General features: G+C 48.1%; 5 protein-coding genes across 7 annotated transcripts in view; 2 read left to right on the top strand and 3 right to left on the bottom strand.

Annotated features, from left to right (window-relative positions):
- Positions 1 to 20,018: 20,018 nt before the first annotated feature.
- PDIA4 (protein disulfide isomerase family A member 4) lies at positions 20,019 to 37,953 on the bottom strand. Its single transcript, XM_040260305.1, has 10 exons — positions 37,628 to 37,953; positions 32,190 to 32,364; positions 30,781 to 30,986; positions 28,645 to 28,783; positions 28,006 to 28,211; positions 27,740 to 27,898; positions 24,940 to 25,091; positions 22,474 to 22,627; positions 22,055 to 22,288; positions 20,019 to 21,268 (listed from the first exon to the last, which is right to left on the bottom strand). Exons 1-10 carry the CDS (start codon positions 37,713 to 37,715, stop codon positions 20,853 to 20,855), a joined length of 1,929 nt encoding a protein of 642 aa, XP_040116239.1. The 5' UTR covers positions 37,716 to 37,953; the 3' UTR covers positions 20,019 to 20,852.
- Positions 37,954 to 57,339: 19,386 nt separating this feature from the next.
- ZNF786 (zinc finger protein 786) lies at positions 57,340 to 70,548 on the bottom strand. Its single transcript, XM_040260325.1, has 4 exons — positions 70,434 to 70,548; positions 65,748 to 65,874; positions 61,628 to 61,780; positions 57,340 to 59,619 (listed from the first exon to the last, which is right to left on the bottom strand). The coding sequence occupies exons 1-4, from the start codon at positions 70,449 to 70,451 to the stop codon at positions 57,785 to 57,787; spliced, it is 2,133 nt and encodes a 710-aa protein (XP_040116259.1). The 5' UTR covers positions 70,452 to 70,548; the 3' UTR covers positions 57,340 to 57,784.
- Positions 70,549 to 84,175: 13,627 nt separating this feature from the next.
- ZNF398 (zinc finger protein 398) lies at positions 84,176 to 110,089 on the top strand. Its single transcript, XM_040260330.1, has 6 exons — positions 84,176 to 84,258; positions 87,419 to 87,814; positions 94,308 to 94,434; positions 95,311 to 95,424; positions 104,242 to 104,355; positions 105,589 to 110,089. The coding sequence occupies exons 1-6, from the start codon at positions 84,235 to 84,237 to the stop codon at positions 106,734 to 106,736; spliced, it is 1,923 nt and encodes a 640-aa protein (XP_040116264.1). The 5' UTR covers positions 84,176 to 84,234; the 3' UTR covers positions 106,737 to 110,089.
- Positions 97,069 to 100,254, bottom strand: LOC120877927 (glycine cleavage system H protein, mitochondrial-like). Its single transcript, XM_040260417.1, has one exon. It carries the CDS (start codon positions 98,185 to 98,187, stop codon positions 97,600 to 97,602), a length of 588 nt encoding a protein of 195 aa, XP_040116351.1. The 5' UTR covers positions 98,188 to 100,254; the 3' UTR covers positions 97,069 to 97,599.
- An 8,478-nt stretch (positions 110,090 to 118,567) lies between the features above and the next one.
- The window catches only part of LOC120877895 (zinc finger protein 212-like), a 53,083-nt gene continuing 29,737 nt past the window's right edge, over positions 118,568 to 141,913 (top strand). For all 3 annotated transcript variants that reach the window (XM_040260359.1, XM_040260360.1, XM_040260362.1), the window contains exons 1-2: positions 118,568 to 118,828; positions 121,640 to 122,059. In XM_040260359.1, coding sequence (XP_040116293.1) covers positions 118,664 to 118,828; positions 121,640 to 122,059 — 585 coding nt within the window. In that variant the 5' untranslated portion in view covers positions 118,568 to 118,663. The remainder of the gene's footprint in view (positions 118,829 to 121,639; positions 122,060 to 141,913) is intronic.

Genomic DNA, 141,913 nt, shown 5'->3' on the forward strand with positions numbered 1-141,913 from the left:
AGTATATTCAAAAGCAGAGACATTTCTTTGCCGACTAAGGTCCGTCTAGTCAAGGCTATGGTTTTTCCAGTGGTCATGTATGGATGTGAGAGTTGGACTGTGAAGAAGGCAGAGCGCTGAAGAATTGATGCTTTTGAAGTGTGGTGTTGGAGAAGACTCTTGAGAGTGCCTTGGACTGCAAGGAGATCCAACCAGTCCATTCTGAAGGAGATCAGCCCTGGGTGTTCTTTGGAAGGAATGATGCTGAAGCTGAAACTCCAGTACTTTGGCCACCTCATGTGAAGAGTTGACTCATTGGAAAAGCCTCTGATGCTGGGAGGGATTGGGGGCAGGAGGAGAAGGGGACGACAGGATGAGATGGCTGGATGGCATCACTGACTCGATGGACGTGAGTCTGAGTGAACTCCGGGAGTTGGTGACAGACAGGGAGGCCTGGCGTGCTGCAATTCATGGGGTCGCTAAGAGTCGGTCACGACTGAGTGACTGAACTGAACTGGGCTAAAGAAGAAAAGTCACATGATCATATCAATAAATGCAGAAAAAGCATTTACAAGAATGCTTTGCAGAAGACATTTTTCTGACAAAGGACTGCTATTCAGAGTTTACAAAGAATTCTTAAAGTCCAACAATAAGAAAGAAAAAAATTCCATTTTTAAATGGGCAAAAGACTTGAATATATACCTCACCAAAGGAGATATCCACATGGCAAATAAGCATATGAAAAGATATTCAACATCATACATCATTAAAGAATTCACATTAAACAATAAGACACTAATGCACACCTCTGAGACTGGTCCAAAGCTAAAACACTGACAACATCAAATGTTGGTAAGGACATGAGCAACGGGAATTCTCCTTTGCTGCTGGTGGGAAGGCAAAATGGTACATCAACTTTGGAAGAGTTTGGCAACTTCTTACAAAAACAAACATACTCTAGCTATATGATCCAACATCATGTTCCTTGGTATTTACCCAAAAGAGCCGAAAACATGTACACACCGAAACGTTCATACAGATGTTTATAGCAGCTTTATTTACAACGGCCAAAACTTGGGAAATGCTCTTCTATAGATAAATGGGATAAATAAGCTGTGGCATATTCAAACAACGAAATATTAGTCAGCACTAAAAGAAGAGCCAATCCACTGGGAAAGACCCTGATGCTGGGGAAGATTGAAGGCAGGAGGAGAAGGGGACGACAGAGGATGAGATGGTTGGATGGCATCACCGACTCGATGGACATGAGTCTGAGCAAACTGCAGGAGCTGGTGATGGACAGGGAAGCCTGGCATGCTGCAGTCCATGGGGTCGCAAAGAGTCAGACACAACTGAGCAACTGAACAACAACAAAAAGAAATGAGCTATCAAGCCATCAAAAGCCATGGAAGAAATTTAAAGGTATATTACTAGGTGGAAAAAGCCAATGCAAAAGGCTATATGCTGTGTAATTCCAACTATATGTCATTCTGGAGAGGCAAAATGATAGAGACAGCAAAAGGATCACTGGTTGCCAGGAATTAGGTCGGAGAGAGAGATGAATACTGGAGCAGAGAGGATTTTTAGGGCAGTGAAACTACTCTGGATGATATTATAATGATTGATACATATCATTAAATATTTACCCCAACTCATAAAATACACGACACCCTAATACAAATTATGGACTTTGGGTGATAAAGTGTGAATTTGTTGTTGTTCAGTTGCTCAGTCCTGTCCGACTCTTTGTGACCCCAAGGACTGCGGCACAGCAGGCTTCCCTGTCCTTCACCATCTCCCAGAGTTTCCTCAAACTCATGTCCATTGAGTCAGTGATGCCATCCAACCCCCTCATCCTCTGTTGTGCCCTTCTCCTCCTGCCTTCAGTTTTTCCCAGCATCAGGGTCTTTTGCACTGAGTCAGCTCTTTGAATCAGGTGGCCAAAGTACTGGAGTGTCAGCTTCAGCATCAGTCCTTCCAATGAATATTCAGGGTTGATTTCCTTTAGGATGGACTGGTTTGATCTCCTTGCAGTCCTCCGCACGGAACCTGAAAGCGACCTGTCCCAAAGCCGCGCTTCCCGCCCAGCTCTCACTGTTTGCTTCTGGCCGTGGGGACCCCGGGCCACACAAAGCCACCGGGAAATGGCCTTGCACTTGGAGAAGACCGCGCAGCAGGCGGTGCACGGCTGGAGGTCCGCGACCCCGGGACCCCCTCTGCCAGAGAAAAGCCAGGCGACTTCCCAGCTCCGGTTATCACCCACCTCATTTCTTCCAGGCGTCATTTTTTAAAACCTCACTGCTAATCATACAGATTAATCATACATTACTTTGCCAACAAAGGTCCGTCTAGTCAAGGCTATGGTTTTTCCAGTAGTTATATATGGATGTGAGAGTTGGACTATAAAGAAAGCTGAGCGGATTCTTTTGAACTGTGGTGTTGGAGAAGACTCTTGAGAGTCCCTTGGGCTGCAAGGAGATCCAACCAGCCCATCCTAAAGGAGATCAGTCCTGGGTGTTCATTAGAAAGACTGATGTTGAAGCTGAAGCTCCAATAATTTGGCCATCTGACGCGAAGAACTGACTCATTTGAAAAGACCCTGATGCTGGGAGGGATTGGGGGCAGGAGGAGAAGGGGACGACAGAGGATGAGATGGTTGGATGGCATCACCGACTCAATGGACATGAGTTCGGGTAAACTCCGGGAGTTGGTGATGGACAGGGAGGCCTAGCGTGCTGCAGTCCATGGAGTCGCAAAGAGTCTGACACGACTGAGCGACTGAACTGAACTGAGTCATACAGATTTTTAATTTTAGCCTTTAGGGACCAAAGTCACTGTTTCCCTTTCTGCGTAAACAAGGGGGCGGGGATCCCCCTCCAGGAGAGCTGACCGTCCTGGGTTCTCCCAAAACCAAAAGCGCTCGCGGAGAACAGGAGGGGGCGGCCGCGGAGACGGCGGGGCCGCAGTTCGCGAGGAGCTCCCCGCCACATGCAGGCGCTCGGGCGCCCCGGGCGGCTGGGCTCCGCGTCCCAGGACGCCGGGTTCCGGACGGGGACGCCCCCGCGCGACCCGGGCGAGCTCCCCGCGTCCCAGCCCGACATGCGGGGCGTGGGGCCCCGGGAAGCCGAACCCGCCGGCGCGCGGCCGCCCCCACGCACACGCCGCGGCCCTCGGAGACTTCAGACAAACCCCGGGGGCTCCGCACACTTCACAGACCCTCCGGGACCCACCTGCGGGGATTCCGGGAGCCCCGGGCCCGCGCCTCATTTTGCATGCAGATCACCCACAATGCTCTAGCAGGGCCGCCCGCAGCGCCTGCAATTCCACCGAAAAGGAAAAGGCTCTTTTCTTGACAAAGTTCATCTGCTTAATGGTTTTCTTTTCTAAAAGTCAGGGTCGATGAACGAGGCAGACGTTACACGGGGTCAAAAGCGACCTCTCCCTCTGTAGATAATCACCGTAACTCAAGAGGAGATGGAGCGCTGGAAGCTTATATAAGTAGCCGTGTGCACTACTTTCTCGGCTGGTCCGAGTGCAGTGGTGTTTACAATTAATTGATCACAGCCAGTTACAGATTTCTTTGTTCCTTCTCCACTCCCACTGCTTCACTTGACTAGCCTTTTACTGCATGTGGGAAAAGGGAAATTCGTGTTTAAAAAATTTTTTTTCTTTGTTGTCTTTTTTTCTCCCCTCCCTACCCGCCCCCCCCACAGGACAGCCCGGGCCCCACACCTGCCTGACTTTTTTTTTTTTTTTCTGCCTGACTTTTTTTAAACACAGAGGAAAATGCACAGGCATGACTGCCTGCCAGGATGACCAGTGGACCGCAGCAGGTGCAGCCTTCAGGAGCCTGCAGCACATGAGGCTTCCCTTCTTCACCAACTCCCGGAGCTTGCTCAAACTCATGTCCACTGAGTCGGTGATGCCATCCAATGATCTCATCCTCTGTCGTCCCCTGCTTCTCCTGAAGATTCCTAACCAGGTGATAAGAACTTCAAACCAATAGCGAATGGCCAACTAAACAATGAGGCCAGCCTACAGTCAGGTAATAAGTCCAGAAAGAAAAGGGTTTGAGGTTAGTTCTTTTGTAAGACTTGTGTGAGGAAGTCAGGGTTGCCAGGTACATACAAGCTGCCTCTCAAGTTTGAATCTCAGATTACAAGTCTTAGTAAAAATGTATCCCCAATCCTGCTATCATTGCAGACACCACGGTTGAAGCCAAAATATTCTTAATTTGCAGAAGCTTGTATTTGAGAAGAGAAGGGTTGTGGGGTTTTTTCATTTTGCTCCCCAGCCCCATACTCAAACCTTTACCTTTAGTTGGAAAAGCAAAACTTAATGGACCCTGGGTTTGAGCCAATACAATAAACCTCCTGTTCTCCTCCTTCACGCCTGGGACACCCAAACCTTTTTCTCAGTGAGCAGTCCAGAGACCAGGGGACCTTCCTTTTCAGCATCCTCCGTTGCAGGTCTTTGCTAATAAGTCAGTTCTTAGCATCAGGTGACCGAAGTATTGGAGTTTCAGCTTTGGCATCAGTCCTTCCAGTGAATATTCAGGACTGATCTCCTTTAGGATGGACTGGTTGGATGTTGCAGTCCAAGGGACTCTCAAGAGTCTTCTCCAACACCATAGTTGAAAAGCATTAGTGCTTTGGCGCTCAGCTTTCTTTATAGTCCAACTCTCATGACGGTACATGACTACTGGAAAAACCATTGCTTTGACTATATGGACCTTTGGAGGCAAAGTGATGTCTCTGCTTTTTAACATGCTGCCTAGGTTCACTGTAATTAAGGTGGTTCATTCCTAAGTATATGTCCCTTTCAAGGAAGCAGTCAGGTGCACAAGAAAGGGCACGGGACCTAGAACACCCACAGGCTTCCTGAGGGTGGTACTCCTAACACTGCCTTACCTCTGCCAGGTCGACTAAACAAGATGGTATTTGTGGAAGCACAGAGGAAATCCTCAGGGTACCTTGGATTGCTTGCACTTGTAAGGACAAACCAAACAGTTTCCTTTATTATATACCCATTTGTGACAGCTACGCAGTACTATGTCTCACTTCTGATGCTGTTAGGAATTTACATTTCCATCTAGCTAAGAGGTAGGAAGATACTGTTTTGCACGCCCCACCCCCCACCCCACGTCAGATGGAAGAGGCTGCTTAATGATTTTCTTAAGGTTATGCAAGAAAGTAAGCACAGACCAGGATGAGAAAGTGGCTCCAAGGTCCCACCCGGGAGTCCTGCAATGCACTCTGCCCTTCTTTCACTTTCTTCTCTATTTTCAGACTCTTGGACTTGGGTTTTCTTTCTCCAAAACACTTTCTTTCTGGGAACGTTCACATCTCTATCTTCAAAACTTAACAGGATTGTCAACTTTGAAATGTCTCCTAATTTTGTCAATTAAGTATTGTATTATCAAATATTAATCATTCATCCTATTGATATTCAAAGTATTTTAAAATCCTTACATATCTTTAAAGATTTCCCCCCTTTTTTTGGCAAATGATTTAAAGAATGCAGAAATTAAATTAAAAAACCCACACCATGAAAAAGTGGGAAAAATAAAATCCTCATTCACCCTCACCCATTGTCCGATTTTCTTTCCTTGACCTCTTAGAATATATACTATCTTTCCCAAATCTATTTGAGTGGGGGTAGGGGGGCTTCCCTGAGGGGTGGGGGAGCTTCTGTGATGACTTTCCTCAATTTCATTGTTGGCTTCTGGAGGGAAAGAACTATTCTTTTTAAAATTGCATTACCAGTTCTGTCTCAATGATAAGACTGTGTTGACTTCCAAATTTTTTAAATTAAAATCAAGACAAGAACAATGTATTTAATAATTAGAAAGGGCGGCAGGTCTGCAAAAGACTAGTCAAGTGCAGTAGTGAGAAGGGGGGAAGAGTAGAACGAGGAGTTCGATCTGTAACTGACTGTGAACAATCAATTGAGATAACTCACTACCTTCGGACCAGCCGGTGTGTACTTAGCCGCCTGAAGTACTTAAAGCTCAAATGTTCGTTCATTTTTACCTTACAGTGATATTTCATTTGGCGTCTATAAAGTAAAACACTTGCAATATGAATAATATGCATCCCTTAACACACACACCCCCGCCCGCGAGTGCCTATTTATCAAGAAATAACAGAAAAGTGTTTAATGACAAGAATCAGAAGCACTGCTGAGCATCCTGGGAAGGAGACATGCAAAATTAGCATCTCGTCACTAGGGCGTGTCTCAGTCCCGTTGGTCGGAGGGAGGCTCAGCTGTCCAATCAGCGCTGAACTCCTTTGTCTGTTTACCACACGTGACCCTCGAGACGGCTCAGCGAGGTCTGCTGAAAGCTGTGAGCTGGAGCAGATAAAGTCTTGTGCCTCCCCACGTCTGTAAATCCAGGCGGAGCCCCCACACCCTGGAAGCAGCGCTCTCGCATCTTGGAGTCGGCTCCCTCCAGAAGGGCAGAGCTGTCTCCGGATGACTCAAGATCTGCTCCGAGATCCCGAGTGATTAAAAAAAACAAACAAACTAGAGACCACCGCAGGGACGGGAAGACAAGCGTCTGAAACACCCAAACATATTGGGTGCTTCTGAGGATTTCAGAATTTGAAAAGGTCAAAAGACAGAAGCCAAAGGTCAGAAGTGAAGATGACGAAGTGAAGGCAAGAGGGACAGATTTCTGTAAAAGCCTCAGAGAGGCAAAACTCAGAAGGACCTGAAAGTTCACCCCAGTGCAAAGAATAGCACAAAGACTGCAGAAATGCGTCTGAGACAGCAAGGTCAGGAATATTCCGGAGCCGGAGGAGGAAGGCAGGAGCCGGAGGGCAAGCAGCTGCCCCTTTGGGAGTTCAAAGCTCCAGACCCAGACCAAACACACCCCTTACCCCCTTGTGATATCAGAATTGCTGGCTGCCTGCCTGACTCCCCTTGTTGCCTGGTGTATGGCAAGTGCTCAATAAATGTGGTGAGTGAGGGAGTGAATGAGATTAAGGAGAATGGACGATCCCAGAAAACCAGATGCAGGCAAATGTCCCAATTTTCAAGATGGGAAAAAGAAGAGTAAGACTCATAAATCACAGTCTCTAAATTGATATTGGTCTGGGGCAAAACTCCGGAATGGATTATTTAGGACCTCCTAAATAATTGGGAGCCAATTTGAAAGTAGTAAAAAAAAAAAAAAAGTTAAGCATCAAAATAACTGAATTTCTTTTTGTTTGTAAAGGCACTGCTTGATTTGACTGAATTGTTCCCATCTCTTCTGCTTTTTTGTGGGCTGGAAGTCCATTCAACAGCCAGACTCAGAGGCTGCCGATGGGGACTGAGGCCGTCCTGGGGGTGGGGTAGGTCACTAGTGATGCACCAAGGGGCTGTCCCTTGGCCGGACCTTGTCTAACCTGTTTTTATCATTCACGTGAATGAGACACCTTGTTCAGATTTATTGAGGACACAGTAGGTAAGATGCTGTGAGAATCAGGAAGGCAGGAGAGATTAACAGCAGACTTATTTCACATTATCTGGGCTTGAGTCCTAGTTTTCATCACCTACTCGCTCCGTTTCTTTGGACAAGTTGCTTACCTTGCTAGTGTCTCAGCCTCTCCACCTTTAAAATGAGCATAATCAGAATATCTATCTTGTAGGAGGTGTGGAGAATTGAACGGGAAGCCTTGGAGAGAGTTTACTTTTGCACATAAAAAAGTTTGGTAAGACTGTTAGGTCTCAATGTTCAGAAACATTTCCCCTGGGTGAACAGATACAATCTAATGAGAAACTAAGAGATACAAACTAACAAGATAACAGACACAAATTAAATTTCTCTTTTCAGTTATAAAGGAAAGGAAATCTGAGCAGGTGCCAGATAAGAGAATCTCACAAAAATGCAAAAACAAGTGGAGTTACACAGAGGCTGTTCCCAGGAAGTGTGCTCTGCTCAGGATGAGCCCAGAGCTCTTTTTTTTTAAATTCAATTTTTGTTTTCAAATTGAAGTATATTTGAGGTACAAATGATATTACAGGTTATATTATGCAATACTATATATAATATTATGTTATAGGTTATTATGTTACAGGTGTACAGTATAGTGATGCAGAATTTTTAAAGGCTATACTCTACTGTACAATATATCCTTGTAGCTAATCATTTGTACCTCTTAATCCCAGGGCTCAGTTTTTTAAAAGACACTGGCAAACTGGAGTACCCAGGGGAAAGTGACTGAGGTAGTAGCTTACACTTCCTCACACTTTCTTGTCTTTGCAAACATGCTTTCAACTAAGTATTCCATTAGATTTGGTCCTCGTGACAATCCTGAGAATGGAGTAGGACTGATAATATTTTTGCTAGTTTTATGGCCAAGAAAAATGGGCTGAAAGTGGTTCTGGGGTTTGCCCTGTTAGTAAGCTCAGTGGTGGCAGACAGGTTTTTTGGGGGGAGTACCCAATTCCAGGGACAGCTCAGTTCCCGATGTCCTCCCTTCTTCCCGTCAGCCAAGGGTCAAGGTGAGTCAGGCTTCCCTGGCCCTGCTGGCTCAGAACCCTCCCCCTGGGGCTCAGCCCGCCCTGGTGGACGGCCCTGCAGAAGGCGGAGGGGGCTGTCTGCCAAAGTCTGTGCTCCCTGGACGCTTGGGTTTGTGGGCCTGGTCAGCCCCCCAGGTTGTCCGCCCCCAAGATGGGTGCAGTGCAGCCTGTAGTCCTTTCCTCAGGAGGCCGTGTCCATGGGCTGGACCATGGAGGACCCACTGGCTGGGGCGGGTCTGTGTGGGGGATACGGGGTTATTTTGAATGTTATCTTAAGCAGATAGTGAAAGTACTTCATTGAAAACCTTTTGACTATGTCTGCCTTGAAGTTCTAATCAATTAACTTATGGCAAAGAGAAGAGAGATCGCCCTGATTTTATTAAAGATTCCTCTCCAAATGGTCCCAAAGTGCTGTATGAGGGCAGGATTTTCCCTGTTTCCATCTCTGTGCTCTCCCAGGCCAGGGGAATTCTCTCAACCTTCCCTCCTTCCCTTCATTCAGAATCTATCTGGGAAAGGTCCACTGTGGCCACGTCTCCTCCCCCCGCCTTTCCAAGATGGGGCCCAACGGCCAGCATGATTATTTGTCCCCAAGGTCCAAGAGTCAGGAACCCATGGTTACCACCACATACTTCCCCAGGTTCCTATTTTTTCAAAGCCCCAAATTTAGGCAGCCTGGGGCCAAGCACGTGGGTGAGCAAGGCCCCTTAGGTGCTGAGGTCAGGCAGCCACCCTCAATGGGTCTCAGAATTCGGGGTAGGGGGTGCACACCATCCACCCTCCTGTCTGAGCGTCCTTAGCTCCTCACGTGTTCCAGCCCTGCGTCACAGGGAAACTGACAGGGAACCAGAACAAACAATCAAAACCTGGGGAAATGACACGTAAAACTGTATGAATACCAAAGACTTGGGTGGAGAGAAGTCATGTCTTTTTTCTTATAACTCACCAATACCCACCTGGGGAATTGGTTGAAAATCAAACGTCTGCCTTCTTTAGCCCCTCGTGCCTTTGAATTGTGAAAATAAAGCTAACAATATTTTAAAAATGGAATAGGAATGTTCCTATTCATGGTTAAGAATTATTAAGAAATGCTGTTCCTTAACCACTGGTCCAGTGTTTCAGACTCCACACTTCCACTGCAGGGGACTCAGGTTTGATCCCTGGTTAGGGAGCTAAAATCTTGTATGTAGGGTTCAGAGTACATGGGAGTGGGTCTGACCTTGGCAACCAGCAGATGCGAGCCCTGGGGTCTGAGTGGACCACTGCACGGGAATTGTGCGTGGTCAGACCAATAATACCAGTTGTCATAGTTGACTTGGGAGCTATAATGAAACAAACTGGGCTGGAGGTCCAAGCCCCAGCTGACTTGGATCTTGGTGAGGACCCACTTCCTGGTTTGTAGACAGCCAACTTCTTGCTATGTCCTTACGTGGCCTTTCCTTGTTGAAGTGCCCGTGGAGAAAGAGGTGCTGGTCGTGTTTCTCTTCTTATGAGGACATTAATACCACCATGGAGGCCCCACCCTCAGAACCACACCTAAACCTAATGACCCCCGAAGGCCCCACCAAATGCCACCACATTGGGGGTTAGGGTTCTAACATACAGATGTTGCGGGGTGGGGGGGGACACAAATATTCCATCCATAACACTGGTACCCACTTGAATGCTTTTTCTATCCAGATGGTTGCAGAGCTGGAGTGGTCCCAGGAGTAAAGACAGACCCACTTGGGTGCTCCCTGCTCAGCCCCCTCCCTTCCACCCCCACCCCCGAGATCACAGCTCTCCATCCCTTCAGTTCAGTCGCGTCCAGCTCTTTGCGACCCCATGAATTGCAGCACGCCAGGCCTACCTGTCCGTCACCAACTCCCGGAGTTCACTCAGACTCACCTCCATCGACTCAGTGATGCCATCCAGCCATCTCATCCTCTGTTGTCCCCTTCTCCTCCTGCCCCCAATCCCTCCCAGCATCAGAGTCTTTTCCAGTGAGTCAACTCTTCGCATGAGGTGGCCAAAGTACTGGAGTTTCAGCTTCAGCATCATTCCTTCCAAAGAACACCCAGGGCTGATCTTCAGAATGGACTGGTTGGATCTCCTTGCAGTCCAAGGGACTGTCAAGAGTCTTCTCCAACACCACAGTTCAAAAGCATCAATTCTTTGGCACTCAGCCTTCTTCACAGTCTAACTGTCACATCCATACATGACCACAGGAAAAACCATAGCCTTGACTAGATGGACCTTAGTCGGCAAAGTAATGTCTCTGCTTTTGAATATTCTGTCTAGGTTGGTCATAACTTTTCTTCCAAGGAGTAAGCGTCTTTTAATTTCCTGGCTGCAGTCACCATCAGGTGCATGTAAATCCCAGGCTTGGGCATCTGGAGCACCGGGTCCCAACCAGAGGGCTTCTTCCCCAAGAATCTGTGTCCATGGCTTGACTTGTTCACTCAGTCATGTCTGACTCTTTGGGACCCCATGGATTGCAGCACGCCAGGCTTCCCTGTCCTTCCCCATCCCCCAGAGCTTGCTCAAACTCATGTCCATTGAGTCGGTGATGCCATCCAGTCATCTCATCCTCTGTTATCCCCTTCTTCTCCTGCCTTCAATCTTTCCCAGCATCAGGGTCTTTTCCAATGAGTCAGCTCTTCACATCAGGTGGCCAAATTATTGCAGCTTCAACTTCAGCATCAGTCCTTCCAGTGAACATTCAAGACTGATTCCCTTTAGGATTGCCTGGTTTGATCTCCTTTCTGTCCAAGGGACTCTCGAGAGTCTTCTCCAGCACCACAATTAGAATCAATTCTTCGGCGCTCAGCCTTCTTTATGGTCCAACTCTTACATCTGTAACTTGACTACTGGCTGCTTTCTCATAATCTCTCAAAACACGAAGGGCCTGCCTTTCCCCACAATCCTGTGCCAACCCGGTGACACCGGTGGGTGTGGGGATAGGAGCTGCAGTGACTCCAGGTGACTCCCTGGGGGTCCTGCACCCCCACTCCACCCCAGGCAGCACTTCCACACTCACCCAGGAGGATGAAGACCCCAAGTAGCCCTCCTTAGGCATCTCTGGACTTTGGGTGGACGTGGTCTGGGCTTTTCACGACCTCAGCTGCTCGGTGTTCTCTCCCTCCCAGATTTCATCCTTTCCCCAGGGAGGGCCCGGTCCCCACATCCTTCTTATAAACGGACCTCCTTGGGCCAGAGGGAAGGGCCACGGGTGCCAGCCTGGATGAACGGCAGGCCCTGGAGAGGTCTTGGGAGGACACTACCCTCCTTCCAGCCTGGCCCTGCCTCTGCCACCGTGCCTCCCTCAGGAGAGTTTCCTCAAAGCCCTTCTGAAGAGTCAGGCCCACCTTTCTCTGACCGCCTATGGGAGGAGCGGAATTGTCAAAGCCCCTTTTTGAGAGCAACAGCTCCTTCTCTGTGCCCTTGGTCTCCAGACTCGGAAGAGGGGAACCAGAAGGGAAGGGATGAGAGGGAGACAGAGACCTTTCAGTCTGATCAGACTCTGCAGTTGGGGGGAGAGGGGCATGACGGGGGCGGAGCCTGGACATGAGGGGTGGGGCCTGGGGCATGAGGTGGCAGGGCCTGGCAGCCCCGAGGTCAGAGCACCAGGAACCTGGGCTGGTGGTAGCAGCCTGTCTTCGCCTGTGATAATCCTGCAGTGACAGCCCAAGGCTTTGAAACAGAACCACGGATGGGAGGTCTGAACTCCTCGCAGGTCTGAACAATTGGAAGTGCCCTGGGCCAGGTCCGCCTCATCTCTGGGCCTCAGTTTCCTAAAAATGCAAAAAAGTTAGAAGTGCTAAAGCTCTGGCAGGAGCAGCAGATGTTGATGGGGGTGGGGGGTTGCCTTCAGCTAGGCCCACCCCCAGGGACTTTCCCTGACCCGTTAGCCTCGGGGTGACCAAAAGGCAAAGCGGTGTGCTCCCGGGGTGGGGCCATCAGAAATAATAGGAAGGACTCTGACAAGCACAGCCAGCTGCTCCCGGCACCTATCGAAGTGACCCATGAAAGGCAGTGCTTCTGCCCGGCCACGTGGCCATTCTCATGTTCAAATGTGGTCGAAGCACAGACCATGCTGTGCACCCAGCAATCCATCTGAGCAACCCTGAGAACTCAGCCCAGATTCCAGCACCAGACTCAACTCTTCAGCTTTCCTAAAAGAACTCCATTTTTAAGCTTTTGTTACACTCAGGGCATCCTCGGTGCTAGTTTCTTTCTTGTGATTATAAAACAATCAGGAAAAAAAAGAAAGTGTTGGTTGCTCAGTTGTGTCCAGTTCTTTGAGACCCCATGGCCTGTGGCCCACCAGGCTCCTCTGTTCATGGGATTCTCCAGGCAAGAATACTGGAGTGGGTTGCCATTCCCTGCTCCCAACTCAGGGAATCAAACCCTGCTTTCCTTCATTGCAGGCAGATTCTTTACCATCTGAGCCACCAGGGAAGCCCCAAACTCAGGGCCAGTTTCTAACCAAACCCAGCTCTCAGATGCCTTTTTTTTTTTTTTTTTTGGCCTGCACACAGCATGGATACAATAATGTGAATTAGATCCAACACTTAAAAATTAGGGTATTTCCCCTTATATATGGACTCTAAAAAGAAATGATACAAATGAACTTACTGACAAAACAGAAACAGACTCATAGACTTTGAGAAGGGATAGTTAGGGAGTCTGGGATGCACACACTGCTGTATTTAAAATGGATAACCAAGGACCTACTGTACGTACAGCGCCTGGAGCTCTGCTCTGTGTCCTGTGGCAGCCTGGATGGGAGGGGGGTTCGGGGGGAAGGGATACATGTATCTGTATGGCTAAGTCCCTTCACTGTTCACCTGAAACTATCACAACATTGTTAATCGCCTACATCTCAATACCAACTAATACATTTTTTAAAAATTTAGGGGATTTCACATTACAAGGTCGGACTTCTCTGGAAAAATCAGAATAGCAACAGTCGGACCTGAGTCCTACGGGCAGCAAGTGCCCCCTGCAGGTGGGACACAGAATCGCAAGTGTGCCCTGCCACCACCACTCCCTACCACACACCCACCTCCAGCCTGAGGTTCTCTGAATGCTGGAGTTTTCAACCTCTGAACTTGAAGGCCTTTTAAGTCTCCAAAGGCATCAGTTTTCAGTCCAGCCTGAGCTAAGCTCACACTTCTTTATACGAGAAAAGCCAGAAAGAATAGATAAGAGCTCCTTCTCTTGCTAAAAGGCCCCCAATCACAGTCTTTACCAACAAGTGGTCCTTTGTCTTCCTCTCTCTGCCCCAATATCTCTGTAATCTAAGGTGGGAACACCATGAATTAGAGAACTGTGCTCTTTCTGTCCGGTGGGGCTGAGCTGAGTGAAGAGCAAGGAGAGGCAGCAGCTGAGGGGGGACCGTGTTGGATGAGGGGAGGGCAGCCAGGCCCCTTTCTGCCTGACCCTCAGGCCTGTGGACCCAAGGATCTGAGGTTCTCCACCGGTTCATTCAAATGGGATTCTGGTCTGCGCTTGGTCCTGGGGGTCTCCTGGATCTCACTTCAGCTTCCCCGAGTCCTGCGCTTTGTGCAGCTGGCCACGTGCCACGTGGGTAACCGGACAGACACACAGTAGGACAGATGCTTTGCCTTGGGAAAGACACCAGAGAATGTCCTTTCAACATCTCTGATTCATCCTAACAGGAAGCAAGAAAGCACAGTAACACGCCTTCTCGGGTTTCATACCTTTGCTCCATCTGATGGGATCTTGAAAAGATGGGGTAAATACACCTGTGACATTGCTGCGGAAGTGCGCGGAGATGGGCTCAGGGGTCAGGCTTGTCCTCGGGCTCCTGGAGCCCTTCCTGGCCCGCATCCGTGAAGCGGGTGGAGACGGAAGAGAGGGAAGGCACCAGTACTTTCTTGTGGCCTGGGGAAGGAGCCAAGGGCTTGTGTGTTGCCACAAAATGCAACTGTGATCACAAGGCTCAGCACCAGGAGCACGCGTCATTGTGGAGCCCCGAGGATCCGTGCAGGGGACAAGCCAAGGCAAGTCCCACCTGCCCCAGGGACTCCAGCACATGGGTGCCTTCCAGGCTCCGACAGCTTCAGCAAGAACCGCACAGTCCAGTTCAGTCGCTCAGTCATGTCTGACTCTTTGCGACCCCATGGACACTTAGAAGGGGTGTGACTTCTTTAACCAGAACACCTGTTCATCACCACTCCTGGAGTTTACTCAAACTCATGTCCATTGAGTTGGTGATGCCATCCAGCCATCTCATCCTCTGTCATTCCCTTCTCCTCCCACCTTCAATCTTTCCCGGCATTAGGGTCTTTTCAAATGAGTCAGTTCTTCACATCAGGTGGCCAAAGTATTGGAGTTTCAGCTTCAGCATCAGTCCTTCCAATGAATATTCAGGACTGATCTCCTTTAGGATGGACTGGTTGGATCTCCTTGCAGTCCAGGGGACTCTCAAGAGTCTTCTCCAACACCACAGTTCAAAAGCATCAATTCTTCAGCACTCAGCTTTCTTTATGGTCCAACTTTCACATCCATACATGGCCACTGGAAAAATCATAGCCTTGACTAGATGGACCTTTGTTGACAAAGCAGTGTCTCTGCTTTTCAATATGCTGTCTAGGTTGGTCATAACTTTTCTTCCAAGGAGTAAGTGTCTTTTAATTTCATGGCTGCAGTCACCATCTGCAGTGATTTTAGGAGCCCCCAAAATAAAGTCTATCACTGTTTCCACTGTTTCCCCATCTATTTGCTATGAAGGGATGAGACCAGATGCCATGATCTTAGTTTTCTGAGTGTTGAACTTTAACCAACTTTTTCACTCTCCTCTTTTACTTTCATCAAGAGGCTCTTTAGTTCTTCTTTGCTTTCTGCCATAAGAGTGGTGTCATATGCATATCTGAGGTTAAGAACCCCACAGAAGCATTTATTTTCATCCCAGTATTTCCAAAGCCAAATCACCAACAGGATCTAACGTTAACAGAGCCTGTGTCAGTCTCCTTCATGAGCATTCTGCCAACACATCTTGGGAGGAGCTGGTGGAAAGAACACCGGGGCCAAGTTCCTGTTCTGGTTCCTCAGTTCACTGTGTAGCTCTGGGCAAATTATTTAGTCCTCTGATCTCTCTCTACTTCCTTCCTTTCATGACAGAGGTCACAAGACCTGTTCTGCCTACATTTCACATGAAATGTGCATATTTGGAAGCTTCTAAAATCAGATCCAGTAACCCTGCTGATCTGATTCCCCAGGCCAGAATTGGGGTCCAGACATCCGTGTATTGTACAAACACAGGCACACGCCCTCCATCTAGGGTTTATCAGTGTCTGAACAATTGCAGGTCAATGGCTCCATCCTGGCTCATCAGAACAGGTGGGAGACGGACTTCTCTGGCAGTCCAGTGGTTAAGACTCTGCACCTGCAAGGCAGTGGACACGGGTTTGATCCCTGCTCGGGGAACGAAGATCCAGCATGCCATGAAGCATGGCCACACACACACAAAAAGAACAGGCAGGAGAGACAAAAAGATAAGTGGTTCCCAAAATATGGGAGAGCAGAGGCCTTGGATTCAACATTTCAGGGGCTGACGTTCTTTCTGGGTACCAATTTCCTCTTTCCAACCCAGGGAATCACACAGCAGGTCAGATGACAAACACTTTAGAAGGGCTGTGACTTCTCTAAACAGAACACCCACCTTCCCCGGAATTCCCACACTCCAGAAACAAAGCTAAACCCTGGGGAACATGTCATCGCATTGGAACCTCATGCTGCTGCTGCTAAGTCGCTTCAGTCATGTCCGACTCTGTGCGACCCCATAGACGGCAGCCCACCAGGATTACGGCAGCCCAGAATCCTGTCCCTGGGATTCTCCAGGCAAGAACACTGGAGTGGGTTGCCATTTCCTTCTCCAATGCATGAGAGTGAAAAATGAAAGTGAAGTCGCTCAGTCATGTCTGACTCTTTGCGACCCCATGGACTGCAGGCCACCAAGCTCCTCCATCCATGGGATTTTCCAGGTGAGAGTACTGGAGTGGGATGCCATCGCCCTCTAAATACTCTGCAAAGGAGGCTGTGTCTTTACCTTACAGATGGGAAAACAAACTCTGAGAAGAGATAAGTAACTTGCTCTAAATCGCACAGCCCAAGAGCAGAGTTAGCTTGGATTGCTGCTTTAACAACTCGGAATGGAGGTTCGTCCGGGGCACCTGTCATGAGTCTTACACAATCTGGTCCTATTGACTCCCTCTGTCTGGATCTCTTCAGTTTACACATCTCCTAGGTATACCACCGAGACAGTGACCATTGAACGTTCATTCCTCAAAACTCGTGCAAAACACAACTGACCCAAGTCATTGCGCCATTTTCTTCTGAAACTGGAGCAGCTGTGGGGAAAAAGAAGAGCTGACAGAGCTGCTTTAGCTGGGATGTGACGGCTGATGAGCCAAACAGGCTAACCGTGAAAAGGCATCGTTTGAAAGTGGGGAAATCCGGACAGGTACCGGATGAAGTACTGTTTATTTTCGTGACTGTGATAAGGCACTGAGGTTCTGTAGGAAAATGCTTTCTCAAGTGTGTCGGGATGAAATGACATGTCCTGGCTGTGTCATTAAAAGAGGGGATATGAAAATGTAGTCCGTGGAGTTGCAAAGAGTCGGACAGGACTTAGTGACTGAACAATGAAAATGTAGCAAGATTTTCGTAATTGTTTTAGGTGGATGATGAGTAAAGGGCATTGATTATATAATCTTCTCAGGTCCACTCACCCACCCACCCCAGCTCCTGCTGGCCCCCAACTGCTAGAGCCATACGGTCCCAGAGCAGCCTCACTCCTTGCAGCAGCCCTGGCTCCCCGGCTACTGCTGCACTGGCTTTGCTCTAAGGGAGACGCACCACCTGGGTGGGGCACAAACCCCAGGTCTACCTTTGCAGACACGCACCCTCTTCCCTTCTTCAGCTGTAAAGTGAGCACAAGGATGTCTCCCTCATAGATCACTGAAGTGGGATAATCCAGCAAACTGCTAGACACAGGTCCTGGCTTTTGCTAAATGTCCAATAAATATTACCTATTACTCCCGTGATTACCTTGATCCACTTACCTACTTAAAATCATCAGTGCGTGCATGTTCGGTCATGTCCAACTCTTTGGGGCCCCATGGACTGTAGCTCACCAGGCTCCTCTGTCCATGAGATTTCCCAGGCAAGAATACTGGAGTGGGTTGCCATTCCTTTTTCCAGGGGAATCTTCCCGACCCAGGGATGGAACCCGAGTTTCTTCGTCTCCTGCATTGGCAGGCGGATTCTTTACCGAGTCACCTGGAAACCCCCAACTATCAGTTCAGTTCAGTCGCTCAGTTACTCTTTGCGACCCCATGGACTACAATATGCCAGGCCTCCCTATCCATCGCCAACTCCCAAAGTTTACTCAAAGTCATGTGCATTGAGTTGGTGATGCCATCCAGCCATCTCATCCTCTGTCGTCCCCATCTCCTCCTGCCTTCAATCTTTCCCAGCATCAGGATCTTTTCTAATGAGTCACTTCTTCACATGAGGTGGCCAAAGTGTTAGAGTTTCAGCTTCAGCATCCGTCCTTCCAATGAACACCCAGGACTGATCTCCTTTAGGATGGACTGGTTTGACCTCCTTGCAGTCCAAGTGACTCTCAAGACTTCTCCAACACCACAGTTCAAAAGCATCAATTCTTCAGCGCTCAGCTTTCTTTATAGTCCAACCCTCACATCCATACATGACCACTGGAAAAACCATAGCTCTGACTATAGCGACCTTTGGTTCCCTACAAATTCCTGACAAGGTCAGAGCCCTGACTTCCTGCAAGAGGACCCCACCACAGGGCCCCACGTCTTCCAGCCTCAGCTCCTCTCGCATCCCTGCTTCCCTCGTTTGCCATGTGGCTCGGTGCCTCTGAGCCTCTGCACCTACTGTATCAACCTGGAAAGGTCTCACCCTCTCCTGGGCTCTCGAGGCAGCCTCTCTGAAGGGCTGGTGCAGGCTCCCAGCTTGGGCTCCCTGGGCCAGCTTGTCTTCACCCTGGCTCTGATCACACTGGACTGTCATCAATTGCCTTGCCAGTCCCCTTCACCAGCCTATCAGCTCCCTCACCAGCCTGGGGTAAGCTCTCTCCCAGGGGCCTGCTCTCTACAATCAGTACAAGATGACCTCACCCAATCCTTCATCGGGCCACTTGGCTTCCAGACTGAATTTCAGAAGAAGATAGATACTTGACTCCTGCCTCAGGGCCTTTGCATTTATTGTGTAAAAGTTTCCTGCTGCTGCTGCTGCTAAGTTGCTTCAGTCGTGTCCGACTCTGTGCGACCCCATAGACGGCAACCCACCAGGCTCCCCCATCCCTGGGATTCTCCAGGCAAGAACACTGGAGTGAGTTGCCATTTCCAATGCATGAAAGTGAAAAGTGAAAGTGAAGTTGCTCAGTCGTGTCCGACTTAGCGACCCCATGGACTGCAGCCTACCAGGCTCCTCCGTCCGTGGGATTTTCCAGGCAAGAGTGCTGGAGTGGGGTGCCATTGCCTTCTCCGGAAAGTTTCCTGGGCTCCTCTTAAAAGGGCAGATTCCGACTTGGCAGGTCCGGGGCCCAGCCCGAGACCATGTGTTTCTGACATACGTCCAGCAAATGCTTCCAGTCCCAGGACAGGCTGAACCGACTCCCTCCCATCCTCTGCTGGGCTCCAGCCAACACATCCTCGGGTCTCAGCTCAAACTCCACTTTAGAGGCCATCTCGCCCCTCCCAGCGCCCGGGCCTCCTCTGCAGTCCCACGTGCGTTGTGTGAGGTCTCCCCGACCAGCACGGAGGCCTAGGTGAGCTGCATGAGTGCCTCTGGGCTGAAGGACAAGGTTCAAGCCCCATGTCCACACTGCCTCGTGCGAGCTTGTGGCCCAAAGTGGAGGATGGGGTGGGGTGGGGTTGGCAGGAGGAGCCCTACTCATCCACCTGTCACCCTGGGGGACTCACCAGATACCCCCACCCACCCAGTCCCCAGTACACCTTGGCCAGACTCAACGAGCAAGTGGATCATCTGAGAAGGCTCAACGGGGTTGCCCCTTCCCGTGAGGGCTGCCTCCCACCCTGCTGAGCCCAGCTCCTACAGCGAACACACTGGCCTCTGCTCAGAGCAGCCCCCAGCTCACCTGTTCTCCTCTCAGCAAAATTAGAAGCAGGTGAGTGCAGACAGCACACCCGGGGAATGAACTCCCGAGTGAGGCTCTCATCACACAAATCGTGCAGAGCTCTGAGGGCCGGTCCAGCTTCCCATCCTGGCGGGTCCCCTCCGCCCGGCTCCCAGGCACACCCAGAGCCTTGTCCTCCACCACTGCCCAGCCGCACACGGGAGCGGGGCCCACCGATGGCCTCGCCCGGGTCAGGACCCCCACCCCAAGATGTTCACGATTGGAGTGAAGCCACCAGCACGCTGCAGGGTGGGCAGGTGGGCAGCCTCCCCTCCAGGCCCAGACTGGGTTTCTCCGTGTCCACGGAACCGAGACTCTGGAACAAGATCGTGTTCTCTAAGACAGTGACGGAGGCTCATTTTCAATCATTTTTTTATTCCACCATGTCAGCCTACCTACCCTATCCTCCCTGCCATCCCGAAGTCTCCACTTGGGCCCTGGCTCATCTTGCCTCGGGCACGGTGGTTCTGAAGGGGGGGTGCTGCCGGCCTTAGCGGCGCGACCTTTCTGAGGCTGAGCCTTGGAACTTGGCTCCAAGGGCCTGGGGGCACCTGCGACAGGCTCCCGCCCACGGTCCTCGGTCTGGGAGGAGAAGGCACGGAGATGTCCAGGCCTGCAGAGATGCTGCTTCTCCTGGGTCAGGCGGCGGCTCAGAGTTAGGCCGAAATCACATCCTTGGCAGGGCGCCTGTTGACCACTCTCACTTTGTGCGTGCCCCGACGGGAAAAAAACAAAAACAAAAAACAACAGTCCCATCTTCAGCTAACGATTCCTCAGAAGACGATCAAATAAAAGGCAAAAGGCAACACAATTTGGCAAAGGTTTCTTAAATTTTAAATTAAAAAAGGAAAAAAATGCACACAGAAGAGATTCAACTTGCCTGCTTTGAAGAAAGAAGGTGAAAAGTTAAAAAAAAAATCAAACCCCAAATAACAATAAAAATAGATGTCTCCTCTGTAAAATTCTGGACTAATCTACTGAGTCATTCATATCTATTCAGTATTCAGAGCACGAAGGCAAAAGACCAGAATATAAAAAAATTAAAACACAAAACTAACCAACACTTTGAGATACTGCCTGTGAGCAAGCCTGCCAGGCTCGCAGCTGGCGTGGGCCCCGCCAGTGACCGCTGGAAGCTTCGCTGGGTCTGGTCCCTCCCGCGCTCGCCCTCTGCAGACCCCCAGGGCCTTCAAAGCTCTTCCTTGGTTCTGCTCAGTTTTGTGGCATGTTCTTCTATAAACTTGCTCAAATGCTCCAGGTCTCTGTTTCCATCCTCAAATTTAATTGGGTTCTTTTTGTCCCCGCTGGGGGCGAAGTAGATGGTGGGGAAGCCCTCGACTTTGTAGCGGTCGCTGGTGACGTCGTTGGCCGTGGCGTCCATCTTGGCGATGACCAGGTTCTTGTGGCCCTTGTACTTCTTGCCCAGGGAGGTGTACACCGGTTCCAGCTGCTTGCAGTGCCCGCACCAGGGCGCGTAGAACTCGATGAGGACATCCTTCTTAGGGTCCATCACAATGGAGTCAAAGGTCTTCCCCACCACAACCTTGACCGGCCCCTTGTTGTTCTTGGGCACAGGCTGGGACTTGATGACTGGCTTCAGTTTTCCTGCCGGGGAAAGCACGCAAGGGGGGGTGTGAGAGCCGACAGGCCAGCCCCTGGTGGCCGCGACTGGACCAGGCAGGGAGGCTGGCCCGACGTGCAGGAGGCTGGGGCAGACAGACATCGCCACGGCCAGGCTGGGCCCTGTCTCCAGAGCCCAGCCCCTGGGTCCCTGATTCCCCCAAATCCTGTACTTTCCAGTCCCTGCAAAGGCCAGAGGGGGTGCAGATGACCAGTTGCACCAGAGGCCTAGCAGACATGATCCTCTTTCAGAGGGGTGGTCACAAGAGAGGCTGCCAGTACAGAGGGGTCACTAAGAGGACGGTGTGCAGGCTGGACGCCTCCAGGGGTGGGGGGGGAGGGGTGCAATAGACTGAGCAGACAGGATGGGCAGAGAGGTCTGAGCAGACAGGATGGGCAGAGAGGTCTGAGCAGACAGGATGGGCAGAGAGGTCTGCCCACCGAGTGGGGGCAATGGGGACCCTGAGCCATGTGCTCAATCAGATCAGAAAGACGCTGCATTCGAGGCCAAAGCAAGTTTCCCACATACAAGAAACTTACCTGTTGCACTTTAATTTTTAAAATAAGGTTTTTTGAGATTCTAAGACACCTGTTTCTATTACAAAAAGAGAGAGAAAAGGGAGCAAACGAACAGGGATTCTCCCCTTCCCATGCTGCGCACCCTTGGGTCCCCGAGGAAGCACAGGCCCCGGTCCCAAAGGCAAGCTGGCAGGGGCTGCAGAAGCTGAGTGCGGGTGTGGGTGGGTGGGGGGTGGCGGGGTGCAGGCCTACCTTTCTTGAAGGCGGTGACGAAGTCGCGCAGGGCGTCGGCGTCAAAGTCATCAGGCTCCATGGCAAACCTGCGGCCGCCCTCGTCCAGGATGGCCGCATTCACCTCCTCCCCGCTCTCGCTCAGCCCCAGGTCCTTCAGCTCCGTGGCGAAGTCGTCCTCATTGGCCACGGCGAAGGTGTACTCGGGGAAGTCCTTGGCCACCTCCAGGACCTTGTTCCGCCAGAACTGAGTGGCTGAGAGGGGACCGAGGGCTTGGGCTCGGGCATCTGGTCTGGCCCGATCGTCCCCGCGGCTCAAGGAGGGCCGACAGGACTCCTAGCCGCCCCCCTGCTCAAGGGGGAGGGGAGGAGGTGGCGACTCCCCCCGGAGGAGGACCCCCGAGGCCGTCATTACCCGCACCCCCCAGCCCGGGGCTCACCTGCGCGGTAGTCGAAGCTAAAGTCCACGCCGTAGTAGACGACCACCAAGGGGCGCCGCGCATAGCGGGTGGTGTCGGCAGCCTTGCGGTGGCCGACCAGGGGCAGCGTGTGCTTCACCACGTGCTCTGCGATGGCCGCCGCCTCTGTGGAGTCCTGCGAGAGAGGGGCAGGTGAGGCGCAGTTGTCTGCCACCGGCCTGGGGAAAAGTCTGCCCCTAGGGGCTTCCCTGGTGGCTCAGAGGGTACAGCGTCTGCCTGCACCGCTGGAGACCCGAGTTCGATCCCTGGGCCGGGAAGATCCCCTGGAGGAGGGCATGGCAACCCACTCCAGTACTCTCGCCTAGAAAATCTCGTGGACAGAGGAGCCTGGCAGGCTACAGACTATGGGGTCACAAAAGGCAGACATGACTGAGCGACTTCACTAGGGACACCACAGGGGCCCTGCTCCCCCAGTGAACCCCAAGTGAGCCTCTCGGGCAGCCAGGGCGCCCTTCCCTCTGGGTCAGGGCTGGCTGACCAGGTCAGTTGGGATCTGCTGGAGGGAGGCCTGGCTCCCGAATGACAAAGGCGCAAAGGCGAGCTGAACTGGGCACAAGGTCTCACGTTCCTCCACCTGATCCCCACAGTAGCCTGTTGGGGGTCCTACAGGATGAGATGATCAAACTGGCCACTAGGGCTCTGGGCTCTGCCTGCAGAAAGCCCACCCCTGACCACTGGCGACAGAAAGCCCAGGGGGTCTGGGGAAGAGTGTGGGGCCAGACACGTGCACCACAGATGCAGAACCTGAGGCCTAGCAGGGTGAGGCCATCTGCCCGGCAGAAGTGGTGGATGACCACCTCTTTTCCCTAGAGCCTGAGTCCCATCTGGATGGACGGTCAGGGAGGCAGCAAGGATGAGACACAGCGGGCAGCGGGGCCCTCTTTCATCAGGATGGCTCTGGACCGCCTGTTGTGGAGAAGGTGAACTCCGGGGGCACCCAGGATGTATGTGCTACACAGTGGAGCACTCAGCACCCAAGGGCCCAAATGGGAAATCAATGCCTGAGCCCTCCTCACTCACGTCTGCAGCAGACTGTCTCCTCACCTCCAGTTTGTGTGTGCTGACTTTACAACTGGCTTCATCTTATCCATCCTGCCCTTGTCTTCCCTTTGTCCTAAGGCCTAGATCCATTTTTTAAAATTGCATGTTATCTGTTATGTTCATTTTTTACAAAGCAGCCCTTAAATAATTCTGGGGACAAAATTGGTATATAAATGATACCAATCCATTAATAAAAAAATGTTGAATGTAAGATCAGGCAGAAGCAAAAAGAGCAAAGTAGCAGTGATGTGTTTAACAGACTGTGAATCTCAACCTTTCAGGGTCAAGGGCTCCTTCAAGAATCTACTGAAAGTTACAGAGAGACCCCTTCCCTGGAAGCGGGCACACCACACAGAACTGTGTCTGGTTCCCATGGCCCCCAGATCCCAAGTTCATCAGGCTCCTCTGTGGACCCAGAGTCAGTATCTCTGGATAACAGAAAAGAAGCCAGAGGGGCAGGGGGTGATGAGACCACTCCCGTATGTCTTGGTTGGGAACGGAGCACACCTGCCTGTCACCTTAGTCTCCTAACCGGCTGTGGGACTCTCTAGGTGTTAGTTCACTTCTCTGCATCCCAGTCTCTTTCTGTCAAATAAAACATCTGGATTCAAGATGTAAAGTCAAAGTTGCTTGGTCATGTCCTTGCGACCCCATGGACTCTGGGAATTCTCCAGGCCAGAATACTGGAGTGGGTAGCCTTTCCCTTCTCCAGGAGATCTTCCCAACCCAGGGACCGAACCCAGGTCTCCTGCATTGCTGGCAGATTCTTTACCACTGGAGCCACAGGGGAAGCCCAACAATACTGGAGTGAGTAGCCTATCTGGTCTCCAGCGGATCTTCTCGACCCTGGAATCGAACTGCGGTCTCCTGCACTGCAGGCGGACCCTTTACCAACTGAGCTATCAGGGTAAGGTTTCATCCAAATGACAGTATCTGTTCCACGGAGCTCAGGGCCCCTGGGAAGCACTTGGAACATGAAGTGGGACGGAAGCTCATCCACCCTTCTTGAAATGAGTGCGTCACCTCTTTAGGAAGACTGAGAGTGGGGGGCCCCAAGGAGGAAGGAAAGGCCAGGTCCACAGGTCACACCCCACAGCTCCACCCAGTGAACAGAGAGGCATGTCAGTGCTTCGTAGCCCTCAGCACACAAGCCGCCTGCTGGTGAGTGAGGCTTCTCTCTGATGGAGCAGCACAGCCTGGCCAGGAGCTGGCCCATCACGAGGTATGGAGAGGGGGCCACCCTCCTGCAGAAGCAGGTGGAGCTGTGCCAGGGCCTCAGCCCCACGACCCACCCGGCATGTGAGGACCCCGTCCCCCGTGAACCCTGACCTGACCAAGAGAACTTCAGGACAGCCGGACGCCCTGTGGCTGGCACCCCTCACCCACCTTGATGTCCATCACGTGGCTCTTGGGCTCATATTTGGACTGGAATTTCTCAGGCTGCATGACAACCAACTTCCCCAGGGAGACTTTCAAGAATTTTGCTATTTCAGTGCTGAAAGTGTGGTGGAATTTGTAATCCTCTCTCAGGCCGTTAGCTGAGGAATTGACAGAATGATAAATAATACAGTTTATTAAATCGCTTAAATGATTTAGATTCAACTCTACCCACATCACCCAAAGCAAATGCCCAGAAAATGGTGTAATTAACCATGAACGCTGTGTGGATAATATCCAGAGCTTAAGACATTTAAAGGAGTTTGGATTTAAAAACCTGGTATAGATGTAATACCTTAAAAGCTATGCATCTCTGAATTTATTTTTAAAATAAACCTGAAAAAGAAAAAAAAATCTGAAAAAAAGAAGAAAAAAAAATGAATAAAAATAAATGACTGGAACCTTCACACAAAAACTTCATCTCTCGGATTGACTGTGGTCTCCCATGCTGAGAAGCACATTAACCCAGACCGCCAGCCTGACCCTCCTGTGTCCGGCACGAGAACCCTCCGTCTGCTCAGGGGCTCACTTCTGAAGTGGCCTGTTCGAGCTGCAGTTTTTCTGCTCTATGGATATGTTGTGCTGAACTCAGTTGTGGCTGGCTATCTGTGACCCCATGGACTGTAGCCCGTCAGCCTCCTCGGTCCCTGGAACTTTTGCGGCAAGAATACTTTTGCGGCACTTCCTCCTCCAGGAGATCTTCTTGACTCAAGCACTGAACCTGCATCTCTTGAGTCTCCTGTATTGGCAGGCACGTTCTTTACCACTGTGCCACCTGGGAAGCCCTACGTATTTTTATTTACGTCTCGGGAAACTCCCAAATGCAACCCCGTGGAGATACTCTAGAATGGGGGCTGGCAAACTTTCCTAAGGACTGGACAGGAACTGTTTCAGCTTCATGGACCCCACGGTCTTGACAACTCAGCTCTGTGCTGACTAGCGTGCTGTGTCCCCAGGGAACTTACAGAACCACGTGAGGACCAGGTTCGGCCCATGGGCCAGCCTATCAACCCCTGCCCTGGACCCCGCAGGGGCACCACCTCAGGCCCCCTGCTCTGTCCTCACCAAGGCCTCCGGATCCACCGAGCGGAGTCTGCGGTCCCAGGAGGGCAGGCCTGTTACTAGGTTACAGAACAGGCAGCTGAGGGCACGGCACATCTCAGGGGAAGCAGGGAGCAGCCTGGACAAGCTCACAGACAGATTTGGACTCAAATCACAATTTTCGAGCCACTAGCTGTGACTTGAGGCCTGCCAGCTACTCACCACCCTGAGCCCCAGTCCTTTCTGTAGAAACAGGTCAGGGAGCTCTCAGACCACCATTAAGACGAAACAGCTACCCAGAGGAGTCTTGCAGGTCAGTCCCCACCTGTTCTAAGCCGCCAGACACATGGGTATCTGTGATCAAGTGGCCGTGGAGGAGACAGCATCACCTCAAGAGCTTCCTGCCCGGCCCCCTCGCTCACAGACTCCATCCTCCTGCCAGGACCCCCTCTGCTCCTGCCCCATCAGCCCTGCGTCCCTGGGGCTGTCTCTAGTTCCTTCCCCGAAGTCCACGCACCAGGCCCTGTGACTGTCACCCTTGCCTGAGCCTAACCCGCCTGGCCACGAGGGGCCACAGGCGTCAGACTGGACGTGCAGCGGCTGGACAGGCAGCACCGGGGCCCCCCTCAGGCCCCCAGCCCTGAGCACCAGCACCTGGGTTTTGACAAGATCCCTGGGCATCTACAGGCACCCAGATGTGAGGGCTGGGGGCTCCGTGGCTGCCTGTGGCCCTGGGTGGACGAGGAGACCCCCTCTGCGAGTTTTTAGCACAGCTGGATGACACGGTTCCTGAATCAGTGAAGACTGGGGGAGCACGAACGGACTCCAGCGCCACTGTAACTTTTACGTCACTCTGCAACTGCCACATGCGCAGCGAAGACCGTGCGGCACACACACTAACACTGAGTGGCAAGCAGGGCATTTAACAGACCATGATTATGACTTCCAAGTAGAAAACCACGCCGCTGTGGCGTGTATGATGGGGTGAGGGGTCCAGGGGACTCAGGAGCTGCTGGGGAAGACCAGGAGGAGCCTGACTGTCCCCCAGAGGCCGCCTTTGGTCCATCACCCAGGGGCCATCCAGGGCGGCGAGGACCCAGCCCCCATGGGACACTGCTGAGACGTGTTGATGGTTAACTTCGCCTCCCAGACCAGCCTCACTGGGCACTTGGCATCACTGGGCACTTGGCTGAGCACTTCCGCCACTTTATCTCCACTAATGTACCAACCTTCCCAAAAGACAGGACTCCCTGTTGGCTATGAGATCGCCAGGTGGACCGAGTCACTGACTGCCCACTCGGGGCGGTTAACCACCAACAGAACCGGGACTCCAACCCAGGTCTGACGCAGAAACCCTCCCTTTCTGGTCAGGACCCTCCCCCGGCAGCAGGGCTAGCTCTGGGAAGGGGCCCGGGCAGAGGAGGGAGGGAGGTAATCACTTTGGATGAACTTGACTGGGCCCCTGCCCTCCTCTCAGACCCAAGAAGGATAGAGCACAGCCCTCTTGTCTGCTTCCTGAGAGACTGCATCACTCCCGTGCAGTTAAGGCAACGAAGAACCAATCCCCGACCTCAGAGAGGAAAGCCAGTTCCCACACATGCAATCTCGATCCTTCCTCAGGCCTAAATCAACGCCCAGGGGTCTTATACAACAGCAGCGGCCCCAGAAGGCCTGGACGTGGGCGCACTGGCCTGAGACCCCTCCTCACCTGCATCCTGGTACAGCTGGTAGGCAGGGTCACTCTCCGACTTAAAGACCCCGATGATGATGACGTCGTCCCCGTCCTTCAGGAACTCCTGGACCTCCTTGAGGGCCAAGATCGGCTTGGAGGGCGGCCCAGACTGCTCCATCATGTAGTCGACGATCCCTGGAAGCAGAGCACATGCCTGAGCGGGGCTGGGGGCTCGGGGCTCCGGGGCCCCTGAAGGCACTGGGAGCTCCCCCCACCGGGCCCAGAGGCAGTGGTGGCCCTACCATATTTTTCCCGTGGGCCGTTGTAATCGAAAGCCTTCCCCTTGCGGAAGATCTTCAAGGTGGGGTAGCCGGAGACGTTGAACCTCTTGGCAAGGTCTGTCTCCGTTGTGGCGTCAACCTTCGCCAGAGGGATTGGTGGAGAGCTCTTACTCAGCTCCTTGGCGGCCCTTTCGTACTCAGGGGCCAGCTTCTTGCAGTGTCCACACCTGCAAGAGTGAGCAGCTCTGTCAGGAGCCTGTTCCAGAGTGGACGCAGCCTCCTAGCTATGGGATGCGCAGACACCCAGCCTGAGTTCCTGGGTGATTTGAAGAGATCTGCCAAGCCAGAGAAGCCCCCAGGCAGACGGTGTGGAAGCCTGACATGGGCTAAGAGATGGGAGAGGCCACGGTAGTTCTGTTGGTTGGACAGCTGGAGGGGGAAGTTTCAACCTATCCTATCCCCCAGCAAAGACTCTAAAACCACCCCTACCAGCCACGCCCACTTCACCTGGTGCATGGTGGGCACTTGGCACCTGCCAGCTCCTCGGCTGGCTCTGTCTCACATGCAGAGGTCTGTCTCCTGCCACCCCTGCTCCGAGCTGCAGCAGGTACAGGATGGGCCTAACCAGTATCTGGTCACGGGAGACCGACACCATCTTACCAGGGAGCATAAAACTCTACCAGCATGATGTCGGCATCATTCACCACTTCATCGAAGTTGTCCTTGGTCAGCACAAGTGTGACTTCTGGTGGAGGCGTCCAGTTGGGTTGGGAGACCTCTTTGACCTTGGCCACAATTTCTGGAAGAAACCCCACAAGACTGAGCACGTGAAGGCCCCTGGCTCCAGGGGCAGGTGGGGAGGGTGGGGAAGAGAGAACATAGGGCCACAGAACAGGGCACGCTTGATTTCCTGAAACCCAAGCCCATCTCCTGCAAGGAGATCAAACCAGTCAATCCTAAAGGAAATCAACCCTGAAAAGTCACTGGAAGGACTGATACTGAAGCTCCAATACTTTGGCCACCTCATGTGAAGAGTTGACTCATTGGGAAAGACCCTGATGCTTGGAAGGATTGAAGGCAGGAGGAGAAGGGGACAACAGAGGATGAGATGGCTGAATGGCATCACTGACTGAATGGACCTAAGTTTGAGTAAGCTCCAGGAGATGGTGAAGGACAGGGAAGCCTGGCGTGCTACAGTCCATGGGGATGCAAAGAGTCGGACACGACTGAGCTACTGAACAACAAAGCCCACCTACAGCCAGGGCCCCTCTGCAGTTTGGGGGCCACAGTGAAGACCCCGAAGGTCCAAGGTTTCCAACAATCACCCATCACACATCCACACACACTGCTCATGGCAGTCTAGCCCAGCCTGATGAATGAGACTGTTAAGCATACCCCGAGAGGTCACCTCCCAGTGTTCAACAACATATGCCTAGTAATAGTTTTGGGAGCATTCCTCTTAAGGCGTACATCTGTGTTTAGACACGCACACGGAGCACTGGCACGTTACAAAGAGCACAAAATTTAACTGAAGTTGAGAAAAATGGGGGGAGCAGCAGCTCCAACGCTGCCCAGGCTGCACCAGTATCACCTGCAAAGTGGTTGTAAAAAGGCCCACTTGTGGCCTAGGTGCCCAGAGACGCCGGGCAGTGGACACTAAATATATGCTCACCAAGCACTTCCCAAGCGGTTCTCAGGAGCAGCGGCTGCCCACTGTTTCTCTCCTTTTGTGGCCCTAGAATCTGCCAAGGAGCCGGGTCCGAGAAGCACTGCGGCAAAGCACCAGCTTTCAGACTGGAGCGCAAACAGCAGTGCCTCCTGGTGCAGGCAGACCGAGGCCCGGGAGAGGGGGGCCTCAACTCGGGGGAGGCCCCCTTCTGAAGACACAAGGGAGGTCTGACACCCAGAGAGCCCGCTGCGGCAAACATGGCCCTCAAGATGCCAAACTGGGCCACGTTCCTAGCTGTGAGGTGTCGAGGGCAGACCAACCCCCAAACACACACACATGCCTGCACTGGTGAGACTCTTGAAAGCTGGAAGGGAACCTTGAGATCAAGTCCATGTGACTCATGCTTGGATGAGGAGCCCAAGGCCCAGCCAGGGGGGGCCTTGTTGGGGACACAGGGCTGTGCAATGGCAAGAAAGACCCCAAACCTACTTGGTGCAATGCCCACTGTGCCACACTGGGAGTGGAAAATGCAGCAGAAAGCACTCTATTTTTTTAAGCCTTCAAAATGCTGAAGGCTACCACGGTGTTATCTGTCCATTCATTTAATGAAATCAATGTAGTGCCTGATTCGAGCCAGGTAGAGCTTCAACAGGCCTGGTTTTAGAAATGCCACCTGTCTCCACGCACCTGGTTTTACAAACACCAGTGGTTCTGTGAGCTCTGGACCCGTGGGCTTGGCCAGCCCAGGGGCTCACAAGAAACAGAGACTGTTGAGACAGACCTGACGCTCATTGAGTCAGAAGCTCTGGGCGAGGATTGGCAGTCTGTCTCAGCGCGTCCCCCAGCCCACGCCCTGGGTGTCAGCTGGACCCTGGTCCACGACACTAGCGAGACCCATGGCCTTTAACACAGCGGCTCCAGATCTTGAATTTCACAGCTGTGAAGTGTACCCTCTTCTTGTCCCTCTTATTCTGATCAGAGTCACCGCGGACATTCCAGCAGGTATTGCTGCCAATGCACTGGGCTGGACTTCCTCTCTGTTATCCAAGTTGCTCTCCCCTCAGCCTCTCCCTTCCTGGGGAAGGGAGCCGCAGCCCCCACTTCTTCTGGTGGCTCAGGGCCCTCACCTTCCTGGGTCCTGGAGCCCTCGTAGTCAACTGCCTGCCCCTTCTTCAGGATCTTGATGGTGGGGTAGCCACTCACATCAAACCTGCTGGCCAGCGCCGACTCTGAGATCGCATCAATCTTGGCCACAGGGATGGGAGGGTCATTCTCCTTCAAGGTGGTGGCGATTTTTTCATATTCTGGAGCAAACTTTTTGCAGTGCCCGCACCTGAGAATGAGATTTCAGGACGGAGAAGCAGGTTAACTGGAGGCTTAAATCCAGCTGGATGCACAAAAACTGGGCACTGGAACCAGAAATGTTTGTGGTTAGCAAGAAACGCGAAACGGGGGAGGCGGAGATGGCCCGAAGTCAAACAATCCCAGGGTGAATCCCAGCTCCACCGAGGGCAGGTACTTTAAAGAGCTCCACACCCCCATGTGAAGAGAAAACTCTCCCTGAAAAATGCCATCTTTTCCACTCGTCTCAGATGTGGATGGCCGGGTTTTCCAGAGGCTACGGGACCAACAGTGATATCAGCATTCTGATACTGATGATAAAGGTGTTACTGCCATTTAGAAATGAATTTTTTCCATTTTTTGGTTTTAATTTCCAATGTGGTAACTACTGATAAATGTGACCCACATAACAAGCTAGCTGCTACTGCTGCTGCTAAGTCACTTCAGTCATATCCGACTCTGTGTGACCCCACAGACGGCAGCCCACCAGGCTCCCCCGTCCCTGGGATTCTCCAGGCAAGAACACTGGAGTGGGTTGCCATTTCCTTGTCCAGTGCATGAAAGTGAAAGATGAAAGTGAAGTCGCTTACTCGTGTCCGACTCTTAGCAACCCCATGGACTGCAGCCTACCAGGCTCCTCCATCCATAAGATTTTCCAGGCAAGAGTACTAGAGTGGGGTGCCATTGCCTTCTTCGAACAAGCTAGCTGAGGTCCTCAATATTTAAGGGGTTAAGGTGTCCTGAGACCAAAATGCTTGAGAACAGCTGATCTATAAACCAGGAATGATGTAACCTCACAGGTTTGCCGTAAGGACTGCTAGATACTTTATATGAAGCATCTCATACTATGTTGATCAGACAACATTATGTATATCTTGACTCTTTTTTTCTCCCAGATGGACTGAGGAGGGCAGGAGAAAGCGAAGACAGGATTATGAGGTGGAAAAACAGCAGAAGAGAGGTGGGAGAAGGAGCCCACGAGCCACCACGAGCTGCCCCATGAGGGTGGACGACGGGAAAGCGGGGGCTGGTCCGCACAGGGTCCAGTCTGCATGCAGCTGGGGGGGACGCATCTGTCACCCCCGCAGGTCTGTGTCATCACAGCTCGTGAGCCACCCGCAGCTGTAACTAGCAGAGGACGGGTTCTCATTTTTCACCGACTGGACCTGCACCGAGGCGGGGCGCGGGTCCTCACCACGGAGCGTAGAACTCCAGCAACACCGTGTCTTTGTCGGCCACAAAGTTATCAAAGTTCGCATCGTTTAGGATCAAGACGCCGTTTTCCTCCTTAACTTCCAGGTCGTCGTCGTCGTCCTCGTCCTCGTCCTCTTCCTCGTCCTCCTCGACGGCATCCTCTTTGTCAGAAGAATCTGTGCAGAAAACGCCCAGGCAGGTTAGAAAACTGATGACCTTCCTCCTTAAAAGTCTTCCCAGGACCCCACACCCTCCAAATGGTCACGCGTCCTGAGCGGTCCCTGAGGGTCACCACCATGAGGAGAGGCGGTGACCGCGGGCCTCCTGGAGCCCAGACATCCGCATGTGGGGTGGGCACTTCAGATTTCACTTAAACGGAGGTGATGGCTGAAAGATGGTGAAAACTAACTACAGGTCTAGAATTTAGTCTCAACACTGCAGCAGGACTTGGCGGGGGTGGGACCGGCCCCCTCCCAGATGGAGCCCCTCGGCCCAGCACAGGGAACCCTCCTTCCCGGCACACAGGTCTGATCCGCCCTGCAACAAGGCCCCTCGCCCACATCCAAGCTGTGTGTTAGGGCTCCCCTCTTTGTGGGTCCCCCCACGTCCATGCTCAAGGTCCAGGCTAACTTCCGCAGACATGTTCCCCTTCCTCACCCTCTCTGCTTTCCACAGGAAGGAAGGACTTGCCTCCAAGCTCCCATCCTCGCCCCCGCGGATGACTGCCTAGCCCCGCAAATCAGTACAAACAGGAAACAAATCTTGGTTCTCAACTTTTTCCCCCTGGAGGTTACTCGGGCTGACTTTTTAAGTACAACATGATTCCCCAAATCCTTCCTCCACACATCAACCTTCCCCTGAGGTTGACTAGAACACCCATGGGATATTTTTCATGCTATCTCCTAATCCGAGATGGATTAGCAGTCCATCGTTCATAATGAAAAGCTGAAAACCGCACTGTTCTCAGGCTGTTTCCTGTTCATACTTTTGTGGGACGCCTGGAAGCAAAGTTCTCTTTCCCAGAACACAAGAATATAAGCACATCTTATCACCATCAAGGCTCGACTGGATTTGCTGCTGAACTACAGGTACGGAATCCTGAACGGCAGCTCTCGTTACCCAGGTTCCCAGCTGATTCCACGTCAGCAAACAGAAATGCAGGCAGCATGATTTCATCAACTCCAAAGGCAGAACGTTTCAAGGGGCCCATTATTTCTTTTTGGAGATGCTTCCCGGGAGAGAAACCAACACTGACAGCGGGGCTGACATTAGAGCTTGAGAACCCGCCTGGGGACCCGGGAGCCCCCTGGGACTTGCCCTATTTCAGCACCCACCCCACTCCCCCAAACCAGACCCACTGCTGCCTCTGCAGCTGCTCAGACACACCAGGGGCTTCTCTGGGCAGGGTGGCAGCTTTGCTTGTTATCATCAAGGTCTACCGACCTGTACACTTATTACCAAAACAAGCTGAAAACCCACTCCGCCCCCTTGAGCCCCACTTCCCTCCACACTTGTCCCTTCGAACACCCACAGCTTTTTCCTTTCACAAGCCCCTGTCCTCCACTGTGGGGGCTGGAGAAAACAGCTCTAAAATCCAAACAGAAATGCCACCAACTTAAGAAGGCACCTGTGTATCCTGGGCCAGGCTGCTTCCCCAGTTTTCTTCCCACCCTCCCTGAGCCTGTCAGCATGCCCACTTCTCCAGCCACCTCGCCACCTCCCTCCTCCACAGCGGGGGCCCTGCAGGCTGGACAGGCCTACAGAAGCCCCAGACCCCCAGCGCTGTCAGCGGGAGGCTTGGGGAGAGCAATGAGAACCAGGCTCCCTGGATGCGGAAGGGGCAGGACCCAGAGGAAGACGACCGGGCTCAACCCCATCCCCACCTCCCAGGCTGGTGGCCTAAGCTCATTTCTTTCCTTTTTTCCTTTAAATTTATTTACATATATATTTTGGCCACGTGGTGAGCATTTGGGATCTTAGTTCCCCCGCCAGGGATAGAACCTGCAGCCTCTGCATCAGAAGCTCAGAGTCTTAACAACTGGACCTCCAGTGAAGTCTCAGGGAGATCTAAGGACCTGATGCTCTTGAGAACTTTCAGGTTTACACCAGCTGGCCCTGGGCTCCTGGTACTTCTAGGAACACTGCCCACAGCAACTGGGCAGGGCAAGTACCAGCTGACCTCTGTTGGCCTGTGGAATCCTAATAGTGGCTTTCCAAAAGGCTGGGCTGATGGCCCCTCACTTGAAAGTCCCACCTGAAATGACCTGCATGGGGACCGCAAACCCAGGGGCTCAATGCGGGGGTGCTGTGCAAGGTTCTCTGCTCCGGCCAGGGCCCAGGAGGCAATACACACCTTGCCCCAGACCTGGGAGCTGCTGCGGGCAGTGAGGCAGGCCCTAGGGCAGCACAGCTGCCACGGTGCTCAGCTCAGCCTGAGAATCAAGCTTCTTTGCAGGCAGATGGAAAGACTGGAGGAAGGCTGGAAAGAAAGCTCAGAACTTAATCCTCTCTTCAAGTGAGGAAACAGCTTGAGGAGGAAGAGGGACTCAGCTGCCAGTTCAGTGCACAGAGATAAGGCAAATTTTACAAAAAGGAAAAGCAAAGAGGTTTCCGACCCAGCCCCAGCCCGCAGAGGTCTGCAAGCACTACAGCGATGGGGCGCTCACGATTAAATGGGGACCATGAGTTATGCTGTAACAGAGCTCCTAATAGGGAACTCCTTTATCGAAACTTTTTTAAGAATGAATTTTCATTCTGCATTTTTAAGGACAAACAAAATGACAGAATGTTCCCTACGTAATGAAGGATCCTCAAGCACATTAAGGCACGGCCCCCACCTTCCACTGCTCCCCAAATTGCCGAAAACTCCCAGGATTGACTCCTCTGCATCTGGAGAGGTTGCTGGCTCCGTATTTCCCCAGACTAAACCCCCCCACCCCCCCCCTCCTCTCACAAGGAAGAAATCTCACAGTTTAATGGGGAAACCACCTCTTACAGGGCTCCACTTTTAAAGCTGGACACTCTAGGACAGAAGAGGCTGGAAGGGTGCCATCCTCTTCCGAGCGCCCCTCTTCAAAAGGCCTCTGGCATCATTTCTGCATGCTGCTGGGCCCATCCGCCAAGGCCACTCCTGAAATGCGGGCCCCTCCTAACCAGATCGCTGCAACCCCAGTCCACGCCCAGCAGGGCACCTGACAACACCGGATCCCACCCAGCCTGGACACATGCCACTCCTTCCAGCATCTCCTCACCTGCATCCTCAGTCGGCATAACAACAGACTCAGGAATAACATCATCTAACTGATCGTGTTTCATGGGCCACGCACTGTGTTGAGCTCTTACGCAACTCTCTGAGTCCCCCCGGGGAAACATACCACATGCCCTTCACCAACGAAGAAACAGAACTTCAGTCACCTGCCCAGGAGCACAAGGCTACTGAGGGGAGGGTCCTGACCACTCAGCTGCCATGCTTGCTGGCCCATCAGACTTTCTTCCCAGAATGCCCTAATTTTTTTAACCTCCTTTGATAATTACTTCCCAGAAGTGAAAAGTAGGCAACGACCCACATCAAAATATCTCCTTTATATTCTTCTGGTTGGCAAGATGTGAGAACAAGTGAGAGGCCTGACAACCGGAGGCTCACCCATCAGGGCTTAAGTTCTACTTAGTAACCGTTCTTGGGGGCACTGACGGGCCCAGACACCACTGTGCTGTTTGACTCTGACATGCACAAGAGGCGGGGAATTCCCTGGTGGTCCAGTTGGTAGGACTCCAAGCTTCCACTGCAAGGGGCACTGGCTGGATTCCTGGCTGGAGAACTAAGATCCTGCAAAGGGTGCAGTGCAGCAAAAATAAATAAAATGCACAGGAAGCAAAAACAGGGGGAACCCCTCAAGACTGGGACCATCTGGGGTAAAGGGAAGTATGATCCCAAAATAAAATCCAGAAGCTAAATGTGAAGGGCGAGGGATGGGAAAGAGTCAAGGTAACCACTAGAAGCCCCACTCCAACCAACTGACCAAAACGATCCACAGGCTCACCCTAGAGGCAGCTGCCTCCCAGGGTCTCCAGTGCATTAGTGGCCTGTGGCAAATGACTCACTCATCCTAATACCTATGGTGTCCATCCACGTCTGCCACTCTTCCAGGCCCCTTGAAGCTCCCCGCAAGACAGAATCATCTGATCAGAACCAAGACAAGGCTACTCTGCTATGTTCCAAAACTACCATCCACCTCCACTGGTCCTCAAACATTAACGTGCCTCCCCAAAGGTTACTTTGGCCACGAATCAATGAAATGTGTTTAAAATGCTGACCTGAGGGCCGGCCCTTGCGTTCTTCCGGTTGGGTATATTTTGGGACTCCGTATTTAAATAAGCACCGGGCGATTTGGATAAAGGTCCCAAGACACACTTGTAGGTCACACTGCTCTCTGGTTCCTGTGGGCAGGTGTTCTTTTCACCAAGAGTTGGTTTTCAACTTCCTTCTCTATGTGGGTAAAGACTCTTGAATAAAACTTGCCTACAAGTTACTCAATCTGAAAGAGTATAAAGTTCGCACTTCCCTTACACACTATCAGAACAGAGGGGTTATTTATATTGGAACAAACTCAAGAGGAAAAAAACTAGTTATCCAGAGAAAGGCCAGAGGAAGGAGTTAAGGCCAGTAATGTGTAGTCCTGTTCTCTAGCAATATAAGTCTTTTCTTAAGTTTTCTAATTCTCAAAGTGCTCACACACCACTTATTTTTAGCTAGCCGGTTCCAAAGAAAAATGCAGGACCCATGGCTGGTAGTAGCGAATGTTCCTCCCAGAGCCGGCGCTTTATGGGCAGAGGCCACACTGAGCCCTAACTCCCGGACCCGGCGCAGTGACTAGCACATACAGTCGGTGCCGAATACATGCTTGCCGAAGGAACGCTACCTCCGGTTTCCAAAAGACGCAAACCAAGCCATCCCTTTCCCCCTGAAACCAGAACCTTCGAATTACTTCTATCCAAACCTACAGACCACATTTTTCAGGCGTAAAACGCTTGCTGCCCGCGGCTGTCCCCAGGGCTCCCATTCGGGATGTCACACCCTCGCCCTGTTTTGAAACCTGCGGCCTCTCTCCCTTCCCACTCCTTGGGCATGTGAGCTTCAAATGCTTAACCAGTTCCCAAGCTCCCCTTCCCAGGAGTGGGCAGTCAGCCTGGACTCGAGGAAAATCGGAGCAGAATCAGGGCGAAGAAGCCAGTGTGCAAAGAAAGCACTTTACACCCTCTCCGCGTCCAAGCCTCGGTGGCAGCCCCGGTCTCCTCGCCGCCCTCCTCTCCCGGGTCTCCCAAGCGATCCTGTCGCCCCGCTACAACCTTCCAACTCCAGCAAGTCGCTGGTCCGCGCGGCGCCCCCACCCCGGAGCGCGCGGCCCGCAGGCCCGGCCAGACGCCGCCGCCGCCGCTCACCTTCGTCCGGGCCCCCGGCGCTTGCCACGGCCAGCAGCTGCGTCAGGGCCAGGAGCAGGACGAGCATCCAGGCTTTCCGGGGTCTCATCGCGGTGGTGCTGAGCGTGGCCTCCTTGCACCGGCGGCCACTGGTCGCTCCCGAACCTCGGGCTCGGGTCTCGCGGAGCCAAGCGAGAGGGAAAAAACCGCCCCCCGAAGACCTCCCTGGCAATTAACTGGGGGGCGGGGAAAGACGTGGGCCGGCCAATCCCAGCCCGATCTGGGGCGCGGGCCGCGAGCCCCGCGGCACCACCCTCTGCGTGGACCCTCCTCCCCGGCCTCCTCCGCGCACCCAGCGGCTCGCGAGTTTAAAGCTCAGAGCCCTAACGTGAGGTGCCCCCTTCTGATTGGCTGCTCCTCGGCCTCCAATCAGCGGCTGCCACTCGGTTTACCGGGAGCGCACAGGCTGAGAGAGGGAGCTGGGGAGAACAAAGGCGGCGGGCTGGGACCCTAGAGGCGGGGCCTGGCTACGCCTCGGGCAGCGATTGGCTGGCGACGAGGCGGGCGGAGCCTGGGAAGCGCTAGGTGGGCGGGGCTCCAGGCGGCGTAACTGGGCCGGAAGAACACGTGTCCTTAGCGCAGCTAGGGGCAGAGGGGACATCTGAGCTTACCTAGAGGACCCCGCGAGGCTCAAGGGCTAAGCTGAGGAGGGGCCTGAACTAGTCAGCTGGTGGGAGAGAGAACGGGACTCCCCACTCGGCTCCCTGCTCGTGATCTTTTTGATTTCTGCTTGAGCGACTGAGAGTTTGCGTTTCCTTCCTGGATGAAAACACAGATTGGCTTTGAGGACGGAGTAGCTTGCAGTAAAAGTGAATCCAGAACTAGGATTTGGGAGAAGCCTTCTTTCTAGGGTTTTATCTAGGAAAAGGCCATCAGGTGCGTGTCTAAACTTTGTTTCATGTTATCAATTTCTCTCCTGATTTTCTGCAAAAGTGACATATCGGATAGGCAGTATAGCGGTTTATAGAATTCTAACTATAGACTTCAGGTTTTCCCTCCTGACAATTTAAGAGGAAACAAACTAGGTTAAGATAATGACTTTTGTATGTAAGCCGTGATGTGTCTCGGGGTTTGAGGTTTCTTTAACACCTGGAAATTCATATACCTAAAGAGTTACAGAAGACAGGTCAAAAAACAAAACTGGAGAGTCTAGAAGTAATTTTCTGTGTATACAGATTGTCAGGAAGAAAGAAAGCTAACTACTCAACAGACTTTAGCAGTTAGAAAGTTTTATTAAATTTAGTGAATTTCTATCCAACTACTGAATCTGATAGTACCCCTCTCACTTTTTGTAAGGCAGGAAGACATTACTTAATTAATTTCAAGGACAGGGTGAGTATGCACTAAGTGATTTGTCAGAATGCTATGCATGTAGAATGTCAAACAATTCAATATCCTTTTAAGAAACTCTTCAAAAAAGATAGTGTCCCAAGCCAGAATTTTTATCTTTCTTGGTAGTTTCCTCTGAATCCTTATGATTTAGAATCCCATTTGTCCAGACGTGGCACAAATACTACCCATTTCACTAAGACCCTTTGTTGATGCAAGGTATGAGACAAAACCTCTTAATATGCCATATATATATATATATTTATGTATACACACACATACATGGAATCAGTATCATATTACTTGTGAGATTAAAGTAATATTTGCTTTTTAAAAAAACATTTAGTGTATGACAGAAGCTTACTCAACAGCAAAACATTAGTTTATCAAGTTGAAAAGCTCCTTGGTTTTTTCTTTATCCCCAAATGTCATCCAATTTGGTTATGGGAACAAGTAAGCTGGGAGAATCTGTGTTCAGGGAGAGAGATTTTCCTGATTATCTCCAAGATCTTCATAGCTAGTTGTGAATAGAGGAAGGCTTCCACAAAGAGCTGGCTCCTGGCTTGTCCCCAGGGCGGCCATTTAACAGTTAGATTATGCTTACAGCTCAACTTCAACATGTGCTTCAAATGCACGCTCTAGAAGCGGCCTCTCTAGATAGTCTCCAGGTGGATCTGTGACAGTGTCATTACCAAGCTTGGCACTTGTGTCAGTTTTCACAGGTCAAGAACATACAGTCAGAAACCTGTAAACTGAACCCGGGCCGCTGCACATCCGCATGCCCTGGAAGCTCGAGGCCGATGGTCCATCTCTTGGGGACTTAACCCCTGTGGGATGAATCTGTTTCTTCTCTGTGCTGGAGAACTCAGGTATGGTCCTGACTACCCTCCCATGGTTCTGATACAGTTCTCTTTCAGGAGAGGGGAAAAGCTGAAGTTTTCGAAAATAAAGGGATTCATTTTTCAGAAAATTCTGCCTCTTCAGACAAACACCACTGTAGCCAGAGATACAATTAGCATGGACTTTTCTACATTTTTAATTTAATATCACATCATACTCATTTCCCTCTTGTTCTTACTTTTTTTTTTTTTTTTTAAGGAACTGAACTCTTTCTAGAAGGGTCCACTTTGACTCATGAAGATGAGAGACTGAAATAAGGTCATGCCCACACTCAGACCTCCTTTAGCTGCTCAGGCAGTTACCTGAGCATGCTTACCATATTCCTTAACTCCATTCCTTGCATAGCTGAGACCTGGTACCAGACTCTTGTCATTCTCTTTTAGGGTGTAATGTTATTCAGCTGCTGCAACTTTTATTGCATCTTCCAATGATTTGAGTATTTATTGCCCTTGATGTGATTCAAAACAGCAAAATGTTCACACATACAGGTGTGGCCAACCATTGAGAATAAGACTAAGCTGACATTTTTCCAGGAGATTGTGACAAGACATTCTTTCCAAGTTTGCAGATACAGTTAACTTGCACGGCCATTTTTTTTGTTAAGCCAGTAGTCTTGGCCACCATTTCTCATTGCTCTGCACTCTAAGAATTCTTAAGATGATGTTTTAAGACCCAAACTCAGAATAGTTTAAAGATTTTTTTATATGGACCAATTTTAAAGTATTTATTGAATTTGTTACAGTATTGCTTTTGTTTTAATGTTTTGGCTTTTTGGCACCAAGGCATGTGGAATTTTAATTCCCCAATCAGAGTTTGAACACTCACCCCCTGCACTGGAGGGTGAAGTCTTAACCACTGGACCACCAGGGAAGTCCCAAACTGAGATTATTTTAGTATTCGAGTTTTATTGTCACTAAATGTTAGGAAGTTCCAGACATTTGGCAGCTATAACTAAAAAGACCTATGCCCTTGTGGAAATTAAATAGTAAAACTTAAAGACAGAATACTTTGATATTAGAAGCAAAAAATATTCACTGTGTTTGCTGTGAAAGGTTAGGAGTAGAGGTTCTGGGGTCAGACTACATGGTCTTGAGTTTAGACCCTACCAACTTTATTTATTTACTCATTCCATATGTATTGAGTGACAAGTGATTTTCAGTGTGCAGACTTACACATATATTGTCATCAGTTCAGTTCAGTTGCTCAGTCGTGTCCGACTCTTTGCGACCCCACTGACTGCAGCACACCAGGCTTCCCTGTCCATCACCAACTCCCAGAGTCTACTCAAACTCATGTCTATCGCGTTGGTGATACCAGCCAACCATATCATCCTCTGTCATCCCCTTCTCCTCCCACCTTCAATCTTTCCCAGGATCAGGGTCTTTTCCAGTGAGTTGGTTCTTCACATCCAGGTGGCCAAAGTACTGGAGCTTCAGCTTCAGCATCAGTCCTTCCAATAAATATTCAGGACTGACTTCCTTTAGGATTGACTGGTTGGATCTCCTTGCAGTCCAAGGGACTCTCAAGAGTCTTCTCCAACATCACAGTTCAAAAGCATCAGTTCTTTGGTGCTCAGCTTTCTTTATAGTCCAAATCTCACATTCATACATGACTACTGGAAAAAACAAAGCTCTGACTAGACGGACCTTTGTTGGTAAAGTATTGTCTCTGCTTTTTAATATGCTGTCTAGGTTGGCCATAACTTTTCTTCCAAGGAGCAAGCGTCTTTTAATTTCATGGCTGTAGTCACCACTGCAGTGATTTTGGAGCCCCCAAAATAAAGTCTCTTACTGTTTCCATTGTTTCCCCATCTATTTGCCATGAAGTGATGGGACTGAATGCCATGATCTTAGTTTTCTGAATGTTGAGCTTTAAGCCAACTTTTTCACTCTCCTCTTTTACTTTCATCAAGAGGCTCTTTAGTTCTTCACTTTCTGCCATAAGGGTGGTGCCATCTGTGTGTCTGAGGTTATTGATATTTCTCCCGGCAATCTTGATTCCAGCTTGAGTTTCATCCAGCCCTGCATTTTGCATGATGTACTCTGCATAGATGTTAAATAAGCAGGGTGACAATATACAGACTTGACGTACTCCTTTCCCAATTTGGAACCAGTCCGTTGTTCCATGTCCAGTACTGTTACTTCTTAACCTGCATACAGATTTCTTAGGAGACACGTAAAGTGGTCCGGTATTCCCTCTCTTGAAGAATTTTCCACAGTTTGTTGTGATTAACACAGTCAAAGGCTTTGGTGTAGTCCATGAAACAGAAGTAGATGTTTTTCTGGAATTCTCTTGCTTTTTTGATGATCCAACGGATGTTGGCAGTTTAATCTCTTGTTCCTCTGCCTTTTCTAAATCCAGCTTGAACGTCTGGAAGTTCTCAATTCATGTACTGTTGAAGCCTAGCTTGGAGAATTTTGAGCACTGCTTTACTAGCGTGTGAGCCGAGTAAGATTGTGCAGCAGTTTGAACATTCTTTGGCATGCCTTTGAGATCCCACATGCCAGGGAGCAACTAAGCCCATATGCCTACAATTACTAAGCCTGTGGTATAGAGTCCAGTAACTGCAACTACTGAGCCCTCACACCACAACTGCTGAAGCACGTGCACCCTAGAGCCCGTGAAATTACAAAAATAGAAAACGGACAAAAAGAATTCAGTGAAGAATTTGGGACTTTCCTGCTGGTCCAGTGGCCAAGACTCCCCACTCCCAATGCAGGGGGCCCTGGTTTGCCACAACTAAGAGCTGACATGCTGCCACTAAAGATCTCACGGTGCTGCAAGGAAGACCCTGTGCAGCCAAATAAGTCAGTATTTTTAACTTAAAGAAGAATTCAGTGAAGAATTTTAAGAGGGAGAGTGCCATGGAGTTGTTTTCATTTTATAAAGATCACTCTGGTGGGCACATGGCAGTGGAAACTGACTGGAGTCAGGAATGCCAGGTAGGAGACGGTCTCCTGCTAACCCACGTGAGAGATGGTGGTGGTAGCTGGGATGAAAAATAGTAATATTAAAGTGGTAACGAAGCACTGAAATCTGTGTAAAAATTGGTGACTGACCAAGATGTAAAGGGGAGGGAAATGCAGAGACACTAGTGCAGCTGGTGGTACCTTTCAATGAGATGAGCAGACAGGAGGAACGTGTGACTGGCAGGCAGGGTCAAGCGGAAGGGTGAAACCAGCAATGACTTCAGTCTGGGGTGTGTTGAGTTTATGATGCCTGTGAGGCATCCAAGAAGAGATATACAGTGAGTGAGTGTATATGTGGGTTTGGAGCTTAGGAGAAACATGAGTATATGATGGGCAAGTGAAGTGTGAGTAGATGAAATCAGCCATGGAGAGGGTGTTGAGGGAGAAGAAAGTGGAACATGCAAGTTTGGGAAGCAACATTCCAGGGATTGTCCGAGGACACAAGAGAGGTGAGAGTGATCATTTTGCTAGGAAGGAAAAATTTCATGAGAGAACAAAAAGACAAGGAACAACAACAAGGTATATTAGTTTTTCGACAGAGAAACATACCTTTTAAGTACCTCACTTTTCATGAAGTATTTAAAAATAGTAATACATGTTATTTGTGGAATATTTGGAAAGTACAGAAAGGAATAAAGAAATATAAGAAGGAAAAAAATTCTAAAGATTACTTCTGTGAGTTTTGTGGTTTATCACCAATCTTTTTTTCTGTCAGTGTGCACATACAATAAACACACTCACGTTTTCTTTTACAAACTGAGATACTATGAATCCAGTCTTGGATGCTGTTTGTTTTCTTTTTCCATTAACGTTATATTTGAAGCATTTCCCCACTTTCATTGGTACTTTAAATAATTGGATAGAAACAAAAACAGGTATGATTTTCTTTTTTTGAAAAGGAAAATCATTTTAGAGAAAAATAGGAGAAAAAAATCTTCCTCTTAAAGGTAAAGCTTACTCTGACTTAAGGTATACCACCTTGCCCTTGATACTACACTGAATATCCATCTGAGCTAACGTGTCACTGACAGAACAGAAAACCCAGATGAGTAGTTTTTTCTTACTTTTAAAAAAATTTGGCTGCACTGGGTCTCAGTTGCAGCAGGCGGGACTTTCTAGCTGTGGCACTTGGGATCTTCAGCCAAGGCAAGTGAACTTGTTGAGGCATGTGAGATGCAGTTTCCTGACCTGGGCTCCTTGTGTTGGGAGCACAGAGTCTTAGCCACCGGACCACCAGAGAAGTCCCAGAAAACCCAAATGAGATGATCCTTTTTAGCGAGGGGAAGGCTTGGTGGCAAAGCTAGATTTGCACCCTGTAACTGGATGTGTAAGTGTAATACTTACCGGGGACTTTCCAGGTGGCTCTAGTGGTAAAGAACCTGCCCGCCAACACACAAGACATGAGAGTCGCGGGTTCAATCCCTGGGTAGGGAGATCTCCTAGAGAAGGGGATGGCAACCCACTCCAGTATTCTCGCCTGGAGAATCTCATAGACAGAGGAGCCTGGTGGCCTACAGTCCATAGGGTCACAAAGAGTTGGACACGACTGAAACAACTTAGCACGCATGTACAGACGCCACCTGATAAGATGCAATGAGATAAATACAGCATCACATCTTGGCTAACTCTCAGAAGGCAAATAAACTGAACATAATCATAAAGATACATCAGGTACACCCAGATTGAGGGACAGTCTACAAAATAACTACCCTGCTGTGACAGCACACAAGCGCGGGCGAGAGGGGCTACCCCATGTCCAAGGTCAGGGGCAGAAGCCGGGAGGACCCCATGCCCGAGGGGCGGCAGCCAAGAGGAGCTACCCACCCCGCTCCATGAGGCCAGGGGCGGCAGGCGGGAGGAGCTACCCTACGTCCAAGGAGCGGTGGCTGCGCGGGCGCAGGAGACCTAGAGGAGCTACTCCACGTTCAAGGTCAGGAGGGGCAGCAGTAAGGCGATACCTCTCCTCCAAGGTAAGGAGCAGCAGCTATGCTTTGTTGGAGCAGCCATGAAGAGATACCCCACATACAAGGTAAGAGAAACCCAAGTAAGATGGTAAGTGTTGCAAGAGGGCATCAGAGGGCAGACACACTGAAACCATAATAACAGAAAACTAGTCAATCTAATCACACTAGGACCACAGCCTTGTCTAACTCAATGAAACTAAGCCATGCCGTGTGGGGCCACCCAAGACGGGCGGGTCATGGTGGAGACGTCTGATAGAATGTGGTCCACTGGAGAAGAGAATGGCAAACCACTTCAGTATTCTAGCCTTGAGAACCCCATGAACAGTATGAAAAGGCAAAATGATATGATATTGAAAGAGGAACTCCCCAGGTTGGTAGGTGCCCAATATGTTACTGGAGATCAGTGGAGAAATAAGTCAGAAAGAATGAAGGGATGTAGCCAAAGCAAAAACAATACTCAGCTGTGGATGTGACTGGTGATAGAAGCAAGGTCTGATGCTGTAAAGAGCAATATTGCATAAGAACCTGGAATGTCAGGTCCATGAATCAAGGCAAATTGGAACTGGTCAAACAGGAGATGGCAAGAGTGAACGTCGACATTCTAGGAATCAGAGAACTAAAATGGACTGGAATGGGTGAATTTAACTCAGATGACCATTATATCTACTACTGCAGGCAGGAATCCCTCAGAAAAAATGGAGTAGCCATCATGGTCAACAAAAGAGTTTGAAATGCAGTACCTGGATGCAATCTCAAAAATGACAGAATGATCTCTGTTCATTTCCAAGGCAAACCATTCAATATCACAGTAACCCAAGTCTATGCCCCAATCTGTAATGCTGAAGAAGCTGAAGTTGAACGGTTCTATGAAGACCTACAAGACCTTTTAGAACTAACACCCCCAAAAGATGTCTTTTTCATTATAGGGGACTGGAATGCCAAAGTAGGAAGTCAAGAAACACCTGGAGTAACAGGCAAATTGGACGGAGGAGCCTGGTAGGCTGCAGTCCATGGGGTCGCAAAGAGTCAGACATGACTGAGCGACTTCACTTTCACTTTTCCTTTCATGCATTGGAGAACGAAATGGCAACCCACTCCAGTGTTCTTGCCTGGAGAATCCCAGGGATGGGGGAGCCTGGTGGGCTGCCGTCTATGGGGTCACACAGACTCGGACACAACTGAAGTGACTTAGCAGCAGCAGCAGCAGTACCTCTCGTCTTTGCTCTGTGCCTTTGTCTTCCTTTTCCCTTTAGTGGGTGTTGTCATCTATGTGTCATTTTCTGGCCAGTTGTTTCTTCCCTCCCTGGTTGCACCCCCATAATGACTACTGGCTCGTGGCATCATTTTCTGCATTCAGCCTTGCCCTCCAGCTTTACACACCTTTTTCCAAGTGTAGCGTTTCCTCTGTGTCCTTTTTTTCAAGTCTTGCTCTGATTCCTTTTTCCTCTCAACCTTGGAATCAAAATTCAGGCTAGTAAGCTGAGCTATCGCTAATTATACCTTCAGTATTTCAGTCCAGAGAAGACAATGGCACCCCACTCCAGTACTCTTGCTTGGAAAATCCCATGGATGGAGGAGCCTGCTGGGCTGCAGTCCATGGGGTCGCTAAGAGTCGGACACGACTGAGCGACTTCATTTTCACTTTTCACTTTCATGCATTGGAGAAGGAAATGGCAACCCTCTCCAGTATTCTTGCCTGGAGAATCCCAGGGACGAGGGAGCCTGGCAGGCTGCCGTCTATGGGGTCGCACAGAGTCGGACACGACTGAAGTGACTTAGCAGTAGCAGCAGCAACAGGCAAATTTGGCCTTGGAATACGGAATGAAGCAGGGCAAAGACTAATGAAGTTTTGCCAAGAGAACGCACTGGTCATAGCAAACACCCTCTTCCAACAACACAAGAGAAGACTCTACACATGGACATCACCAGATGGTCAACACCGAAATCAGATGGATTATATTCTTTGCAGCCAAAGATGGAGAAGCTCTATACAGTCAACAAAAACATGAATGGGAGCTGACTGTGGCTCAGATCGTGAACTCCTTATTGTCAAATTCAGACTCAAATTGAAGAAAGTAGGGAAAACCACCAGACCATTCAGGTATGACCTAAATCAAATCCCTTATGATTATACAGTGGAAGTGAGAAATAGATTTAAGGGACTAGATCTGATAGATAGAGTGCCTGATGAACTATGGACTGAGGTTTGTAACATTGTACAGGAGACGGATCAAGACCATCCCCTTGGAAAAGAAATGCAAAAAAGCAAAATGGCTGTCTGGGGAGGCCTTACAAATAGCTGTGAAAAGAAGAGAAGCAAAAGGCAAAGGAGAAAACAAAAGATATAAATATTTGAATGCAGAGTTTCAAAGAATAGCAAGAAGAGATAAGAAAGCCTTCCTCAGCAATCAATGCAAAGAAATAGAGGAAAACAACAGAATGGGAAAGACTAGAGATCTCTTCAAGAGAATTAGAGATACCAAGGGAACATTTCATGCAAAGATGGGCTCGATAAAGGACAGAAATGGTATGGACCTAACAGAAGCAGAAGATATTAAGAACAGGTGGCAAGAATACAGAAGAACTGTACAAAAAAGATCTTCATGACCCAGATAATCACGATTGTGTAATCACTCACCTAGAGCCAGACATCCTGAAATGTGAAGTCATGTGGGCCTTAGAAAGCATCACTACGAACAAAGCTAGTGGAGGTGATAGAATTCCAGTTGAGCTATTTCAAATCCTGAAAGATGATGCTGTGAAAGTGCTGCATTCAATATGCCAGCAAATTTGGAAAACTCAGCAGTGGCCACAGGACTGGAAAAGGTCAGTTTTCATTCCAATCCCAAAGAAAGGCAATGCCAAAGAATGCTCAGACTACTGCACAATTGCACTCATCTCACATGCTATAGTAAAGTAATGCTCAAAATTTTCCAAGCTAGGCTTCAGCAATACGTGAACCGTGAACTTCCAGATGTTCAGGCTGGTTTTAGAAAAGGCAGAGGAACCAGAGATCAAATTGCCAACATCCACTGGATCATGGAAAAAGCAAGAGAGTTCCAGAAACACATCTATTTCTGCTTTATTGACTATGCCAAATCCCTTGACTGTGTGGATCACAATCAACTGTGGAAAATTCTGAGAGATGGGAATACCAGACCACCTGACCTTCCTCTTGAGAAACCTATATGCAGGTCAGGAAGCATCAGTTAGAACTGGACATGGAACAACAGACTGGTTCCAAATAGGAAAAGGAGTACGTCAAGGCTATATATTGTCCCCCTGCTTATTTAACTTATATGCAGAGTACATCATGAGAAACGCTGGGCTGGAAGAAGCACAAGCTGGAATCAAGATTGCCGGGAGAAATATCAATAACCTCAGATATGCAGATGACACGACCCTTATGGCAGAAAGTGAAGAGGAACTAAAAAGCCTCTTTTTTTTTTTTTTTAAAGCCTCTTGATGAAAGAGGAGAGTGAAAAAGTTGGCTTAAAGCTCAACATTCACAAAACGAAGATCATGGCATCTGGTCCCATCACTTCATGGGAAATAGATAGGGAAACAGTGTCAGACTTTATTTTGGGGGCTCCAAAATCACTGCAGATGGTGACTGCAGCCATGAAATTAAAAGACGCTTACTCCTTGGAAGAAAAGTTATGACCAACCTAAACAGCATATTGAAAAGCAGAGACATTACTTTGCCAACAAAGGTCCGTCTAGTCAAGGCTATGGTTTTTCCAGTGGTCATGTATGGATGAGAGAGTTGGACTGTAAAGAAAGCTGAGTGCCGAAGAATTGATGCTTTTGAACTGTGGTGTTGGAGAAGACTCTTGCAAGTCCCTTGGACTGCAAGGAGATCCAACCAATCCATTCTAAAGGAGATCAGCCCTGGGATTTCTTTGGAAGGAATGATGCTAAAGCTGAAACTCCAGTACTTTGGCCACCTCATGCGAAGAGTTGACTCATTGGAAAAAGACTCTGATGCTGGGAGGGATTGGGGGCAGGAGGAAGAGGGGACGACAGAGGATGAGATGGCTGGATGGCATCACCGACTCGATGGACGTGAGTTTGAGTGAACTCCGGGAGATGGTGATGGACAGGGAGCCCTGGCGTGTTGCGATTCATGGGGTCACAAAGAGTCAGACATGACTGAGCAACTGAACTTAACTGAACTGAACTGAACCTTGAGAAGTATCAAGGCCTTGACAGCCTAAGGCTGTCTCTTTTTTCTAGAAACTTATTGAGGGCTGAAAACAAGCAAGTTGCAACATCTGAATTTTTTTTCACCCTGACAACTCCCTAATGCTCCACATTAGTATGCACATGGTCTAAGTCCCAAGGCACTAGAGATGACACCTACTACCTAACAAAGACTGTCACCTTCTCAGACCAGGACAGTCATTACTCCTTTTACTGTACTTTTTCTATGCAGCAGAATCCGAATTTTAGGATCAGTTACACCCAAACCCCCATCCTGTTAACAATTTCTGTCTTTTAGGACTCTCCATTTAGTAAGAGAAAATGCAATTCCACGATGTTTTAAACGATAAGGAGATGTTACTGGTTCACACATGTGAAGACTCAGGGACAGAATAAGCTTAGGAACTGCCTAATACAGAGCTCAAACAATGTTACCAGGATGAAGTTTCCTGATCTCTCAGTTCCACTTCCGTTGTGTTGGTTCAGCATTTCTTAGGGCTGCATCCTTCCTCATTCATATCCATCAGGAAGGAGAGTGTTTTTTTCCCCATGTAAATCATTCTCAAAGGATGAGGCAGTTATAACACAATTTTGAAACAGCAAAAGTATGGGTAGTTTTCTCCTCTCAAAGATGACATATTCTACCTTTAACATCAGCACCATCAGCATGAAAACTCTTAAGTGGATGACTTTCAGTCCAGTTACACTCTTTCACCACTATGAGGATGATTCAATCACTGTTGAATCTTCAAATGCAAAAGTGACTTGAATAAAAATATATGTGACTTTTAAAGACACTGGATGGGTAGGTCAAGTTTGTTGTCTTGTTAAAGGCTGACCAAGTGGCAAACAGAAAGTATGGATGACTTGCTGAGACTTGCTTATCCTTTGATTTCATGAATTACTCTCAAATTTTCAACAAAACACCTCATGTCTACAGAGATCAGTCTCCTCCATACCTCTCATCACACAAGTGTAAAATTCATTTTGCTGCTTATCCAGATTCTCCTACTCCTGTGCTCAGAAACAGATTACCATGTCATCAAAGGGCACTGCCACCTGGACACTTAAACACATTTCTTTCTTTCTCAGTAATGTTTAAAAGCCTTCTACCTTTGTTTGTATTATGCAGGAAGTTATGACATAAATCTTGAGAAGCCAGATTTCCAACATGCAAAATGGGCAAGGCTTGCATGACCAGAAAGAGCTTGTGATGGTTTTTCTGGTCGTCTTTCCAAAATTTAATGTTTGTTCCAAACAAAGCAGATTTATACCCTGACAGAGGTGGAACATTCAACATATAGGCCCTTGTTTTACAGGAACAGTTGTGGGGGCAGGGGATTCATAAAGAAGTCAGTCACTGGAACTGCCAGAGACACTCATTTCTAACTGGAGAAACACAACTTGAAACAAAGAGTTTGATTCAATAAAAAGGACATTTGAGTGCATCGCCTAAGACACAATCATGTAAGTACCTATAGTATGGCATAGTTGTGTAAATGTGTTTTAAAAAAAAGTGTGATAAAGGACACATAGAACTGTCTTCAACATTTCCTGTGAGAAATCTGAAACACATTTATGTTTCTAAGAAAGTTACATTTACAGAAACTTCTACAGTTGGTAGTCTGTCTCCACTAAAATGAAATTTAAACTGAAAACTATTTGCCCCGAGAGCATGTTAGGAATGTCAGAAAGAAATGATAAATCATCCACAATCTTTTCAAGACCATTTGCACAATAAAATCAAAACACCACTTTCCCCAGAAGATGACAAAGGGGAATAAGGAAAATGCCCTCTAGCTTCCTGACAACTTAAAATATGTGAAACAGAAGCTTAATTAAGCAGCCCCAGCCCAAGAGAAACAATACTGTCAGTATTAATATTTACTAACGGAAAGAAGTCCCAGTAAATATTAAATATGTATTGAAGAGAAGGGAGGAGAGCACAGAACTGGAACTCAAGAAACAGGCTATATTCTCAATCATGAGCTATGTGACCTGGGGCAAGTTACTTCAACCTCTCTGTAACTCCCTTTACTCATCTCTAAAATGAGGGAGTTGGGTTATGATCTCTAAAGATTCTATTCTAAATATCATTTTTGTGTGTGTTAGTGTGAAAGACAGTAAGAAATTGTCCTGTTCCTTGAGAAATATTAATTTCGATTTAAACTAAGTATCTGGAACCTGAGTTAGTCACCCCTGGGGATCTTCGAAAGATTTGAAACTAAAATAAGAGTTGCAACCATCATTATTGTTTTCTAAAGAACTACACTCCCTATAATTGCAATTTATTAATAGTATTATACTATATGCCCCCTATGGGATCTCTTTCCCTTTCTCAGCCGTAATTCCTTCAGCTCTCTCTCCCACGCTGTGTCTTTACCAACAGTACTCCCAGCACACAAACTGAGCTTCAGAGAAATAGGAACATTCAGAAAGCCCTGGACTGACTGTAAAGTCAGTGGCTATGCATAGGCCTCTTCCATTCATTGATTCAACAAGTATTTCCAACTGGGGTCACACAACACATGGGTAACAAAGTTTGTTGTGTTTTTTTTTTAATCACTTCTCTGCTGCAAGGAACTTAAGCGTACACGGCTGAGAGCATGGATTTCCCTGCACAGCCCCCTGTGGGCAACACACGATAATGGCTAAAGCTGCAGATTTCAGTCAGTTCGAGCATCCAGGACCGCGCCTCCTCCTGGCCGGCTCCCGCCGGAGCAGGCTTTTACTCCTGCGACCGAGTACTGACCCCTCTGCCAGGCCGAGCGGTTACTGCTCCCAACTGATGACACCTGCAGTCTGGGTAGCCCGAGATCCAGAAGGTGGCTGCTGAGCCAACCACTGGCGTGGTGCCGGGCGGTATTCCAGACCTCTGCCGGACGCAAAGTCCCCTTTCCAAAAGCCCCGCCGCTACTTCCGCTGAGAATCAGGCTCTAGCGGCCGTTGGGGGGAGGGGTGGGCGGGGCCTGCGCCCCTCCGCGCCCGTTGCCCTGACGACACGCAGGCCATCCTGGGAACTTCGCCTTTCTGGCCTGGCTTAGGGACTGGGATCCCACAGCGCCGCCTGCAGGCAGGAGGAGCCAAGAATCTCCAGAGGCATCCCGGTAGCGAGGCGCTTTCAGCTAGCTGTTCAGTCGCTAAATGCTAAATTCTCTTTGCGACCCCAGAGACTGCAGCATGCCAAGCTTCCCTGTTCTTCACTATCTTCCAGAGTATGCTCAAATTCATGTCCATTGAGTCGGTGATGCTATCTAACCATCCCATCCTCTGCCGCCCTTTCCCCTTTGGCCTTCAGTCTTTCCCAGTATCTGAGTCTTTTCTATTGAGTGGCTCTTTGAATCAGGTGGCCAAAGTACTGGAGTTTCAGCTTTAGCATCAGTACTTCCAGTGAATATCCAGGGTTGATTTCCTTTAGGATTAACTGGTTTGATCTCCTTGTAGTCCAAGGGACTCTCAAGAGTCTTCTCCAGCACCACGATTCCCAAGCATCAATTCTCTGGCAGGGCTCAGCCTTCTTTATGGTCCAACTCTCACATCTCTACGTGACTGCTGGAAAAACCATAGCTTTGACTATACAGACCTCTGTTGGTCAAGTGATGTCTGCTTTTTAATAACACCATCTAGGTTTGTCATAGTTTTCTAAGGAGCAAGCATCTTCTAATTTCATGGCCTGCAGTCACCACCTGCAGTGATTCTGGAGCCCAAGAAAATAAGATTTATCCCTGCTTCCACTTTTCCCCCTTCTGTTTGCCACAGAGTGATGTGAACAGATGTCATGATCTTAGTTTTTTTAATCCTGATGTTCAACCAGTAGGTGTCCATGACTCCCAGGATGTCTTGACTGGGAGTGCTAAAATTTAAACTCTGGCCTCTGTCTCCTTTGATAATTACACAAGGTTGGACCTAAAATTGATAGGCATATAAATCAGGGAGGTGCATCATGTGTAAGGTTGTCCTTTTTCTGCCTTAATTTTTGGTAGTCTACTCCTTCTTGTCTGTGAAAAAAACTAATCAGTAGTTGACCTCATAGAAGACATAGACATTTTTCTTTGAACCAACCTGAGGATTATCACAATGGAGACAGTCCTTCAGAGAGTTCTGAAGACTGTTTCACCTGTCAGAAGTCAAAACACAGTTATACAGGTTTTTGAGACAAAGGGTTACACATCAAAGTACTAGTTGCCAATACTAGTGGGTTACTGTGACCCCTTAGAGGACAGAGAAAAGAATACTAACTCTTGAGGTGTTACACTGCCGGCGCTAGTAGGAAACTGGCGAGTAGGCACTCCTGTGTCCTCTACGGGGGTCTAGTTTGTGTGTAATGCAGGTGCACAATGCACACTAGAGGGAGGAATGATGGAAGAGGGAGATTTTTCTCTTTTGGCTATGCTGCATGGCATGTGGGACCTTAGTTCCCTGACCAGGTCACCCTGAGCAGTGGAAGCTGAGATCTAACCAATGGATGGCTAGAAGTCCCCAGGGCAGAGAGACAATTTTATGTTTAAAAACTTTCTTGCCCTGTCTTAAAAATAACTATTCACCACCCTCTTCAGGGCTTCCCAGGTGGCTCAGTGATAAAGAGTTTGCCTGTCGATACAGGAGATGCAGGATCAGTCCCCCTGGAGGAGGAAATGGCAACCATCTCCAGTACTCTCGCCTACAAAATTCCATGGACTGAGGAGCCTGGTGGGCTACAGTCCATGGGGTCTTAAAGAGTCAGACACGACTTAGTGACTAACCACCACCACCACCACCAACTTGTTATCTAGCTGATTCTCTCAGATGTTTCAGGTATACAATTATACAATGCATTCCATAATGTTAAGTAACAGCTCAGCAGTGATCTTGATTTTAATGGGAAAAAATGTTTAAACCATTCTGTCACTTTAATACGATCACTGTTGGGCCAGTCCTATTTATTATTCCTTTGAGTGCGGTGTGTGCTTAGTCACTGTCCTGTCTGACTCTTTGGGACCCCATGGGCTGTAGCCCGCCAGGCTCCTCTGTCCATGGGGATTCTCCAGGCAAGAGTACTAGAGTGGGTTGTCATGCCCTCCTCCAGGTGATCTTACCAACCCAGGGATCAAACCCAGGTCACCCACATTGCAGGTGGATTCTTAACTGTCTGAATTACCAGAGAAGCTGAGGAATACTAGAGTGGGCAGCCTATCCCTTCTCCAAGGGAACCTCCCCACCCAGGGATCAAACCAAGGTCTCCTGCATTGCCGGCAGAGTCTTTACCAGCTGAGCTACCCAGGAAGCCCATTCCTTTGTAGAAGACGGAACTTTTCTTTTTTTTGCAAGTCACAGATTCCACCAGATTGTGGTAGCATTGATTTAGAAATTTTGGGTAAGAAAGGAAGAGAAGTTTTAGAAACTTGTGCTTAAAATAATACCTTCGTTCCCAGAAATCCCTCAGTTCTTTAGACACCACTCTGGATCTTTTTCATTTGTAATGTGGGCAACCTGGAGTACTTGGGTTTAGCTGGGTGGTGCCCTTTTTCTCAACTTCCTCCACAACACTTCCAGTTTCTAATAAGATTCACACACTCTGGATCTTTTACTGCCTCTGAGATCCTCCAATGCTGTACATATTTAAGATCTACTTAGTTCTGCCAGGTCTTAGTTGTGACACACAGATCTCTGATCTTTACTGTGGCATGCAGGATCTTTAGCTGTGGCATGCGACCTCTTAGTTGCAGCATGTGGGATCTAGTTCCCTGACCAGGGGTCGAACTGAGGCCCCCTGCATTGCGATTGTGGAGTCTTAGTCACTGGACCACCAGGGAAGTCCCAGGTCAAACCAGTTATAACAGGCAGTATGTGAGAACACCAAACTGGAGGCCCTGGCCTTCAGTCTCCCTCCAAGTCTCTACCTTATCACATCCTCCTCCTTCCCTTTCCCCACAGGGACCCCTCCTCCTCTTCCTCCTGCTCCCTCATCATGGGCCCTCATCTGTATCAGGGCCCCTGACCCTTCTTTCCTCATGCTTGTGAGGCTGGCTGCCCCGTGATCACCACTGACATAACCATGTATCTCTAGTAATTATGTGTGTGCTCAGTCCAGTTCAGTCACTCAGTCATGTCTGACTCTTTGCCACCCCATGAATCGCAGCACGCCAGGCCTCCCTGTCCATTACTAACTCCCGGAGTTCACTCAGACTCACGCCCATCGAGTCAGTGATGCCATCCAGCCATCTCATCCTCTGTCGTCCCCTTCTCCTCCTGCTCCCAATCCCTCCCAGCATCAGAGTCTTTTCCAATGAGTCAACTCTTCGCATGAGGTGTCCAAGTACTGGAGTTTCAGCTTTAGCATCATTCCTTCCAAAGAAATCCCAGGGCTGATCTCCTTCAGAATGGACTGGTTGGATCTCCTTGCAGTCCAAGGGACTCTCAAGAGTCTTCTCCAACACCACAGTTCAAAAGCATCAATTCTTCGGCACTCAGCTTTCTTCACAGTCCAACTCTCACATCCATACATGACTACTGGAAAAACCATAGCCTTGACTAGACGGACCTTAGTTGGCAAAGTAATGTCTCTGCTTTTGAATATTCTGTCTAGGCTGGTCATAACTTTTCTTCCAAGGAGTAAGCATCTTTTAATTTCATGGCTGCAGTCACCATCTGCAGTGATGTGTGTGCTCAGTTGAGACTAAATCCGACTCTTCCAACCCCATGGACTGTAGCCTGCCAGGCTCCTCTGTCCATGGGATTTTCCAGGCAGGAAGACTGGAGTGGGTTGCCATTTACTCCTCCAGGGAATCTTCCTGACCCAGGTATCGAACCAGCGTCTCCTGCATTGGCAGGCAGATTCTTTACCACTGATCCATCTGAGAATCCCATAAACCTGCCTAAATCATATCACTTCTTAATATTATCTAATATTATGATGTAATATCTAACACAAATTTGTTAGTGTCACATAGCAGAGTGTGCTAAAATAAAAGATTCATTCTGACTTGAAGTTCTATTTTGTCACTTAAAACTGAAGGCCTTCATCCTTTGATACTCTCATTATTAACAGACTAAGGGCTACTTGGCTGGAGCCAGGGCTATCCTTCAGTAACGTTTTCCAAAGTTGAGTCCTGCAGAACTCTTATGTCCACAGATCACAGTGTTGGGGTAGGGGGGGAGATGGGGGAGAAAGGAATCCCATGGTCAAACAAATTCACAGTACTATAATACATAATGTCTTCCTCTTGACAGCCATAGATTATGTGTTTGTAGGAGGGAACTGTTTAACTTAAAGTAATCAGCTATGTAATTCTTTTTTCCCAGAATATCTTTGGATGCAGTGTTTCAGAGAAAAAAATAATCTATGAACCATTGCTTTTTTTTCCCCTTCTTTTTCTTGGCAGCGCCTCAAAGCTTGTGGGATTCTAGCTCCCCCACCAGGGATTGATTTGGGGCCATGGCAGCGAGAGCGCATGGAATCCTAACCACTGAACCACCAAGAGATTCCCAACCTCCCAATCATTGCTTTATAGCAATGTCTATTACAGTCTACTGATGTTTCATTTTCTGTCATCCTGCAGAAGTGCAGGTCAGCCGTTCTCTAAGGTGAAACATGAACCCTCTAAAGTCAGGAATTCTTTGGATGGCGTACAACTCTCTCCCTGAGGTATAAACATTCTGCTCTCATGCAACCTGCACCAAATGTGACAAATGGGGTGTTTTCCTGTATTTCTATTTGTATTATGTTACTTTGAATGTTTGTTTGAAAACTCTCTACACAGAACTGTTGTTGCCTGTCATGCTTCCTGCTTAGCTTTATTACTTTGTCTTAACTCAAGACTTTAGTCATCTGCCTAGAAAGTCACTCCTGGAAATCTCGTTCACTCTCAGTTGCAAACAGCATGTGTTCTGGAACTCCCAAACCTACCTCCTGTCTCCATCTCTTATATAAGTTCTAGTCTGGGGGAGGGGGAGGTAAATTAGGAGTTTGAGATTAATATATACAGCAAAAAGAACCTAATGTATAGCACAGGGAACTATACTCAATATTTTGTAGTAACTAATAAGGGAAAAGAATCTCAAAGAAATAGACACACACACATACATATATATATATGTATGTATAACTAAATCACTTTGCTGTACACCTGAAACACATTGTATATCAACTACACTCCAACTGAAAACAAAAAACAAACTCTAGTCCCATATAACTTAGCACCTTCAGTTTTTTCTTCAACCCAGCTTAACCAAAATTTTCTTAAATTATCATCTTTTCCTTAAGGGTAACTATGCATAATCACTGTGGAACCTGCTATGACACTTCAGCATTCACATCGACACACCCCAATTCAGAGAACTCATTTTATTGCTATTAGCTTCAAGTAAATGAATTAAACCAAACCCAGTATCATTTCAGACCTGCAACAAAATTCACTGGATTGAAACCCCTGCTTATGTTCATACTATGAAGAGAAGAGCTGACATTTAACAGTCACCCCATGCTTTGGAGAACAGTACTGGAGGGCTTTCCAGCTGCCTAAATTCACGTTGGGATTTCAGTTAGCTTATTAGCATGTCATGGGAAAATTACCCCATAAGATGGTGGGAAGAAAAAATACCTCTTTTTACCAATGGATAAAAAAATATATTAATAGCTGGTGATGTTTTAAATGAGAGAATCTTCGTGGTTTCTCCTATTCCTAACTTGCATTCCATTCTTGCTCTGTCTTACCAGATGTGGGGTTCGGCTGTGGCTTCCCAGGCACTTCCCGCTTTGGGTGCCCTCCTCAGCCTCAACTCCAGTCGGCCTCGATCATCGCAAACAGCTGGCTGAGCCTTTTCTTAACGTCAGGCTCTCTGCGGACACGGCAGGATTTCGTGTGCACTCGCACGTGTTCGGCCAGTTTCGACTTGTAAATGAAGCCCTTGCCGCAGTCCGCACAGGCAAACGGCCGGTCGGGCCGGTGGATGCGCTGGTGCCGGAGCATGTGGCCCCTTTCCCGGAAGTTTTTGTCGCACTCGGGGCAACGGAAAGGCCTCTCCCCGGTGTGCAGGCCCTGGTGGCTGAGCAGCTGCGCCTTCAAGCGGAAGCGCTTGTCGCACTGTGGACACTGGAAGGGCTTCTCGCCTGTGTGCGTCCGGACGTGCTCCACGAGCTTTGACTGCTTGGCGAAGCCCTTGCCGCATTCACAGGAGAAGGGCATCGGGCCGCCATGTAGCAGCTGGTGCGCCTTCAGGTCGGCCTTTACGCGGTAGCTCTTACCGCAGTCGGGGCATGGGAAGGGCCTCTCGCCGGTGTGCAGGCGCCGGTGGCTCCGCAGCTGCCCCTGGAGGCGGAAGCGGCGGCCGCAGTCCGCACAGCCGAAAGGCCGCTCGCCGCTGTGCACGCGGAAGTGCTCAGCCAGCTTGGACGGCCGCGTGAAGCCCCGGCCGCACTCAGCGCACTGGAAGGGCCGCTCGCGGCTGTGCGTGCGCTCGTGCGCCTTCAGGATGCCCTTGAGGCGGAAGCTCTTGCCGCATTCGGCACAGCCGAAGGGCCGCTCGCCGCTGTGCACCCGCAGGTGCTCACGCAGCTTGCACGGATGGGCGAAGCCGCGGCCGCACTCGCCACACGCCAGCGGCCTCTCACCTCCGTGCCGCAGCCCGTGGGCCCGCAGCGGGCTCCTCAGGCGAAAGCCCAGGCCGCACTCCGGGCCTGCGCAGGGCGGTTCGTGCGAGGGCGGCTGCCGGTGGAGCCGCAGCCGCCCGCATTGGCGGAAGGCCCGACCGCACTCAGCGCACCGGCAGGGCCGCTCCGCGCTGTGCACGTGGGGGTAGTCAGAGCGCCCGCACCGCTGGGAGGGACGCCGGCTGCACGTACCATAGGAGGACGGCCTCTCCCCTCTGGGGCCAGGCTTGAGGGCCTCCGGCCCCCCAGCCCAGCAGCCACACTCCTGACCAGCCAGGTTCGAGCTCGGAGGGAGCTCGGCCCGCTCAGAGGCCGCCCCGGCGCCCTCTCTCGGGGAGACTGGCCTCTCCACGCCCGGGGGGGCCCGGGAGGCACTCTTGATACAACCAGGGTACGGAGGCGGCCTTGGCAGCGTCAGGCGGCGGCCACACGTTTCTCCGCTTTCGAGGCCCAGCAGGTGGCTCTCCTCAGCCCGGACAGCCAGGAGGCTAAGCAAGCTCGGCTTCCGGCGGAAACCCCGCCCACATCCCGGGCAGCGGAAGTAGGTCTGGCTCCGAGACTGCTGTGCCTCGGGTTGTTTGCCGAGTTGCTTCCAGGCCTTCGAGTGGCTCCCCTGGTGCGGCTCTAAGAGGTTCTCATGCCAAAAGCTTTCCCCACAGAAGGCACAAGACTGCTGGAGGCCCTCCTCTGAGGCGGTTTTCTGGAAGCCTGGGAGACCCAGGGCCCTAGGGCTGGCGATTCTCTCTCTTTGGGTGGGTTCCCTGGAGCTGTGGACCGCTGGGAATAGAGCCCAAGTGTTATGTCTCTGTGGGTTCACGAGGGCGACGGCTTGGTCAGGCCTGAAGGAAACATCTTCACTTTTTTCTGATAAGGGTTCACAGGAACGGTGGCTTTGAAGAGGATCCACTTGGAAATAGTAATGAGCTTCTTCTGAACTCACAGCTTGTTGGTTTCCTGAAACTGAAAACAAGATTCAGTCAGTGTCCCAGCCTATGTCATGGCTAAGGCTTTTGTGGCCAGAAGCGGTAATCTGCGGTGGCCCAGGAGCCCAACTTTCACTGAACTAAACCAGCAGCTCCTTTCAGTGGCGGTCAATTTCATGACCAGGAGAATCATGAGCCCTAGTTTAGGACTAAACTGAACAGACCTATCTTAGAATACTATTGAAAAAAGGACACTTAGGTTACAAATGTAGGGCCTAGGCTCCGGCATCAGACTGGGTTCAAATCCAGTCTTTTCACTGTGCTGCCTTTGTCAAGCTAATCTCCCGCTTCAGTTCCTTTTCCTGTTAGAAATGGATACAGCAATACATAACTGTTATGAGGACTGTAAGAATTAATGTGTGTAAAGTGCTTAGTGTGGGTGTGGGATGCTGCAGGTACTCTGTAAATGTTCACCATTATTATGACCTGGGGACCACCAGTCTTGTCCCATTTGGATGTGCAGACATTCTTGATTCAAAAAATAATGACGGTAATGTTCCTCGCAGCATTAAGCCCTGGCTAACACTATGGCTGGGCTTCCCAAGTGGCTCAGTTATAAAGAACCCGCTTACCAACAAAGGAGATGTAGGTTTGATCCCTGGGTAGGGATCTCCTTCCTGGAGAAGGAAATGACAACCCATTCCAGGGTTCTTGCTTGGAAAATCTCATGGACAGAGGAGCCTGGTGCGCTACAGTCCTCAAGGTCACAAAAATGTCAGACACAGCTTAGAGACTAAACACCACCACTCACTCCAGTACTCTTGCCTGGAAAATGTCATGGACAGAGGAACCTTGTAGGCTACAGTCCATGGGGTCGCAAAGAGTTGGACATGACTGAGCGACTTCACTCACTCACTCATGGTTATATGTAATCCATGAGCTGTCCTAAGACCAGCTGTTCCTCCCTCCTCACCTCTATTCCTATCAATCTTGTAAAAAGGTTTCTTAGAGAAGAACTGATAACAGAGGTAAAAAGTGAAATAATTTGTGAGTAAAACTCTTTACTCTCCTGAAACAGGCAGCTAAAAAGTAAACTATTGACAAGATTTCTTGGAATGATGTTCCCATTTGACTTTCTCTTTCCTTACTCTGTTAAAGAATCTGCCTGCAATGCAGAAGACCCCAGTTCAATTCCTTGGTCAGGAAGATCCACTGGCAAAGGGACAAGCTACCCACTCCAGTATTCTTGTGCTTCCCTCATGGCTCAGCTGGTAAAGAATCTGCTTGCAATGCAGGAGACCTGGGTTCAGTCCCTGGGTTGGAAAGATCCCCTGCAGAAGGGAAAGGCTATCCACTCCAGTATTCTGGCCTGGAGAATTCCATGGACTATATAGTCCATGGGGTCACAAAGAGTCAGACACGACTGAGTGACTCACTTTTTCCTTGCTCTACTACTGACTGTTAAGAATCCAAAAATCTTAGACTTTGTTATCATGACAAGAAACAGAGGAGTTGCTGATTCCCCCTTCCTGAAGAATAGCGCGTATTTGCTGAACTCTTACTGTGTTGCCAGGTATCATTTTAACAGTCTACATATATCGACTCATTTAATCATATAATGTAGATACTTAAATCTTTATAGGTCAAGTGAAAGTTGCTGAGTCGTGTCCGACTCTTTGTGACCCCATGGACTATACAGTCCATGGAATTTTCCAGGCCAGAATACTGGAGTGAGTAGCCATTCCCTTCTCCAGGGGATCTTCCCAACCCAGGGATCAAACCCTGGTCTCCCACATTGCAGGTGATTCTTTACCATCTGAGCCACCAGGAGAGGATGAGTAACTTGCCCAGGAAAAGGCAAGACCCAGACTCAGGATCCAGAACCCATAATCCTAGCTACTGTGCTTTACTGCCTTTCTCTGGAATATACCAGATGTTAAGCCTCAGTTGAGTCAAACAGGAAGGCAACGCCAAAGAACTGGAAATACGAAACGTGAATGTAACGTCTTAAGGACAGAACCATAAGAAATCATCTTAAAACTCACCTGAAAATGGCTGTCCTTCAATAACTGGATCAAAATGCAAATCAGCAGTGGAGCAAATTATGTTTCTTGATTCCTGTGATTCTCCCCGTTTCTTAAAGAGCTCTCTCCCCTGCTCAATCCAGGATATTAGTTCTGGTTTGGGAAGTCCATTATCTGTACAGAAAAGTCAGACGGAGTAGTTTGGTTTCCTTGAGCACTGAATTTAGGAGCACAGTAAGTTGTTTTTAAATTTCCTAAATCTACTCCTGGTAAAATATATGAGAAGAGATGTTAGAAAAATAGAGTATAGGTTTACACAAAGAAGCAAAACTGCCCACATTTTGTAACACTGCTTACTAACTGACTGGGACCTTTAGATGAGTTGTATGTTTAATTTTGTTTTGGACCCTGTAGAGCTAGCAATGCTGCATTCTGTCATGGGTTTATTAAAACTCACCAGTAGTGTGCTTTGAGAATGCTGGAACAACACCTGAGACAACTGGCAATATCTTGGGAATACAGGGTATACAAAAATAAGAACAAGAATGACTATTCTAGGAAATTTCAATGTACGTAGCTTCAGCTAAAACATTCTCTGAGGAGTACTTTTGGTAACATTACAATCACAATCTAAAACACAATTGAATTCTGCTAGAATAGAAGGGGTCGCAATGAATGAACAAATGAAAACACTTACACAATTCTCTAATACATGACCCTGGTACCCTAGGAGAAAAGTTCACTCTATTTTCAAGTAAAACTTTCTTTCAATTGTATATATATATATTTAAAAGAAATAAAGTCTGACACTGTTTCTACTTTTTCCCCATCTATTTCCCATGAAGTGATGGGACCAGATGCCATGATCTTCGTTTTGTGAATGTTGAGCTTTAAGCCAACTTTTTCACTCTCCTCTTTCACTTTCATCAAGAGGCTTTTTAGCTCCTCTTCACTTTCTGCCATAAGGGTGGTGTCATCTGCATATCTCAGGTTATTGATATTTCTCCCGGCAATCTTGATTCCAGCTTGTGTTTCTTCCAGTCCAGCATTTCTCATGATGTACTCTGCATAGAAGTTAAATAAGCACGGTGACAATATGCAGCCTTGATATACTCCTTTTCCTATTTGGAACCAGTCTGTTGTTCCATGTCCAGTTCTAACTGTTGCTTCCTGACCTGCATACAGATTTCTCAAGAGGCAGGTCAGGTGGTCCGGTATTCCCATCTCTTTCAGAATTTTCCACAGTTGATTGTGATCCACACAGTCAAAGCCTGTGGCATAGTCAACAAAGCAAAAATCTCCTGCTTTTTTCCATGATCCAGCAGATGTTGGCAATTTGATCTCTGATTCCTCTGCCTTTTCTAAAACCAGCTTGAACATCAGGGAGTTCACGGTTCACATATTGCTGAAGCCTGGCTTGGAGAATTTTGAGCATTACTTTACTAGCATGTGAGATGAGTGCAACTGTGTGGTAGTCTGAGCATTCTTTTGCATTTCCTTTCTTTGGGATTGGAATGAAAACTGACCCTTTCCAGTCCTGTGGCCACTGCTGTGTTTTCCAAATTTGCTGGCATATTGAGTGCAGCACGTTCACAGCATCATCTTTCAGGGTTTGAAACAACTCAACTGGAATTGCATCACCTCCACTAGCTTTGTTCGTAACGATGCTTTCTAAGGTCCACTTGACTTCACATTCCAAGATGTCTGGCTCTAGATTAGTGATCACATCATCATGATTATCTGGGTCGTGAAGATCTTTTTTTGTACAGTTCTTCCATGTATTCTTGCCAACTCTTAATATCTTCTGCTTCTGTTAGGTCCCTACCATTTCTGTCCTTTATCAAGCCCATCTTTGCATGAAATATTCCCTTGGTATCTCTAATTTTCTTGAAGAGATCTCTAGTCTTTCCCATTCTGTTGTTTTCCTCTATTTCTTTGCACTGATTGCTGAGGAAGGCTTTCTTATCTCTTCTTGCTATTCTTTGAAACTCTGCACTCAAATGGGTATCTTTCCTTTTCTCCTTTGCTTTTCGCCTCTCTTCTTTTCACAGCTATTTGTAAGGCCTCCCCAGACAGCCAGTTTGCTTTTTTGCATTTCTTTTCCATGGGGATGGTCTTGATCCGTCTCCTGTACAATGTCACGAACCTCAGTCCGTAGTTCATCAGGCACTTTATCTATCAGATCTAGGCCCTTAAATATATTTCTCACTTCCACTGTATAGTCATAAGGGATTTGATTTAGGTCATATCTGAATGGTCTAGTGGTTTTCCCTACTTTCTTCAATTTAAGTCTGAATTTGGCAATAAGGAGCTCATGATCTGAGCCACAGTCAGCTCCCATTCTTCTTTTGGTTGACTGTATAGAGCTTCTCCATCTTTTGCTGCAGAGAATATAATCAATCTGATTTCGGTGTTGACCATCTGGTGATGTCCATGTGTAGAGTCTTCTCTTGTATTGTTGGAAGAGGGTGTTTACTATGACCAGTGCATTTTCTTGGCAAAACTCTATTAGTCTTTGCCCTGCTTCATTCCACATTCCAAGGCCAAAGTTCCTGTTACTCCAGGTGTTTCTTGACTTCCTACTTTTGCATTCTAGTCCCCTATAATGAAAAGGACATCTTTTTTGGGTGTTAGTTCTAAAAGGTCTTGTAGGTCTTCATAGAACCGTTCAACTTCAGCTTCTTCAGCGTTACTGGTGGGGCATACACTTGGATTACTGTAATACTGAATGATTTGCCTTGGAAATGAACAGAGATCATTCTGTCATTTTTGAGATTGCATCCAAGTACTGCATTTCAGACTCTTTTGTTGACCATGATGGCTACTCCATTAGTATGAGAAATGCTGCAATATGAAAGAAGTGGTCTGGCTGGTAGATGTTAGCAGGAGAAGCAGAGGGAATATAGGAGAACTAATTACCTTATCTTTATAGACTGGAGGGATTAAGAGATACCAAGTTGATGAAACATGATCTAGAAGTTTATCATTTAAATTATAAAGGTAGCAAATAGAGGCACTAAAAAACTATCAAAATTTGAGAAGGAGATAGAAGAAGGATAGTACACAGTAAGGAGTTAACGCTGTCTAAACTAGATAAACAAAGAAACACAGGTATGAGCATGATAGACTAAAGGAAACCAAAGTAAGAACTAATGCAGAAATGGTTAAGTTATTGCCTTTGAGGAATGAACTGAGTGGGGGCAGGGATGGGATGAGAGTGAAACAAGAGACTTATCTTTCATTCTGAAGCTCTTCCAAACAGACTGATTTTTTAAAAAATCATATTTAATAATAAAATTATAAAGACTAAGCAAAAAGACTAAAAGGAACACCATTAGAATAACTACCAGAAACAATTGCAGTTAAACACCTTAGTGTGTATTGCCTTCTGAAATCACATTGCAAAAAAAGATAACATTAGCTTTCCTGAGGCATATGGACACCACTGTAAAAGCTGACAGGTAGGAACATCATCCTGGAGGAGGAACTGGCAACCCACTCCAGTATTCTTTCCTGGAAAATCCCATGAACAGAGGAGTCCAGCTAGTCCATGGGGGTCACAGAGTCGGACACAACTGACCACAGCACACACACACACACAGAGGAACATCATAGGTTAAAGATACACAGGGTTGTTTATGGATATGGGTAAGGCATGTGTCCATGTGGAAAATCATGGCAACCTCTGGGTATACAGTGATTAAAAGTCCTGCCATATATTTAGTCACCTCTGACCATGTTATATTACACAGTCATAAGTATTCTCATGTAGCAACATCTACCCTTGAGTAAGGGTTAGCAATACTTACAGATACTAATGAAAGTCTCTGGGTAAAAATGCCTTTCTGAGTTAATTTCTGAGAAACCTGGCAAACTGAGAAACAGGGGTTATCAAGTGACTGAGACCCCTAACAGGAGCCAGTTCCATGTGTTCAGTTCAGTCACTCAGTCGTGTCCGACTGTTTGCGACTCCATGAATCGCAGCACGCCAGGCCTCCCTGTCCATCACTAACTCCTGGAGTTCACTCAGACTCACGTCCATCGAGTCAGTGATGCCATCCAGCCATCTCATCCTCGGTCGTCCCCTTCTCCTCCTGCCCCCAATCCCTCCATGCGTTAGCCAGAGTTAAAGACTTCTTACCTAGAGAAAGGAGAATCTCATAATTGGCTCTCATTACTTGCTTGTAAAGCTCCTTCTGCCATGCCTCTAGATTCTGCCATTCTTGCTCTGAGAAATAAATGGCCACATCTTCAAAAGTCAGAGGAAACTGAAATTATAGACATAATACATATACTGTCATCAGTTCAGTCACTCGGTCATGTACGACTCCTTTCGACCCCATGGACTGCAGCACAGCATGCTTATACAGTCATTATTGCTTCAAAACTCCACTTCCTTGTCATAAATTTAAGAATTTCACAGTGTAGTGTTTTTATCTGTTAGGCAGCCTCTCCCTTGGGAACAGCTCCTCCCCTACTCCCATCATGTGGTTCTGTTTGGTGACCACAATCACCTCTTCCACTTGTTTCTCTATGCTTCATCCAGCTCCGAATGCATATGTATAGAATGCAATTCCTTCATTTTTCCTTTAAACAAAAGTGGGAACAAATCACTGTGTAACTTCTTTCAATGTCATCTTCCTGAAAAGTGAAGGTGAAGTTGCTCAGTTGTGTCTGACTGTTTGTGACCCCATGGACTGTAGCCTACCAAGCTCCTCTGTCCATGGGATTTTCTAGGCAATAGTACTGGAGTGAATTGCCATTTCCTTCTCCAGGGGATCTTCCTGACCGAGGGATCGAACCCAGTTCTCCCGCCTTGTAGACAGACACTTTACCGTCTGAGCCACCAGGGAGGTCCTAGGTCAATTTATACAGGCAAAATCGGGTTTTTCTAAATTGCATTATTCATGGGTACACATAACCCACTGATGATACATATTTTCCATTTCCTTTATGAATTACCAACAATGCTCTGATATGCTTCTTTATATATGAGTGGTTTTACTTCTGCAGGAAAAGGCTAAAAATGAGAACTACTAAATCAAAGGATAGAAACACCTTCTATTTACTAGATATCACTAGATTGCCTTTCAAAAAGAATCCAGCACTTAAACCTTGCCAATAAAGAGAGACATTTTTTTAAAGAGCTCCTTTAGAATGCCTTGTAGGGCCCACTTTAAAAATAAGATTTAGTTATCTGCTTTTGGCTGTGCTGGGTCTCAGTTGCTGCGTGGGCTTTTTCTCTAGTTGCAGTGAACAGGAGCTATTCTCTAGTTGCGGTGCTAGGACCGCTCATCGTGGTGGCTTCTCTCGTCGTGGCACACAGGCTCTAGGGTGCACAGGCTTCAGTAGCTGTGGTTCCTGAGATCTACAGTGAAGGCTCAATAGTTGTGGTGCACTGGCTTAGTTGCTCCGTGGCATGCAGGCTCTTCCTGGACCAGGGATTGAACCTGTATCTCCTGCATTGGCAGGTGGATTCTCTACCACCGAGCCACCAGGCAAGTCCAAAGGTGTCAAGGTTCTTTACATCTTTACCAGTACAGATGTTCTTAAACTTCGCTTGTTTATTTATTGGCCTATGTGACAGGTAAAAAATTGTATTTCATTGTTTTAATTTGCATTCGTGAGACTCTGCAACCTTATTTTGTATTTCAGCGGGGGGGCGGGGTTCCCCACATCTTTGTGCATGCTTGCTCTCATCCTTGGCTCAGCATTTTAGTGGGTTTTTATCATTTGAATTAACTTTCTTCAGTTCAGTTCAGTTCAGTTGCTCAGTCGTGTCCGACTCTTTGCGACCCCATGAATCGAACTTTCTTACATTAGGGTTAATAGATGACTTAGAAGACTTTCCCTATTCTAAAATTATAAAATATATTCTGAAATCTTTGTAATGTTTTTTATGACTTTATTAGAATGAAATCTTTTTCCATCTGGGACTTATTTTTATATATATATATATAAGAATTCTTTTTCCAAAGAGATATTCAGCTGTCACAAAACATACTGACTAGTCTCTGTTTACCACAGATTTGGGATCATTTTTTCATAAACTAGTTTTCCATTTATACTTGGTTATATTTTTGTTCCACTGGTGATTCTGTGTATTCTTGCTCCAATACTGCACTGTTTAATTCTTACATTTTTATCAAATTATTTGCCATTTAAAGGGATATGGCCATCTACCACCACCTAGATCCTGATCTTTTATTTTTAATTGGAGGATACTTGTTTTACAATGTTAATTCCTGCTGTACAACATTACAAGTCAGTCATTTATATATATGTGTGTGTATGTGTATATATATATATATATATATGTGTGTGTGTGTGTGTGTATGTATGTACACACTCTCATCCCATTGAGCCTCACTCACATCACCCCCCCTTTTTTAAAGGAAATTGTCATGACTTTTCTTGTCTATTTTCTCTTCTAAATAAACAGAGAAATTATTTTGTCAAAGTTATATAAATACTATTGGGATGCTAATGGGAATATACTAAATGTATGAATTTTTATTGAACTGGATCTCTAAATTATGACATCTTCCCATCCAGAAACATCTTTTATTTACCTAGATTTTTTGTAAAATTTAAAATTTAATGTTTTCTTTGTACAAATCTTATATAAGTCTTGACAGATTCATTCCTAGGAATTTGAGAGTTCTGTTTGCTACTATGAGAACTGAACCGAGTAGGAATATACAAAGTGCACACATACATCCCCTTAACACCTTCTAGCTGCCTTAGATTACCCTGCGGTGAGCCCTACCTATTCCCACTTGGTGTGATAAACCTTCCCTCTGAGTTCAGATAATGCTCCTTCACTACTTTACAGTAATTCTAAAGCTCCACCCCTTCTTATATCCACTTTTACAGGCACACTTCAGATCAAGGAGTAATTTCAACCTGCAAGTCTTATTATTTAAGAAATACATTTCATCAGGCTAAAGTACTTCCTCTGATGGGTCTGGGCAAAGTAAATAGAAAATCTAGAAAAAATTTATCCTTCGAGGTGCCATGAAGAACATTCATGATTCATGAAAAGAAGTCAAAATATCGACATTAACAGGAGTTTGGAACAAGTTGATTCCAACCATCATGGATAACTTTGAGGGGTTCGAGATTTCAGCAGAGGCAGTAACTGCAGATATGATGGACACAGCAAGAGAACTAGAATTCAGAGTGGAGGCTGAAGGTGTGACTGAATTGCTGCAAACTCAGGATAAAAGTTTAACAAATTAGGAGAGGCTTCTTATGGATGAGCAAAAACAGTGGTTTCTCCAGATGGAATCTACTCCTGCTGAAGATGCCATTTAGACTGTTAAAATGACAAGAAAGGATTTAGAATATCATAAACTTAGCTGATAAAGCAGTGGCAAGGTTCAAGAGGACTGACTCTAATTTTGAAAGTGCTGCTGCTGCTAAGTCACTTCAGTCGTGTCCGACTCTGTGCTACCCCATAGATGGCAGCCCACCAGGCTCCCCCGTCCCTGGGATTCTCCAGGCAAGAACACTGGAGTGGGTTGCCATTTCCTTCTGGTGAAATGCTATTAAACAGCATTACATGCTACAGAGAACTCATACCTGGAAGGAAGAGTCAATCCATCCCCCAAACTGCACTGCTATCTTATTTTAAGAAACTGCCAGTCATGCCAACCTTCAGTAACTACCACCCTGATCAGTCAGCATCCATCAACGTGGAGTAAGACGCTCCAACAGCAGTAAGATTACAACTTCCTAGAGGCTCAGATGATGGTGAGGACTTTTAGCCATAGAGTATTTTTAATTGAGGGTTGTACATTGCTTTTTAAGACATAATACTGCTGCATACTCAACAGACTATAGTGTAAACGTAATTTTTATACACCATGGGAAACCAAAAAAAGAAAAAGACTTCTTTTATTCTGATAGTTGCTTTATTGCAGTAGTTCTAAAATCAAACCCAAAATATCCCTGAGGTATGCCTGCATCTGTAATTTTCACTATAAATGTGTTACATATCTTTTGCATATTTAGGAATTACAGTTTTTGCTGAGATTATTTATTATATTTTTCGGTCTTTTTTGTTGTTGTTGCTATGTTTTATTTTGCTAAGGTCTTTAACAATACCTTAAAAGTAATGATCTCATGAGTTCATTTAGTAATCAGCTATAGCCTTAGGAAATGTATTTCTTAAGCAGTAAGACTTGAAAGACGAAATTACTCCTCCATCTGAAACTTGCTTGTGGAAGTCGGTGTAAAAACGCTCAATACGTAAACTTATAAAATATGGAAAGACATAAAACCTCAATTTCAACAAAACACTAAGTAAAATAATGTATATCCTACTTAGGTCTTTATATTCGACTTCTGTTCTTTCCAACGTGTCCTCCTTCCTTCTTACACTCAACACACTTCAACACATTAGGGTTTAATTTTGACCCTGCCAGCTATCATTTCAACCATTCAGAATCTAAACTTTAAAAACTATTTATTCGAAATTCGGTAACTATAATGTAAAAACCGACTGAACTTTAACACCCAGCGCTGGCCCCACACGAATTTTGATCCCTTCCGTCGTCTGGCCCCATCACTCACGGGCGCCCACGGCCCAGACTCTGCAGTTTCGCGCTCGGCTTTGTTCAGGGTTTGGCCACGGAGGAGCGGAGGTCCCCGGCTCCGTCCAGGGTCCAGTCCCCACACCATGCGCCTAGCGCGACCCTCATACCCCGCCCACCGGTCCGCGTCCGCCGCGCGAGGACCCCAGGACACTGACCCACCGAGCCGGAACCCGCGGACCCTCCCCGAGCCTGGGTCTGGGCGTCCGCGCTGGGGGAGCCCGTCTTACCGGAGCCGGCTCGGCCATGGGCCCTCGCGGTCCCACCAGGTGCCCGGCCGGGCTACCGCCAAGACAAGCTCCTGGCGGCCCCGCGTCACCTCCCCGGTGGCGGCCTCACGCTCCGCTCCGACCCGCAGGCCCGGCCCGGGCGCGGTGCACGCTGGAACTCACAGGCATCTCCGCCCCACAGCGTCCCCTGCGGCCGGGAGGAGCGGGAGCCGCCCATTCTGACTGCGACCCCATGGACTGCAGCAAGCCAGGCTTCCCTGTCTATCACCAATTCCCAGAGCTTGCTGAAACTCATGTCCATCAAATCAGTGATGCCATCAACCATCTCGTCTTCAATGAGATGAGAATGTCCTTCCCTTCTCCTGCCTTCAATCTTTCCTAGCATCAGGGTCTTTTTTATGTCAGCCCTTCCCATCAGGTGGCCAAAGTATTGGAGCTTCAGCTTCAGCATCAGTCCTTCCAGTGAATATTCAGGATTGATTTCCTTTAGGATTCACTGGTTTGATCTCCTTGCAGCCCAAGGGACTCTCAAGAGTCTTCTCCAAAACCACAGTTCAAAAGCATCAGTTCTTCTTTATGGTCCAACTCTCACCATAAATCAATTATAGTTAATTGAAAAAAAAAAGATTTAAAACTTTTTCCATCGAAAGACATAATAGACAAAACTATGTCACAGATTGAGAAAAAAATATTTGTAACATGGAAAGACATATATAAATAACTGCTAAAAATCATAAACTACCCTAGAGGAAAATGTGCAAAATTCACAGAAAAGAAAAAAAAATGAGTAGGCAATAAATGCACCACAATGTTCCATCTCATCATTAGTCAGGCAAATGCAATATGTTTATGAAGATGTGCGTATCCTGTCATCTGGCAATTCTTATCTCAGGGCTATTTTTGCACATATACACAAGAGCCATATCCTAGGATCTCTAAAGGAGCATTATTTTAAAAGTAAAAACAGGAAAATAATTTAAATGTCCAATCACCCAGAGGATAGCTGTCTTATGGGTTGGTTTTTTTTTTTCCCCTATACTCTGAAAACTAGCAGTAGAAATTAATGAACTATAGCTAAAGGCAGCACAAATGAATAGTATTAACATAATGCTGAGTGAGAAGCATGTTAGGGATTACACACAGTATGGTACCATTTACAAAGACTTTAGGACATATGAAACACTATATATTATTTATCAGTAATATATATATAGGAAAATGATAAAGATCTGTTCAGGAATAAGCACCCAGTTTGGGATAGTGGTGACTGATAGGGACTGGGGCAGATGAGGAGTGGTGAAGAGGCGATGGCAGAAACCAGGGCTGGTCACACAGGTGCTCTGTCACTTTGACTAATGCCTTACACCTTAAGTTGAGCCAAGGGCACAGAGGCAAACATCCTTTACACCCTTTAAATAGCTTGAATGTTTCAAGGTGCATGTACATAAACTGATCAAGTTATTGGGGTTTCCCAGGTGGTGCAGTGGTAAAGAATCCACCTGCTAATGCAGGAGACTCGGGTTCGATTCCTGATTTGGGAAAGGTCTCCTGGAGGAGGAAATGGCAATCCACTCCGGTATTATTGCCTGGGGAATCCCATGGACAGAGGAACCTGGCGGGCTGCAGTCCATGGGGTTGCAGAGTCAGACACGACTGAGCAACTGAGCACAGATCTATCTACATATGGTAATGTCTATGTTTCCATGTTACTTTCTCACTTCATGCCACCCTCTCCTGCCACACGTCTCTATGCCTGCATCACTATTTGCTACCCTGCAAATAGGTTCATCAGTATAATTTTTCTAGATTTCATATATATGTGTTAACACACAATGTTTTCCTATTTCTGGCTTATTTCAGGCTCTGGGTTCATCCACCTCACTAGAAATGAGTCAGATTCATTCCTGTTTATGACCAAGTCATATTCTGTTGTATATATGTATCACAACTTCTTTATCCATAAATTCATCTGTTGATGGACATCTAGGTTGCTTCAGATGTGTTAATTTTTAAGGAAACAGTTTACTTTGAAATGATCAGATTCACAGAAAGTTGCAAGGGTAGTAGAGAAAAGTGCATTATTGTAGTACACTGTCAAAACCATGAAACTGACATTGGCACTGTGTGTAAAGTTCTAGGGGTTTCATCACATGGGCTGGCTCATGTGACCAGCCTGCAAAGGAGGAAAAAAACTATGCCATCACCAGAGGTCTCCTTTGGGCTACTCCTTCATAATCACACTCACCATAACTGTCTATAACTATCTGTAACTTTGCCATTATAAAAAATGAAGTCATAGCACACAATCTTTTGAAATTGACTTTTTTTCAGTCATTATAATGCTCTTGACATCCATCCCAAGTTGTTTTTATTCATTATCAATATTTCATTTCTTTCTATTGCTGAGTAGTATTCAATGGTATGGATGTACCATAGTTTGGTTAACCATTTACCTTTTGAAGGATGATGTAACTGTTTCTAGTTTTTTTACTATTACCCAAAAAGCTGCTATAAACAATCCCATACAAGTTTTTGAGTGGGGGTACATTTTCATTTTTCTGGGACAAATACCCAGGACTATAATTGCTGGGTCATATGGAATGTTATTTGTTTAGGGTTGGGTTTTTTTTTTTTTGTATTGGAATTGTTTAGTTTTTTAAGAAACTATTTTCCAAAGTGGTTGAACCCTTCTACATTCCTACCAGCAACATATGAAAGATCATTTCTCAGCATCCTCACCAGCATTTGATAAGATTACTTATTTTTTATTTTCACTATTCTAATAGTTGTGCAATGATCTCATTGTGGTTTGAATTTGTGCTTCTCTAATGAATAATGATGAGAAACATCTTTTCATGTGCTTATTTCTCATCCACATATTCTCTTTGGTGAACTGTCTCTTTATGTTTTTTACCCATTTTCTAATTTCATTTTTTGTTTGTTTTGTTACTGCTGTGTTTTGAGAGTTTTTTACACATTCTAGATATGAGTCCATACTTGGCAGGTTATACTTAATTGAATGTAGAGTTTCCTGGCTAAGGTTTGGGATATGTCTTTTAAACTCTAAAACCAGTATTAAATTTTTTCATTAAAACACTATTGTATTCATGATAACTCTGAACTAGGAAAACCACTCAAACTGGTAAGTTTTCTATCCTTTCCTAGAGGAAGCTGTCTCCAGTCTTCCTCCTAGCTTTCCCTCATTTACTGATGAAGATGGTCTTCTCCGAGGCTACATTCTTCAGCAGCACTCAGAACTTGAGCCCAAGAGAAATCAGGACATTAGCAGAGCCCCGGCACAGGGCGAGAATAGCGCAGAAGCGGAGCGGACCACGGGCAAGGCCCCAGGTTTCTGCACGAGGCCCCAGCTATCATGTCACCTGTTCCCTGAAGCTCCCAGGACGTGCAAAAAACTCCTGTAATATATGCTATCTACTACAGCTTCTTTCATGTCATGTTTATATCTGTCATGGGCTGAATTACATACCCTCAAAGATATGTTGAAGTCTTAATCCCTGGTATTTGTGAATGTGATTTTATTTGCAAATGGGGGCTTTGCAGATATGACTAAGATGCAAGTTGAGATGAGGTCATGTGGGAGTAGGGTGGGCCCCTGATCCAGTGTGACTGGTGTCCTTTTAAGAGGGGGGAAAAGGGGCTTCCCCGTTGGTCCAGTGGCTAAGACTCCATATTCCCAATACAGGGGCCTGGGTTCGATCCCTGGTGCCACAACTAAAAGACCCAGCATACTGCAACTGAGCCAAATAAATATTAAAAATAAAAGAGAGAGAGAGAGAGAGGAGGAAAAGAGAAGCAGGGACACAGAGACACAGGAAGGGCACTATGGGATGACACTGCCAGAGGCCGCAGGGATGGCGATGTGTCTACAAGTCGAGAAACACCAAGAATTGTCAGCAAACCCCAGAAGCTAGGTAGGAGCAAGGAAGCTCCCTTCCTGGAGTTCAGAGGAAGTATGGCCCCTCGGACACCTTCATTTCAGAATTACAGTCTCCAGAACTGTGAGAAACTAAATTTCTGTTTTTTTAAGCCACCCAGTTGTGGTACTTTGTTGTGGCCACCCTAGGAAATGAATACATCATATAATTACACATTATGCATTGAGTTGAAATCATTTGCTTTTTTGCCACTTCCCACTCCTAAATAAAGCCATGGCCCCCAAGGAGAGAAAGTTTGTCTTACTCTACTCTTTATCCCGTGTAAAATAGCTGGCACTTGGAGGTACTCCTGAGTGATCATAAAACTTAAAAGAAATGTTATGATGTCAATGGTCGTTGCTGACTCTTCCAAAACCCAAAAGTTGTTCGTCTGTTTATGCGTACGTGATCAGTCGCTTCAGTCGTGTCCAACTCTTTGCAACCCCATGGACTGTAGCCCACCAGGCTCCTCTTCCATGGGATTCCTCAGGCAAGAATACTGAAGTGGGTTGCCATGCCCTCCTCCAGAGGATCTTCCTGACCCAAGAATTGAACTCACATCTCCTGTATCACAGGCAGATTCTTTACCCACTGAGCTGCCTGGGAAGCCCTCATCTGTTTATACCTGGTAGCAAAAAGATAATGCTGCATACTACTGAATGTTTTAAATAATAATGTCTTTGCAATGAAAAATCTGTAGCCATCTTCAGCCATCTCTGGTAGGCTCTCTCTTCTGACCTCATTCAGTTAACAATTTCACATTAATGTTGGTTTAAAGGCCATAAAGGAAGAGTGCAGCAATGTGGTCAAGAACTTGGGCTGGGGGGCTGCGCTGGTGGTCCAATATTTAAGATTCCATGCTCTCAATGCAGGGGACCTGGGTTCAGTACCGGGTCAGGGATCTAGATCCCACATACCACAAGTAAAGCTTCCTCATGCCTCTGAAGATTGAAGATGCTGAGTGCTGCAACTAAGACCTGGCACAACCAAGTAAATATTTTTTTTAAAAAGGGCTTGGGCTGTGGATTAAGAACAAGGTCCTACTCTGTAGCACAGGGAACTGAATTCAATATCCTGTGATAAACCATAAGAAAAAAAGAATATGAAAAAGAATACATATATACATGTATAGCTGAGTCACTTCGCGGTACAGCAGAAATTAAACACTACATTGTAAATCAATTCTATTTCAATAAAACTAAAAGAAAAAGAAAAAAATTGGGCTGGGAGGTTAAAGGAATTTGTATTTGAATTCTGACCTGTGCATTTCTTAGTCCTGTGACCTTGGGCGAATTATTTCACAAAGGCATGTTATCTTTATTGTAAACTAATTGAGAAGGCAGGAGGAGAAGGGGACAGAGGATGAGATGGTTGGATGGCATCACTGATTCAATGGACATGAGTTTGAGCAAGCTCCGGGAGTTCGATGGACAGGGAAGCCTGGCGTGCTGCAGTCCATGGGGCTGCAAAGAGTTGGATATGACAGAGTGACTGAACTGAACTGAGAAGATTGGATTATATAACATATTTAAAGAGCAAAGAACGGTCCCTGACATTTGGTACTCAATAAATGTTAGTGGTTATTGCTATAACAAATCATGCAAGAGAAAGACTTGAAGTTTTGTGTTTTCTTTTCCCCCCATAACCAGAAGAAAATTTAAGAATTTTCTTTATACTTTTAGATTAACATGACAAAACACAAATTTAGATGGCATAAAGGGAAACACTGACAGATTTGAGTACATAGAAATAAACTTTGGGGGACTTCCCTTGTGGTCCAGTGGTTAGGACTCCCACTCCCACTGCAAGGGGCAGGAGTTCAATCCCAGGTTGGGGAACTAAGATCCTCCATGCCACATGGTGTGGCCAAAACCCAAACAAAACTTTGGAACATTAAAAGACACAACAATAACAACAAAAATAAAGCAAAAGTGAGATTTATATATTGCTGGTGGGAATGTAAACTGGCCTAACTTCTCTGGATAGAAATCTAGTCATATATCTCAAAAGTCTAAAATAATCATATCTTTGCCCAGTAATCTCTCATCCATGGCAACTGCATCTAAGGAGATGATCAAAAAAGCTTATTAAAATTATGAACTGAGACAGGAGATAGATGGCCACCCTGCACCCCCCAGGATAAGCATTTGGAGTTCATCTCCTGTGGACCAACATCCAAAGTGAAAATAGGAGGGCAGTCGAGACAGCAAGCTGAGCCCTGCCCAGATAAGATAAGAGGCCACATATTTCTTATTCTTGAAGTCATGGAGACCTTCCTGACTAGAAAACTCCTTGGAGGTCAAAAGGGGAGTGATGTCAAGTCTACCCATAGGCCTCTTCGCTGGAATCCATCTTGGTTGAGGGATGCGTGTGCACACATGGGAGGATCCTGAGATAAACCAAATATGGACTCAGAACCAGATAAAGCAAGATGACTGGCCGAAGAAAACCTGGAAGAATGCGCCCTGCAAGTGATTTAAACTACCACTAGGGCGTGGCCATCTATGGGGTCGCACAGAGTCGGACAGACTGAAGCGACTCAGCAGCAGCAGCAGCAGCAGGGCGTGACTCTCTCTCTGAGTCCTCCTATGTGTCTATCCACATGTATTCGACTCTTTTTCCTCCTAATAAACACTTTACTTGTTTTAGTACTTTCCATCTTTGTGGGTATCCTTTTCTGTAAAGCCGAAGGGCCAGGGTCTTGTCACTGACCATTGGCCTAGTGGCTAGGATAGGGTGCTCTCACTGCAGCAACCTGACTTTAATCCCTGGCCAGAACCGAAACCCTGCTTCAAGCTGCTGCAGACCGAGGCCACCCGAGATCAGGAAAAGGAGACTCATCTTAAATGTATGTATTGGTAAAAATTAGAACCTAACTGTATAAATAAACTATTAAAACCTGTACAATGAAATACTGTATAAGCAATTCATTTATATCTTAAAAGAATATTTAATGCTGGGGAAGATATTCAAGTATATTTAGTAACAAAGGCAGCTTGCAAAATAGTACTTATGGTTCCAACTATGTTAAACAAACAGACAAACAAAAATACAGAGGGAAAAAAGAGGCCTGGAAGGATAGACACCAAAAGGCTGAGTATCTCTGAATAAGTGCAGTTATAGGTAGCTTTTGTCTTCTTTATGAAAAAGTGAAAGTGTTGGTCACTCTGTCGTGTCTGACTCTGCAACCCCATGGACGGTAGCCCGCCAGGCTCCTCTGACCATGGGGTTCTCCAGGCAAGAATACTGGAGTGGGTAGCCATTCCCTTCTCCAGGAGATCTTCCTGACCCAGGGATTGAACCTAGGTCTCTGCCACTGGAGGAAGACTCTTTACCATCTGAGCCACCAGCGAAGCCTCTGTCTTCTTTCTGGATCGCTGTATATTTCAAACATTCTGCAAAGCACAAAAAAGTATAATAAATGTTACTAGAGAAAGACAAAAGGCAGAAGTAGGAACTTCCCTGGCAGTCCAGTGGTTAAGACTCCATGTTCCCAATGCAGGAGGTGCACGTTCAATCCCTGATGGGGGAAGTAAGACTCCACATGTGCATGGCACAGCCAATTTTAAAAAAAGAAAATTTAGGTGTCAATTTCAGAATTCTGGTGGTCACTGGTGGCAAAAACAGAAAATGATTTCAACCTATTTACATCATATAAATATAAAATATTTAAATAATTAAAAAATAACACCCATTCTTTCAACCGAGATGAATAATAGCCGCTTGGAGATTTCCATCTACAATCATAATAATTTGATCACTGTACAACTCCCAGGCCTTTTGCATATTCCCAGATGAGAACTACATGCACATGTACTGGGAGGGCCCTATTTTCTCTTTGGCTTCAAGTTCAGTGTTTGGCCAAATTTTGCTGTTTAGCTGTGGCTTCAGCCTTGGCTACTGCGAAGTGGAATAGGTGAATGCTTACACAATACCATTTCTGGCATCCTTAAACCTGTAAATGAGTGAGACTGTACTGTTGGATAGATTTCCATCGCATCCCATCAGTGTACCAACCTTCAGTAACATCAACATGGTATGCCATTCATTGTTAGTATATGAATATCTACTTTCAAACTTAAGTATTCTAAATTCTAGTTTTAACTTGAGGTGGCAACTCTGTTGATCTGCTTTAGATGTTGAAATTCTAATAGTCAGTTGAGGTATACAATGAATGTATGTTTAATATTGCCAAAGTAAAATGCTACAATAATTACTGACAGTTATGATAGGTGTGTGTTGAGTCTATGTAATAAAAACTTTCAAATAAACATATTACCAGTTAATATGAATATTGAAAGAATGTTACCTGGATAACTTATTATATCCTTTATGAGCCTACAGGTGTTCAGAAAAATATAAATATGACCACAGGGCAAAATAATAAAAATTAGATCATATCACAGTTCTAATTACTGTAGAATTATTTGGTGAAATTGCATTCATAACACAAAGTAATCTTTAGAAACTAATGTTTAATTATTTAATTCCATTTAGTCTGTGGCTCTTTAAAAAGAAAAAGCCCTATTTGGTAATTTTTCACACATTAGGAGGGTAAAATTCAATGAAGAATGTGAACATGGCTACATCAAAATTTCACAAGGACAAAAAAGTCATGTACGAGACATGATAAATCATCTTTGATTGAGATGTGATTAAAAATATAGAGACAGCAGGGGGGAAAAGGGGGAGAGTTTAGATAAAATGAGACACCCAGTATACATGCTTCTCTCTAAACAATGGACTTTACAAGAATCCCTTTAATAAGACAGTGGCTCATAACCTGGGATCTGTGAAGGGTAATTTTTTTTAAAGCTTGTAGAGATAATTACTGTAGATTGATAACCAGTTTTAAGCAATTGAAGAGAACGGATTTTTGAGATTGGCCCAAGCTATGAATTCTAAATATTGATTTATCTTAGAAGCATTCCCAAAATCTTTTTCTTGATTTATACTTTGTTGTGCCCAAAAAGGTTATTGAAATTACAAAATATGCTACCACAGTATGTATTTCTGGACATGAAGAATCAACCTTAATTTTTTTTTAAGGTTTGACAACATGGAGGATTAAGGATTTCTTCAACTGTGTTACCTCTTTCCTTATTTGATGAAAGATTCCCAGGTCTCACACACATAGTGAACTGGGCTTTGAGAAATGTTCATGGAATGTAAAACTTGTAAAAAGAAATGCATAAAATTATCGACTAAGGAACAAATACGGTGAAAGCAATGAGAACAAGCGTACTATAATTTGTTTACGCTCTTCAGTTCTATATCCGAAAATGGTTATGCCTTAACAAGATGTAATAGAAAATAACTGGCTTCAGTGATTTTGTAGACATACTGTAGAAAGATCGTAGACCACTTTCACAATTTCCATTCAGCCAATGACGAATGATATGTCACACAACAATTTTTGGAATTATCATGTCCATATGCAAGATATTTAAACAAGATAGAACAACAGCTATTACATCCTTCAGAGGCTCGTGGAATACAGAAGGCCTTAATTTTGTATTTTCCAGAGAACATTACTAATGCAGCAACACTTACTAATAACCAGTGGTAGTTTGCAGGGAAAGCACTTGGTTTGTTGATACTTGCTGAATAAACTTGAGAGTGCAAGTATGCCCTACTCTGCCACTGCTGAAAAAATTTCCCTTTGATTCTCTTCTGGGGAAGATGCTAAAACTGACGTGCATACAAAGAAAGCCAAGATGTGTATGGACACTTCGATTATTTTCTTAACTTGAAAACCAGTTAAATTGGTCCACTGTCCGATTTCTAGAGCCCAGCTTTAAGACCAATTTTTCTCCAGTGATTATGTGTAGCAGCAAGAACAGATAAAAATATTAGTGAAGTAGAAGTCACTCAGTCGTGTCCACCTCGCTGTGAACACATGGACTGTACAGCCCATGGGATTCTCCAGGCCAGAATCCTGGAGTGGGCAGCCTTTCCCTTCTCCAGGGAATCTTCCCAATCCAGGGATCAAACCCAGGTCTCCCACACTGCAGGTGGATTCTTTACCAGCTAAGCCACAAGGGAAGCCCCAAAACATTCAGTTCAGTTCAGTCACTCAGTCTTGTCTGACTCTTTGCGACCCCATGAACTGCAGCACCCCAGGCCTCCCTGTCCATCACCAACTCCCAGAGTCCACCCAAACCCATGTCCATTGAATTGGTGATGCCATCTAACCATCTCATCCTCTGTCATTAGGGTTTAGAAATAAAAAAATATGAGTATGACCATCTTGAATTTGCTTCTGAAAATATGCATTTTCTTGAAACAGTTGGTAAAACCTCAGTCATTAAAATGCTTCAGTAAAGTGTCATCACCATCCCCCCAAATTTTGAAGGCCAAGAATTAAAAAAAAGAAAAGCCTTTACCTTAATAAGCTCTTATTTGTGGTCACTCACCTAGAGCTAGACATCCTGGAGTGTGAAGTCAAGTGGGCCTTAGGAAGCATCACTACAAAGCTAGTGGAAGTGATTAAATTCCAGCTGAACTATTTCAAATCTTAAAAGATGATGCTGTTAAAGTGCTGCACTCGTTATGCCAGCAAATTTGGAAAACTCAGCAGTGGCCATAGGACTGGAAAAGGCCAGTTTACATTCCAATTCCAAAGAAAGGTAATGCCAAAAAGTGTTCAAATTACTGTACAGTTGCACTCATTTCACATGCCAGCAAGATTATGCTCAAAATCCTTCAAGCTAGGCTTCAGCAGTGTGTGAACTGAGAATTTCCAGATGTACAATCTGGATTTAGAAAAGGCAGAGGAACCAGAGGTCAAATTGCCAACATATGCTGGATCATAGAAAAAGCAAAGGAATTCCAAAAAATGTCTATTTCTGCTTCATTGACTATGCTAAAACCTTTAACTGTGTGGATCACAACAAACTGTGGAACATTTTTAATGAGATGGGAATACCAGATCACATTAAATGCTTCCTGAGAAACCTGTATGCAGGTCAGGAAGCAACAGTTAGACCCTTACATGGAACAACAGACTGGTTCCAAATTGGGAAAGGGGTACATTAAGGCTGTATATTGTCACTCTGCTTCTTTAACTTATATGCAGAGTACATCATGAGAAACACTGGGCTGGAAGAAGCACAAGCTGGAATCAAGATTGCCAGGAGAAATATCAATAACCTCAGAAATGCAGATGATAGTACTCTAAGGGCAGAAAGTGAAGAAGAACTAAAGAGCCTCTTGATGAAGGTGAAAGAGGAGAGTGAAAAAGCTGGCTTAAAACTCAACAGTCAAAAAACTAAGAACATGGCATCTGGTCCTATCACTTTATGGCAAATAGATGGGGAAAATGTGGAAACAGTGTTAGATTTCATTTTCTTGGACTCCAAAACCAATGCAGATGGTGACTACAGCCATGAAATTAAAAGACATTTGCTCCTTGGAAAAACAGGTATGACAAACTTAGATAGTCTACTAAAAAGCAGAGATATTACTTTGCAGACAAACATCCATCTAGTCAAAGCTATTGTTTTTCCAGTAGTTATGTATGGATGGCTACATACATAGTTATCCATATGTGAGAGCTGGACCATAAAGAAAAAAAGTTAGACCATAACCTATAAATTAATGCTTTCAAACTGTGGTGCTGGAGAAGACTCTTGAGAGCCCCTTGGACAGCAAGGAGATCAAGCCAGTGAATCCTAAAGGAAGTCAACCCTGAATATTCATTGGAAGGACTGAGGCTGAAGCTGAAGCTCCAATACTTTGGCCACCTGATGAGAAGAGCTGACTCATTGAAAAAGATCCTGATGCTGGGAAAGATTGAGAGCAAGAGGAGGAGGGGGAGACAGAGGATGAAATGGTTAGATGCATCACTGACTCAAAGGACATGAATTAGAGCAAGTAAAGTAAGTAAGTAAAGTCACTCAGTCATGTCCGACTCTTTGCGACCCCATGGGCTCCTCAGGCAAGAGTACTGGAGTGGGTTGCCATTTCCTTCTCCAGGGGATCTTCCCAACCCAGGGATCGAACCTGCGTCTCCCATATTGGAGGCAGACACTTTAACCTCTGAGCCATCAGGAAAGCCCCTGAATTTGAGTAAACTCAGGGCAATAATGAAAGACAAATAAGCCTGGCATGCTGTAGTCCACGGGGTCGCAAAGAGCTGCGACTGAACAACAATAACTCAAGAGGAAAGAACATTTAATGGTAATGCTACCATATTATACTGTCAGAACTAGCCTTCTGCCCAGAGAAGTTCAGTTGAAAATACTGTATTTAGTAATACAATTGTTTCTGTGCCCAGCAGTTGACAGGCTGGTAATTGCCATTCTTGCCTTATAAGTTAAACTTTAAAATTTTAACTTTTCTGTTGTTGTTCAATTATTGAGTCGTGTCCGACTCTTTACAACTCCATGGACTGCAGCAGGCCAGAATCCTCTGTCCTCCACTATCTCCCAGAGTTTGCTCAACTTGATGTCCATCGAGTCAGTGATGCTAATCTAACTATCCCATCCTCTGCTGTCCCTTTCTCCTTTTGCCTTCAATCTTTCCCAGCATCAAAATTTTAAGCACTACATTTTAAATAATAAATGAATTTCCTTATCAAGAAAATTCAGATTTCCCTCCCCCCCCACTTTTTTTTTTTCTCTCTAGAAGTTCATTCTGTCATGGTGATATTCTGATTCAGAGAATAGCAACTTTTAACTGTCATTAGTCATCTGACCAAAATATGTTTTCCTTTGCGGTAGACCTCAAAGGACACACTGCAGGTATAAGCTAGTCTAAAAATAGCTTTGTATGCTCAAGAGTAGGTGCCCCAACAGGACGTTTCTCATACTTTTGTGATTCACATCTACTCTGCCCATTAGGGGCACTGACTTGAATCGTTTACTGAAATACAGATTCAGGAGGACTCCAGTCGGGTTCAGCCTGTCTGAAAGAAGGGCTGGGCTGGAAACAGAGTTATGTGTTTTATGGTGTTTTGTTGTTTTTTTTTTTTTAACTGTAACAAACGCTCTGTCAGCCTGAAATCCACAACCTTCGTAGATAACACTTAGTTCTTCGCTGTCGGTTAGCACAGACCCAGCAAACCACAACTTCCATCATCCGAGATGTAAAGACCACCGCCGAGTAACTTTTGGTCTTGACACCGTCCACGTGGGATGGGAACCGCTTCCCCTTGGGAGCCACATCTGCAGTTTCTGCCAGTGATGAACGTGGTTTTCATCACAGATCTTTGTGTCTTGTCCCTCATTCTAACCCACTGGCTCCGGTCGCCCCGGTCCAGCACCTAGCCCTGGCACTCCGCCCATTTCCACCTTCCTGCAACCGGCGGCCCTCCCCCTGGCGCCTCCCCTCAGGCGGCTCCCGCTGATTGGGGTTTAGGAAGAAAAACTCTTCCCAGAACGAGCCCCGGTTTGTGGCTGGGCCCCGAGTACCCATCTGTGGAGCACTCCCGGAGGCTCGTGAGAAAACGGGAGCCCCTGGGTTCCGTAGCGGAGCCGAGCGACGCCGAGCAGAAGCCCGGTGGGGCACAAGTGGCCGCCGGGGCCGGCAGGGGGCGCGCTGCCGCGGCTGGCGGGCGGCGCGTCTAGGCCCGAGCGGTCCCCGGGGTGCGCTCGGTGCCCACAAAGCGCCAGCTGAGGGGTCGCCGCGGGCCGAGCGAGTGGGGCCGAACCCGCCCGCCACCCGAGCTCCGCCACACGGCCGCCCGCGTCTCCACCGCGTCCCCGCGTCCCGAGCAGGCCGGGCCCGACGGGCTAGCGAGAGCTCGGGTTGGGGAAGGCAGGGCCGGGCGCGCGCCGCCTGCGGAGAGGCCGGGGGGCCGGCCTGCGTGGGGCGGCGGCGGCGGCAGCGGCGACTCCGGCTCCGGGCCGGACAGCGCAGGGGCCATGGCCGAGGCGGCCCCGGCTCCGGTAAGGGCGGCCCGCGCCGCGCTGAGCGCAGCGACCCCGGGAGGGTCGGGGCGCCTCGGGCTCTGAGACCCGGACCCGAGGGGAGGCGGGGGAGGGCGGGGAGCCGGCCTCCTGTCAGGCGCGGGGCCCCGGAGTTGGGCGCAGCCCCGACGACTGAGCAGAAGACACCTCGCTCGGGGTCCCGCCGGCGGGGGAGGGCCCGGGAGCTGGGGGAGGGGGGACCCCGACGCCGAGCGCGGGTCTGGGATTGCTCGCTCTCCGCTTCGTGCGGTCTCCGCACCTCCGTGCGAGTCCCCGGCTTCCCATCCCGCTTGGAGGTTTGCAGCAGAGACAGCCTCTTACCCCAATGGGAGGGATGAGTTCAGAAACAATCCCCCCGCCTGGTGCCAGCCCCGCTCGCAGCCCCGCTGCAGGACGCGGAGGCAGGGGAGGGTGGTGGCTTGATTTGATGTTTTCATCAGCTGTTCTCCAGCCCTGGGAGCGGACCCAAGAGTCACCTTCGCTGCAGCCCCCCACCCCCACACCTCCACCCCCACCCCAAGCCTCGTGCAGCCACAAATGCGGGGTGACGGCAACAGTTAGGTGTGTTGAAGGACCGCGGGAGCGCAGGGATCCCCAGTGCCCAGCGCGTGTCGGGGGATGCCGGACACACAGGAGGCCCTCTGTCGGGGTTGCGGAGTGCTGGTTTCCGCGCGCGGGATTGCCTTCTGCGTGTTTATTCATCCATCCAGCGGATGTTTACCGCAGGCCGGCCGCGGGCCCAAGCCGGCTCTGTGCACGGCTAAGCCAGCAGAGCTGGCCGAGACCGCCCCTGCACGCAAGAGCCTCGTGAGAACCAGCCAGGGACGTGCCAATACCAGGACCGGATGGGGGGCCCAGCATTTGCCAGCTAAGAAGCCTCTGCGCACCCCAAGTTCATCCATTGTAATGGCTCAGGAGCCAGACTGGCCTACTGAGTTGCAAAGTGAGAGGAGGAAAAGGGAAGCAGCAGCAATGGGGCTGGGGACAGAGCAGAGGAGACCTATTTTTTTCCCTTTCGGATCTTGTTTTTCCAATATGGTAGAGACGATCATGTGTCTATGCTAGCCCTGTCCAATAGAAATATAATGGAAGCCCTATAGATAACCTTAAATTTTCTCGTAATCACACTATATTATTTATTTATTTATTTTTGTTAGACCCTCTGCAGTGAAAGCTACAGAGTTCAAACCACTAGGCCGGCTGGGAATTCCCAGTGGTCACATTTTTTAGAAGGAAAGAGAAACAGATGAAATGATCTTTCATGATATGTTTTATTTAGCCCCGTGCATACAAAATATTTCACTGTGTAATTAGTATTAAGAAATTATCGATGAAGTTTTACATTTGCATCCTCGTATCACGTCTTCGAAACCTGGTGTGTATTTTTATACTCACTGCACATCTCAATTGAAATGAGGGCGTTTCAGGTTTTCAGTAGCCGCACGTGGCTACCATATTGAACAGTGCAGGTCCCGTGGAGAAGACTCAGGAGGGATTGAAATATTGACTATAAAAAAAGAGATAAGATCAGTGTATTTTAAAATGTGGAAGGAGTGGCATTCAGAGCACAAGGTTTTGAGTAGGATGAATCTTTTTCCTGAGGTAAGGAAAGAAGAAAGCAGATATACTAAGCTACTGATGAATTTGAAGTGAGGAGTGTGAAGAAAAAGAAGAGAAAGTTGAGAGAGACTCCCCCCATTCCCACTCTCCAGGGTCTAATTACTCTTAATTCTTAAAGTCGGAGGCCATGTCATCTCCTGAGAGGCAGGGGGCCTGCAGCAAACAGGAGGCTCAGCCTGCGATCCCTGAACCAGCAATGTTGGCATCACCTGGGAGCCTGTTTAAAATGCAGACTCTCAGTTTTCCTCCCAGACCTACTGAGTCAGAGTCTGCATTTTAAGGGGATCTCCAGATGTGCTCAATAGTTTGAGAAGCGCTTTTATGGCAAGTTGAAGAGGGCCAGGGGCTTGTAATGGCCAGTATGGTGGGAACCAGGCGGTGTAGTGTCCCTGCTGAGCTTAGAGACCGGGGGTGTGTGGTGACACCACTTTACCCTGTTGTGCGACTTCATTTCCCTGGGCTTCCCAGCCTCCTTCCAGGAACAGAGAATAAGAACAATTGATTCAAAGCTGGAAGTTAGCCGAGCCACTGAGGCAGAAAGAGAAGTGAAGGCTTGAAGTTAGCTGAAATGATCAGCCAAGGAAGAAAGGAAAGCCTGGAGCAGGCTGGTAAACCAGAAGCAAATGGAAGGGTCAAGGGTTCAATGGGATCACAGAGTAAGTGAAAGAAGAGTAAGGTTGTGGGAGCCAGGGAGATCAGAGGTTGTGGCCAGAGAGCAGGTTATCAAATTCATAGCCAGAAGGCTTTGCAGAGATATCCTTGTCCACCCTCCTCTTTGTTGTAGGAATTTCATTAAAAAAAAAAATACACTCGTGTTTCAAAGTATGCTCAGTGAGCGGGGGAGGGGGGAGCCTGTTATTTTGTTGGAAAGACCTAGTTCCATACTCATTTATATAGACCAAAGTTGCCCTTCCCGAAAATTCTATGTTGGTTCCAGTTCTGTCTGCCCTCTGGAGTAACACAGAGTGGATCAGATTAAACAAGTCTGTTCTGCCTTCGGTTTGATAACCTGCAAGTATTAGAAAAGAGCCATCGTGTTTTCTCCACATGCAACATTCGTAGCTTACTCAACTACTATTTCACGGTGTGGCTGTGGTTGTCAGTCAGGTGGTGGACGGGCGGGAGCTTAATTAAGTCAATAAAGAAGGAGTTTATCAGAGGGCATGGAGCTCGGTGAAACCTGGAGAGATCCTGGTGCATTTCGAGCTTTTGCGGAGGCAGAGGATGCCACCACAGCCTGGCCCCTGGGGGGCTGGCTCAGGGCCTTCCACCCCAGGGAATGCCCCAGGCCGCTGCTTGGTCCAGATTCCCCTGGTCACTGTCTTAGCTCATCCACCCCTGAGTTCTCTTGGCGTTTGGTGCCACTGAGCTCCACAAAGATGAGGCTTAAGCAGGCAGTACTAAAACTGTACTTAGAGTAATCGCAGCTGGTCACGGAAGCAGCGCTCATCTGATTTTGCTTTGGATTAGGGGCCCTTCTAACACTCAGTGTCTCCTCCCATCTCCCCACTGCGCACAGACTTCCGAATGGGATTCCGAATGCCTTACCTCCCTGCAGGCGCTCCCTCTTCCCGCAGCCCCAGCGGCAAACGAAGCTCACTTGCAGACCGCGGCCATCTCCCTGTGGACGGTGGTGGCAGCCGTGCAGGCCATCGAGAGGAAGGTAGAAGTCCACAGCCGGCGACTGCTGCACCTGGAGGGCCGGACGGGGACGGCAGAGAAGAAGCTGGCCAGCTGTGAGAAGACAGTGGCGGATCTCGGGAACCAGCTGGAGGGCAAGTGGGCCGTGCTGGGGACCCTGCTGCAGGAGTATGGGCTGCTGCAGAGGCGGCTGGAGAACTTGGAGAACCTGCTGAGGAACAGGAACTTCTGGATCCTGCGGCTGCCCCCGGGTATCAAAGGAGACATTCCAAAGGTAGGCCTTGCACTTCGGCGTGGGGAGTACAACCCCTCGTCCTTGCTATTGTTCAGTTGCTTGGTCGTGTCTGACTCTTTGTGACCCCATGGGCTGCAGCATGCCAGGCTCCCCTGTCCTTCACCATCTCCCGGAGTTTGCTCAAACTCACGTGCATTGAGTCCATGATGCCATCCAACCATCTCGTCCTCTGTTGTCCCCTCATCCTTAAACTGTTAGTAACGGGTGGTCTTGGTCAATCAGTGAAGGCTGAAGGAACCAGGAAGTGGCTCTTTGTCTATTTGGGAAGCATTCCATGTTCAGTTTACATGTTCTGATCATGGGAAATGTCAGACTTCAGACTGGAAGACTCTTCTTAGCCCAAAGCTGGCTATCCAGCAGATGGATTTTTTTTTTTCTTTCTCCTACCCATTACCGCCAAGTCACTTTTTTTCTGTATTAACCTATCTGCCGCAGTCTTGATTGGAAACAAAATTAAATATCATTGAAATCAGTCAATTTGAATTTGTTGGGAATCCTGGTTTTAAAAAAAAGGACAGAGGAATGAGATATAGAGTCAAATGGTTGGTGTAAGGATGGGGGGCTGTCTGTGGCTAGGATCCACGGGGGGCCTGTCCTTCACCCTTTACAAGGTGCGCTCTAGTGCTTGGGCCCAGCCTCTCCAGAGGGAATAGCCCATAAAACAACAGGAAATAAACGCCATTCTTGAGCTCTGGAAGACAGAGGCAGCTAGTTTCCAAACATGCCTGTTTATTTATTCATTCATTCAACAAGTATGTCTTGAACACATACTGTTTGCTTGGTATCTAGTTCCTGAAGGCACGGCAGTGAACAATTCATGCAAGCTCCCCTGGAGCTTAAATTTTGGAGGGAAAGATGTTACAAACAAAATAAATCCATTTAAGTGCCTCAGTAAAAAATAAAAGTGTTATCTGGTGATTTCTTTTTTAGATTGGATGTCAGAGAAGGTCTAGTAAAGGTATAGTAAAGTATTTAGGCTAAGAGTAAATGACAAGAAGGACCCTACTGGGAGAAGGTCTGAACAGGAACCTTCCAGGCAGAAAGAATACCTAGTGCAAAGTCCCAAAGGCACAAACTTGGAACACCAAGAGGAAGGAAAAAGGCCAACCAGCTGGTGTGCCGTGAACAAGTAGTGCCTGTCCAGAGACACAGGGGGTGACTCGTTTAGGGCAGGGTCTGGGAGACTGAAAATTCTGATGGGCGTCATGTCTAGATGTTCTAACTTATCAGGTTCAGGATGGGACCTAACCATTGATCTTAAAACTCCATAGACGATTCTAACATGCGACTCTGGTTGTAAACCACCAGTGTAGGGCCCTGGAGACTGAGGTGAGGAATGTGGTCTTTATCTGAATTAGAATGAGAAGGTTGGAAGGTTTTAAGGGGAGGAGTTGTATCTGGTTTATATTCTGAAAGAATCTCTTTGGTGTCTACCTGGAGAATGGCTCACGGGGGTAAGAACAGAAGCAGGGAGAAAACCCTAAGGCAGCCGTCAGGGCGGGAGGGCCAAGAGCGGCTTGGCTGAGGGTAACAGCAGTGCAGGGGGAGACAAGCGGGCAGATTCGGGACATTTTGATGGTAAAATTGACAGTAAGATTTCCTGATGGGAATTAGGGAATGAGGAGTTAAGAACAATAATAATTGTAAATTTACTGCATGATAATTTCTGAGCACTTACTGTTGTAAGTACTTTAGTTACTTTCATAAGAAGTCTAACTTGCCCAAGCTCATACAGTCAGTAAATATAAATAGCAGGGTTAGATTGTGACGCAGTTGGCTCCAGAGCAGGTGCTCTTAACCACGGACTCTCAGGTTTTTGACTTGGAGGTCTGGGGGGATGGTGTTGGCATTTATGGAGGTGGGGAAGAAATTAGTGCCCCTTTGGCAGTGTTTGAGATGCCTGGGATATGTTCAGGAGTGCTGCTAAGCGGTCTCTGAAGCTCAAAGGTGAGAAATATTTGGAAATCATTGACATGCAGATTGTATCATAAGTCATGAAGCCAGAAGCAATGACCTCGGGAGAGAAGGTGGAGAGGCAGGAGAAACGAGTCCCAGGACCAAGCACCAGGGGCGGGAGTGGCAGCCAGTGAGTGTGTGGGTCACAGGGTCAAGGGACAGTGGTCATTTGGGCTGATATGTTGCTGAGAGGTCTAGAAAGATGAGGATGGTGAATGCAGTTTGACAGCACAACTTCATCGGGGACCTTGCAAGAGCTGCTGCAGGGCAGAGAGCGGGGGATAGAAGACTGAGTGTGGGTTGGGGGGCAAACAGAGGAGATGGAGACCCCTTCAAGGAACAGGGGTGAGCAGGTGGCCAGGAAGGTCAGAGCAGCATCTGAGAGAGAACCTTCCCCGCTGTATGGTATGTGTGTACCTGAGTGCTTCCTGAAGTTCTTTGGAGTAATTTAAACTTGCTGTTGGGCCATAAGAATAGCAGAGAAGGTAAGTGAAAGTTACTTACTGTCTAACCTGGGTAAATGGATAACATTTAAACTGTCCTTCTTAAACTTCCAATTTGTATATAAAATGATGTGACCCCTCTCAAAGATTACTTCATGAAATTAAAATATACAGAAGATTTACTAGATTGAAATATGGGCCATAGGAACACTTTCATGTCCTTGATTTGTTGAAAATGCTCCTACTCTGCCCTTATTTTTGAATGCCAAGTTCAAAATAATTCTCCCTCAAAAATCGTTTCTTAATTTTCATTTTTCGAATTGTGGTAAAATATGTGTGACATAAAATTGACCATTTTAGGGGAGGGGAGGTGAAAGAAAAAATATTTACCATTTTAACCATTTTAAACAGACAGTTCAGTGGCATTAAGTACATTTCCCTTGTTACTCAGCTATCACCAGCATCCATCTTCAGAACATCTTCATTTTGCAAAACTTTAGTGATGTACCCATAAATCCTCCCAGGACCCCCTCCCCCAGCCCCTGGTGACCCCCGTCCTGCTTTCTGTCTCTGTGAATCTGTCTGCTCCAGGTCCTCATCTAGGCAGGCTCATACTGTATCTGTTTCCTTGTGAGGGAGTATTTTCCTGGGCTTGACACATTCAAGATCAATCCATGTCAGGGCAGGTGTCAGAATTGCCTTTTTAAGGCTGAGTAATGTTCCACTTCTCTCACAGTTTTAAAGGCACCAGTCCTTTTTTTTCATTACATCAAATGCCATTGGTGAAAAGTTTAATAACAAATCAATTCTTGTTTGTAAGAAATATATTTTTTTCGCTCTCTGGAAGCTTTTATCTTCTACTGGTACTTGTTATGTCTTGGGTGTAGGTCTTTTAAAATTTATGTTGGGCACTTGGTGTCACCTTTCACAATCAGAAGACTGATTTTCAGCTCTGGGAAATTTTCTTCTGTGATTCTATTTTTACAATCTTTTGTTTCCCCCATCCACATTTTTTTTTCTGTTCTCTTTGTGGAATTACTGTTTGACAGATGATGGATTCTTGTCTTCGTCTCTTTAACTTTTCCTTCGTATTTTTCACCTTTTAAACTGGAGTTCTGTTACTTTTTCTTCCAGCCTTTCTGACTTCTATTTTAACAATTGTATATTTAATTGTAAAGAATATTTATTTTCTCCTTTTTTAAAGCAGCCTGAATTTTTCTAATGGATGCAATATCTACTTGCATGTCTCTGGGAATATGTGTTAGAGCTTTTTAAAATATATTTTTTTAAATCTAGGATTTCTTTGTAGTGTATGTTCATCTCGATGCTATTAATTTGGCTTATTCATTCATTCACTTACTTTATTTCTTGGCTGCACTCTAGAGCACAGGCTCTAGGCACATGGACTTCAGTAGTTGCTGCGCTTGGGCTCAGCAGTTGTGACTTGTGGGCCCCAGTGCATGCAGGCTACAGTAGTTGTGGCCCACGGGCTCATTGCTCCACAACACGTGGAATCTTCCCAGACCAGGAATCGAACCCATGGCCCTTGCTTTGGCAGGTGGATTCTTAACACTGTACCACCAGGGAAGTCCAGTTTTACTTTTTTTTTTTTTTTTAATTTAGCTACACACTCTTAGTTGTGGCACATGGGATCTAGTTCCCAGACCAGGGATCGAACCGGGGCCCCCTACATTTGGGAGCATGGAGTCTCAGCCCTTGGACCACCAGGGAAGTCTCAGTTTTACTTTTTTTAATATTGAGTAATCCTTTTTAAATTATATATTTTTTAATCTAGGATTTTTTTGTAGTTTTTTTTTTGGTTGGTTGTTCATATTTATAAGCGAAGGATTTGATTAATAGGATAATTAGAGGAAGCTTGCATTTTTCTCTACCGCCGTGTCAGTCTTTTTAACCAAAGGATCTTTCCTTTGCATGAGAGGCTCTCTCCTTAGATGCTCCATATAGGTGGGCTTCGATTCAGGGTGCCATGCAAGGAGCAAACAGGCAGTGCAGGGCCCACCAAGAGGCCAGGAGTGAGGCAGGACTCTGAGTTAGCCCCACACCAGGATGGGGTACAGTGGATGGGACAGCATGGGTACTGTCTCCAGACAGGTTTTTAGATTTCTTTAGAGATGAAGTCTGGGTTTCAGCTTTGGGGTAAATGCTTCTTTACCAGGGCTGATGAGGACAAGAGAGGGGGCCCTGCTGTTCCAAAGATAGACTTTCAGCCTGCAGTTTCCAACCACCGTCACTCCTACTCAGCGTCTCTGCCGGCTTTGAGCTTGCCGTTCTCTGCATTCCTCGCTGCAGTGCTTCCCTGTGTGTTGTCAGAGACGCCGCTGCCTTGTACCCCAGGCCCCAGCACTCGCGCGCCCTCTGGGTCTCAGTGAGAAACTCGTCAGAAATTCTGATTGGGGCACACCGTCTCCTTCTCGTTCTTGGTACTGTTACTAGTATTTAGTCCCTCCTGGTCCGACTTACTATCATTTCAATGGAACTTGGGTGCGAAAGGAAGCACGTGTGTGTTCAGTTCACCATCTTGAGCCAGAAACCCACCCTGATCCTTCATTTTTGTCATCGTTTTATCGTATGTGTTTCTGTCGTAAACTTTCACGAATCTTTTGTGTAGTGAGGTAAGATAAAAACTTGACTATTGAGTTCATCTACATTTGCCCTCAGCTTGATTTTAGATGCTGAACAGGATGTGAAATGAGTAGCTTATGATGCTAGTAGCTCCTAAGGGACAAAATTTATGGTTGATGACACAGATGAAGCGATTAGAAAATGTAATTGCCTCACAGAATTACATAGCCCTTTGTATTTTAAAGGATATGTGAAGTTTATGAAGATGAGTATCTTTTTATTGAATTTTTTAATTTGGGGAGAAAAAAATACACACAAACATATATATAGGAAATTACCAGGAGTCTTTCTCATTCTCTTTCCTTTTTCCATAGGATCCTGTTTTTATTTTATGGATTTAATCTCTCTCAAATCCTTATGGTATTACTAGTAAGGTTTTTATAAAGATTCTGTTGCCTAGTTTTTCCACACTCATCCTCCCCCTCTTTTCATTTTAGTCTTTCTTGATCATGCTGTAGGATTTCCAGTGGTCACAGTATTTAAAAGTTAACACATATTTAAGAATAAAACTGGAAAGCTCTCAAGTGGGCGAAGGAAGAATGAGCCGTTATGATGATGGCCGAAGTAGAGAAACTTTATACTAGGTGACAGTGCCCACACCTGGTACCTTAATACCCCAGGCCCCTCTTGGATTTCTCTACAGAAAGACATATCCATTTGCCTACGGATAAGCTCCTAGCTTTAGATAGCATTATGCTGGAAGGTGGGGTTCCTTATGACCATTCCCTTCATACAACTTGACTCCAGCTAGGCAGAACCCATAATTGTTTTCTGAATGCATTCTCTAATGTTCCATGCTTAAGTGTTTTTCCCATTCCTGTTAGGCCTGTTTATAACCTAACTATTAGGACTGACCAAAGTCCCACCTTTTCTAGACTTAGTCCAGCCTCTTTATAGCTGTTTCCAAAATCTGTTGTCCAGGTCATTAAGCTGAATTTAGTCGTATGCTTCTTTTAGACTGAAACTGTATATTTATAATCTTGCTGCTTAAGATAAGCCTCGTACTTCATGGATATCCACTATAGGCTCTGTTCTGTGAATTAAATACTGCTTTGCATTTGTACCTATCTCTATTGATGACCAAAACTCACAGCCTTAAAGTTTGTCACAGTGAAAACATCATCAACTCTTGGAGGTTAGATCTGTGTCTTAAGTCTTGCCTATATCCTTTTGGCATCTCACATAGGTTTTTTGTAACTAGTAGGCATATATATAGTTGGAGAAGGAAATGGCAACCCACTCCAGTATTCTTGCCTGGAGAATCCCATGGACAGAGGAACCTGGCTGGCTGGCTACAGCCCTAGGGTTGCACAGAGTCAGACACGACTGAAACAACTTAGCATGCATGCAGGCATATAGTAGAGATGTGTTTGTAGTAGAGTGATTGAATTGCAGTGAGAGAAACTAACCCCAGTGTGTTATAATTGCAGGTGCCTGTGACATTCGATGATATCTCCATCTACTTTTCCACTCCAGAATGGGAAAAATTAGAAGAATGGCAAAAGGAACTTTACAAGAATATCATGAAGGGCAACTATGAGTCTCTCATCTCCATGGGTGAGGCTAAGCCAGCACCGTTTGAATGCGGGGACAGCAGCTCCGCGCAGTCGCAGAACAATCCCTTTTCCTCCAGCGTCCTCGTTCTCCCTCTGTCCGCATACATTTCTGGTTCCAAGCCAGAGATGTCCAATTCACCCTTGCTAAATAGGAAGTCATAGTTTCTCCTTCTGCCAAGTCAGGGGACAGAGGGTGAAGGTCAGGGTTGTGGGTGTGCCAGCTGCAGTGGTCTCCATGGTGTCCTTCCTATTTATGGCCTCGCCTCTCCTCATTGAGGCGAAGGCGCTCTTATACCATGGAGGCAGTCGGCGGGCCTCGCCGCTCCTCACTGAGGTGCACACGCTCTTACTCCATGGAGGCGGCAGTCCATGGGCCTCGCCTCTCCTCGTTGAGGCGCCCTCGGTCTTACTCCGTGGAGGCAGCAGTCGGTGCTCAAGGGGTACACAGCCTTTCTCACTCATCACCTCTCCTCCCACCACTTTCCCAATAGACACTGTCCATGGTTGGAGGTGAATGGAGGGGGAGAGTGGTCTAGACCAGTGGTCCCCAACCTTTTTGACAACAGGAGCCAGTTTCGTGGAAGAAGACAGTTTTTGCATGGGTGGGGTTGGGGTTCATGTTTCAGGTGGTAATATGAGTGATGGGGAGCAGCAGATGAAACTTCACTGGCCACCGTCTGCTCACCTCCTGCTGTGTGGTCCGGTTCCTAACAGGCCACAGACTGGTACCAGACCATGCCTTGGGGACCCATGTGCTAGACTCAAAGAAATTCCCTGGGACTGTGGGCCTCACAGCCTTTAGTTCAGCTTCGATGGCCGTTAGTTGTCATCCTCACTGATTACTTGTCATACCCTCTTTCCCATTTTCCTCTCGTAGATTATGCCATGAATCAACCCGATGTCTTATCTCAGATTCAGCCAGAAGGAGACCGTAGTACAGAGGACCAGGCTGGGCCAGAGGAGAGTGGGATTCCCACGGACCCCAGCGAAGGTGAGTGGAGAAGAGATATCCACCCTTTGTCTCCCTTTCCTGGTCAGAGGTGATAGCTCGGAGCAGAGGTAAGCAGGGGCTTCTGGAGGCTCTCGGTCCTAAAGCAAGGAGATTGTGAATGGGTCAGCAGGCGCTGGAAATCACCTTGTCCAAAGCCTTCACCCGTCAGTAGCACATGCCTGAGAGTATTGAGGGAGCATGTGTCCAGCTGTTCAGAAGTGTTGAGGGGCTGGGAGTCTGCATGGTCCCTCAAGGATGCACGAAAAGGGCAGACCTGATGACGTCCACCTGGGTGAAGTGGATTTTGCCCCCGTTTGGGAGCCAGTTATCACTAATTAACTCCCCCTACTTTTTTTTTTTTTTTTTTGGTTGGCAGCTATTCGATATTATGGGGGGAAGATTGATAGCCCAAGTTCAGTTGTTATTTCTCTCAAGTCCCACCTGTTACCAGAAAAATTTCATATAGATTTTGTTTGCTAGACGGAAATTTCATCCTCCAGACATCTCTGTGAGATGAATATCTCTGACAACCCACCCTCATTCCATGCACTGGTATTTTTTTTCTAGCATTTTACTATGAAGATTTTCAGTCAGAAAAGTTGAAATGATTTTGCAATGAACACAGAGATACCAATCACTTAAGATTCTATCCCTGGCATTTTATTCTACTTCCTTATTATATGTGTGTCCATCTCTGCATCCCTCTGCCATCCATCAATACATCCTATTTTCTGTGTATTTCAAAATCAGTGCAAATAGCAAGACCTTTCCTCCTAACTAGTTCGTCATGGATATCATTAACCTAGAGTTCAATATTTGTTTATATATTTTGGATACACATTTTATATACAATGAAATGCTCAAATCTCAAGTGAACTTTCTCTGAATTTTGAGGAATGTATGTCTGCCACACATTGTTTTTAAGAATGTGTAGGTGATTATATTTAGGCGGTGTAACAGGTTGAATTTTATTAATCTCTATACCTTGGATATAAATAATGAGTCTAAAATCACATCACAAGTAAAGATGGGTTATTTGATTGCAGAAAAATTCATTATTGGAAGTGGCTCCTTGGTCAACTTTATTAGTTACCTGACATAGGCCTCAGTGAGAGAAAATGAGTATGTCATTTTATTGTTTGCGGATGAATGGAAATGGTGTAAGTAATTTTGTTTTGTGATCATACTTGAAAGTTTCATTTAGCTGCCGTTTTGTCAATTTATTTTTACCTTGGTTTTCAAGACTCCATTTGTGGGTAGTCACCTTTTATGCTTTAATATATTTTTACTTAAAAATTAACAGTGTAAGTTTTGAATTTATTTAATACTCTGGTTTTATTCTTTAGAATTTTAGCTTGCATTGGTAATTACCAGCCTAGTTATTTACCTGAACTTAAAGATAGCAGTCATAGAATTTAGACTGATCAATATATAGCATTAAAAAAAAATCATACATGTCTAACCTTTAGAACCCTTAATATTTTCCCCCTTTTAGGTTTAATTATATTTTCATGACTTTTTATTCATTTAATTCAATTGCTTTCTTTCGGTTGCTCAAATTGTCAACAACTGACTTTTAAACCACCTCCTGTGTCCTTTCAGTACTGCCTCAGTACTTGTTTTCTTTTTCTTTTTTTTTCATGATTAAGAAGTTGAATATTTTATTATTAAATTGTTTATTCTCCTGCAAGGCTGTTACTTCACTGTATAAAAATAGCACCAGCAAACACAGTATATTGCAAAATTAAGATAGTAATATTCTTCATTGGACAGTATACAACTAACAAACTTTGCTCCACTGGCAGTTATTTCTAGTGGGAAGATAATTTTGACCCAAATCCAAAGATAGCTGCAAGTTACAGTGTCATATAAGGTTTAAGATAACCATGTTATCCTTGAATTACATAATTTTTGTAATTGGTTTTACCAGAGATAATTTCAGGAATTCTGAATATTATCACTGGAGCCTAGCCTAAAAACCACAGGGTGCTGTGGAAAAGATGCGCAGTGTTTATCTGAAGTCATTAGAAAGTTAAGGGGTATTTTCTTCAGGAAACATTGTTACAAGTAGTTTCTTTTGCTAAAAGTTGCTTTTTAAATATCTATCCACTACTAATTTAAGACAACTATGCTCTATTAAGTTGTTTCAAAGTAGTTTATTTAGGGGGTCCATTTTCACTCCTCAATAGATTTTATGTATTTCTCATATGCTTCTTCACTCATTAGTTCATCTAGTTCTGAAGGGTTACTGAATGTCATCTTGATCAGCCAACCATCTTCATAACAAGACTTGTTGACAAGTCTTGGATTTTCTGCTAGAGCTTTATTAATTTCAGTTACTTCTCCTGATAGAGAATAGAGTTCACTAGCAGCTTTCACACTTTCCAAAGCACCAAACTCCTCTTGTTTGTTCAACTTTGTCCCAACTTCAGGCAGACTACAGTAAACAACATCTCCCAAAGCTTCCTGTGCAAAATTGCTGATTCCCACTGTTCCAACACCATTTTCTGTTGTTACCCATTCGTGCTTTTCTGTGAATTTCCGCACCGAAAGCAGAGCAGGGCCGGTGCGCAGCGCCTGGACGGTACCCGCTCGCAGTCCCCAGGGCTGTGGCGAGCAGGGCGCACTGGGTGCCAAGATGGCGCGCAGGCTGCCGACCGCGGCCCGCACGCTCCGCACCGCGCGCAGCGCCATGTTCGCACGGGTGCAGCGGGTCTCCCCGCGGCACCTAGAGCACCCTGGCCGGCCAGTACTTGTTTTCATTAAAAAAAAAAAAAGTTCCTGACTGTGTTGGGGTTTCCAAGACTTCTACACTCAAGTAATTCGCTAGGAGAAGAGGCCCCAGCATACAGCCATACTTAGGGCTGAGATTTATTACAGCGAAAGGACACAAAGCAAAATCAGCAAAGATCAAAGGTGCTCAGGATGCAGCCTGGAGGGAACTGGGGGCCAGCTTCAAGGTCCCTTTTCCCTCATAGACCACACTTAATCTCTCCAACAACAAGTTGTGGCAACACACACGGAGTATCATCTCCCAGAGAGGCTCTCCAGAGACTCAGCACCCAAGGCTGGTCCCATAACGTAGGCCCCCTCTGTCTGGCATGTACCAAGATTCCAGACTCCCAGAGAGGGAGTGGATCTTCAGCATAAACCACAATGTAGAAACAGCTGAGACCCAGGGAGGCACTCTTAACATTGAGGAGAGCTTGAGATCAGCACAGGAAGCTCCTTATCAGCCAAGGGCCAACCTTGGGAGCAGGCCTTCCAAGGACAGGCAGTTTCAGGCCTGCTGTGTTGACATGGGGCTACTTTAGATTTTCCTTCTCCTAACACATTAAAAACATCCTGATTCCTTTCAGTGGAGAATAGTGTTAACTGTTTGGTCATCAAGTGCCTAACAGACTGTCCGCGTGGATGCCAGGTGGATACTAATGCTGGGCCACTTCAGAAACGGGACTAATCAAATATTTTTTTCATTGATTATTCTTCACTCTGTTTATATCATTTCCCCATCTTGTTCTAATAGGAAAAGAAAAGAAGAAAAACTTCTCATTATTGAGCAAGCAGCTGTCCTCTTCTTTAACATCATCATCTTTTTAAAGTTAAAAAAAATTTTTTAATTTTATTTATCTATATATTTTTGGCGGTGCTGGGTCTTTGTTGCTATGCTGGCTCTTCTCTAGCTGCCGCCAATGAGGGCTGCTCTCTAGCTGTGGTTCGAGGGTTTCTTGTTGCCGTGGCTTCTCTTGTTGCAGAGCACAGGCTCTAGGACACTCGGCCTTCAGTAATGGCGGCTCCTGGGCTCTAGAGCACAGGATCAGTAGTTGTGGCACAGAGGATTAGTTGCTCCTCAGCATGTGGGATCTTCCCAGATCAAGGATTGAACCTATTTCTCCTTCATTGGTAGCTGGATTCTTTACTACTGATCCACCAGGGAGGCCCTTCAAAATTAACTTTAACACACTTTGTAATTTGTTAGTAGACCACTATGTTCATATTAAAATATTGATGTATTTTTAGAAACAATTTTCTAAAATATGTTTGGATTTTATCCTTATTTCTTATAAAGCCCATAATTTATTATCTTACTCCATTTGAGAGCTTTAGGAAGAACTGCACATTGTAATTAAGTAAAAATTTATACAGGTAGAATAGATTTGGGGATAGTAAGGATACCGTGTGGCACCCCCTCCTTTTTATGTCCAAATATCTTGGAATTCATTTTATATTCTGTCTTAGTCACCATTATCTGAATCTGATGAAGAGATTATTATTCCTTCCAGGGAGCAGTCATTGGTGCCTCATATCTTAGATAAAATTGCTTCAATTAGTAGAAAATAGTAATGACTGAGAGAATGCAGAAAACTATAAACCTGAGATTTTCTGAAATTCCTTGTTACTAGGGCCAAAATGCAGACCAGCTCTGTGTGTGTGTGTGTGGCCATTATTTGGTCACTGATAGTTGTAATATTGAACTCCAGTATTTTAGAATTCTTTGGAGAAAAGGCTTAACTAAGAAGTTCAAACAGAATAACAACCAAAAACCCATTATCTAGCCCTTCTTCTAGTTTGGAAGCCATGGACCTGAGCCTACATTCTAGAAAAGTAAAGTAAATTCATTCCCAAACTTGCAGTCCTGAGGAGACTTCTTTGTTCATCATTGATTAGGGTCCATCGCCCTTATCTCCTTTGTCACTGGTCACTCTTGTCCAGCAAGACCATCTTTTCCTAAACAAAATCAGTGACTAAGACATCCCAATATGGTAAACTCTTTATTTTTGTTTAGCCTACATGCAGACAAGAATTACCCTGGAAATAAAACTTAGCTTAGTACACAAATACACAACATAGTCACCTGCTGTGTTACAGTTCCATATCTGCTTCATGAAAGTTGGAAAAAGAGTTTTGTATCTTTACCAACGGTAGTTTCATGTACCAGGCATTTTCATTGTCTGCTTAAGAATTCATATCTCAGCATCAGTTCTAACTCACTCAGTTTATAATACCTTTGTACAATCCCAGAACCTCAAGGCTCCAGCTCCTTCTCAGACAGCTTGGGCCCTACCTGCTTAAAGCACACATGATAACATTCAACCAGCATAGACATTAAAATTTTATATTTTCTTGCCATCTGCCTTTCTATGTTAACCACCTCTCGAACCTAAAACCTCAGCATTTCTTGATTTCCTCTTACCTGATCAGTATTTTCTGTTTCTCTCTTCTCTAGCTTTCCCCAAAGCCTGCTGCTTGCATGAACCTGTGATTTTACTTTTCTTCTGTGTCTCTTTAAGTGTCCACTGTTAGGGTCCCCCAGGCCTGTGAGGATGTGCTCCAGGTCCCCTTGTGACTGGGCCAACAGTCACCCTTCTGTCACCAGGCAGGTGACGCATGAGGCCCCCTGACCACTCCAGTCTCCTGCTGCTTTCATCTCACTTCCAAAAGGTGCTCAGCCCTGCACTCCCACCACTCCCACCGAGTGTAGCAGGCACAACCATATTCCATGCACTCAGTGACAGCAGTGCTAAGACCCAGTTATTTAATAAAATAAATATTTACTTTGTTGTCCTAATCGAGTTAGTTAAATGACGGGAGGAACTTACTTTAGCATCAGTATTCAAGAAGACCCCGGGTTTCCTTCCCGGGGTTCCCCAGATTCAGTGAAGGCATGCTGAGCCAGTGACGGGAACAATAGCCGCTCCCGTTTCTGGAGAACCACCTTGGTGTTTCAGTCCTCCTCAGCTTTTATGGTTGGCTGCTGACTAATACTGTAACAAACGACTGGAAAGAATCCACATGCCCATCGGGGGAGACGCTGAATGCACAGTGGTACAGCTCCAGAAAGGAAGGAGGAGGGTCTCTGTATAATGCTGCAGACACGCATCCCAGAATGTATTGTGAAGGAAAAAATAAGGTACAGGACAGTTGGTGTAGTATGCCTCTTAAAGAGGGAAAAAAATGAAGATGTATGGAAGATTAAAACAAAAGCCAAGGAGGATGGCTACCTACACAAGGAAAGAGACTAGAGATGGAAGCTAGATCTCTTTGAATGTATTTTATACTTTTGATTATGGAGCCTTGTAAATATTTTACATTGAAAAAAAGATACAAAATCAAACACATGCTAAAAAAAATAAACTATACCACGAAAAATCTTGGGTCCACATTTTTGTTAATAATACTTGTATAGTTTTGAAATGTACATTCAGATAAAGCAAACATTATGCAGTGTTATTGGGAACCAAGATTCTCAGGATAAGAGAGAACAGATACAAGTATTAAAGCAGTTTCATAAATATTAATATACATTCATTATATTTTGTTTTTCTAAATGGTATTTTATAGCTCTGTCTATTGAAAAGACCTAGAAGCAGTGACAACCTATTAACAATTAGCATCCTTATCATCCAGATTATGGTCTCTAAATTCCATTTCTCAGATTATTGATTGTGTGGTTGGAGTGGAAAACATACAAGCTGAATCTGGTCTAGTTTGTTATACCAGAAATGGAGGAAACTAGATATTTGATGATGTGAAAAGATATAGAACTGATATGAAGGGGCTCCCCCTAACCAAAAAGGGACAATTTGAGCATCGAAAAGAATAATGACTTGAACTTACTTCTGAAACAGAAACAGATTCACAGACACAGAAAACAAATTTAAGGTTACCAAAGGAATTAGTTGGGGGTAGGGAGAAGGAAATAAATCAGGAGTTTGGGATTAACATATACACACTGCTGCTGCTGCTAAGTCACTTCAGTCGTGTCCAATTCTGTGCAACCCCATAGACGGCAGCCCACCAGGCTCCCCCGTCCCTGGGATTCTCCAGGCAAGAACACTGGAGTGGGTTGCCATGTCCTTCTCTAATGCATGCAAGTGAAAAGTGAAAGTGAAGTCGCTTAGTCATGTCTGACTCTTAGCAACCCCATGGACAGCAGCCTACCAGGCTCCTCCATCCATGGGATTTTCCAGGCAAGAGTACTGGAGTGGGGTGCCATTGCCTCCTCCGATATACACATTACTATATATAAAATAGATAAACAACAAGGACCTACTGTATAATGCAGGGAACTATATTCAGCATCTTGTATTAACCAATAATGGAAAAGAATCTGACAAAAAATACATATATATATATATGTAGAACTGAATCACTTTGCTGTATACCTGAAACTAACACAACATTGTAAATTAATCATACTCAATTTTTAAAATGGTTTCAGAAAAGAATAATGACTGCAATGGATTTAAACTCACCAAATATATAACATTCTATGAGTTCATAATGATAAACTAGAGAAAAAGTAGTCAGAACCACTTGAATCACATTTGGAGGTTCTAGAGCACTAACTCTTTATTTAGAAGACTGATGAATGAAGCAGTTAACATATATATTATATACATATGTTCATAATATGTATAAACATGTATAATATTTATAAAATCTTGAAGGAAGAAAAGATAAGGTTGGACTATAGTTAGTACACTTCAGCCTTGTAGCTCAAAGTAGGAAGTTTGAAAGGCAGCCCGCATGTGTATCGAACCCTGTACTCTGCCTGTCTGCATAACCTGACAGTCTGTTGGGCCTTGTCCGACCTCTTATTTCTGCTCTGTGTATTCCTTTAGATCCCAGCAGTCTCTAACTGATTTGAAAGGCATTGAGCAATAACAGTGAGTTCTGTTCATTCACTAGGAATAAAACCATAACCTGCATACAAGGCTTTTTTGATAAATAATATAGAGAGCTTGAATTTACTCTCTGGACCCTGTCAATGTGCCAGCTTGTTCTTTTAGGCCAAAAAAGGCTATATAGACCTTGGCTGGAATAGCAAGCACAGCTGTTTCTGTACTGATCAAATGAGGCATGTTATGTGCAAAATCTTTAGAGGCTGTTCTTTTTTTTATTTTCCAAAAGAATCCCCAAGGCCTGAGGAACTTGCAAATACTATTCTCCCTACTCTCAGGGTTTAGGAAACAAAAACCTATGTCATTAATAAGCAAAAGTAATATGCTGTCTTGAAAACATGGAATTGGGAACCTGAAAAATGTTTCTGAGCAATCAGATCTGTGCTTAAACCTGATTTTGTAATTCTGATAATATATTTGTTTTTAAATTAACATTCTTAAAAAGTTTTTTGGTCAGTCTTGTTTGGTTGTTGTTTTTTTTTCTGTATTTTAAAGTAAATCTTTGATAATCTGGTGTTTCACTGTAAATGTTTCCTTACTGGAAATTTACTTAACCTCTGTGGGCCCCCTCTAACTTAAATGGAGAGGAGATCCCCTGCTTCCTAATGTCATAAAAATGCTGCGAGAGAAAAATGTGAAAACACTCTGAAAGTAAGTGTGCTGATGAAATGAAAAGTACTCATGCTTCTAGGTGATTTCAGGATGTCATCTCCAAAATAAAAATTTTTATTTGTTTTGAAGGGTCGGGAAGGTCCCATGGAGAAGGGCATGGCAACCCACTCCAGTATTCCTGCCTGGAGAATCCCATGGACAGAGGAGCCTGGCAGGCCACAGTCCATGGGGTCGCAGAGTCGGACACGACTGAGCGACTATCACTCTCACTTTTCACCACCAAAAATAGTGAATCAAGGTGAGTCTATCATGGAAAGATTCATACATTTGGTTTTATTTTGAATTGGCTCTGGGGATGTTATATGTGTTTTTGTTTTTTTAAGGCTGATTTTGTTTTGTTGTTATAGTTGATTAGAGATAAATATTGAGGCAAAATGTAGTATTCAGCACACCAGCATGATTATTTCCACTTTCTGAGTCAAGCCCTGAAGACGTTTCTCTCCCCCCCTGCCCCAAACAGAGCCTGGCATTTCAACATCAGATATTCTGTCTTGGATTAAACAAGAGGAAGAGACCCAGGTTGGTGCCCCGCAGGAGCCCAAGGAGAGTGACATGTGCAAAGGCACCTATGCTGGTGAGTACCGAGCCGCCCAGGCTCAGAGTATGTCAGACCACTGAGTAGAAGCTGCAGAGGAAGTGGGGTTGTGGAGGCAAGGAAGTGGGTGAGGAATAAGAAATGTGGGCGGGGGGAGGCTTGTTCAAGTAAGAAATGAAACTGAAATCCAACTAAGATAAATTTTAAGTGAGAAAACACACTCTTAAATGTGAAGACAAATTAGAATTGTCAGAGGAAGGAAAAGAAGTGCACATGGATGAAAAGTATGAGGGGAGAGAAGGGCAGAAGAACATTGGAGGATCGCGTAGAAAAGGCCGAAGCTGGATGGGGGTAGGGGAGACAAGCCAAGGCACAAATGAGGGTCTTAGTGAGGAGCTCTCCCTAAGGACAAAACCAGGACAGGAGAAAACACCTGTCTTCTAAGACACTTAGCGCCATCTGTATTTTGCCATTTGAACAGAAGAGAATCTCAAGGTCAGAGGAGACACAATGGTTCATGCAACTGAATGCAACCTATTTATCTTTTGTGCTCTGTGCTTAGACCCTGGAAAATCAAAAGAGAAAAAGAGTTTCTGCTCTTCTAGAAGTTTTGTTGGAGGGACACATTTCAGTACTAGGCATGCCTATTATTAAATGTCAAGGGTGAGTGGGATGGATGACTTAACTTATACACAAGAAATAAGGAGTCTGGAGGACATTCCATCAGTTATCCTCTAGGCATTTAGATAAAGCCTGAGAAGGACGTGAAGCTGGAACTGGCCTTAGCAAACCAGTACCAAGTCCTCGGGTGTAACTTAGGAGGCTGGGAAGGGCGGGTGCACTCTACAAAAGGGAGGGCATGGAGAGCGAAGGTACAGGAGCAGAAATGCATACTGTATTTTCTGAAAGATAAAGGGACAGAGAACTATATTGAGAGGTTTATCTGACAGAGTAAGGAGGAACAGGATTAGATAAATAGATGATTTTAGGCCTGGTCACAACAGGCAACAGAGAACACCTCAGAGTGCGTGCGCCAGGAATGAAACAATGAAAGTCACTGGAAAGACAGACGCCAGGGCCCTTCTTGTCCAAGCGGAAGCACCGCAGAGGCTCGGTAGTGAACTCTCTGGTGATGGACCGCGAGCCCTGCAAACACCCTGGTGGTTGTCTCAGCCCTCTGCTGACTTCCTGCTTTGCACCGGGCAGGGACCCGGGAGAGCTGCGGGGAGCCCGGGGGGGTGGCCGGGTGTGACCCTGAGCTCTTTCTTGCAGACGAAGAGCTGGTCATCAAGGCCGAAGGCCTTGCCAGAGCCTCCCTGTGCCCCGAGGTGCCCGTCGCCTTCTCTTCACCAGCAGCCGCAGCTAAGGAGCCGTTCCCGGACGTGGCCTTCAAGAGCCCGCAGTCTGCGCCCCTGGCGCCGTTTGGTCGTCCAGCCGCTGACCTGGCCGAGGCCTCGGAGGGACAAGTGACCTTCACGCAGCTGGGCACCTACCCGCTGCCGCCCCCGGCCGGGGAGCCAGTGTTCTCCTGCCACCACTGCGGCAAGAACCTCAGCCAGGACCTCCTGCTGACCCACCAGTGCGGCCCCCCGGGCGAGCACGCCACCCCCTGCGCCCAGTGCCCCAAGCACCTGCCCCCGCCAGCTGACGGCTGCCCCCCAGCCCCCGCCCGCGAGACGCCCCCCACCTGCCCACACTGCGCCAGGACCTTCACGCACCCGTCCCGACTCACCTACCACCTTCGGGTCCACAACAGCGCCGAGCGCCCCTTCCCCTGCCCCGACTGCCCCAAGCGCTTCGCTGACCAGGCGCGCCTGGCCAGCCACCGGCGAGCGCACGCCAGTGAGCGGCCCTTCCGCTGCGCGCAGTGCGGCCGCAGCTTCAGCCTGAAGATCAGCCTGCTGCTGCACCAGCGTGGCCACGCGCAGGAGCGGCCCTTCTCCTGCCCGCAGTGTGGCATTGACTTCAACGGCCACTCGGCCCTTATCCGCCACCAGATGATCCACACGGGCGAGCGGCCCTATCCCTGCACCGACTGCAGCAAGAGCTTCATGCGCAAGGAGCACCTGCTTAACCACCGGCGGCTGCACACGGGCGAGCGGCCCTTCAGCTGCACGCACTGCGGCAAGAGCTTCATCCGCAAGCACCACCTGATGAAACACCAGCGCATCCACACGGGCGAGCGGCCCTACCCTTGCGCCCAATGCGGCCGCAGCTTCCGCTACAAGCAGACGCTCAAGGACCACCTGCGCGCGGGCCATGGGGGCGGCTGCGGCGGGGACCGGGACCCCTCTGGACCGCCGCCGGAACCCCCTGGGCCCCTCCTACCCGGGCTGGAAGCCTCGGCCCTGGGCGTCAACCCCGAAGGTCTGGAGGCCAATCAGTGGTATGGGGAAGGCAGTGGGGGCACGGTTTTGTAAAGCTGTCTCCTTTCAGGGTTATCTATGTGGGCAGGGTAGCGGCAAGAGGAAAGCCCCACCACCCCTCACCCCGCGGTAAGGACTGCTTGGCACGTCGAGGAATGTGGGGTCCTGAACACTTGACTAGAACCGTGCTTGAGTTTCAGAACTTTGGAAGAGCACCACATTGCAAAACCCAGGAAGACCTGGAAGAAAGCCCAGCTTCCCCATCTTTTCAAAAATAATATGACCGAAGCAGAAGTTAGAAGAATGTCGCAGAGGTTGGAAAGCAAGGTTCAGCCTCTGATGATCCATCATAGGTTAATAAGTTGAGAGTGGTTGAGCTCTATGTAGAGTCAGGTGTATGGAAGAGCCTCCAAGCACTGAAGCCCACCGTGAGGCAGAGAATGTTTGCCCGAACCTTCCTCACTTCCTTGGTCATGTGATGGCTGCTGGAAGCCAGTGCCCAAGCTCTCCCCTCTGCTCCTGCTCCCCTAGCAGAGCTCCAGTGTCCTGCCCTGCCCAAAATGATGACTCAAGACTGCCTTCCTAGGTCTCCCAGAGTAATCCTTCTAATATATTTTGTTTAATATTGAGTGAGCAAAAATCTTGATGTTAAAAGCTTCTTAAGGAGAACAATTCTTTCATTAGCTTAATTTGAAGCATCCAGGCTTTTACTGCCATTTAAGCTACTAGAAAGCTTTGCCAAGGTCCTGGTTAAGAACTTGGAGGCAGGATATGCAGCCCCAGCTTTAAAAGCTAGAGATCCCAGAGAAATGACAGAACAGCCTAGAGTTTGTGCCTGAACCATGTTCCTGAGAGCCTCTTATATGTCATATTCTTCCTTATCGTTTCCAAGCCAGTAGGCTGGCTTTTCCATTCCTGGTGTCTAATATTCTGACAATCGTCAACGGAAAAGGCTACAGCACCTTCTAGAAGCATTACAGAGTCCTGGACAGTGCCCATGGCCTCTCAGCTTTTGCTTCCTCAGTAGTGAGATGACAGTTACAATGCAGCTTTCTTGAGCCGGCATTGCCTGCTCAACCCCTCCTGGTGATGGACAGATTGAGGGGCTTCATAGACCCCTGAGAGCTAAGCGCCAGACGGGGCGAGGGCAGCCTCTTCCCACCGGCTTTGCTTCTGGGGAAATTTGCCACCATATATACCTTTGAAAGGGTCGCTCAGTCACCAGGCAGCATCTGAGCCTGGTCCCATTCCTAAGCGACTTTGCAGTCGGGCCACTTTCCCTTTACAGATCTCACATTTTCATCTGCAATGTGAGGCTGGTGAAAGGGAAAAAGTGAACCTTTAGGATTAAAAAATATATATATTGTGGTACATTCCTTCTGCCAAAATCCTATCTCTATCTCTGGTTGTTATCCAAGGAAAGCAAAATAAGACAGCAAAATCAAGGCAGAGACGTTCTTGCTGAAACTCGACTGAAATCAGTTTGATTTGTTGTTGACCCGGTTGGAAACTGGGATAGAAGACGAGAGCACAGAAGCCCCAAGTCCTGGGCAGAAAAGTTGTTTGTACCTCTGGCGCTCTCCTGTTTCCCCGGAACCTCCCTATGGTGACTGGGACAAGGTCTGCGAGCATTTAGGCAAGACACTCTCTTGACAAAATGATAAGGGAATGACCCGTTTTCCCCGTCGTCACCCAGCGCACACTTCACCCTGCCTAGTTAAGTGTGACTGCACTAGGAAAAAGTGTCAGCCCAGCCAGCTTCACTCCCGGGAGGGTGCTGTCTGAACATGCTGCTCTCTGGCTAATCACATGTATAAAATACCTGCTCTGCGACATTCACAACACCAGGTATCACAGGAGCCCTAAGGAACGTGTGTGAGACCCAGTCCCCTGTCGTAACTTACAGTCTGAAGGCAAGGGCATGGAGCACACCAAGAGATGATGAACAGAACCTCGACACACTGGATTGAAGAGTTTTCGCGCTAGGATCTGGATCCACTACCATGGAAACTGGGGAGTCCTGGGGATCTCAGAGCCCGAGTTCCAGCTTCACGGGTAACCACCTCCCCGCCAGGAACTCGAGACTGAGATCCAGCTCTGGTTTGCATGTCCCTAACGAAAAAGAAGAAGAGTCACAGTGCTGTCCCCCTGTGGGAAGCTCCCTTCTGAAGAAACGGACTTGCACATCCTCCAGGGTTTGCCGGGGAAGGCACCCCTCCCTGCACTAGATGTGGTGATGGATGAAGTGACCTGGAGAATCCTCTTTTACTTGAAGGTTTCCTGAGGACACAGAGCTTATTCATGAAAGAGACCTGGGGATCGAAATGCTGCAGAGAGGTCCCACAGTCCCTGTTGCAAGGAACTCTAGCCAACCGGGACCCACAGTTTGGCAAGAAGTGAAGAGTTCACATACCCACAAGGTACGGGCCATGAAGCTGAGTGAAAGGGAATGCCAGGGTCAAGCCAGAAGATAGAAGTGGAGGTGATCCAGTTGTCAACCATCAACAGACCATGGGTGCAGCCACTGCACCTTCTGGTCTCCTTTCCCTCAGTCTTCTCACCACATAGAAATCCAGGCTGGGTCTAAATTAGAATTTGTTTGCTTGAAATGCAAAAGTGGATAAGTGAAAAAAAAAAAAAGACCATTGGGAAAGATAAGTCCAACAGAGAGGTTCCAGTGTGTGGAGAAACTTGGCTCAGCGGGGGCTTCTGAGACAAATCATACCCTTAACAGTATCTGAAGATTGGTCGTCCCGACTGGACTCAGTAGGAAGGAGGAAGACGGAAATGTGCGCTCCATCAGTCTGCCCTCTGGCCGGGAAGTGTGTACTGTTGCACATCAACAGGCACCATCTCCACGGAGTGGATCCAGCTGTTGACTGTAACCAGATTCACGCTTTGCTTCCTTACTATATTTTTCGTTATCACCATAAGATGAACCTCTGGTTCCACCGCGGATGTGAACCTAAATGGAGTTGACCGTCTGGAAAGTAAAAGAAGATGACTCTGATCTTTCGTGCTGGGTGTTTGTTACTAGAACGCCCTGGCCAGGTTCTGGCTGCTTTACATAGCTTCCTAGCAGTGCTTTACAGAACTTCCCTCACCATTAATAATAGCCTGCAGACTTCCCGCTGGGGGGACTCCGCTGGGCTTCTTTGTGGAGCATTTTTAAATATTTGAGTATTCATGGCTATCTCAGCCAGAACCAGACTCTAGAGCTTACCCGGGAGTAATAAATGTTTACTGTCTCAGTCTTAGAAGGTCTGGTTGATAAGAGAGAACCCGAGTCCCTTTATTTGTTCATTCCAAATGGGATGGAGAACTCTGCTCACATGTCCTCTGGAGGAGGAGCAGAACACACTGTCTCCCCGTCCCCCCGCCCAACATCCCACACTGTAGCTTCTTAGTAAAAAGCATCCTCCTCAGCTGCCTGAGGACCACCGAGAAGCTGGGAGGAAAAGTAAGACTCTCCCCGAACGCTCTCGCAGCCCAGGAACTCTGTTACCGTCAGCGCCGTGTTCCCTCCTCTTGGTGGAAACCTTTGACCCTGCTCTCTTCACCCTACAAAGGAAGCAGTCTTCTCACAGGGTTTTCCACAGAGGACATTCTTTGACTTGGGAAGTGTCAGACTCTTAGAAGCAGAGGATCCTCCAGTTGGGGCACATGGGCGGCAGATGGGGACAGGGAGTGCTCGGGCCTCACAAAGGCGTGTCTTGTGGGTTAGTGCAGCTTAGTGGTGTAGAGCATGGGTTTGGCCCAGACCTAGCGAGTCCCGACGTCGTAAGAAGTGACATAACAATTTAATCATCGTGAGTCTAGTTTTCCTATCTGTAACATAGAATGATGCTAGGTCTTGGATGTGTCAGGGTTTGAGGGGAAACTGTGAAAGTACTTGGCACAGAGCTTGGCACACAGAGGTGTCAGATCGGCAGCAGTCAGGAAAGGGGCAGGCCAACTAGAGAAGGAACTGAGGCCGTGATGCAGAAGCGCGTGGCCACTTGATGCCTTAGTTCCTGCCTCCCATCTATTGCTTCCATTTAGCCTGTTCTTTTACCTATTCTGTATCTCCTGGCTCCCTTAAGTTTGTGTGTGCCGTGACACCAGCTGGTTCAGATTCTAAGGTGTGGAATCTGGCCCTTCTCTTGCTATGTGTGTGTGCGCTCTCAGCATCATCCAACTCTTTGCAACCCCACGGACTGTAACCCACCGGGCTCCTCTGTCCATGGGGTTCTCCAGGCAAGAATATTGGAGCGGGTTGCCATTTCCTACTCTAGGTGATCTTCTCAACCCCAGGGATTGAACCCCCATCTCCTGCATTGGCAGGCGGATTCTTTGCCACTGCCCCGGGGCTTCCCTTCTTCTTTCTATACCAGGCCACAGACGTCTCCAGCCCGCCCTTGGACTCGCTGCCCTTGGGTCGGGTGCTCATCTTGGCTCAGTCAGCCATGTCGGGAGGGAAGGTCCTAGGTCCCTCCATGGGATCTGGGGCTGGTAGACTCTTGGGAATGGGCAGACAGTGGGGCGTTTCCAGTACTGCTTGGAGAGGAAAGACTTTGCTTCCCTTGTGTCAGGCTTCCTTGAAAGACTTCTGCTCTGGCAGCACAGTGCAGACCAGAGCTCATGGCCAGTACAGAAAGGACCTGGAGGATGCTGTTGCCGTATCTTGCAAAAGAAGTAATTTGTTACTTTCTGGGGTGTTATTCTGCCTTCCCAGCCAGGCTCCACTTCCTTTTCAAATAGGTGACTCAGGCCATAATTCCATCTCCACACACATACACAATGACTTTTGTCGCATCGCCTCTTGAAAACAAAAAATTACTCCGCCCTTTAAGACCAACCCCCACTAAAGAATGCAGAGAGATACAGTCAAATCAGAGAGGACTCAAAAGCATCGTCCTGCAATGTTCGTAAAATTGCCAGGTTACATTTCAAATAAAATATCTGATAAAACTGCACTGGGCTATGTGGCTTTGTGTCTGCTATTAGCAAAGCCAGCATTCACTGAGAAATCCTGCAGCTGATCTAAAAATGAAGCTACCCAAGAACTGGGTCCACGTCTTGTGTGTCCCTTCTGGTGCCACATGCTGTCAGGAACGTGGATCCTTGATGGATTAATATGACTGTGGGAAGACCACCTGTTGTTATTTAGTCGCTCAATTGTGTCCGACTCTACGAGACCCCATGAACTGTAGCCCTCCAGGCTGCTCTGTCCATAGAATTCTCCAGGCAAGGATGCTGGAGTGGGCTGCCATTCCCTTTTCCAGGGGAACTTCACGTCTCCTGCATTGGCAGGCGGATTCTTTACCACTGAGCCACCCAGGAAGCTCCGAAGAGTAGGGATTCTGGTTGAGATTAACATTCTCTACCTACTTGGTACAATACAAGCCCCTTCGATTGTGTAGATTACACTATCCTAATTCTAATGGGCAGATTGAACAAGGTGGTAATGTAACTCTACAATAATTGAATTCCAACTCTACAATCATAGAATTTAAGGTTTTACTAACTAGGACTGTTTTTCTTGCCTGGTTTCTCCCCAAATCCTGCCCTATCGAGTGATGCACACAGCAGAATGAACACCTTGGAGAGGTAAGCATTATTATAGATTAAAGTGTCTCATTCTAACCATGGTATGATTATTCCAAAGCCACACACAGACTGACAAAATTCTAGCAAAACTATAAGAATTCATTTTAAATACACAGTATGTGTTTGCATTTTTAAGCATAGGAAAACAAAATAATGATTGGTCTAGGGTGCTGGGGTCATTCAGTGGTTACTTTTTCCTGTAAATTTTGTGTCATAAGAAACATTTTGTAGATAGCATTTCTAAAGTTTTTGTAAGAGTAAGGATTATGCTAATGAATGAGGTCCTGGAAGCAAGTCAGGGAGGCCAGAGTTTTAATTTTGGTTTGGTTTTCTCATTTGTAGCATGAGGATAGTATATGCTTTACCAAGTTAACCCAAGGTGTTGTGAGGCTCAAATGAAGGAAGGGGTTAAAAAGTGCTTTGAAACATACTGCAGGCCTAAAAAGGAAGTGTCCGTACAGGAAGTACAGGAGAATTGCTTGTTGATCAGTCAGTTTCCTGGGTGTTCCTTAAATGATGCTTCTCTTCATTCAAGAATGGGCAGTGGTTGTTGCTTCACTTCCAGTTTGCTTGCCTTTGCTGGGGGGAAGCTAGCCTGAGACCGCAATTTGGGAAGCAGTGAGAGAGCAGAAGTACTTGCGGGCAGAGACTGAAAACAAAGTTTGGTGCAGAAAATATCAGATTGACATATGTAACGTGACCTATGTAATGTGTTGACTTCTACCAGCAACTCAGGCAAGATAACCAGTTTTATGTATATGTGGAATGGTAAAACTGGAAAGGCAGGCACATTACTGGAGAGTGTGTGTGTGTGTGCACGTGTGTGCACACACTAAGTCACTTCAGTCATGTCCAACTCTTTGTGACCCTATGGACGCAGCCCACCAGGCTCCTCTGTCCATGGGATTCTCCAGGCAAGAAGACTGGAATGCGTTGCCATGCCCTCCTCCAGGGGATCTTCCCGACCCAAGGATCGAACCCACATCTCTTATATCTTCTGCATAGGTGAGTGGGTTCTTTACCACTTGTGCCACCTTGAAGTGGTTAAACAATTCAAAATTAAGGATGTATGTGAAGCTGTGTACATCAAACCCCCAGTTCTTGGCTTTCCGATTATAGTTTTTAAAAATTATGTAAGAAAAATAATATCTTCAAGCCAACCTCAAAGAGTAAACAGCAGGACAAAAACAAAAGAATAGTTATGTCAATAATATTTTATTAGTAGTAAGTAATAATTTACGATGCTTATGTCCCCAGGGAGATCTTGTGGGGCTGAGACAAGGATCAGAGGACCAGCAGGGAGCTTTCTTTTTATGCTGCTTTGTTCTTGGAAGAATATTAGAATAACATGGGGAACTAAAAAAAAATATGTCAGGGCTCACCTTGGCATGATTGAATTAATCTGGGATTGTGGTAGGGGGGCCTGGATGTTTTGTTTTTAAAGTTCTCCCAAGTGATTCTACATCTTCCCAGATGGCTCAGTGGCAAAGAATCTGTCTGTCAATGCAGGAGACTCAGGAAGTGCCGATTTGATCCCTAGGTCAGAAAGATCCCCTGGCGAAGGAAAAGGCAACCTGCTTCAGTATTGTTGCCTGGGAAATCCCACGCATGGAGGAGCCTAGTGCATGGACTACAGTCCATAGGGTCGCAGAGTCAGACACGACTGAGCGACTGAGCATGCCCACAGGTTATGTAATTCTACTGTGCCGGCAAGTTTAGAAGATCACAGAAAGGAAAAGTGAATTACGGGACTGGAAATGACCAGTTAACCTGCTTTCCTAAAACAGGGAGCTGTGGACTGAAGAGGAATAAAGAGTCTTTGAATCCACAATAGAAAGTCATGATTTGATTCTAGAGGCAGGACTCAGAAGGAAACCAGGCTATGGGAAAGGTTGTTGGAAAAGTGCTGGCGGATCTCAGTAGTCAAGTGAGGCCCTCCAGAGGCAGCATTCACTCCAGCTGTGCCCACTGCAGGCTCTGTCCAGAGACCCGGTATCAAAAACACGGGCAGGAGGCTGGACCAGCACAGATGCCAGCATCTGCATCGTGGTTCTCCCTCACCTCCATCAAGGTGAGGCCAGTACCTCTGTGTGAGAAAACTTTGCTAAAGAACCAAAAGGGACTGGGGTGATGTTATTACCAGCTCAGACTTAATACACATTTTAATACCTTACTTGTTGAATTTAGAAAGTATTAGTCGCTCAGCCATGTCCAACTCTTTGTGAGCCCATGGACTGTAGCCCACCAGGCTCCTCTGTCTATGGGATTCTCCAGGCAAGAATACTGGAGTGGATTGCCATTCCGTTCTCCAGGGGACCTTCCCGACCCAAGGATCAAACCTGGGTCTCCCGCATTGCAGGCAGATTCTTTACCATCTGAGCCACCAGGGAAGCCCATTTAGAAAAATCGGTATTATTCTGGATGAACACTAGACTTCATTTTAAATGGATTCTGGCCATTTTGAATAATCAGTCCACACTTATGTGTTGAAGGGCTGCCCGCTGGGAAGATTCAAGAGAACACAGTGCAGTCATCGCCAGCCTGAAGCATGTCTTCTGCATAAAGGGTTTCTACTCCCTGGTGCCTGGTGCCTGGTGACTGTGAGTAGTTGGCTCAGTCACCAAGCAGTCACGTATTGAGGAGAGTACCAGAGAGTCAGTATGAACCAAAGAGAAGCCAGGGAACGCCTGTGATCTCATCTCCTGTGTCAAAGCTCACAAAGAAAGTGAAGGAATGCCTATTTCCAGTAGGCTGAAAATGAACTCAAGAGGGGGAGAGTTGTATTTTATCCAAACTTGCCATAGGTATAAAACAGAACATTACTGAGAAAGAGAGGGAGAGAGAGAAAAGTGTGTGTGTGTGTGTGTGTGTTTGGGCATCTAAAGTTTGAATTAAAATGTTGGCGAAAGGTGGATCTGAAAAAGGCAAGGACACTGAAAACTCATTAGCAAGAGCAAATGGATCTTAAAATTGTAAAATACAAAATATTTGACTGGGATTCACATTAACACTTTCTGCCTCTTCTAAGTAGTCTAGAGCTTCATCATCTTACCCCTAGCAACCCTCCCCTTCATAAAGTCTTGCCTCTGATTTTTAGTTATACTTAGGATGTCAATGACTTTGAAATCTAAGGTGTTATCCTTCCTTGGAAGTTGGCCTAAAGTGTCTAAAAGTGCAGATAGGAAGTTGTAACCATGGAAGTATCAGTGGGAGAGAGGAACTTGAGGATTATGCTTAGTCCTTAAGCCTGTTTGTTAAATTAAGCAAGGAGCAACACTGAGATAAAAGGGCAAATCTGGTTACCTTCTTCACTTAGCTAAGAGGGAAGCTAGAGGTTTTCTTCCTCAAAGCTTGTGGTTGTTGAAAGGACGTGGAGTATACAGGAAGCACCAAGAGTTGGAGTGGTAGACACATGTATTAGGGTTCCCTAGAGAGACAGAACCCACAGGATACAGAGAGATATTTAAGGGGAGATGTATCATAGAAATTAAACACGCAATTATGGAGGCTAAGAAGTCTCATCATCTGCCATCTGCAAACTGGAAAACCAGGAAAGCGGTGGTGTCCATTCATTCTGAGTTCAAAGTCCCAAGAACCAGGAGCACCAGTTTTTCGGGGCAGAAGAAGGTGGCTGCCCTAGCGCAAAGAAAGAGCGAATTTGCCCTCCTTTTGCCCTTTTGTTCTCTTCAGGCCCTCAGCAGATTGGATGGTGTCCACTCACACTGGTGAGGACAACTTCTTTGATCAGTCTCGGATTCAACCCTAATTTCTTCCAGAAGTTAGACCCACAGACCCACCCAGAAATAACATTTTACCAGCTACCTGGTCATCCCTTGGTTCAGTCAAGCTGACGCATAAAATCAGCCACATGACACACAGATATTCCGGCATTTTTGAATTTCCTCTCCTTTGTCCTCTCTGATATCCTTTAGCTCAGCACGTTATCACTTCCAATACCTGGTCCAGAGCATATGCTATCTAATTCCTGGGTGAGGAGATGAAAAGCAGCCCATTGAGAGACTGAAGGCTCAGCCCCGGGTCCTCCCCCTTCAAATGTTTATTAACAGTGATGCTTGACATCTGTAATCCACTCCATCCAGTTGCTCATTCTGCTTTCCTCGGTAAGTTAGATAATTGCCTCGTAGTTACTCAGTGAGTCTCAGAGACAAGTCTGAGGACTGGCCACCTCTCCCAGCGAGGCTCTCTCCCATCCACGCTGGGTGGGATCTCTCAGCCCCTTCAGCCTTTTGGTCACTGGAGTCCATGGGTCCATGGCCTGTGTTGCTATAGCAGCCCTCTCCTCCCGCCCTTCTTGTTTTCCCTCCATCCCCCCCACCCCACTATTCACCACCCATATGCTATATCCACTACTGGCTTTTGTGATCTGTGGTTGCTAGGGTTGGCAGCTATAAAAAGCCCGTGCATTTAAATTCTGTTTGAGTTGAGTAGCTTTGCTCATATCTCATGACAGTGAACTGAACTCTGGCTGCCAGGGGTGAAAGGGTGATGGCTGGCTGCAATGTGCAAAATTCACCCTCCGTGAAGGAGAAACGTAAAGTGGATGTACTATATGGTACCTTATTGTGAAAAAAGAGAAGCAGTTATTATAATTAGTTTAATGCTTAGGAAGGGAAGTAATTTTACCTACTTAATACTGGAAAGACAGCTTAAACCCTTGGGACTAACCTAGCCTCTCTTCCACCTCTAGGAACGAGGGAAGATGCTGATGATGTATATAGATCAGAATATATGCTCTGAAATGTGTCTTACTGGTGGAAATGAATTCACCTGGAGCTCTTTAGACTCTACTTGTCTGATTCCCCTAAAAATAGTGACATGATATTTCCAATCAGGGGCAGCTCACGGCCAGGCAACAGAGGGAAGGAAATCACTGACTTCTGGGAACATAGCCTTTGCTAACCTGTAAGCTCCTTGAGATAACTAAGTCTGTGAGATGCTCAGTCTGTATCCTGGATGCATGCACAACAGAGAAAGTACTTGATAACTGTCCTTCTTAATATGGTGCTCTAAGCGCATGCCTCCTTTGGGCCAGTAATGCCCTTTACTAAGTGCAGTGGGAGAAAAGACTACTAGTTTGTGGCGGCTCTCTGGCCAGGTCTGCCTCTACACAGGGCAACAGTAACCCTTGGAGATCTCTGTCTTAACAAGACAGGGACCAGTCATTTAGGAAAACAGTGTAGACACTATTTTGAGGATAATTACAAGGACTTACCTTTTAGAAGTAAATACCTTTGTTGAGTGCCTATAAGCACTGTTGTCATCTCATTTGATTTTATAACTGTGGAATGTCTCATTAGCTTCTTCATTTATATACGAGGAGACCAAGTGAAGCTCAGAGAGGTGAAATTGCTCAGTTACAGCTAGTGAGTGGTGATTTTGGAATTTAAACTCAGGTATGTGTGCATGCTAAGTTGCTTCAGTCATGTTTGACTCTTTGCGACCTCATGGACTATAGCCCACCAGGCTCCTCTGTCCATTGAATCCTCCAGCCAACAACACTGGAGTGGGTAACTGTTCCCTTCTCTAAGGGATCTTCCCAACCCAGGGATCGAACCCAGGTCTCCTGTGTTGCAGGCGGATTCTTTACCATCTGAGCCACCAGCAAAGCCCTGACACTACTAGGTGCTCAATAAATAGTTGTGGATGAGTAAATGAGTTTCCCCTTCCCACGCTTTCTCCATCAGCCTATCTTGTCCTCTTCCCCCACCCTCCTCTGACTTGGCCTGGTGTTCCAAACTGCCGTTGAGCTGCATTTAAAGTTGCCAGATGAGGCTGCTGTTAAAACCCAGGGCTCTTTTCCTGGCTGGAAAGGTCTGGCCCTCTTCTAACCCAACCCAAGTCACTTCTCTGTCATCCAGGCAAAGGCCCGGAGTTGATCCAGGTAAATCTGGATCGAGAAGAGGGACAGTGGCGGGGCCGGGGAAGCCTGCAAAGGAGTGAGGCAAGAGGCAAGGCCAGAACAAAGGTGGCGAAGACAACTGCAGCATTTTTCAGAAGGGTCAGGTCCTTTGGGATGCCCAATAGATATTAGCCGAACGGACAGAAATCCCGCCCCGGGCTTGGGACCCTGAACGGTTGGGGACTTTGGGGTAGGCCACCCGCACCGAGGGGCCCACGGGCGATAGGGCCACCTCGGGGCGGCGGTGGCTCCGGACCCCGGAGCGGCCCCCGTCGTTCCCCTCAGGCGGGCAGGAGCTCGGAGGCCATTGGCTGGCGGCGCGGGCGGCGGAGGGGCGGGGAGCGCCGCCGAAGGGGACTGTTTGCTCCTACGGGCTGTAGATGGAGCTGTCCGGCCCCGGCGAGGGGGAAGGCGCCTGGAAAACGTTCTTCTTCTCCCTGGCCGGCCCGAGCGGGGGAACAGCGCTCCCAGGATGCAGTTTGTGTCAACACGGCCGCAGCCTCAGCAGCTGGGCATCCAGGGCCTGGGGCTGGACAGCGGGAGCTGGAGCTGGGCGCAGGCCCTGCCCCCGGAGGAGGTCTGCCACCAGGAGCCGGCGCTGCGCGGGGAAATGGCCGAGGGAATGCCGCCCATGCAGGTGGGTGCACCCCTGCCGGCGCCATGGCCGCCCGCCTGCCGTGGGGGCGGGGCGCGGGGCCGGGGCGGCGGGGGGCCCCGGGCCGCGGGCGGGGGTGGGGTCGGGGGGACGGGGGCTCGCGCTGCAGGCCGGGCCCGGCCCCCTCGCAGGCCCCCGCCCGCACCCCGGAGCGGCGGGCCCCTGAGGCCGCGTGCCGGCCGGGCCCGGAGCTGGCGCCCCGGGGAGGCCCCCGCGGGGCCGGAGATTTGCGGGGGGGAGGGCCCGGAACGCGCGGTCCCCGCCGTGACCGCGTCCCCCACCCTGGCCCGGGCTCGCCTAGGGGCTGGCCGGCCGCCTCGCGCCAGGCCGGGGACGTGGGCGCGCGGGGTCCCTGGTCAGATTTTACCGCTGCAGCCAACTCAGAAAGGTGTGTTTAAATGTTGTACGGCCATCATCTCTCCCCAAGTGTAACAGCGATTCACGTTTCCCCCTGGCACCGGCTGTGATCGAAGAAGGGGCCGGTGAGAGGTGCTTTTGCCCTCTTGCCAGCGGTGGGCAAACTTGGCCGCACTGTTAGAAGCACCCCAACACCTTTCAAGACTCCTGACGCCCAAGCCTCCTCCAGACCGGTGAAATCTGTCTCTGGGGTTGAGAGTGGGCACCAGTCCTTAAGGAGGAGCTCACGGTGCAGACGAATTGGGGAGCCAGAGCTCCAGGGCTGTGTGTGAGGCGGAGACAGGCCTTGATGGCTTTGCCAGGGGCAGAGGGTGGGACCTGACCTCGGCTGGACTCCGCCAAGCCCCCCTCTGTCCCTGGCCTGGTTCTCAGCCAGCCGGGTTCTGACACGTCGGCCAGGAGTTGCTGTGTCCTGTCTGACCATGTTTCAGCCTTACATCTCCAAACCTGTTTAGGGGAGCAGAATTTGCCACCCCAAAATCTGCCTCCTTGGCACCAGGATTATTTTAAGATGGTTATTTTAGAGGAGCTGCAGGCACAGGAGACGCTCTGAAAACCAAGTAGGAGTTCCCTTTGTAGAAGAGAAACCTCCATCGCTGAACCAGGAAGAGGGCATGACTCAGTCGCTAAAAACTCTTTATCAGAGGAGAAGGCAGCGACTTATATCTGCATTAACCTGTGCCCTTACATCCTATCCTTTCCCTGGTCACCCCCATAACTAACTCCCCAGCCCCCCAACATCATCCTTTGTCTTTAGCTGAAGATGGTACTTCATACACTGGTTTGGGTCATTTTGGCAGATCACTCAGGTTTCTGGGTCTCACCCATGTTTACAGGAGGTATGTTTGTTTGTTTAGTCGCTCAGTCCTGTCCGACTCTTTGCGACCCCGGTGGACTGTAGCCTGCCAGGCTCCTCTATGGGATTTCCCAGGCAAGAATACTGGAGTGGGTTGCCATTTCCTTCTCCAATACAGGAGGTATACATGTTACTGAATTTGTTTTTCTCATGTTGATCTGACTTATGGCAATTTGACTGTGAGACCAGGGAAGAACCTAGAAGGGTAGAAGGAAAATTTTTCTCCCCCAACACCTGCGAAAAGTAAACTGGGCCCAGTGACGTTCTGAACTTCTACCTGTCAGCCCTTGACCTGTTCGGTGGGCCAGGCTGGAATGACACCTCTGTGCCGAGGGCACGGCTTTGCTGGAGATGCCAGGACCTCTCGCCCAGGCCCTGCTGCTTTTTCTCCCATGTCAGGAGTTGCTCCCTGGAACCTGTGTGATCTTCCTCTGTGGCTGCCACAGCCACGCTGAGTCTGAGAGGGCCGTGAGCATGTCTGTCCTGACCTGCCCAGCTCACCTCTAAGTAACAGGTCTCCACTTCACCCATCCTGAGGGCCCCTTCAGCGGCAACAGAGAGAACAGAAAGTGACCCTTCCCCTGTCACATGGCAAGGAGAGACCATTTCAGCCCTGCTGTCCAGCAAGCCCTGGGTGCTGGTGGGGTATGGGGCCAGTCCCTGGGTCAACAGTACATGGTGTTAGGGATCAACTCTTAACTTGCATCCTGGGGACTTCGCCTTTCCGGGTGAGGACCCAGAGCTGGGGGTACTAGAGGGCCAGGGGAAGCAAGAGGGGTGGGGGGATCTTCTCCTCCTCTTAGAAATGCTCCCCCCTCCCCCCTCCTCAGGGAATGACATTTTCGCGCACACCCACTTTGGAAAATATGAATACACAGTTGTGTAAGGAGACAAGGCTGCTCGCTTGTTCTCTGGCTAGGGGTCCCGGTGTCTCCGGTGCCTCCAGCCCCATTATCTGAACTGTGTTTTTGTCAGGCTGCAGCACCTAGAACCACTCCAGTAGGCGGTGCAGAGCTGTGCTCTGGAAAGGCACTTCTCTGGGCTTCTATTTCATCATCTTTAAAGCAGAGCTCTAGGATAATCGTTCTTGCCCTAACCTGCTTAGAGATTGCTGGAACGATTAGGGGCGCGTGACTGACGTGAACATTTTTGCTTTGAAGCAGCAAATGCTGGGCAAGCTCTTCGGAGTTCACCATTAAGTCTAGCCCGCGAAGAAAGCAGCTGGTCTCGTCAAAGAGAAGTGGCCTGTGACAGTTTAGGCCAGGGTCCACCACCTTGACCTGCCATGGGTCAAGGTGGGTGGTAGACTCCCGACCAGCCCGACTCCCGCAGGCTGGAAGTAGGAAGGTCGGGTGGGTGGGTGCCCTCTCCTGTGGACGTTAGTGAACGCTGTAGCCGGAGAGGCAGGGGCTTGGCAGGAGAACGGGGATCTGCAGCATTTGATGCACTGTCCCCTGCTCTCAGGCCACCTTTGCACGGGGTCTCATGCCGGCCCATCACTTCCCCCTCTCTGCCTGCAGGCTCAGGAATGGGACATGGACGCCCGGCGACCGATGCCTTTCCAGTTCCCGCCCTTCCCAGATCGGGCTCCCGTCTTCCCCGACCGCATGATGCGAGAGCCCCAGCTACCCACGGCAGAGATCTCACTCTGGACCGTGGTGGCCGCCATCCAGGCCGTGGAGAGGAAGGTGGACGCCCAGGCCAGCCAGCTGCTCAACCTGGAGGGCCGGACTGGGACGGCCGAGAAGAAGCTGGCCGACTGCGAGAAGACGGCCGTGGAGTTCGGGAACCACATGGAGGGCAAGTGGGCCGTGCTGGGGACCCTGCTGCAGGAGTACGGGCTGCTGCAGAGGCGGCTGGAGAACATGGAGAACCTGCTGAGGAACAGGAACTTCTGGGTCCTGCGGCTGCCCCCGGGCAGCAAGGGCGAGGTCCCCAAGGTAAGCGGTGTTCCCCAAGGGGCAGGGAGGACGGTGAGGACCTTGATTTCATTTTGTCAGGCCTTCTCACAAACGTCTCTGACCCCCTGTTGCCCAATGTTGGTGTCCTCTCAAAGCTGGCCTCCACTTGAACAACCTTGTCTGGAATGTTCTTCTGCAAGGAGGCTGGCCTCCGCCCATTCCCCACAGAGCCCACGGGTTCTGTCTGTGAGCCTTTTGCCCTCTCTGCTCCCAGTCCCTCCCAAGGGGTCTGGGTGTCTCCAAATTCCAAAAGCTTTTCCCGCCTGGGTTTTCGCCTTGACACCTTCAAAGACCATTTGTCATTGGCTGCGGTCTGCGCCTGCTCCTCTGCAAACGGCTGGAGACAGACCCGAAAACACTCCGAGCAGAGTTACTGGAGTCATGACCGTCACCAGTGGGCCCATCTCACGATCAGAATTCACTCTCCGTTTCCTGTTCTGTTTTCCCTCCCACCTTCTCCTGGCCCACCAACCCTGCACTCTTGGTCAACGGGCTGCTCTCTAGTCCACTGAGAAGACAGGGTCCCCCTACGGAGACTTCCACGTCCAGCCGTGTGTACTCTGCCTTCCTGTGGGCTCCAGCCCTTCATCTGCGCCAGGAGTCATGCAGCCTCTCTCCCCTTCGCCCCCTGCACCATCACCTCCTCCTCTCCACTGGCTCGTCCCTGCCAGCCTGTAGACATTCTGTACTGTCGCCCATCTCTGGAGTAAAACAGCTCCCTAAACCGGCGTATCCCGCCACTGCGACTTCATCTCTCTGCTCTGCTTTAGAGCAGTCTGAATTTGTTGTCTCCCGTTCTTTCCCTCCATTTTCTCTCCTTCCCTTTTTATTATAGAGAATTCAAACCTATACAAAAGTAGATGGAATTGTGAAATGAACCCTCATGAACCCATCGTCCAGCTTCAGTGGTTACCCGCTCCTGGACAGTCTTCTTTCATCTCACTCCCTACCCCTGTCTCCCTCCCATTTTATCTTGAAAAACATCTCAGACAGCAATTGTGGCTTTGTTGGCCATATCATGAGGTGTGAAAGTGTCCGACGTCAAAGTGTCAGTCTCTTTGTGACCCCATGGACTATACAGTCCATGGAATTCTCCAGGACAGAATACTAGAGCGGGTAGCTGTTCCCTTCTCCAGGGGATCTTCCCAACCCAGGGATTGAACCCAGGTCTCCTTCATTGCAGGCAGATTCTTTACCAGCAGAGCCACAGGAGAAGCCCAAGAATACTGGAGTGGGTAGCCTATCCCTTTTCTAGGGGATCTTCCCAACCAGGGATCAAACCCAGGTCTCCCTCATTGTAGGCGGTTTCTTTACCAAGGGAAGCCCATCGTGAGGCATGTGGAATCTTATTTCCCCAAGCAGGGATCGAACCCAGGCTCCCTGCATTGGAAGGCTGAGTCCTAACCTCTGGACTGCCAAGGAGGTCCCCAGCAGTCGCTTTAATTGTAAATATTTCAATGTGTAGCTCTAAAAGTAAGAACTCTCTTTTTAAAGTAATAATCTCAATACTGTGGCTACCACAACAAACACTTCAGCCTACATATCCAATCAGTGTTCCGATTTTCTTCCAAAAATATATTTTTCTATAGTCTAGTCTAAGTAGCTAAGGCGTGTCTGACTCTTGCAGCCCCCATGGATTGTAGCCAGCCAGGCTCCTCTGTCCATGGGATTTCCCAGGCAAGAATACTGGATTGGGTTGCCATTTCCTTCTCCAGGGGATCTTCCTGATCCGGGGATGGAACCTGGGTGTCCAGCATTGCAGGCCAATTTTTTACCAACTGAGCTGCCCAAATGAGAACTTACATAAGTCTATACACTGTGATTGCTATGTCTCTAAGTTTTTTCCCCCTGTAAGTGCCTCCTTTGTCTCCCATATTCCCTTGTAGTACTAGGCCAACTGACCTGTGGGCTTCCTCACTGTCTGGACTCTGCTGCTGCATCCTCCCTGGTCTCATTTATTGTGTTCCTCTCTTCTCAGTCTTCCAGTAACCTGGGGATTGGATTATTCTCCCTGAACTCATGTGGCTGAGGCTCTTGCTACCACCTCATCATCCTGTTGGTCTTGCCAGAGCTCTAATGGTATCCATGATCATAGAACCAAGGATCATTAGAACCACAGTAGTAAAGTCCCAGTCTTCGTCTTCCTGCCCTTTCTTGCAGGAGACCACCCTTCCTAGAAACACCTGTTGGCTTCCGGACCCCCTCCCCACCTTGGTTCTTCCCTACAGCACCAGCTGCCGCTTCTCAGTCTTCTTTGCCGTCCCCTCTCCTTTTCTTATGTTTGGAGTGGCCCCGGGCTCCTCCTGGCCTGCCTGCGGTCCCTCCTCCCTCCCTCATGATTTCATCCAGGCTCAGCGCTGTAGATGCAGTCTGTGTGCTGTCAACTCCCGAGTGCAGTCTTTCCCTCCCACTCTTGCTCTCCGTATCCTGCCTAGACTTCCTTCTCGAATGCCAGATTCGCATTCCTGCCTGCTAATTCAGCATCTCCATCAGGCTGTCAGTAAATATCTTAGATTTACCTCAAATCAAACTGGGGTCTCCCTGATAGCTCAGTTGGTAAAGAATCTGCCTGCAATGCGGGAGACTCCAGTTCAATTCCTGGGTCGGGAAGATCCCCTGGAGAAGGGATCGGCTACCCACTCCAGTATTCTTGGGCTTCCCTCATGGCTCAGCTGGTAAAGAATCCACCTGCAATGCAGGAGACCTGGGTTCGATCCCTGGGTTGGGAAGATCCCCTGGAGAAAGGAAAGGCTACCCACTCCAGTATTCTGGCCTAGAGAATTCCCAGTTCATGGGGTCGTAAAGAGTCGGACACGACTGAGCGACTTTCACTTACTTACTTAAACTGAACTTCTGATTTCTGCCTGAACCCTGTTCTCCTCAAAGTCATCCTCATCCTTCCAGCTGCTCAGGCTGCAAATCTCGGGGTCATCCTCGCCTCCTCTCGTTCTCGCACCTGATTTCCATTATATTAGTACATACTATCTGATTTTTCTTCAAAACATGCACTCAGCCCCCTCCCACCCCCCGCCACCTGCTATTCCCACCTTCATCTAGCTGTAACCTCTGCTGCCTCCTGTCTGATTCCTGCCGTGGCCTCCTCACTGGTCCCCGTGTCGCCATCCTTGGCCCCTACCCCAGACCATCTATTTCCAGCAGAGCAGCCAGACTGATCCTTTTGAAAAATATTAATCAGTCATATCACCTCTGTTTAAAGCCCTCAAATGGCTCCCCAGGTTATTCAGTTTAAAAACCTCCATTTTGTCAGTGGTCCCCTCCCTCGAACCTACCCTCTGACCTTATCTCCCTCCACCCCCTCTTGCCCACTCCTTGCTGCCAGCGTACCACAGGGTCCCCCTGGCAGGGACTTTCCTTCACTGAAACCGCCCCCCCCCTGCAGGTCGCTCCCATCAGGGGTCTGCTAGCTGTCACTGGATCAGTGTCCCCTTCATGGCTACCCAGCCCAGCACACTCTTTCCTTGGTCCCTGCTCTTATTTCCTCCAAGCAATTAAGCATTCAGGTATCTGAAATGCTTTCTCTGTGTCTCTTGGTTGGCTTTCCTCCGCGTGGTTCACTGCAGCATCCCAGTGCCTGCAACAGGACCTGCTTGTAGCAAAACACGTGTGCCGAGTGACTCTGCAGCTGGAGGGCTCACACTTCCACATAAGGGCCTGGCCTTTTTTATCTTTGGTTCTGGCAGTAAAGCCAGTGGCTTGGCCAGAGGAGGTGCTGGACAGTGATCCATCGAGGCCTCTCAGAGCTGAGTCCTAACAGCGGTTCCTCCCTGAGCCGCCCTCTGCCGCTGCAGCCCGCGGGGCTGGTCTGTGCAGAGTTTGGCGTATAGACCATGTTGCTTGTGTTCATCTCCCCACACGCCGCCCTTTGCTCTTGTCTGTGCTCTGCACTTTAACTCAGTGCCGAGTCCTGGCCCCGCTGTGCATTCTGTGCATTAAACCACGTGTCAGGGTCTTGATTTGTACCTCACGGAACATGGCTTACTTGTGGGGTCCAGAAGCAGAAAGCTTGAGTTTGAATCTTGGCTTCACCACGTATCAGTTTTCCTACCACAGGTCAAGTATGTTTTTTCTTGTCTCCGGGCCTCCTCAATCCCTCTTAGGAAAGAAGTGGCCTTTAAATAAGTCATTCAGTAATTGAATTCCCAGCAGGTCCCTCTGAGATTCAGTGTTCTCATCTGTAACATGAAGATGATAAAACGCTTGATTTGTGGAGCTGCGAGGACTGCTGTGACAACACCATGTAGCTCATTGTATTAGTTGTCCATTGCTGTGTAACAAATACCCCAACACTTAGCAGCCTAAAAAAATTATTTTTTATCATCTTACAGTTTCCATGGGTTAGGAATTCAGGAGCAGCTTAGCTGAGTGGTTCTGGCTCAGAGTTTCATGAAGTTATAGTCAAGCTGTTGACCAGGGCTACACTTACCTGAAGGCTCAACTGAGGCTGGAGGATTGGCTTCCAGTTGCTCCTTCCTTCCTGGCAGGAAGCCTCAGCTAGGTCCTCACTGCTTGAACCTGTCCCATAAGGCTGCTCAAGCATCCTTATAACATGGCAGCTGTCTTCCCCCAGAGTAAAGGATCCAGAAAGAGAGACCAGGATGGAAGCTGTAGCAACTTTTATGACCCAACCTCAGAAGCTGATTTACAAATTTGTTGAAATGCTGAGTGCAGCACACTAACAGCATCATCTTTTAGGATTTTAAATAGCTCAACTGGAATTCCATCACCTCCACTAAGACGCTTGCTACTTGGAAGGAAAGCTATGACAAACCTCGATAGTGCGTTAAAAAGCAGAGACATCACTTTGCCAACAAAGGTCCATAGAGTCAAAGCTATGGCTTTTCCAGTGGTCATGTACGGATGTGAGAATTTGGACCATAAAGAAGGCTGAGTACTGAACAATTGATGCTTTCGAATTGTGGTGTTGGAGAAGACTCTTGAGAGTCCCTTGGACTGCAAGAAAATCAAACCAATCAATCCTAAAGGAAATCAATTCTGAATGTTCACTGAAAGAGCTGATGCTGAAGCTCTAATACTTTGGCCACCTGATCTGAAGAGCTGACTCACTGGAAAAGATGCTGAAGCTGGGAAAGATTGAGGGCAGGAGGAGAAGAGGGTGGCAAAGGATGAGATGGTTAGATATCATCACCAACTCAATGGACATGAATTTGAGCAAACTCCAGGAGATAGTGAAGGACAGAGGAGCCTCGTGTGCTGCAGCCCCTGGGGCTGCAAAGAGTTGAACATGACTTACTGAACAACAAAACAGCAGAAGTTGTAGACCATCACTTCTTTTGTTATTAGAAGCAAGTCACTCAGTCTTGCTCACACTCAGTGGGAGGAGAATTAGGCTCTGTTTTTTGAAGGGACAAAGAATTTGTGGATGTATTTTAAAATATCCACAACCATAAGGCACCATGAGACTTTTAATATTGCGGGCCATAGTTTTAATTCCTTGTAGACTCTTGGCCTTGTTAGATGCATTCTCTTTGTCAGATCCAAGGAAGGCCATTGTCTCTCAGCTCCTTTGTGCCTTGTGGGTTCTATTAGTTGTGTAATTATTCATGGATAATTCACGAATAATCTTTTCTGTCTGGCTGAACTGTAGGCTGCCTGTAGTCTTGGACCATGTTTCAGACTTCTGCCACATCCCAGCACAGTGAAGTTTTTGCAAGTGATATCTTTTTCCACCTGGGAGACTATGGTCCTAGAATTTTGACTGGTGAAGGGAGGCAGAGGAGTTGGTGTGTTGGAAAAGGTAACAGATTTTTTTTTTTTTTTTTGGCCGCACTGGGTCTTTGCTGCTGCACACGAGCTTTCCCTAGTTGTGGCGAGCAGGGGCCATTCTTTACTTTGGCGCGCAGGGGCCACTCCTCACCGTGGCACACAGGCTTCTCACTGTGGAGCCTGGTCTGTGGGCATGCGGGCCCCAGTCATTGCGGCACATGAGCTTAGTTGCTCCGCGGCACGTGGACTCTTCCCGGACCCGGGATCGAACCCACATCTCCCGCATTGGTAGGTGGATGCTTATCCATTGTATCTCCAGAGAATTCCACCAACTTGGTTTTGAATACATTTAGTGTGAGGTCCTTAAAAGATGAATAAATGAAGCCAGTCAGAAGACTGTTGAAATGTGAACTCTGAAGGGAAAGTTGAAGAGTGTCATCTACAAAGAGGTACCCACAGAACTTGTAAAAGACACAAGCCAAAAAAAAAAAAAAAATTGCCAAGGGGAAAGCAAGGAAACAGGGAAGAGTGAGGGCCGGACCTTGGTCTCGGGGGGAAGAAAGAGGAGCTGTAAGGAAGATGAGAGCCGGGCTCCATGGCTGTGGGAAGCAGGCAGGAGGAGATTTCAGGAAGGTGCTCTGGCCTCTGTGAGGACTGAGGGGTCGAGGGTTAACGGCGGGAAGGTGATAACCTCCCAGGAGGTGGTTCAGACAGTGGGGGGCCCATGGACAGATTTCAGGGGGTAAGGGATGTGTGGATTATGAAGAAAACACAGAGAGTGCATCTTGGGATGTTTCTTTTTTCTTTTTTTTTTTTGAACCATGCCAAGTGGCATGTGGGATCTTATTTATAGTTCCCTGACCAGGGTCCCTGCAGTAGAAGCGTGGAGTCTTCACCCCTGGACAGGGAGGTCCTCGGAATGTTTCAGGAGAAGAAGGCGCGTAGCCTCACTGAAGGAGGCAGAGTGGAGGGCTGGAGGCCCTGAAGTGAGAGCAGGGTGGGGAGAGACGGAAGATGCCAGAGGGAGAAGCTGGCATGGACTGAGTGTCACAAGCAGGAGGAGAAGGAGAAATGAAGGGCACGTGGGGAGTTGGCTCGTCTGGGAGACGGGCCGAGCCAGGAGCTTGCGACCAGCAAGCTGCCGTCAAGGGGAGACTGGGGATGGCTGGGGAGAGCGAAGAGCTCGAAAGAAGCCTCCCGGGGAACACAGCGAGATGGGAACAAGCTGGCCAAGAGGCTTGCGAAGCAGCCTGGAGCCTCAGCCAAGAGGTCAGAGTGTATCACGATTGTCACCTGCAGAATTTCGTGACCTTTATCTCGGCCAGGGAATTTAAATGAAGACAGCTCTGCCTCAGTTTTCCTAGGTTGGGGGTTCGCCCAAGTCTGTGGAAGGTCCGGGGAGTTAGAAGTTCTAGTTCTGTTTCTACAGACGGGAGTGAGCTGCCAGGCGGTAGGTGGCATCCAGGTGCGCATGTGGCACCTGACCCTGGCACCGCCACCTCTCCTCTGTGTAGAGGCACTGCCCACTCACCAGACAGCGCGCCTGCACGCCTGCCCAAGAGGGCAGCTTTTTCTAATTCACACCAAGGTACCACGTGTCAGGTACCAAGAAGGATGGTACCAAGAGTCAGGGCTTGGGGAGAACCGAGGGCTTGGGTTTCAGGGTGAGGGGGAAAGGCTGGCCCAGCAGGAACAGAAAGTGTTAGGAGGTGAGGCTGGTGGTCAGCACAGGGCAACTCAGATCCTAAAATCACGGAACTGAAACCATCCTGAACGATTCTATGCAGATGAGGCCATGCTGGTGAGTGACCGCAATGGGTAGACAGGAGGCCTCGCCCACCCGAGATGACAGCTTTATGGGGCAGACGAGATGCCCTTGAACCTTGTGACTGATGTTAGACAACTGACGACTCAGGCTCCAGCAGGACCTTCCTAGTGTGGGCAAAGACCATTCAACACATCCAGCAAATGCTTACTGACTCCGAACTATGAGCTTCTAGATGCTTGGGACATCGGTTCGGTTCAGTTCGGTTTAGTCGCTCAGTCATGTCCAACTCTTTGCGACCCCATGAATCGCAGCACGCCAGGCCTCCCTGTCCATCACCAACTCCCGGAGTTCTCTCAGTCACGTCCATCGAGTCAGTGATGCCATCCAGCCATCTCATCCTCAGTCGTCCCCTTCTCCTCCTGCCCCCAATCCCTCCCAGCATCAGAGTCTTTTCCAAGCAGTCAACTCTTCGCATGAGGTGGCCAAAGTACTGGAGTTTCAGCTTTAGCATCATTCCTTCCAAAGAAATCCCAGGGCGGATCTCCTTCAGAATGGACTGGTTGGATCTCCTGGCAGTCCAAGGGACTCTCAAGAGTCTTCTCCAACACCACAGTTCAAAAGCATCAATTCTTTGGCACTTAGCCTTCTTCACAGTCCAACTCTCACATCCATACATGACCACAGGAAAAACCATATCCTTGACTAGACGGACCTTAGTCAGCAAAGTAATATCTCTGCTTTTGAATATGCTATCTAGGTTGGTCATAGTGGTGCCCAAAACAGATCAAGATGCCAGAGCCTTAGCACCAGCAAGTTTTAGTGACAAAAATGTAGCTGTGTACCAAGAGGTGACAGAAATACAGCTTCTCAACAGGATTTTATTGTACTTGATTCCCTGAGACTCTAAGAACCTACTCTATGTCTGTCACCCTGAACACCAAAAGCTTGACCTTTGGGTACCCAGTTGACCTTAAAGTGAATTTACAAAGGATGTGGTTAAATGCCTCATTTTAATTTTTTTATTATATATTTTTTCAAACTTTTAAACTTTTCATTTTGTATTGGCATATAGCCGATTGACAATGTTGTAATAGTTTCAGGTGAACAGCGAAGGGCCTCAGCCATACATATGCATGTATCCATTCTCTCCCAAACTCCCTTCCCATCCAGGCTGTCACCTAACTTTGAAATGCCTCATTTTTAAAAGGCAGTGGTGACCATCTGTTATTGGAAGCTCAGGAGAATCAGAGTGGACTGACTCCACTGAGACAGGCCAAGCAGGATGGGGAGGGTGGGGCCATGGGGACTGGGGCCAGAGTCTGGGGTGGAGTGGTCAGTGCCCCTCCCGGGAGCTGGGGAGGAGCAGCAGGCAGGAAGCACCAGACTAACACTGTTGTTGGCCCAGGTTCCAGTGACCTTTGTGGACATCGCTGTTTACTTCTCCGAGGACGAGTGGAAGAATCTGGATGAATGGCAGAAGGAGCTTTACAATAACCTGGTTAAGGAGAACTACAAAACCCTGATGTCCCTGGGTAAGTGTGCCTTCCGTCCCCCAGGCAAGCATCTTCGGAGTGAGGGGTGACATGCTTCTCAATCCAGGTGCACCCCTAGGCAAGGTGTTTCATGTTTATACTTCATGGAAATTCAAGAGACGATGTGCTTCCCTGTTAGGAAGTTAGAGCAATTGATAAGAGTATGGAAACTAAAGACCCAGGAACAGGGCCTGTTACTACAGAACTGAACACTCTGCTGCTACTATTCTGGACTACAGCCCAACAGCATCCCTAGGCGCTACCTCCCAGCAGCCCTGGAGAAGCCACTGGTCTCTGCTGCTATTTCTGGGTTCCAGAACCCAGCTAGTTCTCCACCAGGAACTGGAGCATCCATTGACTTAGACTCTCCTGAGAGGTGACCTGACATAACGGTCACCTCCACCCACGGAGAGGGGCGCTAGGGGAGGGGAGGGGAGAGCTCCCCATCGCTCTTGATGGAGACCCTTTGGTGAAGTTTCCTCAGCCCTTCCTTGCCTTCCACTTTACTCCAGACTCAGAGGGACCCGTGTCCAAGCCGGAAGCCCCATCTCAGGCTGAGCCCCGGGAAGAGCCCTGCGTGTGGGAGCAGCGTGACCCAGAAGAGAGAGAGATCCTCATGGATCCAGACACAGGTGATGGCAGCTGCAGAGAGCCCCAAGTCGGGGTGGGGCAGGAGAGAAGCCCCCATCCCAGCATGAGTTCCGGGGGGCGGCGGGGCGCGGCTTCTCTTTGTTGTTTGTGGGGCCGGTTCTGCCGTCTTGCAGATTTGGCGGTCACGTACAGGAAGTTTCAGGGCCAGGAAGGCCACCATGAAGGTTTGTCTTTTGGGTTAGAGGCATATCACTTGAGATGCCCAGGTAAATTGGAGATGATGGAGAGGGGCGGCCTCCCAGGCCTGACTGGGGCTCTAGATATGGGAGCGGCCCTGCCCAGGCAAGTGGGTGGAGAGGGCTCTGCGTGGGTGTGTGGTGTGCGTGGCTGTGTGGGGTGTGTGGCCTGCGTGATATGCATAGGGTGCGTAGTATGCGTGCTGTACGTAGGGTGCGTGGTGTGAGTGGTGCGCGTAGTGCACGTGGCCGGTTGCTTTGTGCTAGGCTATCATCTCCAGCATTCTCAGCCTGTTCTCACAGGCAGATTTACCCTCCAAGGCTGTCCCCTCACCCGAGGGGAATCTTATGTTCTAAGGATCCCGTTCCCTGAGAACATCACACCTGGTGACAGGAAGTGTGCGGGTTCTCAGGGATTCGGCTCTCCTGACGGTGTCGGACCAGGTGAAATCCGGTCCTCCGACCGTATTCTCTGCCTCGTCACAGCAGCCTTCCTGTCGGGGCACTCTGCCCCTCCTGTCTTACATGTGGAGGGCGTATTCACCGAAACCTCCCTAGAAGGTTGCTCGAAGACAGCCCCCTCCCTCCCAGTTTGCTCTCCTTCAGTTCAGTTCAGTTCAGTCGCTCAGTCATGTCTGACTCTTTGTGACCCCATGAATCGCAGCACACCAGGCCTCCCTATCCATCACCAGCTCCCGGAGTTCACTCAGAGTCACGTCCATCGAGTCAGTGATGCCATCCAGCCATCTCATCCTCTGTCATCTCCTTCTCTTCCTGCCCCCAGTCCCTCCCAGCATCAGGGTCTTTTCCAATGAGTCAACTCTTCACATGAGGTGGCCAAAGTACTGGAGTTTCAGCTTTAGCATCATTCCTTCCAAAGAACACCCAGGACTGATCTCCTTTAGAATGGACTGGTTGGATCTCCTTGCAGTCCAAGGGACTCTCAAGAGTCTTCTCCAACACCACAGTTCAAAAGCATCAATTCTTCGGCGCTCAGCTTTCTTCACAGTTCAGCTCTCACATCCATACATGACCACTGGAAAAACCATAGCCTTGACTAGACAGATCTTTGTTGGCAAAGTAATGTCTCTGCTTTTCAATATGCTATCTAGGTTGGTTATAGCTTTCCTTCCAAGGAGTAAGCGTCTTTTAATTTCATGGCTGCAGTCACCATCTGCAGTGATTTTGGAGCCCAGAAAAATAAAGTCTGACACTGTTTCCACTGTTTCCCCATATATTTGCCGTGAATTGATGGGACCAGAGGCCATGATCTTCATTTTCTGATTGTAGAGCTTTAAGTCAGCTTTTTTACTTTCCTCTCACTTTCATCAGGAGGCTCTTTAGTTCCTCTTCACTTTCTGCCATAAGGGTGGTGTCATCTGCATATCTGAGGTTATTAATATTTCTTCTGGCAATCTTGATTTCAGCTTGTGCTTCCTCCAGCCCAGCATTTCTCATGATGTACTCTGCATAGAAGTTAAATAAGCAGGGTGACAATATACAGCCTTGACATACTCCTTTTCCTATTTGGAACCAGTCTGTTGTTCCATGTCCAGTTCTAACTGTTGCTTCCTGACCTGCATACAGATTTCTCAAGAAGCAGGTCAGGTGGTCTGGTATTCCCATCTCTTTCAGAATTTTCCACAGTTGATTGTGATCCACACAGTCAAAGGCTTTGGCACAGTCCATAAAGCAGACATAGATGCTTTTCTGGAACTCTCTTGCTTTCTCCATGATCCTTATTGACATGGGATTCACATTGCCATAAGTTCACGTTTGGAGTGTAGGATTTCGTGGTTCACAGGCTGGTGCAGCCATCAGCACTATCTAATTCCAGAACATTTCCTCACAGGGAACCCCACACCCGGGAGCAGTCACTCCCATTCTCCGTACCCGGCTAGTCACTGGTCGCTGTGGATCTGCCTATTCTGGACATTTTGTCTAAATGGCTCCTTCCCTGGCTTAAGCACCACTCATGTTTGAAGTCAGCAGCTGTGATGACCTTTCCCATGAAAGCAGTGTAACCTCAGCTGTTTCGCTGAGTTGTCGTCTATCCCTGTGTCACATAGGACAGAGACCACAGTGTCCATTTAATCAGGGACGGAGCAGCCTGAGAGCCAGAGGCCAAGTGACTCATCAGCTGGGCGGAGTGTCTTCTGTTTCCTCATCTAGTCTCTTTCCTCCGGCCTGAGCTGTCTCCTGCCGGGGCTGGTGGTGTAGGTCACACCAGAGAGCCTCGTAAGAGGAAGATGCCCTGTGGTCACGTCTTGGGGTCTACATGGAACATACGTCATTGTGTCTTATGCATACGATGCTGTGTGCTAGCCATCCAGGAATGGGGCTGGGCTGCTTCCCTGTGCCCAGTCTAACTTCCTGCTAATTGTGTGTGTGTGTGTGTGTCTGTGAGTATGTCTGTGTGTGTCTGTGTGTCTGTGTGTCTGTGCATGTCTGTGTATGTCTCTGCGTGTGTTGTAAGTGTGTGCCTGTGTATGTATGTCTGTGTGTCTGTCTGTGTCTGTGTGTGTGTCTGTGTTGGTGTGTGTGTGGGGGTGTGTGTGTGTGTCTGTGTGTCTGTGTCTATTTGTGTCTGTTGGTGTGTCTGCGTGTGTCTATGAGTGTGTCAGTGTGTGTCTATCTGTATCTGTGTCTGAGTGTGTCTGTGTGTATGTGTCCGTATGTCTCTGTGTATCTGTGTGTGTGTTTGTAAGTATGTCTGTGTGTGTCTGTGTTGGGGTGTGTGTGTGTGTGTATGTGTCTGTGAGTGTGTATATGTGTGTATGTCTGTGTATGTCTGTGTGTCTGTTTGTTGGTGTGTCTGTGTGTTTATCTGTGTGTCTGTGTATCTGTGTCTGTGTGTTTATCTGTTGGTGTGTCTATCTGTGTGTGTCTGTGTATCTGTGTGTCTGTCTGTGTCTGTTGGTGTGGGTGTGTGTGTCTGTCTATGTCTGTTGGTGCAGGTGTGTATGTGTGTGTGTGTGTGTCTGGCCCAATCTTTCTGACTGGGGTGCAGAATGAAGCTGGATGTCTCCCACGTGGAAGGAGACCCGTGGCCTGTCCTGATAGCACCCACCCAGCACGGGCTGTCTCCATGCTCTCTGCCTTCCTTCTTTTACCTTACTCTGCAGCGTGGCCCACCCCCTTGTCCTGGGGGTTGATCACCCCCTGCTCCCAGGCCCTTCTGCTCCTCAGGGTTCTTGGTGCCCATAGGAACCCAAGACCCCTGTGCTCTCTTCCCTGGCGAGCGCTGTCGGCTGTGCCCCTGACCCCGAGCTGACGATCATTCCTGAAAACGGTACTGACCGTGTGACCCTCTGTCCCCAGGAGCAGAGCCCCTGGGGCCGGCACCGGACACGTCCTCTCAGGTGAAGCGGGAGGAGGCCCTGTGCGCCCGGGCTCAGCGGGGCCTGGAGGAGAGAGCCATCCCCACGGAGTCCATAACCGGTGAGTGAGCCACCTGGCTGCCTGGGCTGAGTGGCAGAGGGAAGGGTCTGCATGGTCTGCCGGTGCCCAGCATTCTCTGACAGGTGTGCCCAGCCAGAGGCCTGAGCTGAAGATGGAGTGTGGGTTCACGATTGATGGATGGGAAAGACAGGGTTTCCCACGAGGCACAGACACAGTGCATGATGGGGACGAGGGGCCAGCACCTCTAGCCTTAGCTGTTCTGTTTTCTCTTCTTTGTAATGTCAGGTTTTAACTATTCCTTTCTCCCCTCGAAAAACAGTGTCTGCTGAAGTATCAAGAGTGAGGCATTTTAGAGGTTCGGTGGGTAGGGAATCTGTGGGTCCCTAAGACCTGCTCCCAAGTGGGAAGAACTGATTTGTTTTAAACAAACACAGCTGTTGCCTCTGTGCCAGCCGCCCCCCTGCCCTAGGCACCGTCCTGACGGGCAGTCTGGGTACTTCTTCTTTAACAGCATCCATCGAACATGTGTACGTGAGCACTCTGTTCGAGAAGATGTGGCTTAGTCAGAGTTCTCCAAAGAAGAGTAGGGTGTGTGTGCGCGCACACACATGTGTAGAGAGAGAGGGATTGAATTGAAGGCGTTGGCTTCTGCCAGCTGGAGACCGGGGGCAGTCTGCCGGTAGGATTCACTTCTCCTCGGGGAGTCAGTCTTTTCCTGTTTGGCCGTCAGCTGGTGGGAGAGGCCCACCCACATAACGGAAGGTAATCCACCATATTCCAAGTCTACGGGTTAAGTGTTAAACTCCTCAAAACAAAACAGCATAACACCATCCAGAGTAATGTTTGGCCCGCTACCTGGGTACTGTTGCCTAGACAAGCGGACACATAAAATTACCCATCACAAGATACAGTAATGCCCTGTGACTATAAGTTAAGATGATAGTATATTATAAGTTAAGATAAGCTCTTAACTTACCCATGGGTTAGAGCTCCACAAGCTTCATCCCCTTAGTCAAAGCCTCATACTCATAGTTGAGTAGTAACAGCCCCCCAGCAGAGGAAGACAGCTTTCCAGTTCATCCAGCTCATTCCTCGAAAGCTTATATAGATAGCCACGTTACTATCTCCAGTGGAGTCTTTGAGATAAGAAGGCAATAAAAGGTAGATGAGGTTTAATGGCGTCTGCAGAGGAAAGAACAGGTAGGTTACATCTTAGAAAATTCCCGCTAAGATGGTGAAGATAAAAGGCTTTCTTGTTCAGTCGCTCAGTTGTGTCTGACTTTTTGCGACCCCGTGGACTGCAGCATGCCAGGCTCCCTGTCCTTCACCATCTCCCAAAGGCTTCCTGGAAGTGTGATTTCCCTGGCTGGTCCTTGCAGGAGGAAGACCTCCCTCACGGCGGTGCTCAGGCTTCGGGTGAATGTAACCTTTGGGTTACATTCCTGAAGGACAGACAAGCTCTCTCAGCGGCATCCCTGTGATGTCATCACTCCCTCGTAGTTTCCACTTATTCTCAGCAAAAGCGCCAGCAGTGGGGGCCAAGCCGACCTAAAGCTTTAATGACCTCGAATGAATACCGCTGACATTTAGGGAAAAGAACCTATTGAGAGACATAAAGCAGTGCCTGGTGAGTGGGCCCGTGTCCCCTAACCCCTTTGCCGCTCTGTCCCGTCAAGCAGACTCGCCGGCCTCCGCCCAGGATCTCCTGTCCCGGATCAAACAGGAGGAGCCCCCGTGCGTGTGGGACCAGCAGGACTTGGCGGAGAGGGACATCCCAACAGACCCCAACTCAGGTGAGCGGGCTGCCAGAGCACGTGGAGGGTGACGTTCCTATCTGCTGGGAAGTCAACCTGACTGAGTCACTTTGGTCCAAGGCCAGTGAGAAACTCAGGGAATGAACCACTGTGTGTTCCCCAGAGGACGACTTTGTACCCATTTTTGTGTGTAACTACTAAAAAAGCAAGGAGGATTTCTCTAAAGGAATCCTTACATCAATAATTTGTCCTGTCAGTGAACTGATACTGAAATGACTTAGCTGATTTCTGAAGTATAATCAACAAGCCTTTTATTTATTTATTTTGTACTTTTTTCGGCCACGCCACGCAGCATGTGAAATCTTAGTTCCCTGTCCTGGGATCGAACCTGCACCCCAGTGGAAGCATGGAGTCTTAACCACTGGAAGGCCAGGGAAGTCCCTCAAAAGCCTTTTAAAGGTTGCGCATATTTCTGACAGAAAGTAGTTTACATTTTCTGGAATTTTCCTTGAGTGAATACTAGCTAGATGACTCCCAGAAAATTTCTGGGGGTAGTCCAGGCATAAAGGGGAGCATAAAAGAGCAGTAGGGATGCTCTGCCCACCCAGGCCCCACGTGCGTGTATGTGTGTGTGTGCACGCACGTGCATGTATGCATGTGTGTATATGTGCTTATGTGTGCACACATGTATGTGTGCATATGTGCATGCGCTCACGTATACTTGCAGAGTAGAGGAGGCCAGCGTCGTCTCATTTGGTGGTTGTGACCCCTGGGGACACCAGGCAGAAAAGCCGATGTAGAGTCTGGGGTTCCGTGTAGTCTTTCAGCTCTACAGCGTCACACAGTTTGGGGTGGGGAGCTGAAGGGCTCCAGGACAGAGGAAAAAGCAGCGCCTCCTGATAAGGGAGGCGGACGTTCTGTTGCAGTTCTCATTAATGACCCTTGTCCTCCGCCTCTGCAATCACTGATCATGAAGGCCTCGTTCTCCTCCCTGTGTCCTGTGGGCTGTCAGAGGCTGGGCTCCCCTCTGGCCTGGCCCCACAGATGGCCCTAGGGCTCCCAGGATCCCAGTCCTGGCTCTGTCACCACACGGGCCTCCTGAGAGATGGGCCTCCTGCCTGGCCGAGCCCGGGTGCAGCAGCACCAGTGAGGTCCATTCAGGGAGGCCTCGAAGAGGGTGGGGGCACAGGATACCCAGACTGGCACACGCCCTCTGAGCAGAGCAGTGGCCTCTGCATGTGATGGTGTTTGAGCCTTTGGTGGGATGTTTGGCGAAATGAACAGGCTCTAAGTCTGCCTTCTCTCCCTAAACAGAGTCTCTGATCTCCGCCCATGATATCTTGTCTTGGATAAAGCAGGAGGAGCAGCCGTACCCGTGGGGCCCACGCGACTCCATGGACGGGGAGCTCGGGTTAGACTCTGGCCCTGGTGAGTGGGGCACCCAGCTGGGCCCCTGGGTATTTGGTCCAGAGGGATGGCTGCTCACCCACCCTGCCCCTTACAGGGTGATGCTTTGTCGTGGCGGCCTTTCAAAGGCCTGTATCAAAGCATTGACCCCTTTCCTTTCGAGGATTCAGGGGTGTTAGTTTCCTAGGGTTGTCTTAACAAAATACCAAACAGTGTGGCTTGAAGCAGCAGACATTTGTTCGCATAGTTCTGGAGGCCCCCAAGTCTGAAGTCAGAGGTTTGGCACGGCCCTGCTCCCTCTGAAAGCTGTGGGGGACCCAACCTTGCCTCTTCCTAGCTTCTGTGTCTGTTGGTGATTTTTGTTGTCTTTTGATCTGTGGATGTATCACCCTAATCTTCTGTCTTCACACCATCTGTGTGTCTATGTCTTGTAAGGTCAGGAGTCACGTGGGATCAGGGGCTTGCCCTCCTCCAGTATGACCTCATCCTAACTAATTACCCCTGGAAAGAGCCTATTTCCAAAGAAGGTCACACTCTGAACCACTGGGGGATCCAGATTTTGACATATCTTCTTGGGGATATGTCTATCTTGGAGATAACATCTTCTATGTTGCTGTTGTTCAGTTGCTAGGTCATGTCTGGCTCTTTGTGACCCCATGGACTGCAGCACACCAGTCTTCCCCATCCTTCACTATCTCCCAGAGTTTGCTCAAACTCATGTCCATTGAGTGGGTGATGCCATCCAACCATCTCATCCTCTGTCGTCCCCTTCTCCTCCTGCCTTCAATCTTTCCCAGCATCAGAGTCTTTCCCAATGAGTCGGCCCTTCGCATCAGGTGGCCAGAGTATTGGAGCTTCAGCTTCAGCATCAGTCCTTCCAATGAATATTCAGGGTTGATTTCCATTAGGATGGACTGGTTTGATCTCCTTGCTGTTCAAGGAGCTCTCAAGAGTCTTCTTAATAGCCAGGGAAAGGAGAGTGGAATGGGAGCAAGAGGAGCTGAATGTTGACAAAAGTTTCAGTGGCATACTGGGACATGCTGCCTGATTATGAAAGTCTGAAAGAGAATGGAGGTAAAGAAGTAGTGAAAGCAAGTATAGCTAACTCTTAAAAAAAAAAAAAAAGAACAGAGAAATGAGATGAGCTGGTAGCTGGATAGGGGAGCACATGAAGTCAAGGGAGGGTTAAGTTGGGTGAAGCTGTACCATTGTGTCTGGAAGGATACTCACTGCTTTCGAATCCTCATTCAAACTGCCTTAAAGAATAAAGGCAAAAAAATAAAACTTAAAAAGAGAATTGCAGTAGCTGAGGACAGAAACCCACGCAGCCACACTCAAAGAATAAAGACATTTATTCTCTTAGGTAATGAAGAGGTGGTCTGGTTTCAGTCTCCGTTAGTTCAAGGATCCAAGGCCCCAGGTTCTTTCCAGTCCTTGCTCGTCCAACTGTGGTGTGGATGGAGCAATATGGCCACAGCTGTTCCATCATCACCTCCAGCCCCAGAGGGGAAGGAAAGACCATGTTTTTTGTCCCTACACTCTCTCCAGGGAGTGAGGAAGCCTTCCCAGCAAACAAATCTCATCGGCCAGAACAAGGTCATATGCTGGTATCTGAATCAGCTACTGGCCAGGGATTTCCAGAGTTATCAAGTCCTCACATTAGACCCTGGAGGAGAAAGTGTGACATCTCCTTGGAAAATGGAAAAATGGGACACACTGACCCATTTGCAGGGTAGGAGGCCAGGGTCTGAGATGTGTGATCTTCTCCAGCAGTCTTCAGCTGCCTGAGTGCTGTTACCCACACTGGGGTCCCCTGGGCAACCCCGACAGAGGAAGGGGCAGAGGGACCCAGGAGCTAAGCAGGGTCAGGAAGGCAGAGCACCAAAAAACGTGCCCACACCGAGTATGACGAAGGATCAGAGGAGAATTGGGACCGTTTGGGGTTGGGTTTCCCAGGAAACAGTCCCCAAGATGGAGGTTTCCTTGGGGGTCCTCTTGGGAATAACACCTACGAAGGAATGAGAGGAGCAGATTGTGGAGAGGGAGAAGCAGGGCCCACAGTGCAGCGGTGACAGAAGCCACAGCCAGACCCCCCGGCAGTGTCGGCTGAGACGGGGGGTGCGGGGAGGGCTCAGCCCAGTCTGTTTAGGAGCAGCTGTTAAGGAACACGTGTCATGGTTTGGGGCTCCTGTAGGAAGAAGAGACTGTGAACGAGGGATCCAGGAGGTGATGATGGAGGGTGAAGGAAGGAGAAGGCTCCTGAACACGGTCTTCAAACCGAGTGGTTCCTTGGGGGTCAGAGTCCTGGGCCTGAGGTCGCGGCTCTGATCGATGCTCTGGGCTTTGTGTCCCTCTGACCCCATGGTAGTGCGGGAGCATGGACTATGGAGAGGCAGGGATGCAAGCAAAGAGCATCATTGCAGGAGCAAGACTGGTGCTTCCTGGGGAGGCCGGCCGAGCAGCCGCTTCCACAGGAGGGGGTGCAGAGCGTCATGACGTCTGCTCCCCACAAATGGGATCTGAGGCCAGATGGGACTCACACCAACACAGTTGAACCCACTGCTGTAGGAGGCCAAAGGCTGCATGCTAGGTGGAAATTCAACCTCACAGGGGAGGTGGGAGGCATGCCCGCAGCTCCCGGCATTCCACTCCCCTAGGCCTTTAGACAGGCTTTTCACCTGGGATGGTGGTGGTGGTTCAGTGGCTGAGTTGAGTCCGACTCTTGGCCACCACCCCATGGACTGTAGCCCGCCAGGCTCCTCTGTCCATGGGATTCTCCAGGCAAGAACACTGGAGTGGGTTGCCGTGCCCTCCTCCAGGGGATCTTCCCGATCAAGGGATCGGAGCTCGGGTCACCTGCATTGCAGCCAAGTTCTTTACTGCCTGAGCCACCTGTGTGGTGGGTTCACCTGGATAGGTTCTGGCAAATTCTTTCCTTCTTGTCAAGAAATTCTCTTTAGATAAATTAGCATCGAACATCAATACAGTTAAATCTATTTCCGGGCAATTCTGCCTTTCAAGGGAGCTTTCGCAGAGCGCCGCTCTTCCCAGCATCTGCCGGTGTTTCCTCACCTAGCTGCGTGCCCCCCACCTACCCGCTTGGGGTCCCTCCGGCTCACGGCTCCGTGCGGGTCCGAGGGTCAGGCAGCCGTATTTAATCCCCTCATCCTCGGGGGAAGCTGGGGGCCCGCCAGCCCATGACTCGCAGGAGGCCTCAGAGGACCTAATCAAGGACCCGGCCCCCACCCTCGCAGAGACGGTTTGGGTCCCCCGCGCCCCAGAGGAGCCGTATCAGCATGTCGCTTCTTCGTGTCTCTCCCCACAGGTGACAGCCTGCTGATGGTGAAGAACGCGGCCCCGCCGCCGCCGCCGCCGCCGCCGCAGCCCGCCCCGCCGAG

The sequence above is a fragment of the Oryx dammah genome, unplaced genomic scaffold (assembly GCF_014754425.2).
Source record: "Oryx dammah isolate SB20612 unplaced genomic scaffold, SCBI_Odam_1.1 HiC_scaffold_18, whole genome shotgun sequence".
NCBI classification, from domain to species: Eukaryota; Metazoa; Chordata; class Mammalia; order Artiodactyla; family Bovidae; genus Oryx; species Oryx dammah.

What these genes read in the sequence shown, in the direction of transcription:
- PDIA4 (XM_040260305.1), bottom strand. Translation starts at nt 37,715, where the DNA reads ATGAGACCCCGGAAAGCCTGGATGCTCGTCCTGCTCCTGGCCCTGACG. An exon ending in CGCCGGGGGCCCGGACGAAG is followed by an intron (nt 32,365 to 37,627) that starts GTGAGCGGCGGC and finishes TTTTCTGCACAG; the next exon opens with ATTCTTCTGACAAAGAGGAT. An exon ending in CGTCACCGCCTTCAAGAAAG is followed by an intron (nt 21,269 to 22,054) that starts GTAGGCCTGCAC and finishes TTTCCCCGGCAG; the next exon opens with GAAAACTGAAGCCAGTCATC.
- ZNF786 (XM_040260325.1), bottom strand. An exon ending in TGAGATTCTCCTTTCTCTAG is followed by an intron (nt 61,781 to 65,747) that starts GTAAGAAGTCTT and finishes TTTTCTGTACAG; the next exon opens with ATAATGGACTTCCCAAACCA. An exon ending in TGAAGGACAGCCATTTTCAG is followed by an intron (nt 59,620 to 61,627) that starts GTGAGTTTTAAG and finishes TCTTGTTTTCAG; the next exon opens with TTTCAGGAAACCAACAAGCT.
- ZNF398 (XM_040260330.1), top strand. Translation starts at nt 84,235, where the DNA reads ATGGCCGAGGCGGCCCCGGCTCCG. An exon ending in CCGAGGCGGCCCCGGCTCCG is followed by an intron (nt 84,259 to 87,418) that starts GTAAGGGCGGCC and finishes CACTGCGCACAG; the next exon opens with ACTTCCGAATGGGATTCCGA. An exon ending in TCCCACGGACCCCAGCGAAG is followed by an intron (nt 95,425 to 104,241) that starts GTGAGTGGAGAA and finishes TGCCCCAAACAG; the next exon opens with AGCCTGGCATTTCAACATCA.
- LOC120877927 (XM_040260417.1), bottom strand. Translation starts at nt 98,187, where the DNA reads ATGAAAACAAGTACTGGCCGGCCAGGGTGCTCTAGGTGCCGCGGGGAG.